General features: G+C 34.9%; 1 protein-coding gene across 13 annotated transcripts; it reads right to left on the reverse strand.

Annotated features, from left to right (window-relative positions):
* Positions 1–16,511: 16,511 nt before the first annotated feature.
* Positions 16,512–107,590, reverse strand: AGFG1 (ArfGAP with FG repeats 1). Of its 13 annotated transcripts, XM_031957908.1 has the most exons (17): positions 107,410–107,590; positions 107,048–107,301; positions 83,388–83,481; positions 55,806–55,921; positions 49,740–49,902; positions 46,677–46,833; positions 42,028–42,042; positions 40,051–40,170; positions 39,318–39,389; positions 35,493–35,702; positions 33,055–33,235; positions 30,084–30,163; positions 29,742–29,834; positions 27,001–27,048; positions 25,525–25,683; positions 24,254–24,345; positions 16,512–23,946 (listed from the first exon to the last, which is right to left on the reverse strand). In XM_031957908.1, the coding sequence occupies exons 2-17, from the start codon at positions 107,107–107,109 to the stop codon at positions 23,887–23,889; spliced, it is 1,722 nt and encodes a 573-aa protein (XP_031813768.1). In that variant the 5' UTR covers positions 107,110–107,301; positions 107,410–107,590; the 3' UTR covers positions 16,512–23,886. The 13 variants fall into 13 exon arrangements, with proteins under 13 accessions (XP_031813768.1, XP_031813761.1, XP_031813760.1 ...); XM_031957901.1 differs by lacking the exons at positions 107,048–107,301; positions 107,410–107,590 and adding an exon at positions 105,116–105,347 and having other exon boundaries at positions 24,254–24,339; XM_031957900.1 differs by lacking the exons at positions 107,048–107,301; positions 107,410–107,590 and adding an exon at positions 105,116–105,347.
* Between the last annotated feature and the right edge of the window lie 36,589 nt (positions 107,591–144,179).

Raw genomic sequence — 144,179 nt, forward strand, 5'->3', positions numbered from 1 at the left:
ACCAAGTTGTTTGCATGTTGTCTCCTTTATTAGAATGTGAGCTCCTTAAAGCAGGGACTAGTTTTTGTCTTTCTCTGTATCACTTGGTACATAGTAATTACTTGATAAATGTTTATTGACCATTCCAAATTCATCTATTGGCCCATAAGACAACCTAAACATCATGTACAGTTGTGTATGTATATGTGTGTGTATAAATATGATACAGTCATCATCTGCTGTCTCATATTTCATTAAATATAAAGTCCCATATATGCTCATGCTATCTAGAGTTGAACATCCTAAGAATGTTTTTAGAGACAAAACATGACTGGAAAATTTCAATGAGACTAGGCCACTAGGATGGATTTCTAGAGGAAATAGGTCATGCATTGTTTTCTTTACCCTTCACATGCTATATCCTATAATTTAACACAATGCCTTATATATAGTAAGATAAAAAGGCAGATGACATATCAAGTTTCCTAAATCTAGAAATACAAGATACAATGTAGAGATACAAGAGACATAAATATGTAACATTAAAATGTTCTTCAAAAACATTAAGTAAACTCCCACTAAGGTTTTTCAAAAGTATTTTACCTAAAAGTACCAATAGAACAAGAACACAAGTGGTCACAAATAGCCTGATGATAGCGTCTTTCTCTCAGCCTAACTGACTTCTCAGAGGCTCATCCTAGGCTGAGGACAATGGCGAATTTTTCAACAACAGCAAATCTCAAAGATCAGGAATTCAGTATTAGAGGGGTTGCAAACTATATTGGTAAAGAAATTCCCACACTAATGAAATGATAAAATAATGAAAAAAGAATCCAATATCTGTTAGCAATTGAAAGAATTCAACAGTTCCTTACTGATATTTCTTGTACTTTGTAACAGTATCAAATATTACCTGACATTGTATATATAATTAAAAACTAGCTTCCTAATAGGTTTAGAAAGATTTCTTTCTTATATGGAAAGGTTTGCTTCTTATAAAACTTTGAGAGTTAAAAGTTTATAATCATAATTATGTATTTATTATGTATGTACACATATAATAAATAATATATAATTATAAAGCTTTGAAAGAGGAAAAACATATATTATATCTGAAATCCTCAGCCAACAGGAAATATACTGAATAGTTATCTAGGGAAATATATTTAATAAATAAGGAAATGAAAGGAAATGTTATCTTTTTCTTCTTCCCCTTCTCTTCTACTCCTCCAACTTAAATATATTGGATAGTTGTCTAGAAATATATTTAATAAATATGAAAATGAAAGAAAAAAATAAGGAAATGAAAGGACATATTATCTCCTTCTCCTTCCTCCTCTACTCCCCTAATCCAGTAGGAAAACTGGTAACCAAAAAGGGGTAAAGAATGAATGCTTTCTTTCTTCTGTCTTTACCAAGAAAAGACCATTCTGCAAAGAATTCACAAGACAGTCCCAGTGGTAATAAGATGAAAAGTCAAATATGAAAATTCTATCTAGACATTGATTTTTTCTGTTCCTTGACCTCATGGAAGGTAAAGGTAAATGTGATTGAACTTGAAGAAAAGCCTTAGAAGTGATTTTATTTTCTGTCTTTGGACTCATATAGACAGCAATGAACTTTGATTGGATAAAACAGGAGCCTATTGGATCAATTGAGAATGAGCCTCAATTTCCTCATCTGTATAATTAATATGAGAAAATTCGACTAGAATATCTTTAGGATCTTTCCAGTTATCTAAATTCTATGACTAACCATCAGCAGACCATCAACTTGGAGCTGCATTTCTAATAGTTGTGACGGATGTGTCTTAATCATTCTCTTTTATGGTAATAACAGCTCAGATTTATGCAATACTGTAAGATATGTAGCATATTTTTCGTTGTAAATCTGTGAGGCAAATAGGAAAGTATTATTAATCCCATTTTACACAAGTATTATTAACCCTAGTTTATACAGAAAGTAGGGTTAATAATCCTTCTACCCCATCACACTGCAGTTTGTGGCTAGGGAAGAGACTAAAAATCATGTGTACAGCTACTACTACCTACCACCTCTGGTTTACCTTGGTCTTTTTATTATCAAATCATTTTTCAGTCATGTCCAACTCTTCATGACCTCATTTGGGGTTTTTCTTGGCAAAAATACTGAAGTGATTTTTCATTTCTTTCTTCAGCTCATTTTTATAGATAAAAAAACTGAGGCAGACAGGGTTAAATAACTTGCCCAGGGTCATACAGTTAAGTATCTGAAGACATATTTGAACTCATGAGCAATCTTCCTGACTTCAGGCCCAATGCTCTAGCTTTTTTTTCTTTTATCACATACAAACTGAGCAAATTCAGAAGACTAAAGAGCATTCATTAGAGCTCCTTAAAAATGGCCCAGAAATACCCTATCCATCACTTCCTACAAGGAGGGATGTCTGAGTAATGAGTTGGCAAAGCCCTGAGATTTTTCACAGACAGATAGATCTAGGTGTCCCTGCCAAAAAACAAGACAGCAAAAGGTCCGAATCAGGTTTAAGACCTTTTGACTCAACAGAAAGCTACATTATTCCAAGTGGGGTCAGAAAAAGAACTGAAAAAAAAAAAGTCAGCTCCATGGAGTAAACATTGTCTTATAAAAGTTCAGTTTTCAATTTTGAATAGATTCCTCTGCTATTACACCTCCATTGCTGTGAAGAAAGGGACAAAAGGAAGGAATTACAAGTGCCATCCCCATCTATTCAGGCTGCTTGGACCTAAGCACAGGTGATAATTGGATACTAAAAAACTCACAAAGACTGTATAGAAACAAGAAACAAGAGAATAAAGGCAAACCAGACTACCAGGAGAAGAGCTACAAGCAAGGCAAGGAGTTATTTATTTCTCCTGAATATATCATAATCCACCAAGATAAAAATCAGCTTTGAAAAGAAGAGTCTGGCATTAGAAAAAAGCTCACTGACAAAAAGATTTTTAAGTTTACTTGGCTGACATTATAGAGAATAAAACATCCTTTTGGTTGAGCAAAAGATGCACAGAAACAGTTTTTTATGGTTATTTGGTACATTTTATTGAAATGAATAGAAAGACACGATTAAAGGGAATGTCAATGTACTGCACACAATGAAATAATGGAGTTATAGAAGAGCAAGAGAAAAGTAAGAAACAAAAAGACTGAGGAACTGTGATCCTATTTTTCTTTCCTGATGGTAGTTACTTGGTCAGCAGAAGCGATAACCCATTAAGACCACCTTAACAGATGGCCAAGTTGAGGGTAACTGATAAGCAAACCCATCAGTGACTTCAGGGAATGCCCACCTCAAGCATATGAAGATTTCTCCCCACAGAATGGGAGCAATTTGTTTCAACGGCCATGCTGGCAGCTGAAGCAGGCACTGTGGAGTGCCTAGAACTTGGCCAGATATTAGAGACCAAGGTCATCCACTGCATCTCAGGCCATTGCAACTCACACTGACTTTTGTCTTGCTACTGGACTTTGGATGACTCTGGAACAGAAAATTAGGCTGATGACATTCTGCAAATCTGCTTCGCTTAAACCCAATTCACAAAGAAGTGAAGACATCAGTAAGTGCTGTCACTGGTTCTCTGAAATGAAGGAAGAACAAGTGACTCACTGGACTCTAAGCCTGGAGTCAGAAAGACTCATCTGGCCTTTGAAACTGTATGACCCTGAGCAAGTCAATTAATCCAGCTTGCCTCAGTTTTCTCATCTGTAAAATGAGAAGGAAATGGCAAGCCACTCTAATGTAGTGGTCTAATGTAGGGGGTTGGGGGGCTTAGTGGTTTAAAAAAAACTGTTATAAATTATAAATTATTATTCACTTACGTTTATGCTTACACGCCTGCATGCTTGTACACTTGTATGCTTGTATGCTTGCACGCTTTTTAAGCGGTAAATTTTTTTTAATGGTACATGGACCGTACGCACCGTATGTAATGGAACACAAAGGTTCACATTAGCACTCAGACAAAAGTTATAAATCAGAGAGAGAAAAGCAGAAAGGGAGAGATGTAGGAAAATCTTACCTCCTTGAACAGCTCCTGGCCCCAGCAGGTCCATCTTGAAAGCTGGACCATAGTCCTGTCAAGGGGAAGCTCTGCTCCTTTTTGTTCTTTTTTCTTAAGCTATTTTTATTGATAACCTTTTAAAAAGTCTTTTTTGAAGTGTTCTTTTTTTTCATTATTATTACAAACATATACAGATTTCCCCCACTCTGGAAGAACTCTCTTTGGAAAGTAAAACAAACAGAACACACCCTAATGTGATTGCATCTAAAAGTGCCTACATCATTCATCATCTATAGCATCTTTTTCACCTTTAGTAATCTATTTCCTCTATTAAAATTTTTTTTCTAGAGAGAAATTCTCTCTCCCACCTGTTGTGAGGGGAGGAGGGGAGGGATAGTGGGAAAAAAATTATTGTAGCAAAGATAAATAACCAAGCAAAACAATCCTCATTGTCTGTACATAATAATAAAGATATCTCACTCTGCTCATAAAGTCTATTACCTCTTTTGGAGGAGGTGAATTGTATGTTTGATTATTGGTCCTTTGGAATCACAAATGGTCATCACATTGAACAGGGAGAAGGTGGTGTTCCAAAAACCCAGAAAGGAGAAAGCATACAGCTGAACAGAATGATTACCAGTGTCAAATACATTAAAGTAGTTGAGAAGAATTTGAACTGAGAAAAGACCACCAGATTTTGCAATTAAGAGATCATTGATAATTTTGGAGAGAGGTAATGAGGTTGGAAGCCAGTTCACAAAGGCTTGAAGGATAAGTGGGAGAAGAGAAAACACAAATAATGAATACAAATAGTTCTTTCTAGGATTAAATCCCATCAAAATGTGCTTGAGTAAGGACATGAAAATTTTTTTGAGAGAATATGTAAGATCTATACTCATTGTGACTAAGGCCAAACTGATCAAGGTATCGAAAAGCAATCCAGAGAGATAATATTAGTTTCTATTTGAGAAAATTCAGTTGGATGTTGACTTTTTAAATTTGTACCTAAAACTCAAAAGCCTCCTAAGTCTATGGCACTATTTGATATTATACTGGTAGAGCTATTAGATTTTGTGGGATGAAGGATATTATAATAATAGCAATGGAAAATTAAATAATATATACTTGTATATTCATGCACACCTACACACACAGTGAGAAGGAGTCATGTCATAGTAAACTTAGAAGAATTCCTTGTTCAAGTCTAGTCATTAGACCTGATCATTTGCAAGTAGGGTATCTCCTGAGGCTAAAATCAGCTACTCAAAAATAATCTTGCTCTGTCTTCTCTGTCTCAATTTTATTAAAGTTTTTCCATCTTTTCCCCCAAAAGAAAATTATTCTATATTCTCCAAGAAAAAATGTACTCTGAAGGCAGAATTTGTCTTTTAAGAATATGATACTTTTAAAAGTAAAACCTAAACTCTAATATTCACCTAGAATTTGCTAACGGGAATTCCAAGATATTTCATGCTTTACCAGAAGTTGACTATTTAATAAATGTGTTAATAGTTTCCAAATAAAGTTTGATTTACTGTGGTTGAATTCTAAAAAAAATGACAGTAGTTCAATCATTTCATAAACTTTTTTCCATATTCCTTAGCTATCTTATATTAAAAAAAAAAAGACAGGAAGAAATGCCAACATCTATTGAAAAATAAACATAAAGCAAAATTTTCTATAATCTATGTAATATATACTTTAATGGGTCAGAGAAATTAAAATAAAGTTTTATTCTTTAAATGCTAAATCTCCCCAGTAGAATGTAAGTTCCCAGGGGCAGGACTGTTTCAAGTATGTTCCAGTCCACAAGACATTCCATAGAGATAGTTGGTCCTTTAAAAAAAATTGTTCAAATGAGATAAAAACAAAAAAAATTCACTTGTCAATATGTAAAGCTGAAGGAGGAAAGTTCTCTTTGTAATGTATTGTCACATTTTTCTCCTTCTTAGCTGCAAAAAGTCAAACTAACCCCCCCATTACTTTTACAAACCCTGAGGGTAAGAATTACTTAGCTAAAAATTTTGGCCTTGGAAAGATTCCAAGAAACCAGAGGATTCTGGGAAATGGGTGAAGCACTGGAAAATAATCTGTCACTTTCTGGGTGACACTTATTGAAAATTTATTAGTTAACTGTATTTGAGAGAAACAGAATTTCATTTAAGCCAACAGTGGTTGGCTTAATTAAAACTAACCAGATGATTATTTTCTGGTGGTTTGCACATTACCCAAAATTTCCTGACTTCCTGTTATTAGTTAACCCAGTCCAATGCCACTGGAGCACTCACACAAACTTATAGCTCTTGAGCCTCTATTGGCATATTTACTTTTATCAGCCAAAAAACTCCCTATTTCAAAACAAAAAACACTTAACCAAACCCCATGGCAAAGAGATTTCCCCATGCTTATGTGGGATTCACTCATCCATAGGTACCATATTACCAAGTGTATAATCTCAATATGCAACCTTTGCCAGACATTAAATCTTTCCTCTCCCTTGCAATATCTCTGCAGGCTGTTTCTGGGTGATCTTATGATCAATCAATCAAACTTTAGTTTTGATTTCCTGAGTAGTATCTTTTATACATCTTCTTGCATGCAAGTCATCAAAATATTCGGCCAAAATTCCACGCTCTTGGGAATCCATAGGGTATTGCTTCAATTTTTTTGGTTGTGGAATATGCATTTAGAGCTCTGTGTAATCTTTTGGACGTTTTAATATCAATCCTCTGTGCTAAGTGAAGTGAGTAGAACCAGGAGAACATCATACATAGGAGGATCAACCACAATAGACACAGCTTTTCGTCACAATGTGATGATTCAAGACAATTCCAATAGACTTGGGATGGACAATGCCATCTGTATCCAGGGAGAGAACTATGGAGACTGAATGCGGATCAAAGCATACTATATTTTGCACCTTTTTTGTTTGCTTTTTTTTTACATGGCAAATATGGAAATGTTTAAAATTACTGTACATGTGATGTGGGTTCAGCACCAAAATTATGTGGATGATGTTGACACCAAGTGATGGTAGGCACCAAAAATTGAGTTCTGTCATATGAAGAATTCAGTGGCCATTCTCTTTGGCAAATGGTGGATTTATTTAGGGAGGAGTGTACAGACAAAATGAAGAGACAGAGTAGACACTGGGAATGGCAAATCTGAAATAGAGTGGGAGACCATAGAAAGACAAGTTCATCAGTGGAACTCACAATTTACCCAGTAGAAAGGGAGCATCCCAAGAGATTGGGGCATATCCTTAGTTGATCCTGAAAGAGATTTAGCACCCGGAATAGTTTATGAGACTGCTAGAAATTCCTATAGAGATAGGTCTCAGGGTTTGATATAACTTGGTTTTTGACTGGTGGATTTCTATCAGTGCCTTCTCCCTGGTTGCCTCGGGGATCAATTCTTTAGCTTCTCTTTGTCCAACACACCATTTATGACGTCTTCAAATGTATAATCTGTGTCAGATTATTTGCTCTCTTGAGAAGAGAAAAAAAAAATTTGGAACTCAAAATTTTACACACCTAATTAGAAAAATGAAATACAATTGAGAAGAAAAAAACTTTAATGGGCCATAAAATATGTAAAAGACTATATTATTAATACTATTTGTAAAGCACATTGCCAAAGTGCTAGAAATAAAAGTAATTTTTTAAATACTAAAAAGAATCTATCCTCTGTTCTAATTTTAGTATTATATCCATTTATCTGTCTGAGCTCAAAATTTTTAATGATAGTTTCTCTCTCTTGAAATCTACGGCTTAGCTTTATCTCCTTATATTCTTGTCAGTCCTCTCACTTTGATAAAGCATATTCCTATAAGACAAGACCCCAACCCTATTCTATTTCCATGTTAAAGAATGTATTTTTCACCAAGCCCAATAAAATAGCTGCTAGAGACACAGATCTGGTACAAGCATGTGGTCCCCTGCTCCAGTTTCCTCAATTCTCCAAACTGAATGACCATTTCTTTTTTTTTTTTTTTTTTTTTTCAGGGTTAAGACTGAATGGGGTAAACACTTTTAAGCAGTTTCTGCCTCTTTGAAGTTTTGTAAGCTAGGGGTTGCTGCAGACCAAGGGAAGTGAAGATCTTTCCCAATACATCTCCCTTTTCATCATTGGATGGGTAAAATTTGTGTCTGCACTTAGCTATGCTTTGCACAGTGCTAAGCATATAATAGACACTTAATGTTTCTTCATCGATTGCTGCAACAGCATGATGGGGAAAGAGCAGTTGGGTGAACTGGAAGAATCTCTGCAGCAGCAGAAAAATCTTTCTCCCTCCAAAGTACCCTACAGAAATCTGGAAGCTGGCCTAGAAGGTATACTGAATGAAAATCATAAGCATTTGCATGCTTTACTGTTAATTCATATGGCTATTACTTTGTTGATCTTTTTTGTCTTCTATATTTAGCTGAAAATTGTCTTTTATTTTTGAGTGGATTCCACAGGGAGGGGAAAAGGAATGCCTAATCTTCCACTTGGTCTTATGACTTGAAATCCTCGATGGCATTTATATAAATCTATATATAGATATAAATCTAAGAGGGACAGCTAACAAACTGGAAGGAAACAGCAACATACAAGTCTAATCCACTATGCATCAATTAAGTATCTACTGTACACAAAGCATTGGGCTGATCATTCTGAATCTCTGGGCAACTGGGCTAACATGTCTCCTTCCAACCTCCCTCCTCTGATCTGAGAATGTGGAACACTAACTGCTTCCCAAAGCTTTCCTTTAAAGGAGGCAGCATTTGGCCGGACTTTGTAGCTCATTTCATTTCCCATTCATAACTACTCTGCTTGGTTTCAACTCCAAAAAACAAGATACTCCTTTCTTCCCAGCCCTGCTTTCTAACTCCCCTTTGTGTCTAGTCTTCCCAAAGACAATCTTCCCCTTTCAGACTGCAAACTCCTTGAGGGCAGGGACTCCCTTTTTCTTATTTGTAAACCCAGTCTTATATACTTATTGGCATATGAGCCTGGACAAGTCACAGTTTCCCTCAGTTCCTCACCTAAAAATTAAGCTGTAGAAGAAAAAGATAAACCTCTCCACTATCTTTGTCAACCCCAAATGGGGTCACGAAATGACTCAATATCATCCCTAGGCAGAACATGTCTGGCATATGGTAGACGCTTAATAAATGCTTGTTGAATTGAATTAGACCAAACTATATGTTCTCAAGGAACTTAGATTCAAATCCGAAATTTAGTTAATAGGTAGATTCATGATAATTTGAAAAATAGAAAATCCCAATAACCAAAGAGATCACAACAGGACAAAACTTGAAGAGATTTTAAGATACAACATGGAAGGGAGAGTACATTGCAGTAAGACAGCCAATGCATAAGGACAAAGAATGCTGACTTCTAGGAACAGCAATTTAGCCAACATGAATGAAATGCAGTATATGTGAAAAGAAGTAACATACAAAAAGCCAGAAAAAGTAACCTTAAGTGATATTGTAGAAGGCTTAATATGTCAAGCAGGGGGTGTTGTACTTGATCCTTGAGAGGGAGTCATTGAAGGTTATTGAGCAGAGGAGTTATTTCATCAGCTATATGGCAGGTAGGTAAAAGATAAGTTGAAGAAATGAGACACGTCATTGATTATTTAACAATGGAGATTTCCTTTGCCCTAACTAAGCAAGGATATCTGACAAGGATCCAGCCATACGTGGCTGCTCTGGATGGTGGATGGGGGCTCCCCTAGTTTCCAGAAACACATCTGGCCAGTCAATTATCGGGGAATAGTAACTCTTGTGGCCTTTGGCATCCACTAAGTCGGGAGGCCTTGGATCACATGGAAGGCCCACGATCAGGAAGCAGATGCCAATCGGTTTTAAGGGTGAGGAGGGGAAAGCTTGGAGCTCCAACAGAAAAGCTGGGACTAATAGAACGAGGAAGGGGAGGAGGGGGAAGAAAGCTATGTCAGGAGAAGGGAAGCTGAGTCAGAGAACTACTGTCCTACGCCTAATCGCCAAGGCTAATGTGATTTTTGGCTGCTTTGTGCGGACTAAGACATGGTTCCATTTAACTTTGCTCTACTCAGATGACGCCTGCTGTCTTGTATCCAATCCTTGGTGCCATAGTTTTGGAAGGATGCTATAACCTGAGTTTATGCATCTGAGGATCAGTTTAAGAAAATGAGAATATTTAGACTGGAAAACATACTTAAAGATATTTGATAACCACTGTCAACTATTTAAAAAGGGCTACCACATGGAAAAGGGAATGATCTTGTTTTGCTTGGCACAAGAGAGTAAAACTAGGAGTTCATTGTGGATATTGCAAAATGATAAAATTTGGTGTGATATCAAAACTTCTATAGTAGAATGGGTTGTCTTGGAGAGGTACTATGTGGTTCCTGACTGTCACCTTCGAGCAAAAATTATTTACTGGCTATTTTGTAGAAATGAATCCTTTTGAGGTTGTGGCAAAATTAGATGGTCTCTTAAGTGTCTTATTGGATTCTGTGACCAAGAGTCATCAAGAAAATAATTCTAGTAACATTTATATAGTGATTACTATGTTCCAGGCAATACATTAAATACTTTACAAGCTCAACTCACAGAGTTTATAGTTTAAAGATAATTTACCACATAGAGAATAAAGATAAATATACTGTTTACAGAATAAAAAATACAAATCTGTTCAAAGTTGTTAGACAAAAAAACTTGGGAGAGGGCACTGGCAGGAAAAAAAAAGTGGTGTTAAAATGACAATGCTTGAACTGTACCTCCAAGAGACAAAAAAATTTTGAAATTTCCATGAAATTTTTTAAGTTTGGGCATTTAAAACAATAAACCATTAACAAAACAGAGGTTTTGCTATAAATCAGGAAAAGCATCTCTTACTTCTAGTTCTTGTTAGATCTTTATTGTTTTATGCTTTTACTTATGCTTACTTTGTTTTACTTGATGCTATTTTTCCTTCTAATCTTATTGAAGGTAGAGGGCAGAGCTTTAATAGCTATGCAAAATGGTATAATGGTAGGTAGAGTGAAATTTGATATTACATACTTTGAGTTGGAATCTCATTAGTATTCCAATATAATAAAGCAACAAATCTTTCCTCTAGAAAGCATTCAAAACAATTTTAGTTTGAAGTCCCTGATGTCTCTCCACTTCACACAGCTGGCAGAAACATCAAAGATCATCTAGTTCAACTCCCTCATTTTACAGATGGGGAAACTGTGGTAAAACACCTTAAGGTTACACAGATAAAAAACAGGACTTTACATGTCCTCTGGCTCCAGAGCAACATCTACTTTATCTTATTGTGATGGGATCTAATAACTAATCAAAACTGTAAAGTTCTTTCATCTTAGGAATACCATGTCACTTGAATGAGAACTAAGTATTCTTAAAAAGTAAACTTCAGTGATCCCAGTCCAATGCTCTTTCCATGACAGCCAGAGTCCATGGTCAGAAGGAAAATGGTTACTCTGTTAAAGTAGTATAAAAGAGGCTCAATTCTTTTCTTATTATCTAAGTGACCATCATGGGGATATAAGAAAAATAAAATCAATTGATCCTGGGGTATTCACTCAGCTGCATTAGAGTATAATCACGAAGGCTTGAAAATAAATGGTATTTTTTTAAAAAGGAAAATATTAACTTGTATATAAAACAAAAACGGGGAGAAAAAATGGTCAATTTAGTTGTAAATGTATAGCTACATAAACTTTACAAAGGACTACTAAAACATCAGTGAAAACCAGCTAACTAAGCCTATCTGGCATCTTAATTCGTTATCACCCAGCAAAGCCAAAGGTATTGCTTATCCAATGTAAACAGATGGAAACTTCAATTTCAAAACTGTATAGAACTCTGGAAAGTTTCTTTATTTTTTAAAGACTATCCTGTACAAAACTATTTTGTAAGTAAGAAAGAACTTGCTGCCATTTTTTATCTACCACACATGGGACAAGGATGTTGCCCATTACACAAAGCATGGAGCTGAGCGGTTCCAAAGAGTCATACTTGATTAAACACTGTTGTTTCTCATTCAACACCTGGTACAGAGCTCTGTACTCAGTGAGGGGCTCTGTAATGGTTGACTTACTGACAAAGAAAATCTCTCAGGGATAGCACAGCTGCTTATTAGAAGAGTAGCACTTGGGATGGGTGTTTTTAAAAAACTAAATTTCTATTTAATTATTTCATTCTTTCTTCTTGGCTCTGAGTGATGTTTTTGAGGTCTTTCCATCAACTAGCTGGGCAAGTATTGCTTATGAGTTCAAACTGGAACCTTTCCAGGAAGTAAATCATTTCGTTGACTGATGATGCTAAACACATGTAAGAAAATCTTGGCCCTCCCACCCAAACCATTTGAACCAATGCTTCCAGAGTAATTACCTCAAATTTTCCTATTCTAACATCTCCTTGAAAAGCTTAAATTGGCTAAGTTAGATTAAGAGAATAAAGCACATGTAAGGCCTTTGAAGCATGAGCAAATTGTGAAGTCTTTAGGTTAAACTGTTTTCTATAAGTGTAACGATGGTAGAAGATCAATTTTAGTTATCAGGAATGTATGGCAGAGGAAGGAGTCAAATATGAACTATACTCCCTCTGCAATAGAGATCAGTGAGAAACTTTATTTAAATAAGCCTAATATCAGAACCAAGTATAACATTTCAGTGGTAAAGATAAGTGTTGATTTTTTCACCTCCCCACCCCCCACAACCAAAGTATTTCTATATGCTGATATAATAAAAGCATAGGCAAAAAAAATTGTTTTTCTTTAGGAAAATTACTTTAAATTATTCCAATTTCTCAGACTTTTCAAGATAGATAATTTACTTACCTGTATTTGTCCTATCATGTCAATTGGATTTTGAAGGGCTCAATGGCTACTGCTCTAAATCTTTTGCAAGTGTCTTGATTTTTCAGACAGTGGATTCCTTTGTGATTGTGTCTCTGTGTGTGTGTGTGTGTGTATGTATGTATGTGTACTGAAGAATAAAGACATTTACAAATAGAATTAACTTGAAGTAAATATAAATTCACATAAAGACACATGACAGAAATGAAGTTATCAGTAGACATAGTTATGAATATCAATAACTGAGTAAAGTCAGAACAGCATAATAACTTGTTTAAATGAACATGTTTTGTTCCTGGGTATCAAAAGCTAACTTTCATCTACATCCCAAGTGATTTATATTCTTTTTCAAGTCAAGTTGGTTAATGGGTTTTTCAAACTCAATTTAATTTTTAATTAAACTTGTTTGCTACTCACCCCAACAATAACCTTAAAATTATGATTTTCCCAATAATTATGTAACATCCTGACAGGTCATAGTGTTCATGAATAACTAGATTCTAAAATTAGGCCTTCTCAGACTTTTGTTTTCACATGACATATCAATGTCAGAATACTAAAACAGTTTAAACATCTTTTCTTCCATAATATTTGTTTGTCATTTTAAGAGCAGGAGTGTCCATTAAACATGTAAGGGAGGGATATTGTGAAAATCTAATGATGATTTAAGTGATAAATAAAAATTATGTATTTAAAATTTCTAAATAGGGTCAAAAAGAAAATCAGCTCAGATACAAATAATATATAGTATTTTAATCTCTTAAAATAATATTGTATTCTCATATCACTTTTCTGCTTTAAAGCTCAAAAGCAAAGCAAACATTCCGGTGTTAACAAATCCTCACAACAACCCTGTGAGGTAGGCACATATGTACTTTCAAAAATGATATTAAAAATAGATAATAGCATTTTTATCTGCATAAGTTGGATTTTAACTCAGTTGCATAAATTAGACAAAATGAAAACTTTACATAGAACGTAGTAAATTTCAAAGGAAATACATCCCAGGCAAGGGTATTCCTTAAAAAAATATCTTAAATCTGAATCTGCTATGACCACAATTTAGCTATCTAGAGTTGGCACAATTTTATAAAAACTAAATGGGAAGATTAATTTCTTCAAATAATCATTTGAATTTTGAAAACCAGGCTTAAATAAGCAGTGTCTTTACATTATCTTGAGATTACTTATACTGTCTAATGCAAAATAAAGCAATTTGTTAAATGTATCTTATCATCACGCTCATAGATGATCTTCATATAGAGCTTACTATGTGCCAGGTACTGTACTAAAACACAGTATAATTATTATTATCTCATATGATCCTCAGAACAACACTGGGAGTTAGGTGCTATTATTATATCCATTTTTCAGATGAGGAACCTGAGACAAATAGGTTAAGTGACTTGCCCAGAGCCACAAAGCTAGCATGTATCTAAGGGTGGATTTGAATTCAGGTCTTCCCGAGTTCCACCCATGTTCTATTCACCATGACACTTGGCTGCATCAGGTAGTAGACTACTTTTTTCATAAAACTATTACAAAATCAATATGGATCAGCATACATAGCTGCAAGAAGTCTCTCTGTCTGTTTCTCTCTTTAGTTGAAATTGGAAGTTCATCCTTTCGTGACAATCCTTAGCAGATACATAACCTATTACGAGATGTTTCTTGGCTGTAACTATCATTCATGTGAAGGAGCAACTTCAAATCCCCACAACCTTATCCCCCGATCCCAAGGCCAAAATGATTTTTAGCGTCAACCAATCAACTCATAAGGGAAAAAAAAAAAAAAATGAGTCATCTCTTCCTATCATATATATATTTAATTCCTTCTACTAAATCAGAACCACTCAAAGCAAAATCTTCCCAAAACACTTTTAAAAGAATTAAAGATTAGTTTCCACAAATTTCAATTACCATTTAACATTCTCCATTTACAAACCTCTTTTAGTGGTAATTGTGCCTCATGGAATTGGCTGGTTTTGCAGCTCTTGTTGATCATAATACAGCAAAAGCTCCTATTGCAGTCTAAACTGTTTTTTAAAAAGGGTGCCAAGATCATTTTGTAGTCTGTCCCCTAACATTTTCAAATAACTGAACTGTGCCTAGAAAAGGAGCATTTGTTCCTAATCCATGTCAAATCTTCCAGAGAGTACAAAACAATTATATATTTTTGTTTCCCACATCTCTCTGGCAAAGAAACTTAAATAAATTAGATATATGGTCAAAGAATATGAACAATTTTCAGATGAAGAAATTAAAATCATTCCCAGTCATATGAAAAAATGCTCTAAATCACTATTGATGAGAGAAATGCAAGTTAAGACAACTCTGAAATATTACTACATACCTCTTAGATTGGCTAAGATGACAGGAAAGACAATGATGAATATTGGACACTAATGCATTGTAGGTGGAGTTGTATACTTAATTCAACCATTCTAGAGAGCAATTTAGAACAATGCTCAAAGGTTTATCAAACTGTGCATACCCTTTGATCCAGCAGTGTCTCTACTGGGTTTATATCCCAAGGAGATCATAAGGGTGGGAAAGGGACTCACATGTGCAAAAATGTTTATAGCAGCCCTTTTTATACTGGCAAGGAACTGGAAACTGAGTAGATGCCCATCAATTGGATAATGGCTGAATAAGTTACAATCAGCAGAATAATTTCAGAGAGGCCTGGAGAGAATTACATGAACTAATGCTAAGTGAAGTGAGTAGAACCAGAAAATCATTATACATAGTTAATAATATATGATGATCAATTCTGATGCAATTTATAGGGCTCTTATCAACAATTAAGTGAGTCAGGCCAATTCTAATATACTTGTGATGGAGAGAACCATCTGCATCCAGAAACAGGACTATGGGGACACAATGTGGATCACAATATAGTATTTTCACCTTTTTTGTTGGTTTTGCTTGCTTTTTATTTTCTTTTGCTCTCTTTTTTCCTTTTTGATCTCTTTTCTTGTGCAGCATAATTGTAGAAATATGTATAGAAAAATTACATGTTTAATTATTTGCTGTCTAGGGGAGGGAGTAAGAAAAAATTTCGAACACAAGGTTTTGCAAAGGTGAATGTTGAAAATTCTTTACATAAAATTTGAAAATAAAGCTAGTAGTTATAAAAAAACGAGGTGACAGGGATCACAAAGAGCCTGCATGTCTTCATGAGGAACATGCTAGATTAACATCACTGATTATTCTTACAGGGTTACTAAATTGGTACTAAAATGGTTTACCTAGATTTTTAGCAAAACCTTTGATAAAAATCTCTTATTTTTTGTGGGATTAAGATGGAAGGACTTTAAAATAATAATATAAGGATTCAGAACTAATTGAATAGCCAAATTAAGAGAAATAGTCATCCCTAGGATAACTTTTCTGTTGATCAAATGGTTTGATGGTAGGTCTTCATTGGAGTGTTCAAGGGATTGTACTTGGGTTGATGCTATTGAATGTTTTAAATAATGATGTGAATAAAGGTATAGATGGCTTGCCTTTCAAGTTTATAGATGACACAAAATAAGACTCACACTGGATGACTCGGGATCAAATGATCTTGACAGCCTATACCATATTGGGCTAAATCTAACAAAATTTAAGAAGGATAAATAAGGTCTTTCAATTGTGTTTTTTAAATTAATTTCATATATGCAAGATTACAGATAGGGCTAGATAATAATTGACCTAAGAAAAAGTTGTGTAATGTTTTGTACATTGTAAGTTCAGTCAACAATATATTAGGAATTTAAAAAACAAAAAACAACCAACCCAAAAAAAAAAAAAAAAAAGTTAAAGCAATTTAAAGCTTCACTGACTTAGCTCCCAAGAATGGGGAAACATCAGTCCTGCTCAGAACATATCTGGAGTTATGTGTCCAGATCCAGGAACCAGTTTGGGAAAGACTGACAAATTGAACAGTGTCCAAAGAAGACTTACCAGTTTGTGATAGATTTTTGAGTCTATACCACTACTTGAAGGAATGTAGGGTTTTTTCTTCACGAGAAATCTTGGGTAGACCATAACAATACTTAAATATTTGGAAGACTGATTTGGCCTATTCCAATGGAAGCATTGTAAAAGCGATAAGCAAAAGTTTAAAATGTTAAAAATTAATTATCCAAAAGTGGAATGGACTGACTCATAAGATAGTAATGCTCTACCAAGTGAGTCTTCAAGCAGACTTAATAAATTTGTTGTAATGAGAATTCTTTTTCAGGTTATGATTAGATGTCTGCTGAGATCCTTACCAATTCCAAAATTTTATGATGTGATTTACTACGAATTTTGATAAATAATATCTATGAATCTTGGTTTCCTAAAGAGTTCATTTAAAATAAGGGTAACACATACAGAGAGGATCATCAGATGGCACACATAGATGCAAAACTGAGGGTTGTTGAGTAAGTGTCCCTTAAACTGATAGCTTTAAATGGAGTTAATTCTGGAATATTTCAAGCTCTAAGACTTGCAGCAATAGACAGCCACAATGCCTCTATTCCTGCTCCAAAACCCCACGAGAATCCTGTGTATCCTTGAAATCATTCCCAAATTTAGGGTAGACATTTTTGTCTTGTGGCTTAAAAAGGATTGCTGCATAATTAACCTATACTTAGCTGATTTGTATCAGGTAGGAGGAAATTTCATGTAGCAACCAAGTAACCCATTTAGATCCCTCCCTCATTGATATCATGTACCAAAGAGATGTCAAACATCCTATCTGTTGACGTGAAACAGATTAAAATGGAATTGGGAAATATGTAACAAAACAAATAAAAATACAACATAAATAAACATGACATTTTATTGTAAACTAGGTCAGTGCAGCCCACAGGGATCCTCTCTGTACAGATTAGTGACCCTCTTCTGAATCTGACATCACTGTTGAGCTTTGTGCAGGCCCCCTGCAAAGCACTGGAAGAATTAAACTATCAAACAAGACAGACTCTATGGTTCTTGCCCCAGGTTTTTATTCCCCACTAGGTTCTTCACTTCCAATCTCTGCCTCTTTCACTTCCTGAAGGGCCCAGAGGAAACTCCAACCAAGCCTTCTCACTGTACAGATAAGGAAACTGAGGAGAAGCAAGGAGGAGAAGTGATTTCTTCTAAAAGCACAGTTCTAGGACATAATAGCAGAACTGGGGTGGAAAGACAAGCCTTGTGCCTGCAGGCCGGTATGATTACTCCTACTATTTATGCTGCTTTTGACTGGATCATGCTTCTAATGCAAAACCAAGCAGGCAGTGGCTATTTGCCCTCTCATCCTTCTGTATCTCTGCAGTCTTTGCCCACAGCATTTTTCTAACCTCTCAAATGCAAACAGGATCAAAGATCAATACAAGAAAAACACTCGTTTCTTCTTAGCATCCAAAATACACATTTTCCTTGCTTAACCTTTTAAAATTCCACCTCAAATGTCACTGCAAAGGCAGTACTTGTTTGCCTTGTCGTTGGATGCCAAGCTTCCATTTTGAACTCAAGCTCTTCCTTATGTATACGGTCTTTTTTTTTCCCCAGATACACTTCCTTTTGATTAGAACCAGATTCTCTCTCTCCTTTCTCTCTCTCTCTCACTGCCTTTGTTTATGTTACAATGTTCAAATAAGCATTTTATGAAGGGCCAACTATGTGCCTAATTCAAGGCATTGGGAACATAAGGACAAAGCAAGGGCTAGAAAAACCAAGAGGAAGCACAGCTCCAGGGCTCAGAGAATACCCTTTTTGGAGGGTTGGAGTCCTGATAAGATTTCAATTATCAAACAGGAAATGGAAAAGTATTCAAGGTGAGCCAAGTAGGGGGCCCAGGGTTCAAATTCAACCTCAGGCTCACACCAGTTATCGATTATGTGATCTGTATGACCCTGGGCAGTACCTTTAAGCTATCTCATTTTCCTAAATCACAAAATAGGGGAAATAATAGCACCTAGCTCTCAGGATAGTTGTGAGATAAAATTAGATAATAGTTGTAAACATTAGTTAATCTAGACATTAAAGAATTATTTAAATACAATTATCAAAAGTGGAGGCAATTGAGTAAAAAGGTCGCTCTGAAGAACAGTAGGACAGCCAGCTTACCCAGAGGGACAGTGCCTATAGGGAGATTAGGCAGGAAAATGAATGATAAGATTACAAGGGCCTGGATTTTTACCTTTTAGGCAACAGGAAGATTTTTAAGATTTCTTCATAAAAGGGTGAAGTGATTTTTAAGTCATTTTTTAAAAAAATTGCCGTCTTAGAAAAACTAATGCAACAATGCCATGCAAGAGGGACTGAGAGGAGAATAGGAATAGAAAGGGTAGATCCAGGTAGTAGAGTTGAGGCAGAGAGTTCATGGAGACAAAAAGAAAAAAACAAAAAACACTAGACCATATGAAAGGTGAATTGACAGAACTTTAAGTAATTCATTACATGAGAAAACTGCAATTCCTATCCTGCCCCATAATTAATAAGAGGTGGTCAAAGGAAAAGAGCATGGTATTATAATGGGGAAAGGACTAAGGCTCTGAGATTTAGACAAGTCACTGTATGCTGGGCCTCAGAGCCTTGCATGAAATGATGGACCTCTCTGATCTCATTCAGCTCTAAATTTATAATAACTCAAAGCTGAAGGGAAACTTTGAGACAGGAAACAAATTCTGTAAAACCAGCCATTCCCACCACCTAAAGGAGTGAAGTCATAAATTTCAAAAATATAAGTCCTCAGATGAAGCAAAAAATTCCCAGGGGGAGGGGAAGAACCCTGTCAAATTATAATTAAGATAACTGATCATGACAGTGTGAAAATAAAAAAAGGCAGAGGTAAGCCACTCTACCATATTATGCAGAGACATTATTAATAAATTAATTTATTTGAAATTGTTTCCCATTTACATTAGATGACACATAACTTAAAACAGCAGTGTCTTGTTAGAGGAAAACATTGCAAAATAGTTAACTGACAATACACTTTTAGCAAAATTCGACACATTTACAAACCCATTTTTTTAAAAAAGTAAACCTTGAAGTTGAATCTGAAACCTGACAACAGAATAGGGAAATTGAGGAAGGCTTTTTGCTAATAACTGGTTTGTGATATGTGAGTGCATGTACACACATTTCTAGAGTCCTATACTTCTCAGAATTTAGCATGTTTTGGAGATCATAAAAGTCAAAAGGGAATCAGCAGAAAACTACAACTAACTTAGTAAATGTTTTTTTTGGCACAAAGTGTCCCAGAAACACTTCACATCCCTTGACACATACCCTACCCACCTTTCTCTCCTCTCCTCCATGTCTTATACTCAATTTAAAAGCATATTTTAGAAGTATGTGCTTCACAAAGTATGTGCACACAGATCAGTGGCTAATGTGCCGTAATTTGAACCAGGGCTTGCCCAGGATAGGCAACAGGTTTAAAAGTCTTTTTACTTTCCAAAAGCAAAAAATGTAGCTCTTCAGATACCATTAGTCCTGAACTAATGTGCTTGAAATGGCATGGCTTCAAAAATGATGAACGTGTAGGATCAAAAAGACAACCAACAACATGAGTAACATAATATGCCATGGAAAAATACATATCACAACAATCTTTTTTCCATATAGTAAACACTATTAATTCTATTAGCCAGGTTTTTCAACAACTGAGTATTATCAATATTTCCTCTTTCCCTTTCAATAAATGTATATAACCCTAAAATGTTTCTCTTACCTATCAAAATTAGTGCTAAGAAATTATACATGAACAACATAAGTTTTAACAAATCATTCAATTCCATTTTTGGAATGAATTTCAAATGTCCCCAGAGAAATTCTTCCCCAAAGCTTTAGAGGTAACAATGTTTACCCACGGTTCAGCTGAGCTCATGTTCTGGCAAGTCCAGCAGAGTTAAAAGGCTTCAACTAAGAACTAATGAGAAACTGTACCTGTAACCCAGGTTCACTGCAGAGAGCCTAATGGTTACTAATCCCTTCCTTTATGATGATGAATTTTTCAACCATGGTAAATCATAAAGTCATGGATTAAGGCAATAAAAATAACAACACATCGAAAAAGGGAGGACCTACAATGATGAAAGAACAGAACCTTGAAATAGAAGCAATTACTAGATGATAACAAATTACTTACGACTAAGGTATTAAGATATTGCAACATATTTCAAACATACAAACAACTGTTAAAACAGAAAGGAAAAATTGGTCTCTCTTATTTTTTACTGAAGGCAGAACCAAAAACTTTTTGCATTGGTGCTATAGAGGTTTACACAATGATATAGGAATGTAGCTGAGAGAAGAAATAGAATCTTGACTCTTAAGTTAGTTTCTATTTCTTTTAAAGCTTTACTTTCTCCAAACACCAGTCATGATCCTGAGCTTTCTCACTACAAGCTGTTGTTTATTGACTTCTCACAGAAATTAATGTAATTTTGGGTAATGGTAAAATATAATTTTATATAAGAACAAAGCTTCCAAAATAGCATTCCATTAAAAAATAATCATTAATCTAAAATTTGTAGCCAATATTTCAAAATAGTCCACAAGAGATTGCATAAAATAAAAAAAAAATAAAAAAAAAACACTTGATGAGTAAAAATTTTAGTCTTTAAAATCTTTTTAGTAACAGTTTTGGTTCTTCAGGATATAAGCTAGGCTATTTGAAAACCAATATACAAATTTTTGAAACCAAAGGTATTTGCTAGGACCTTTTCCCTAAATGGGAAAAGAGATTAAGTTGTTCTTTCAACATGCAATCATCTGATATATAAACTGATATAGATGGACCAGATGAGCACATAACACAGTACTACACTCAATTTTGTGAAAAGATAAAATACATTGCTTTAAAAGGAAAGTTAGGAAATATCCCTGCGTACAAGCCAGCTTGCATAGTAAAACAGTCATAATAAACCAGACATCAATCAAGATAGGCAGATACTGGTTGAACATATGTATTTTAAAATCCTAACAAGAAGATACATTTATGTAGTACCTTTAGGGAAGAACTTGTTTCACCTAAATAATTTTTCTAAGGTATTTATTGACCCATTTTAAATGACAAATTTAAATTTCAAAACTATTTTTAGGAGAAATAATTTTAAAATGTATTAAATGTATTATCTTGCCCTGATGTTCAACACTTTATTGAATTCTCTGAAAACACAGAGCCATCCTTATCAGCAATGGCAGCGATATTTCTGAGGGGAAGGACTGGGGAAAAGAGGGTCTGGAATGCCATGCTTTCTTAGTTCTTGAATATGATTTTTGGACTTTTTTACTCACACTTCACCATGAAAATCACTGTAACTGCTGTCAATGTGACTATGCAAATAGTGACCCTTTACCTATACCAAAGATTCCTAACATAGAGTCTATGATTCTGGATGTTTTATTTTAATCTTTCAATTTAATTAGTTTCTTTTATATTCCTATATATTTTATATTACATATTTTAAAATGTTATTTTAAAGAAGACTTAAGCTTTTTCAGATGGGCAAAGAGATTTATGATACAAAAAAAAAAGTTAAGAAACCCTGCTCTCTAAATACTCAACTTTGCAACTTCTAATCTGTTGTGACTAGGAAGTAAGAGAACCACATATAGAACTGCTGCATATAAAATAAGGAGTAAATGTTCTTTCTGTTGACCTGAGTTCTCCTTCTATGAGTTAAATAAGTGCATGAAATTTAGTACATGGACATTATGATAACAATAGTGGTGCTAAGAGGTATAATTGTTTATTCCAAGGTTCTCAGCTAATGTACAAGATAACTAAAATGTTATAAGTGACTTCCAGATGAGTGAGGCATTACTATATATTATCTAATAAGTATTCATTTGAATGTTAATATTAAGTAATCAATAAACATTATCATCACTGGCTTTCCTTTAACAAGGTATTCTGCATACTGGTCAGCTGTTGAACATTCTGTATTTCTTGCTCCAGATACTGAACATAAAAAAATTTTCCTTCTGACAATACTTATCTAATTTGCTTAAATGAAAGTGTAATTATTTCAAACAGATGATGTATATTTCAAATACATTCAAAAAAAATTCTTTAAAAAAAAAAATATTGAAATAGGCCCTATTCTTCCTTCTTATATTTCATGATTAAATACTAATAAGGTTTGGATAACTACATATACATGCAATTTTTAAAACAAATTGCTAACATATAATCAAGAAACCAGAATTAAGGTGATTTTGACCAGCTGCATATAAATGCTTTACCACTGACATTCCTCAATATAACTGTTATAATAGTTTTGTTTTTTAAATAAATTTTCCACATGGCTTTCCTATAATCGGTATAAATTTTTATCATAAAGGTTAGCCACGAGAAATCTTTTAAAAACTTAATTCAAGATGTTCCCATTTACCTATTCATATTTAAGGCCACTTTGGTAAAGGCATTGCAGCAAGAACACAGAAACAATAGCATATTTTCTAATATTTATTTTTTTTCACCTGCAAACTGTAGCAAAACATGATCAGCTTTATTATGCAGACAGGTATCCCTCTACATTTTAAAGAACTTAGGCATGTATAAATAGAAGAGCTCTTTCGGAAAGGAAAAAAAAACCTGAAGAATGAACAAAACCTTCCAATCTTGACTTCAAAACTTCCAGTAGCAATGGATAAAATGATTTAGTTCATTCATTCCAAGAGATATGACAGCACCTTAAAGTGGCTGATCTATTTCTCCAGTAACATTTCTCACATAACAATGTGTTAAAGTTACAAATACTGATATGCACAAATAGCTAATTTCTAAGAAAAAAATATGTACAGTACTGCAGCATAATGAACGTGGTATCTGCAATAACTTATTAGCCAATTTTACTATACATGATACCGCTACCTTTTCTGCCAATTCACATATTAAAAGATGTTGCCAGAGCCCTCTGTTTTGCACATTTTACCTGGTGTTTAATACACAATGCAGGTTTTTAAAAGACTTCTCTTGTGTTTAAAGCTACATCAGTGAAACGAGACAACAGTGCAAGAGGCGGAGAGATGTTAGGTGACCACAATAAAAGTCCGTTCCAGTAAAGTGTCTCTAAGGCTATAAGAAAGGGTTGGTTGATGAACTTCCTGTAGGAAACTGTCCTGTTGGTGCACCAGCCTAAAAATGAACAGAAGGCAAAAATCAACACAAATAAAATATTATACATTAAAGTGCTATAATGACAGCTTCAGTAGAATAGGAGAGGGAAGCCTTTTTTTCTCTAAAGTGTAGCCTGTCCTGTTTCAGAAGAGAATGGAGCAAGATGACTTCAGTATGAGCAGCTTGGTCATGGCTATAAGTTCTATTTGCTGGCTTACCAACTGAAAATTACAATCCTTCAGAAACATGCAAGTGAAGTTAAATCCATAAGTACTAATGTGTTCAGTTATGTAAAACTACAAGTTAAGCAGTTAAACTCACTTACCATAAAAGGATTACTAGATACTCCAGCAGCTGCCACTTGACCAAAAGGGGTCACCACTGGTTTGCTTTGTCCAAATGCTGCAAAGCCTGCACCTTGTTAAACACAGACCCATCAAATTATAATCCATACATATATGAAAAGATGCTTCTATGCTTACGTCATCTTTAATCAACTATATAGAAATTCCAATGTTAGCAGTAGAGTTAAAGATTTTAGTAAACTAAACCCTGAGATTCTTCTTCAAATTTCAGGTGTAAAACTTCCTCTCATGTCTTAAAAACAACTCTCAAACTCGAGATCTCCCCAGCTTGTCTCAACCACCAAAATACCTTTGATAACCAACCTTCAGAAAATTCTTTCAAACAAAGAGCATGCACATGCAGCAGAGATCCAAGTACAAAAAGTGAGACATTCTCTGCTCTCTAGTTTATATTCTACCAGATCACCTTACAATTTACTTCTATTGTCAGAGAAAAATTCTAATTTATTATGCTGTCAAATTATGTTTTCAATGCAAGCAAAATAGTATAATTAAATTTTAATTTACAGGTGATAACACATAGATGCTGATACACTCTGGTTTTTAACTACAGTGGTTTCACCTTATTATTTTCCCTTATGCTATGATCCAGCCAAACCAGATTTCTCTCTGTCCTTCACACTCCGTGTAATACCTGTCCCCTGGTCTCTGTGGCGACTGTCCCCCAGGTCTGGAGTACATTCTCACCACACTTGTGCTTCAGAGACACCTTCTGTTCTTTTACAAGCAGTTCAAGCACCACTTCTACATGAAGTTCTTTCTAATTACTAGTTCCCTTCCCTGCCTACTACCTTATCAAATGAAAAAATATTTGTAAGCACTAGTACAGTGCCTGATTCATAGGGGTGCCACAATCTCTTCCCTTTTTTTCATTTTGTATCTCTACTGCATCTACATATATACTTGAATATATAAGCATATATATATACGTATATATGTATATATGTAGTGTGTGTTTTTTCCTAAGAGGATGAAAGTTATTTGAGAATAGGGATTATTTAATTTATTGCTTTGCATCCTAAACTTCTAATAAATTGCTTACCATATGGCAAATACTCTTCATAAATAACCCAGTAAAGAAAAGCACCCATAAAATGAAATCACAAATTCTTTTAAGTATAAAATCTCTCAATCTCTCCCTCTTCCTCTCCATCTCTTTTACTTTCTCTCTCAAAGTGATTTCTTTAAAAAAAAAAAAAAAAAATCTAGTTATCCATCCGAGTCATTTTACCATTGGGTTGCTGAGAGAAAGCTGTTTGTTGAGGAAAAGCTGCTTGGGCTGGGAAAGCAGGTTGCTGGAAACTGCCACTAAAGCTAGTCGGAAGACTGTAGGAGGCAGGCGTTCCAAATCCTGTAGGCATACTCATGGACGCTGTCCCAAATGTTGCCGCTTGTAGAGGGAAAATAATTGCCATTAGACATCCAAAGAAATACTATGTTGGAAAAAAAGGAGTCTTATTCTTTCTACCAATAGTCAGCATATCTCAGCAAAAATGCACTTAACCAGAAATGTATTGACATGAACTTAAATAAAACATGCAGTATTTTTTTTTTAAATGAATTTGGAGCTTAGTGTTTTGAACAGTTCTTAACAATCTATATCCTTTCATTCCCAAAACATATTTTCCTGGAGAAAATTAACAGAGTAATCACTAGAAACAACCTTAACAAAAAGACATTCTTGAAACTTAATATATGTATACATTTATATTCTGACAAATAAGTTCATAAAGCTCAAGTCAAAACACATCTCAAAACAACATGCAATTCATGTTTAATAGTGTGAAAAAAAACATCATGTTGCTAATAAGCTAATTAATGAAGTAGCAGGAAAAAAAAATTTATATGCTTTATTGTTGTTGAACAATCCAGGGAGAACCTTCTCATTCCATGTGTACTGGAAAAAAAATATCTGAATAGAATTAAAAACTAGTGACAACACTTTAAATTCAGAAAAACAGTATTCACACAATGAATTCTACTGAAACTGTATTAATAAAAAGCCAATTTCTTTTTACTCAGACTCTTTATCAACTGGACCATTCAATTTAAAGCATAGTAATGATAATAATATACAATATACGCTGTATTTCTCAGAGCACCTGAAAGCATTTTGTAGATTTTGCCAAAATCAAGATTTTACATAATTTGCCCTAATTTATTTTAGAACGTAACATTTTTCCCCATCACATCTCTTTACAAATTATTTAAAAAGGGGGAACAGGATGAAATCATTTTAGAAGCATCTGAATTTAAAAGGAAAAGGAATGGGATAAAAAGGGCTTTTTAAGAAATGATTCATTGACATAACTCTGACAAATACTTTTTGAGAAAGCACTGCAAACCAAAAGTCAAGACAGACAAATGAAATTCACTGGGATAATAGAGTGCAATGGTTTGCTACATCCAAAAGGTGTCACTCAAGCTACTACAACAGAAACTTCAAGAAGACACTAAAGAAGCCATAGGTACAGACTAATGTGACCATGGAAGTAAGCAATAATGCTTCAAATAATGTTTTTTTTTTTAAATCACACTTTATTATGTCATAATTTGAACCTATGCTAAACATCCATGCCCACTCCATTTAAAACATGGAACCTACTCAAATTTCCACATGCAGAGAACCAAAAACCAGCAAAAAGCTTTAACAAGCAAGGAAACACTGAGCCACATGTAGCCTATGTCATCAGCGGGGGCCACCTACCAAAATGAGCATGAGGAAAGACGTGAGAATGCACTGTTCCTGACAGGCCTTAGGGAGAGCCATAAAGAGACCAGACAGTGTCAAAAATTTTAAATTTATGTATGGATAGTCATTTATCAAATCACATTACTTCTATTTTATAAAAAGGCTAATTGTGAATAGATACCTTTTTAAAAAGATGAAAATACTTCATTGCTACAAAGAAAAAAAAGGCTTTCTGCTAACTTGATGATAAATATAAGCAGGGTAGGAAAAAAAAATCCAGAAAGCCAGTGTTATTTTTCAGTTATAAGCCCAAACCGCAGAAATATAATTAGTAGTTTCAATAAGGAGTTAATTAGATGTGATAAATACCATTCTAATAAGAAAACAACTACTAGTTACAGCTTAATGTTTACACAGGACAATTTATTCCTATCATTGAAATTATGTACCCTGAGGAGTTGGAGGGGAAGGAGGAAGAGAACAGTTATGTTATACATGTTAAATAAGCCACACACAAAAATGTCTGTCACATTCCCAAAACACTCCGCCTGAAACTCTGTGACTGCTTAAAAAAAAAAAAAATCACATTCTTCATACAAGTAATGCAGTTAAATATGGATTCCATGAAAACAAAGAAGTAAAATGATCTGCAGTCCAAGTATTAATTTGTATTTGTAATTTTACAATTGTATGTACTTATCACCTCTTTTAGAAAATACTCTACAAGGAGGGTATAGCTAGGTGGCACAGTGGATAGAGCACCAGCCCTAAAGTCAGTTTGAGCTGAGTTCAAATCTGGTCTCAGACATTTACTTAACACTACCCAGCTGTGCAAATAACTTAAACCACCCCTCCCCCCAAAAAAAGAAATACTCTACAGCACTAAAGACTACTACTACTATGTGAATAACTGAAATTATTACTTTAACCATGAGGATTTCAACTTTTTTTTTTAAGTAGGCAGCAAAATCTGTAAAATGTTTTATAATTTGACCTTTCTTTTCCTTCATCTCCAATAGCCAAATTTTTCTTTCCATATAATTTTTTATGCTTGGGTATTGGTATATATGCATCTGTACTGTATAGTTATATTTAAATAAGAAACCTAATTTTCTCCTCTGCCCAACTTTTGGATTCTTCCACTATATCTCTACCTGGCACCTTCTCCTCTCTCATCCCTTTCCCTCTGATTTTCAATTTCTTTTTCTTCTAGTAAACTCATCATAAACTCAAGCCTTGATCCACTTTCTCTTTTTGTTTCGTATACGCAGCTTAGAACAGTTCCTGGCACATAGCAAGCACTTAAACATTTATTGACAATATATGTCTCTATATATAATATATATGTTTATATATTATATACATATATGATTATTGACAAACACATACCACTATCTTAATATGTTAAATTTGACTAAATTAATTGAAAATAAAAGATGAACCTTAATTAAGAAATATAACTGCACATGTTGATATGAAAAATAAAACGGATACAGTTGAAAAAGTAATGGAATGTAGTGGTAAGTTTCAGAGGACCAGATTTATGCTTTATGACACTTAATGAGATACTATTAAATTGGTATCAATAATGGTCAGCTGGCCAGACTATAACTGAAGTAAATATCACAGTATTTTTTTCTGATGACATTTTATATGAGTAAAATAACAAAACTACTCACACCAAAGAAATTTTGAAGGAAAAAAAAAACAGTATAAAGTCAAAACTTCAGCTTATGATATATTAACTACTCAACATTCCTAATAAATTAAATCTTCTCAAACACAAACACAAAGGTTTGCTAGTAAAGAGAGGGTTAATCAAGTGAATATTTTAAATCTATTAAAATTTAACATTAGAATCTTGTTTGGTTGATATTTCAACATTAGCATTAAGAATTTAATGACATATTTAACATGTATTGGTCTACCTGCCATCTAGGGGAGAGAGGATGGGGGGAAGAGGGGAAAAATTGGAACAAAAGGTTTTGCAATTGTCAATGCTGAAAAATTACCCATGCATATGTCTTGTAAATAAAAAGCTATAATAAAAAAAAATTAAAAAAGAATTTAATGACAGAGAAACACAAAAATGAAACACAGGAGAAACAGCAGACACTCTTCATCCCATATGACCTGTGCAGGCAGCGCTCGAGATGCTGCAATGGCTTTGGTGAACAGCTAAGATGACACAAATGAGAAAGTACCATATGTAGTACAAACTAAAAAGGCTCAAAGGGAAAAAGAGTGGGAGGTTTTTTTAAGACAAAAAGTGCATCATACATTAACATTTTTCAGTTAAGCATTCTCAAATTAACATCTTAAAAGTGGTCTAAATTATGCATTATTATGAATTATTAACATTATCATGTTAAATGATTTCCTTATAAAATCCATAATAAAGAGTTTAAATATATTTCAAAAGGTAATTTGAAAAACAAATCAATTTGTGCTCCATTAGTTTTCTAAGAAGAGTAAATTTCCTTGGTACCTCTTTTTAAAAGCACCTCGGGTCCAAAGTAAGGAAGACCCGAGTTAAAAACTCAACTCAAACGCTTACTTTATAACCTGAACTAGTCACTTAACATGTCTGTCTCTGCTTCCTCATCTGTAAAATGGGGGTTAAAAACAACAACTATCTCTTACCTAAAAATAATATTCCCAAGTGCTTTGCAAACCTTACAATGCTGTATAAGTACAAGCTACTAACATCTCCCCAAAGAGCATCAACAAATACATAAGGATAGCATTTCTCTTACCTGTTGCTCCTCTGGTATTGGTCTGGAAAGGGTTTGTAGATGATGCCACAGAAGGACCAGGAGCAGCAACAAATGGATTTGTGGAAGGTGTAGCTAAAAAGAGAAAAATGATATCCAAAAAAATAATCATTCCTTTTCCACTAAAATATTTTATATACTTACTATATAATCTACAGTTTTGTACAGAGAAAATTATACCTTGGCTCATTAAATAAATATGTTTGATTACATACAAGAGTCTCTAAGAAACATTTTTAAATACATTCTTCTACACATTTATTTGTGTAGTATGTCAGAAATGGGAAAATGTGTAAGAAACATCAACCTAATACTATATGTTACCTCCAAATGGAGCAGGCACACTTGAAGAAGGAGGCTGTGTCTGTGTAGCAGCACCCACTGGTACTGTTCCAAAAACATTGCTGAAAATAAATATTTAAAAAAGTCAAAATTGCCCAGTTTAAAAAAAAAAAAAAAGTTTCAAAAATCTGTAAGATCTTAATTATGAAGGGTGATAGTCAAGGAAATCAATTCTATTATACTTAACACAGCTCATGTTAATAGAAGAAATGAACCTATAAATAATGCTAGAACTTAAGTCACTGATATGAACTCTCCCTCCCATCTTAGCCTTTTTTTAAAAACTCAAGAGAATCCAAGTAAACTGATTTTACTTTCACCTCTTTCTCAATGCAAGAAATGAGAATAAAAAAAAAAAAAAAAAAAAAAAGACAAAGACAAAGACAACTTGGGATAATAAGAAAAAAAAAAATACCTCCTCTTCTCCATAATGGCTTACCTACAGAAAAATCTCAAGTTGAATACTGCAATTTATTCTTCAGATTATTACTGATAACTCCTTAAGTTACCTTGTATTTACTTATCTGTATCCCATGAATTCTCTAAGGATATTTTCATTTTTTCTTGCATTCCAGTATTTAGCAGTACCATGTACATACTAGATACATGATATTGGACAAAGTAAAAGGGAAAATTGTCATTTTGGTGTTGCTTCAATTCTCTAATCAATGAAATGAGTAAACTGGATGGGATGATCCTTCTCTCTCAAATTATAAGATTTTTATTGCTAAAATATCAGAATTTGTGCTAGGTGTAACTTACTACCTACTATCAGGACAATATTAGCAATATCAATGATTAAACTGATACACAAGTCCTTGAAGTCAAGAACCCAAACCCCTTCCTCCCTCTACTATACTGGATACCTCCCAGACTGAGAACTGGAAAATTCGTTCTCCAACAACTTCAGGTCCTTATACCTTTGTTATTCTAGATTTAAGTGTGTGGTTAAATGAAAAAGTAAGAAAGGTAAAATATCTTCAATTCCATGGCTCATTGTTATTCTCCCAGTTACTGTCCTCTACTTTTCTTTTTTGCCTTTTCATATGTAGTCTCACTTGCATGAACTACCTCTTAATTGATTCACTAATAAATACTTTAAAATCTTTTGCTCCTTCTGACTGACCTCTGCCCCTTCTAGTGCTCAAATCCCCATTGCTTCAATATGGCTTCTTTCCTACATTAGGGATATTAAACATTGGCTAGATAAAGTCTCAAAGTTGAGCCAATTTCAAACACTACAAATTCATGATATATTAAGTTCAATGGGTCTTTACTATTGTCTGACAAGTGTTAATTTTACCCATTTATTAATGCTTTACTTTGTTCCCAACAATGACTATATTGAACTTTCCCCTACTCCTTTTAATCTTCATATCCTACACACATTTATCAAATAACCCAGGCCAACAAAGACTAATTTCAAGGAACTCAATAAGGACAAATTGTTTATATTTTATGTGTAGAAATGTAAACCATATTCTAAGACTGTCATTAGTTACTGGACAGCCCAAAAGAAAGATTGGATTCTGAGTATGATGTGATCCTAAAAAGAAAAAGTATATAAGAAAAGGTAAAAATATCAATTGTGCTATACAAATAAGGTGTGAGAGCAAGAATTGTCACAGAGGAATTAGGGGAGGAAGTTCTGAAATCCTACTCACATCAGGGATGGGTTAAATAGGTAACAATACACACATATATACGTAGAAGGGTATAGCATCCTCCAAAATCTATAAAGAAATAAAAGGGAAAGTAAATAGGCTAAGGCAGGGTAAAGAACAGTGTGTAGATTAATAGGAATGGGATAAAGTATATAGATTAATGGGAATGGGATTAGGGGAAGAGGGAATTTTAAGTAATAGCAAGACAGGCTAGCAGGTAGAAGTAAAGTAGAAGAGTCAGCAGAGTTAGAAAACAAGAAATACACAAACACAATAACAATAAGCAAGAGCAGAATTTTTTTTTTAAGTAGATATAGTAATCACTGATCTCAAAGTAGTAGTTTTAAAAGATTCAATCAAAACAGAGAAATCTATATGACAATCATATTAATAGTGTGTGTGTGTGTGTGTGTGTGTGTGTGTGTGTGTGTGAACCTGTGCTTAACTTTAGCCTGCTTAAAGGTAGTAACAGGAAAAAAGCATAAAGCACAGAACAAAGGAAAACCTATGAGGAAAGCAAATTAAAAAAAAAAAAAAAAAACACTTTCTTGAAATGGAAATTTAAGGCTACTAATTTTCAAATACTTTCATATTCTCCTGTGGATATGACGGCTTTTTTTTCTGTCTTTGTTTTTCCTATTTGTTATTTAAGTTTTAAACAGACAAAAACATTAGAAAGATATAAAGAGGCCAATAAGCTCACCTCCTCCATTCCGCAAACCTCAGCAGCAGCAGCATTCTCTTTCTACTCACTCCAACCAATATTATCCATTTATCTTGCCTCCTCTCCAGCATGTTACTTCATCACTCATCTCTTTTCTCCTGCATCTTAAATTTCTTACTAATCATTAGGTCCTTTCAATCAGGTAATACATTTCTCTTCAGTCTCCAAAATATCCTTACCTTTGACTCTTTATTCCTATATTTTTTGAAAACGTTGCCCATACCTAAAAGCTTCCATTTCTTCGCTGTCCACACATACCCTTCTCTTCAACATCTTGCATATGGATTTCTGACAGCAAGACTCCTTATTCAAATTGTTCTCTTAAAAGCCACTAATGAATGACTGTCATTGCTGAATGTAAAAATCTGTTTTCATCCGAATAACCCCTCAATCTCTCTAACCACCCTGGCCCTAGTTCCCTACCCTTTTCCCAGCTCTGCCATGTTATTCCTCTTCTGTCCCTGTGCTCCCTCGTTTGGCAAATTTATTTGCCCTCACAGTTTCAATGAGGCAAAAGGTTCTAATGTATAGAGTTAAAAATACAACTTTAAAACAGAAAAAGTACCTGCTAACATTACTGGTAGAAGTATATGCATTGCTAGAGGTTGCTGTTGAGCTGAAAACACTGTCTAATTCTGCTAGAGCTGCGTACTTGTCTGATGATATACTTGACTGACTTGGCGTTGAAACAGCAGCACCTGTTGAAGCTTTAACTACTGTGCCGAAGCCACTTCCTTGGTCACCACCTAAAATTTTAAAAATTTCTTTTAAAAATTTTGATTAAAAAGCTAGCTGCAATTATTATATCAAAGAAACTTTTTTTCATGCATCAATAAATAATATTTAAAAACTGTTTTTGCATATATTTTTTGAAGAAAAAAATTACTGAATGAACAAAATAATGGGAATCAGTTAAACATAAATGCTACAGAAAAATGAAACTACTATTATACTGTATGACCTTAACGATAAAGCAGGCATGGTATGTCAGTATACACTTCAGCTTGGAAAATTTGGAATTATGCAATTAAAACTAAGAAATGTAAAAGCAATTCTATAAAACAGCATGTCATTGACATATTTATATATTAACTTCAGAAATTCTCTTCTAAGGCTGATTCTTGTAAGAAACCATACAATTTGTTGTCTTTATTCCCGTGTGTACACACACACACACACACACACACACACGTATATACTATATGCATACCTATGATGTATATACACAAAAACACCTCATTGGGTGGGTGAATTCCTAAAACATTAAGTATAAAGCAAAGTTTTGTTAATTATGTATTTTGTTATTGACTTCCATTTTGTAATGGAAAAAGAAATGCATTTGGAACTAGAAGCTTTGTCCAACTCTGTCATTTAGTACCTATAATCACTTAATGGTCTTTAGACTTCGTTTTCCTCAACTGGGGAATGAAGGAAATATTGGAATAGATGCTCCATTTCATCTCCTAATCTACAATGCTTGAGATACATTCCCATTAGAAAATTTCTGTCCATGAGACTAACTGAAGTTGAGTAATAATGCAGAATTCTTTTAAAATTATTTAAAACAAAAGCAACAACAACAACAACAAAAAACATTATGAATGTTAAGGTTTGATCAGTTCACTAAATGCAATTATCACATCAGAAACTGCTTTCTTCTTGAGATGAAACTGTAAAAGAAACAACACTACAGGTTTTCTATTTAAATCTTTAGAAACAAAACAGATTGGAAGCATTTTTGGTCAGAATTTCATGGAATTGCTTAATCCCCGATGGCATTGTCTTTTAAAGTCCCAGGTTTATAAGCAAATGGCTTATAATTAACTTTTTCTTCAGCCAAGAGATTTTGACTAAGGTTAATAACATTTAAAGAAGGCTTAATTGTTGATATCTGTTTGAAAAGGCCTGACCAAAGGGCTCTCAAGTAGTTACACAGCAGCTGTTGCTTATTTCTTCAGGATCAATACTAAATAAGGATAACTTTGCAAATTACTTGAAGAGAATAGAATTCCAGTACATGGAGAAATGACTGTATAAGATTTTTAAGTAGCTTCCAGAATACCATCCGAGTAAAGAATAGGTACTATAAAATGTCATCTCTTCATAATTCTGTTTAATTATAAGTTTTCCTTTAAATTAAGATTTTAAAATATATATAATGGATATTTTAGCCAATTTTCAGTTTTCATAATATAAAACATTATATTACAAATGTTTTTAAATGTGCTAAAAAAAAAAAAAAACCCGAAGATTAGAAAGTTTAACATTGCTAGTAAATCATAAATAAGTTTAGATATGAATTAGACAGATTTAGAGACATAATTAAAATATTCTTCAGACTAATGTATTGGTGGTAAAATCTGTCTGAGAACATCATCTCTTGAGTTTTTGAAAAGTAAAAACTAGATGCTAATGTCTTCCATCAATTATGCCACTGCCATCCACTACTTAAATATGATCAGATCTACTTTCTGACATGGGAATTTGGAAGCATGATTTATTTGCACTTTAGTACAAGAGACTGTATACAGCTTGTACTTTAATGACATTCATTTGATTGCTTCAATTCTATTCATGGTTACTATAGTGCCTCTGACAAAGCCATGAAAACAATTAAAAGAACATCAATATGAACACTGTTTAGCTAAAGTCTCAAGCCCTGGGCTTCCCCAATTATGACTCTCTGAGTGTTTGTTCCCCCCTCCCCCCATTCAGTTAAATGTGTGTAAAAATAACATCTTAGACACTGTAGTTGTGAAAAATGACTAATGGTACTAAATGAATTGTGTTTAATTCCCATAGAAGTCTTAATTAGGTATTAAAATTTAAAATGTCTTCCTTCTTGTTTGAAATGAGATAGTACTTTTCAAAATTATCTCAATATTCTTAGCAAGGTAAACTTTGCTTTTTCAAAACAAAGAAAGGTATTATTCTCAAATTTAATGAATGTATTTGCATTTACAACACACAAGAACTTGGGGAAATTTTCTTTAGCCTTAGTACCTTGCCCAGTACTGAAGATATTGTCTAAATTAGCAAGTGCCGCATATTTGTCAGTTGTCTGAAGATTAGCTTTTTTCGTTACAGCTTTATTGATGGCTGTTGCAGTTTGATGACTCTGGGAAGAATTGAAGGCTCCAAAATCAGCACTGGAGGATTTAGGGAAGTTATCAAAATGGGCAAAATTAGCATTTACTGATCCCACACTTCCACCTGTAATGAAATAAAAATACTTATATTTTATATAGTCTAACCTCAATAGTCTTAGATATGACAATACAATTGCTTTATTTGAATGTAAACCTATATCCTTAAAGTTAAGTTTCCTAAGTAGAAATGATTTTCAGCCTTAAGATGACTTTTATATTTTATTTTTCAGGGTGTTTATAAAATGAAAGGTACATACTTCTACTCTAGCTTTTCATTTTCCTAGTTACCAAAATTAATGTGTTACCTAAGCAGTTACCTTATTCATGAAAGACCTTTCTATATACTAATTGTGCTAAACATACATTATTTTTTAGTTGTCAAATAAAATATTTGGAAAAGAGATAAAATATGCTATTTAAAAGTTAGTTTTCTGTGAATTTCATGGAGGCACGGCTCAAACAAATACTTAGTCTATTAAACAAAAAATGAAAAATTATTTGGTTTAGTAGTTCAGAGTCCCTAGATTTGTACTACTGTTGAATTTCATGTAATTATTCTAATGTATACAACATACTGAGGAAAAAAATATGCTCACAGGGGAGAGCTCCTTCTATACACACACACACACACACACACACACACACAAACACTCTTTATATCTATGTATTTGTATGTAATTTGTATATAACTATCATTTATGCATATATAGCACACACAAGTATGTGTGTATATTCATATATGTACATACATTATAGATGTACAAATACAGGCATACAAGCACACACATGTGAACACACATACACACACGGCAGCATGTCACAATGCAAAGAAAGCTGGCCTCAATAAGTTCAAGCTCTACCTCTATAACATACTAGTTGTGGACCTTAAATAAATCAGGGGTCCAAAAAAAATAAATAAATAAAAATTATTTTTAAAATAATATCAAACACTTTCATTTCTAATATGAAAATATCATTAACTATAGCTCACATAAATGCTCTCTGAGAGAACCTCAATGATTTTTAATATTATAAAGGGGTCCTGAAACCAAAAAGTTTGAGAACGTCTGCCCTTGACAATATCGCTTCCCATTAAAAAAAAATGACACACACACACACACACACACACACACACATATATCATATATGCACTGAGAAGAGTTTTCATAATAGATCCATAGAAATTCAAAGCAAACCCTTAATAAATGTCTAATTTAATGGACTGTCAAAGGTCTGGGTATTTGACAGTACATTTCTAAGTCTTATATACTCCATTCATCCTTAGATTGTAAATCATTCTGACACAGTTTAGTTGATTCAGTAACAATATCCAGTTAACTTAAAAACAAGAAAGCAAAATATTTGGGTTACCAAGCCAATGTTTCTAAAAAGGGAGGAAAGAAATTTTCTTTCAGGAAAAAAATTATTAAAACATTATCAACAAATTAGAAATTCTGAAACAAATTACTGACAGTTGTGGCTTGATGATGGTTTGGGGATATTTTAAAAATATTATTTGCTGTAGTCATTTTTCTTTCTGAAAAAGAAGATAGACTCTATGAGAAGATTATATGAGAATTAATCACAGCACACAGGGAGGCAAATAGGGAAAGCAGCTACATCAGAAATAGAAAATTCCGTTTTATAATAAGACCAGTGAATGGACCAATGAATCCCAGAAACAGGAGTTAGTGGGAACTTTAGCAATTTAAATTGTTGTCTATCAATTTAGATGAAGCAGTCTGCTAGGTGGAGAACAGCAAAGCTATGACAATAAGCAGCATGGAGTCTTAGAGACACAGAGGCTTAGACTATGTGGTTCCAGAACTATATGATCTTTAGAGAGAGTCCAAATACCAGTCAACAACAATGGAGTTGAATAGTTAACTTTGCCCAAAAAGGAGCAGAAGCAATCACCATGTGCTTAATAAATTATGCTTCAATGAGTCAACCAAAGCAGAAATTCCAGAATCCAATGGAAAGAAAAGGGAGGAGGCAAAGGAAAAGAAGAAAATGGGAGACAAGGGAAATGGTGAAAAGCACTAACAGAAAGATAAGCAGGAAAGGGGGGGAAAGGAAGAGACAAAGTAAAAAAAGAGAATGGGAGGAGAGAAACAGAAAAGGAAAGAGTAGAGAGGAAGGAAAAAAAAAAAGGAGTGGAAAGGAAAGGGAGGAAAAAAAAACAGAGGAAAAACAAAGAAAACAAAGGGGCAAAGAAAAATTATTGGTTTCTTTCCAAAGCCATGGAGATTTCTAATAAAAGCAACAATTGCAAAGGTAATAACAGAAATAGTAAAACTCAAGGAAGACAAATCTTAAAAGGAAAGTTCAGGAAAGGTTTCTTCTTATCTAGGGAGCCTAAAGTATATACAGAATTCCCATAGGTTTAAGACCAGATAATCTAGATTGAATAAAGTCCACAAGGGGAAAATGGGAGGAAGGAGAAATGACTGGGGGGAGAGGGAGAAAGTGAATCAGTAGGAACGAATTGGAGGCAGCAAGAAGCTAAAGAAGCCTGTAGAAACAATGGGGTTTCCATAACCATAGATAGGGAGATAACAGGCCAACTTTAGATGAAGACATCTAAAGACAGAAAACTAGAGAAACCTGGGACAACTGCCTTCAAGGACAATATCTGGAATAAAGGAAATCATAAGAGAGAAAGAGAAATAAGAGTAAGATCTGATTTCTTGGCTCTTGGCCCACAGAATCAAGACACATAACTTGATAACCTTTGTCTTTCAAATTATTTTAGTCAGTCTTTTGTTTTTTTCTGAGGCAAATAGATAGAAAACTGGCCTGAAGGTTTCATGTGCCAACACTTATGTTAATGGCTGTATGACCACTGAAAATGTCAATCTCCAGATAATTCTCTTAAGCTGCAGAAAGGTGTTTATTTGCTTTAGCAGGGCATTCTCCTTCAGAGCTCCCTACACCAATGCAATCATAGATCTTATGTTTCTCTAGACTGTTTAGTATAAAAAATTTTTAAATCCAGGCTGCTAGAGAAAAAGAGGTACAAGGAAAGTTCTCTCTTCTGGCAAATCTGGAGCAGAAAAGATAGCAGGACATTATAAGTAAACTGCAGCAAGAGCATGTTTAGGCAAGAAATTAAAGGGAGCATCAGTTGAAATAAGACGGCACCCATCAAGTCTTCATTTAGTCCTTACATTTTAAGACCTGATGTCTAGCTCCTGCCAGCTATGAAATTTTTAAGTCTCAGACAATCCAATCTCTGGTACCTACTCTTTTATAAGGCACTTAAAACTTCTATGGGCCTCAATTTTCTCATCTATAAGATCAACAGGGGTTGGACTTGGCCTTTGATTAACTTGTCAGCTCTAAATCCATAACCCCAAATAAATTTACTTCCTGAACGTTTCCTCCAGCAATGAAATAATAAAGATAATGTTTATACTACATAACTATTTATCTCAAAGGGCTGATTTATAAAACACTATACTACTCCTACCAAAATAAATTTTATCTGGTTCTCAAAAAACATCTTATTGTTTCCCCAACTGAATTTAGCAATATAGGAATGAGCTGAATAAAATTTAGAATGTGAAATTTTTAAAAGATGAACTGGGCAACGAATTGAAAAGTAAAAATAAATGAAATATTCAAGAAATATAGCACAAAACACAAGCTAGACTTCCTACATGATGTTAGGACTTACTGTGGAAAGCCTGGAGAGGAAAAGCTGAAGTAAATTCCCCATAACTGCAGCTGGATGAAAGCATTCTAAATGCTGGATGGCCAGAAATAATTTGGAGTGAATTTATAAAGGAAGGGAAGGAGAATGGAAAAAATAAAATTAAAAGAAAATGTTTTAACATAATGCACAAAGTTGAAAGGAAAGCAACAAGCCAAAGATTTAGGCAAATAGCAATTGTTAAATGAATTTTTAAAAATAAGAATTTGAGAACTGAATTAAGACTTTAAACACCATAGTTCCTACACACAAAGTCTTTTACAAACTAAGAAGTCAATGAAAATCTTTTGTTTTCTAAGATTTTGGAGCTTAATAATTAAATTTGTCATGGTGTCAAAAAGAAATCATTTAATTTTCTTACAGACATGAGATTAACCAAATCAATAAACAATAAAACACAATTCCAAAAACCCTTTTATATGAAAGCTTTAATAGGTCAGAATAAACTTTTCAAAGCCTTAATGTGTAGGAAAGAAAAGGGGAGACAATGTGATGGATTATGATTTATAAAAGCCCAGAAAAAAAAAACAAAAACACTATTCATTTTAGGTTTCCCCAGAGCTACATAAGGAGGATTGTGTTAGGTAATTACGTAAAATGAACTTAAGAATAATTTTTAAAAATATTTACATCTAGAAAGATTTTTTTATTTGAAACAAAAACACAAATAGTTAAGCATAATGCTATATAGCTCTACCTGTAGGTTGGGGCTGAAAAGGAGAGTGACTTGCTGTGGGGAAACCTCCAAAATTACTCGAACCACTAGACTGTCCAAATGCATCAAAGTTTGCAAAATCTGCATTTGCAGAATTCTGAGCTGTAAATGGCAAGGAACAAGACATGTTAATGAATATGGAAAAAAGAAAACAAAAGGAAACAGATGACAAATGAATATTTGGGAAAACCTTTGTGTGAACCACAATTTAAATTACATTATAAAATTAATTACTAAGCTACAGCATCAACTAATTCTAAACTGTTCAACTCAGTTTTTACTAAAACCAATTTATGCAACTTTGCCCCAAGAAATTCTAACAACAAATTTCTTGTGATGTTAAACCTCCTATTCACTTAGTGAATAAGAGACATATATGCTTTGTACAAATTGATATGGCAAATTATATGAAACTCTGAGGTTATATATGATCAAAAGTAATGGCAAAGCAAACATGAAGATACAATACTTGCTGTGTTAGCATAATGATACAGTATTAATTAACTTAGTGGATTCATTGCATAAAGTATTTTTGTCTTATTTTTATTTAAAAAAACAACAACAAAAAGTATGAAGAAATTAAAGTAACAAAACAGCAAGATAGCCACACTTCAGTGATAGTCATCCCAATTATATAAATTGTGATTGCTTTCAACTTCAGACAATTATTAGACTAAAGGATATTAATATTTAAAAATTAAAGAGAAATTTTAAAGCATCTATTAAAATTTTTTTAAAAATTAAGCAATCTTCCTCCAATGAAAGCATGTAAGAGAGAACAAGAAGTAATCATAGCGTAGAGCAGATGCAGGTGTCCTATATTGATGCAGAAGAGGATACTAAGAGAAATCCCATTCTTAAATGTGCTCTTTATTTAATTAAAAAAAAAAAAAAAAAAAGCAGTTTCTTGGAGGAAGAATGCTTGGTGTTGAGGAGGGGAGGAAGAACTTTTTTAACCTACATCTGGCTTTTTTTTCTTCTTAGGCCTTATCTCTCCTTTCTACCTCTGGAATTACAATGGGAAAGAGTCACAATACTTTGCTTATATTTTTAAAGTCTTTCACTTTATTCCTTACCATAAATCATTTGATACTAGATATACTGGCCTACTTGCAATTTATGCAATATGACATGCTATATTCTGTCTAGCCTCTGCACTGACTAGCTCCAAATTATGGAATGTTTTGACATCACTGAGTTTCCTAGCTTTCTTCTAAACTCGGTTGAAATCTCATCTTATAAAGGTTGCTAGGTCTCCCGAGTTGCTGATGCCTTCCTATCAGATTACCTTTCAATTACTCTGCATTTATCTTACAAGTCATCTATAGATAGCCTCTCAATAAAATATACAACCTTTGTCTCTTTTTATCTTCCACACTTAATACAATACCTTGCACTTTCAAAACCAGACTCTATTCAATTTCCCCCTTCCATCCCTTTGCACAACACAATCCATTCTTAATGGCATTTCTGAGAATTGGTACCTTCCTTTCAGTGCATCTTCCTACGCAAAAATGTTTTTTCCAATTCCTCCCAATTGTCAGTGTCCTCTCACCTCAACTTCTTTTATTTTTGCATCTCTACACAGATGTGTTCTTTTGGTCCTGAAGTCTAACTTTTTAAAACTCCCTGAGAGGAGGGACAAACTTACTTTTCTATTTGTATCTACAGTCACAATATAGCACAGTACTGGCATATATGTAAGTGTTTAATAAATGCTTCCAACCTCCTTCCATCCTTCAATGCTTCCTTGCTTTTATTCATATTTTATCTGCCAATAGAACATACGTTCCTTGAGGGGAGAAAATGCTCCAACTGTAGAATTTAGACAAGAACATTCATGGTAAAAAGAATAGGAGGCAGTTCTTTCAGAACATAGAAATAAAAAATAATAATGATAAATAAAACTAGCACTTATCTTTCATTTATTAGTGTAACTTGATAAGGATCATTACAAACCTCCAATATAGTTTCCTATGAAAATGAATAAGGAGAATGTAATTTAGTTCTCAATTTAAAGCTGGAACTATATTCTCAATAAAGATTAAACTGCTCAAAATAAAATACAAAGTTTGGAGTGATAAAAGATTCTTTACCTCTTTTTTTGTTTATCACTGACACCTGTGGCAGTCTTAAGAAACTTCCTTTTTACAACCATATCTTTAAATTTATACAATAAAATACAGAGGATTACAAAGGAAACAATTTAACAGTGATCACAATACTTTTAAAAAATAAGATAATGGACCCAAATTAAGAATCCCTGGATTCAGTGTTCTTTCAAGCCATATCCAATTATGAAATTCTTTGCATATAAACTATAGACTATATAAACTATAGACCATGGTCAACTTCCTTTCTGACTACAATTGGAAAGAGCAGAGAAAGACCAATGGTTGAATGCTGCCTCTTGACCATTTCCCAGCTATTATGACTTTGGCAAAAATCACTCAATATGAGTCTCAGTTTTCTTATCTATAGATGGAGGATAAAGGGTTAGTTATACTACTGAATTCACAAGACTGTTAGGAGGAAAGAGTCCAAAGAACTAAACAATATGTTGTTGGTGGAGTCATGAACTGTTTTCTTCTTAATAATCAACAGTCAAATCGTACTATTAAAAAATAGTCTGCTATAAGCTTAGCTGCAGAAAGAAGTCAAGAAAAGTCACATCTCCCCATTAGCTGCAGAACCGAAGGCCTACAGATATTAAATATTGAATCTACTTGTAGATATTATGTAGAATATATTAACGCTGATGAACTCTTTTTTTCTTTTCCTTTTTTTTTTTTTTTTTTGGTTTTTTGTTGCAAGTAGTTGCTTTAGGAGGGACAAATTCAAAGATAGGAATTCTGTTAGATATTAACAAAAAAACCTAAAATGTTGAATCACTCAGATTAAGATTAATGAAAGTTTTTTTAAATGTTAGCAGTACAACAAAGGATATTGAGACAAACTAATAAAGAAACTTATCTCAAAAAGAAATCCATGTTTTCTGCAGGAAAGTACATTTATATAAACAATGTTGTGGACAATTCTAATTTTAATCCATTTACTAGGTCATCAATCTATTTATGACATGATCAAATAAGCAAACAAATAAAAAACCGGGAAAAATTGGTGATGAAAGTTTTGTCATTCAACAGTAACTTCATCTGTTCTATCCAAAATATAAAACATAAAATTAGTTCATATTACTTGCAAGGACTTCTAAAAAAGAAGATTGACTCATAATGACTCAGATTTAGAATTTAATCTAAAGCAAATTATTTCTGAGCAAACCTACAGCATGCTAATGGCACAAGGCCCAAGGGACTACAGGACCAGTTTCTTTAGTCATTTCTTATTACTTGTAAAATATATTATTTAATATGCTATTAACACATATTGTGTATATGTGTATATCCATAAATACATATTTATCATTTAACATTCAAATTAACTTTTAAATGAATCAGGCAAAGGGGAAAGAAAAGACAAATGACAATTCACTCTTAAGATATAGAATTTAAGCATTCCATGGAAACTCTCTGCTTTACAACTAATGGTGGCAATACTGTACCCTTACAAATACATGCAGAAATTACATTTTCTTTCAAAAGTTGTTTTTGCTTCTATAGAAAAAGGCCCTAAAAACCTAAAACTTGTACCCACAAGAAATTTGGTATTTGACTCTTCCTTAAAGGATGTTTTACATTTAAAGAGATCAGTAATGTTAAATGCTGACTGAAATTCTAATCACTTGTTCAAAGTGATTCATGTTCAAAATACTTGCTCAAAAATATAAAGAAATTTGAAATGTATGAAATAATTGTTATCCTGATGTCTATGAACATTTATTTCAATTTATCATTAAAAAAAAAAAGACAAAAATGTTTGGCTCATAGGTGTTATTAAATAATATGCTACTTATAAATGCTACTTGGTTGAATGATTTTAGAAATCTGCTATTGAACTGTTAAGGTGATAAGCAGAGAGACACTGAAAAAATGACTATAGATTAAATCCAAATAAAGTTGAAACCTGAATTTAATTCAGCATAAATTATTATATATTATGAAATAGACAACAAACTTCCTGTTCAGGTTTTAAGTTATAAACATACTTGCAATTGTCAACCACTGCATCCAGAAGGTAACAAAGCACTAGTCTCACTTAACAGGTAGGAACAAGAGTTGTACATTCTGGTTAAAAAGAAAACTAGTATACTCTTGGGGAATCTGGAAGTAACAAAAAATTCTTCTCATTTTTTTGATGTTCAGAAATTGTATCAGCAAAAACAAAATTATTTCAGAACTTTTAAGAACAGATCCCAATTCAGATGAGAATGTCCTTATCCCAAGAATTCAAGTAGCTCAACTCACAGAATTAGTGTGAAAATAAAAACAAAACAAAATTTGGAAATCACTAATTTACAAGACTCATATAAATCATGTTGTATATGACACAAACTCCTTTTTCTTTTAGCCTCAAAATTATGAAATTAAAACACAAAGGAGCAAGAATGAGCTTTGGCCAATGCCCCTATTCATGAACAGGCAATAAAGAAAAAAAGTAGAGATTCTGAGTTGGCCCCCAAAAAACAGTATGAAAACAAAAAGCTTTTTTTTTCTACTGATGCTTCTCCATTGGTTTAATATCTCTTAATGTCCACTGACCACATAAATTTGGAAGGACATACTTTCTGAAGCGGTGGTGGAGTGATCGTTTCCCTACATCTGATTAATTTGTTTCCCTCCTCATTATTTAAAACAATATTGAAATAGTACTAATGGAAACTGCCTGACTTAGCCTAAAAAAATGTCGTGTTATTTAAATAGCCTATGTTAACCTTGACATTTGAAAGAAAAAGGAAAATCTAGATTATGTAAATTCATAATACCTACACTAAAAGAAGGAAAATTTAGCTCAAACAATACGCTAATTCCTGAAAGTTTCCAATACATGAATAGACCTAGAGTAATTTAAGAATAGTTTAAATGACAATATACATAGGAAAGATGATGTGGAGACTAAACTAAAAACAATTCACTAAATAAAAAGACCTTAGGGCTAGCCAAGGTCTCCTTTAGTCCAATATATGGTATTGGAGCCCAGAATCTAAAAAAATTACCATATGCCAAAAAAATAAATCTATTATCTAGATTTTGAAAATAAAAAATTTTTGTTGGTGGAATTGTGAATACATCCAGCCATTCTGGAGAGCAATTTGGAACTATGCTCAAAAAGTTATCAAACTGTGCATACCCTTTGACCCAGCAGTGTTACTACTGAGCTTATATCTCAAAGAGATCTTAAAGAAGGGAAAAGGATCTGCATGTGCAAGAATGTTTGTGGCAGTCCTCTTTGTAGTGGCCAGAAACTGGAAACTTGAGTAGATGCCCATAAATTGGAGAATGGCTGAATAAATTATGGTATATGAATATTATGGAATATTATTGTTTGGTAAGAAACGACCAATAGGATGATTTCAGAAAGGCCTGGAGAGACTTACATAAACTGATGCAGAGTGAAATGAGGAGGACCAGGAGATCATTATATACTTCAACAACAATACTGTATGAGGAAATATTCTGATGGACCTGGCCATCTTTGGCAATGGGATGAACCAAATCAGTTCTAATGGAGCAGTAATGAACTGAACCAGCTATACCCAGCAAAAGAACTCTGGGAGATGATTAAGAACCATTAATCGAATTTCCAATCCCCACATTTTTGCCCACCTGCATTTTTGATTTCCTTCATAGGCTAACTGTACAATATTTCGGAGTCTGATTCTTTTTGTACATGGTTTGGACATGTATATCTATTTTGTATTTAATTTATACTCTAATATATTTAACATGTATTGGTCATCCTGCCATCTAGGGGAGAGGGTGGGGGGAAGGAGGGGAAAAAAATGGGACAAAAGGTTTGGCAATTGTCAATGTTGTAAAATTACCCATGCATATAACTTGTAAATAAAAAGCTATTAAAATTAAAAAAAATTTTAAAGATTCACTTTTGTCTTTGGTTTTAACATCTATTACTAAAGGAAAATTTTTGCCTAATTTTCAATCTCGAGTTAAATCCATTTAATTCTTTTGTAACTTTCTATTCATCAAAATAGTCCAATTATAGTACAAAATAGTACAACTAAAACAGTCAACAATAGTTAAAATATACAAAAAGAACTTCTTTAAAATTTCCTTAAAAATGGATAATGCAAATTTTAGTAATGATTTTGTTTGATGAAACTGATAAAACTAAAACCTGAACTGGAATGACTAACGTAATACAACAAACTTAAGCATATTAAAATCAGTGAATTATTTGTATTAAAAAATATATGTCCACATATACATATATTGTATTTAACTTATACTTTAACATATTTAACATGTATTGGTCAACCTGCCATCTGGGGGAAGGGGTGGGGGCAAGGAGGGAAAAAATTGGAACAAAAGGATTTGCAACTGTCAATACTGAAAAATTACCTATGCATATATCTTGTAAATAAAAAGCTGTAATAATTAAAAATTAAATTAAAAAAAGGAAAAATACATTTCCAGAAAAAACACTTCTTAACACATTATATATTTGAGGCAGCTATCAAACAAAAATCTTACCTGTATGACTATTGAAATGTGCAAAATTAGCAAAATTTGCTGTAGCAGTTGACTGTGGAGCTGGAGCAGCAAAGATGTCTGAGCCAAGGTCACTCAAGAGGTCAAACTGCTTCTTTTCTTGCTGCTGCTGTCCTTGAGCACGAACTACAACAGGGGACTACAGAAATATACCAGCTATAAAGAAAAATATCATCTCCAATTGCTCTACCAAAATTTTTAGATACTATCATTATCTCTAATCCACAAAATTTAAGGTTTAAGACCAAGTAATTGCAAGTAGATTTCTTGTTTTATTAATCACTTTCATACAAATAATAATCAAAAAGAATCTGTCAAAGAGCAAAATTTGAATGAATTGTAAAACTTGCCATAGTATGGACTTACTTATAGCACATTGACTGAATACATGACAGATGATTAAAACAAGCTACAGATACTGAGTTACCCAAATTGTCACAACTAAAGCCTCCTGACTTCATTATTATAGCACGACATTTTAAGTCCATACTACAAGACTAAGTTTTAGTCAGGACCATACTATGAAAAAGATAATCTATGATCATTCTATCATAAGGAAAAAGGAGGGATACTGAAGACTTTTTTCCCCCTCTCCATAGCTGTGGAGATGGGGGGGTCAAGGGAGGAACACAGACTCAAAATATTCTTTTGTCAGAGTTTGAGTTTATTATCTTTCTTATAACTACAATTAATTACACAAGTGCTTTGGAAAAAATTTTTTTTTTTTAAAGTTCGTTATTTTCTAACAATACAAGTTGTAAACTGTCCTATTCTACTGTAAGGCTATAAAAGCAATGTGCTGATAGGTTAACTCTGGCTTCTATCATAAACTGAAGCCACACCAAATTTCTACATCATAAGGGAGTACAATCTATGCAGAATCGCAGAATTTGAAGAAACTTCAGAATCACCTATAAGTTATAAATAAAAATTCTATCTTGGGAAATAGAGTTGGTGTTTTAAATTTTTTTAAGGTTCTTTCAGTTTATAGAACACTAAATCAGTAAAAAAACAACAACAACAAAAAACTCATCAACAAGGCCACAAGGAAGAAAAGTCCCTTTACTTTACTCCACAAAAGTCCTGGAATTTTTAATGATCAAAATAAACAGCACATCAAGCCCATTCCTGATTATACTGAAGAATTGAGACAGTACTTTAATAAAAAGAATTCCTCTCAGTAAATCCTGCACTTTCCCAGATTATTCTATAATCTCCTTTACTAGATCTTAGTTCAGGTTACATTCACACAAGTGTTCCAAGATTCTGTTCTGGATCCTCTTCCCACCATTTGATTTTACTTAGCAAACTTTTCAGCTCCCAAAGATGCAATTATGAGTTCTAGGATGACAATTCTCAGATCTACTTAGCCAGCTCTAACATTTCTCCTGATTAGCAGTCTTGAATCTCCAGCTATTTACTACACATTGCAACCTGCTTGTCTGAAACTCAACATGCCCCAAAGTGAATTTATCATCCTCAACTCCTTATCCTCTCTAATATCTTTTGTAGAGATTCTCTTTTTACCTAAGACACTGCCACACCAGCGCAGACTCATCTCTTCAGGTATGGACTACAGCCATAGCCTGCCTTAAGTCTCTCCCCACTACAGAATATTTTCTATTCAGTTGTCAAATTAATCTTCCTAAAGCTAAGTTAGATATGACCACATAATTCCCTATTCCATAAAATCATCTGGCTTTCCAAGTCCTTCATGAATTGCTTCTCCCACCTCAGACAACACTGGATATTCCTCACAAAAGTTTCTCCCTACCTCCCAAATTCATGTTCTTTCACTGGCTGTCCCACTGGCTTCTGATTCTCCCCCTCTCTACATCTCCAAGAGTCAACTAAAATCACCCTTCAAGAAATCTTTCCAATACTTTTTCCCCACTGAACACCTCCCATGTGTTCTGTGTGCATCCTCTTTTGTCTCCCACGTTGGACTGTGAATTTATCAAACATAGATAATGTCTTTCACCGTTTTTGTCACCTTTAGCCCACAGCCTAAGTGGGTAGCATGTCAGACTTAGGGTTTGCTCAAATACTGAAAAAGCTCTTTCCCCTCCCTGGACCTCATTTTCCTCATCAATAAAAATTTCAAGGTAGATATTCCAGATTCCCTATTCCAAATTCTATGATCTTATGAAAGGATTACAATATAATATTAGATAGACTTTTGTGATTACTAGAAATAACAAAACCAAACCCACTCAAGATTCCAAGAAGCACTTGGGGGGGGGGGGGGGGGGGGGGGTGGTGGAGGGGGGGGGGGGAGGGGGAGGAGAGAGAGATAGAAATATCCCCATGATTTAGAAACATAAAAATCTGACCCTGAAATAGACCCGGAGAAATTACTTGGGTAAATGAACCAAATAACCTAAGTCTCAGTGTACTAATGTGTAAATTGAGAATAATATGTCTCATCCATGCCATTTACTACATATCTCCCTTGAAACCCTTTTCTCCTAGCCTATTAAAACTCTTGAAAACTGGTAGACAGATTTGGGAAAAAAATATAGATTTAGAGATAAGCATCTTAGACTATATACCAAATCTCAAATACATTGCCTAAATATAAAAGGTCACTTTTTTTTTTTAAATTTCAGAAAATCAAGAGGCATCTTGCAAAAGTATGATTTAACCAATTTTAACCAACTAAAGAATAGTCATTAATGGCCACAAAACATTTAATATTTTAAAGTTTCTTTTGCAATAAAATTAGTATAGCTACATGAAAGTTGTACTATATTTTTTACAGATTTCAGAAGCGACTGAATAAAAATATTTATCTCCTATACTTAAGGACAAAAGGTTAAAAATATCTACATTTGATGACCCTCAATTCTAACTATGTATACATATTGTGTAATTGAACCTTACAAATATTATACTGTGAGGATTAGTAACCATTTAATTAACAACAATAAGAAAAACAATGGTGTTTGTGTCAAACATTTCCCACTGTGGCATTTATTCTAACTTAAAGCATAAATCATAAAAAAAAAAAAAAAAAAAATTTTTTTTTTTTCTAAGACTACTCACTTGGCTGGGTGTGCCCTTATTCAAGTGTAGGGCTGGTGCTGTCTCTCCTAAAAGCGATTTAAGTGGTTTGACCTCAGGTGTGCTGCTTGTACTACTAGCAGAAGACCCAGATATAGATGCATGGACAGATGCTACAACTTTTGCTTGTTCAGGAGGAACATACCTAAATAAAACATCAAGTATTAGAATTGAGACAATCTTTTAAGTTCAAAAGTCAAAGAAATGTTGTTACTACATAATTGGATTAAATAATGCTAAGGATTATGCAAATACTAAAATACAAGAAGTAAACTTATCAAAGAAGTTTTACTTTTTTCTAAAGTAACCTTTTTTGATCAAACCAGCATTCCTTCAAAAGTATATGGATGTAGCTAAATAACATGTACTTTAAAAAAAAAATTAAAAGAAAACTAGAAAGCCAAATGCATTGAAAAATCTTGTTAAAAATATTTCCAATATGTATTAATGTATAATTAATGGTATGATAAATCTTCAATGTAAAATTTCTTCTAATTCTTTAAGATTACTGAAATCTGCTTTCAATGATGACATATGATTGTGAAATGTCAAATTATTTTGTAACTAATCATAAATTCTATCAACCAAGCCAAGTCAATATACATATTTAGATTCAGAGATTTTAATATAGAGGTGGCAGAGGAAAGCAAAAAGCATGTTAGAAAATAAAGCTAAGGAATAAGAAATAAAAAGAAAACATTCAAACTATTTAGGAGACTTGTTTTGTTCTTGAAGTTTGTTTTTTTAAATAAAAAGATACCTGTATAATATAGAGGTGGCAGAGAAAAGCAAAAAGCATGTTAGAAAATAAAGCTAAGGAATAAGAAATAAAAAGAAAACATTCAAACTATTTAGGAGACTTGTTTTGTTCTTGAAGTTTGTTTTTTTAAATAAAAAGATACCTGTAAAACAGGTCACCCCAAAACAAGCCTAAAAATTGTTTCAAAATTAAATCTAAGACAATGTCTTCCATATATATGTTACAACACAAGTACATACATGCACACAGGCAAAATGGCTTGGGAGCAGCACAAGAATTATGAGGGGAACTGGGGCTGATGGCTTAACATGAAAATGTGCCTGTTTTGTTGAGTGGGAAAGGTTGGAAGGCTCCATTTCTCATTATACTAAGAGTTCTAGGTCTTGAGAAGAAACAAGACATGAGTCAATACTGGAGAAAAAAGACAGGATGATGATTCAAGCTGAGCAAGAGCCAAGCTGAGCAGACTGCCTGTATATCAGAAATATTTCTTATAAGAAGCCAAGAAGAAGCACTTTATGAGGAAGGGGGAGGGGAAAAAGACAAGGAGAGAAGAGAAAGAGGATGGAGGGGTGAAGAAGGGAGAAAAGGAGGAAAAGGGAGGAAGGAATAGGAATACTTGTCAGATTAAAAAATGACTAATTAGGACAACTGTAGAAAATACTGCAAAATAAGTTCATATATATATATACACACACACACACACACACACACACATACATATATGTATGCATATGTACTCCAAACATAATTATGTTCAATGGGTACTCTTATTAAAATCAAGCAAAAAAAAAAAAAAAAGAGAGATTATACACTTGCAAAAAAGTTTTCACCAATACAGATTTCCTACAATGAAATCCTTTCATGTACATAGAGCACTGAAGATTGTACTGAGTCACAATATAATATACAGCTTCTGCAATAAGATTCATAGTTACTGGCCAGACATAGTCACATGTGTATGTGTGCATATGCACAGGCACAACCATGCATGTGTCTGTGTGCATCTTTTGGAGAGAAATTATTGGATGAGCAACTAAATTGCAATTGGGAAACTACAGCATCTCTTGACACAAAATCCCCTGTTTTTAAAAGCAACATTCCCTGTTGATGTTATTTTGAGAAATCATTTCTACAATCTTCAGGTACTCACAACTGGAGATGGAGCAGCAGGCAATGAAAAAACATACAGTAGGTACCAACAACAGAATCATAGACTGACTCCTGAAAAGGAATTCTAAATGTCAGATTCCAACCTCCACCTTTTACAGAAGAGGAAATTCAGGCAAAAATAGGTTAAATGACTAAGAGTTACATCTGAAGCAGAATCTGGACCTTAGTGTTTTGATTCTAAGGCATTTTTCCACTATGTATAAGAATGCTGCCAACAATGATCAGAAAAGGAGCTAACCTAGTCACATGGCAAATGAGTACTAAGACATGGAAGGGAGTCCTACTAGATTTCTTCACACACTAAGCTCCATTTTCAAACTGTAATTGCAAGGTCAATCTTTTGTCTGGAATTCACTCCTCTCCACCTCTCTAACTTTTGGATTCCTAATTTCCTTCAAGTCTTAATTATCACTTCCTAATATTCCTAGTAGCTGTCAAATCCTCCAAGATTTCTGCAGGGTGTTCCAAAAGTCTCCATGGAATTTTAACTCAAAACTGGAGAGAAGCTTATATATTTTTATTTCTCTACAAATCCACAAGTAATGAGGCAGTGGATAGACAGCCTATTCTTCCTGCATTCAAATCTGGCCTCAGACATTAGCTCTATGCCCCTGGGCAAGTCATTTAGCTCGTTTTTGCCTCAGTTTGCCCATCTGTAAAATGAGGTGGAGAAGAAAATACCATTCTAGTGTCTTTGCCAAGAAAACCCCAAAGGGGTTAAGAAGAGCTGAATACAAGTGAAACAACGGAATAACAAGTAGGACATGTAGTAGCACCCAATGGAATCTAAGTTCCTTGATTATTTTATTTTTGATTCTGTATGCCAGTATCAGCATATTAATAAAGAGTAGATATTTAACATATTCATCATTTTAGGAGCCATTCTACTAGATTCTTCTCCTGATATTTTCTTTTTAGTAAAATCATGCGACTGCAGAGTAATCACTTAATTGGAAGTTAGATAAAGGAGCTTCTTAACTGCATAGTTAGATTTTGAAATATAAAAATTGTTAGTACTTGTGATGTTAGAAAAAACAGAATTGTAATTTGAGCTCTGAAAATGTATCTACCGCAACTTTGTATTGGGAATACAGATCTCATTCCTTATTTTAACTTTTGACAGCACATAAACTATATATAAAAGCAACTTGATGTTATTTGTGAATTTGTGAATACTCATAGAATTGACTTTAGAAACTCAAATGAGCATGACTTTCAATAAAAATATATTTTCATGTGTCATGAATTTTTTTTTTATTATTCCCCAAATCACACAAAAATGAAAAAACCATTCTTAGTGTGCCTTACAAAAACAGGCACTTTGTCAGTGGTTTTGATCCCTGACTCAGAGGGAGATATCTAACATAAATAAAACACTTTGCTAATAGAACATAAACACCCACAATCAGTATTGGTGATGAGGAAGTTGTTGCTCTCAAAAGTAAAAAGGAAAGTTAAGAGATAATGAATAATGAATTCATCCCCCCAAACACCTATCTTATTTTTGAAGGCAAAGCCATCCTCCCACCATCGTCAGGCTCACAACCTAGAGGGCATCCTGGTTCCTTCCTTATCTCTCCCGCCCATTACTATGAAGTAGTCAAGGCCATAGATTTCAAGTTTGCTACATCATTTGAATACTTCCCCCGACCTCTTTCTCTCTCCTAAGGCTCCGCCCATCCTGGTGAATAAGCTAAGTTTTAAGACTTCAACTGAACATCTAGTTTGAGATGACTGAGGGCAGTTAGAGATGTAAGATTGGAAGTCAGAGAATTGGAGGCAGAAGCAGTCCTATGACTCATCAGAACAGAGATAGTAATTAAATTAATAGGAACTGATGAGATTACTAAATGAAGTGGTTTGGGGAGAGAAGAGAGGGCCCAAAACTAAAGATGAATGTGGAGGATACCTAAATTCTTTTCCTAGCTTTGGCTGCCATAATTCAAAACATCACATAACAACCTTTAGAGTTACATTCATTTGACCTTCACTCATTATCCACTGTCTAAGAGGCAAGGAATTGGAATATTCCTATTTCCCCATTGACACTTCCAAGTTCCCCTTCTATGTCTATCACTCAGTTTGAAGTTCAGGCAATCCACCCAATCAAAATCATGGTAGCTTTTTGTTTATATACCTCTGGGTCACTAGACCTCCTTCCTTCTTCAAGAAGTTCCATTAAGTAGCACGCAAAGATTGTGTCTTTAGTCAAGTTAATGACTCTACTGAACTCTAATAAAAGTGGAGCCAGAGTCTTCTTAGGAGTTCAATTTTACTGCCCAGGAGTAATGTCTGCCTGACATATATGTGCTGAAAGACTAATTCTGTGTATTATCCATCTCATTGTATGTATCACAATACATATTCTTCATCCACTTGATTTTTCCTTTGTGGATAATTGAATTGTGTTCTGTTGATTAATTTGGGAGCTCACCTTGGATTGAACATTTGTATATGTTCCAGTGCTTAAAGAAATTAGCACATTATCATTGGCAAAAAGGAACATTAGAGGAATGCTACTTCCATTTGGCATGTATATCTTGCCACTGGATTAAGATAACTCCAGAGGAGAGAGTGAACTTGGTGAGGCTGCACAGTGCTCCCTCATGAAATCCAATTTACTTACCAGCTATGGCATTAACTTCTTAATGCCATCGTCCTCTTCAGGAATAAAGGACACGCAAAAGGAATTACCTCACTGGGGACCCAATCGTCCACTTCTAGTTGGACAACGCAGCTTATTTCATTTTTTTTCCTTTCCTTTTCTTCTCTTATTTTTTCTTTCCTTTCCTCCTCCTTTCTTCTTTCTCTTTTTTTCTTCTCTCCCTTTATATCATTCTACTGCTTCACAATGTTTAAAGAGGCAGAACTGCTCATAATCTTTCAGTATTTTCTTCCATAAGATTTAATAAATGAGTTTACGTCTTAAACTTGTGGTGTCCTTGGTAAGGAAAACAAATGTTTATTGACTCAAGCAGTTTCTAAGATTTTTAGTTTTCTTAATGTAGCAATTGAGCTTTATATACTAAACATCTTTTTAAAAATGACAGTAATCTGTTAATTCTGTTTTTTATCCATTTTCCTTTTTTCTTTCTTAATGGTGGTCCTTTTTGCAAATACTTATGAGCAGTGCAATGTAAGTTTTCCTTTGAAATGTTTGTTGCCTTTGTTATTTACCCAGTTATGATTTTTAGATAATGTTTTCCTTATCAAACTTAAATCTGTTTGTAACTGCCACCCTTGATCCTGGGGAAGAACTGAATTATACCCATCTTTACTTTATTTTTATAAGAGTCATGAAGCATAGGAGTTTCAGCAAAATGAAAAGATGGCTCACAGATTCCCTTTTAAGAGACAAATAATGGGCGTTTTCAGAATTGTTTTTTATCTTGTTTCAAACAGTTTCTGGGATAATGAGCTCCCCATCTTTGGAAGTCTTCAAAAGGCTTCAATGACCACTTATTGGCGATACTAAAGCAATGATTCCTTCTTCAACAATGAATTGGACTAGATGATCTTTGAAACATACCAACCTCCTAAGATGAATGGGGAACATTGGAGTAGGGAAGAATATATGCAGCAAAAGATAACTGATAGATCCAGAAAGGAGGCAATTAATCTAAAGCTATGAGGAAGAAACAATTCCTTTGGCTAGGCCCAAAAGAGTAAGTTCTAGACTTGAAGAGCAAAGAATCTACAGAAATAGTAGTCACCTACTCCAACAATTGACAAGGATCATACTACCATCTTTGGAGAAAAGTAAAACAATTGCATTTCTTTTAAAATACCACCTAACAATTTTTTATACTTCAAAATAACTTTAATTTGTAAAACTATAAAGTTCTATTTTGATGCCTTTACCATGGCATCAAGATAACCTTGTAGGTAATATAAATAAGGCTCAAAATCTTGACTATCCTACCTAAACTGAAAAGTTTCAAGTTTGAATCCAGTAATGGACTTGAAGGCTTATTTATTCTCAGGCCTAGGTCAGAAGAATTCATCAAAGACTAACCCAGAGCATTTTATGAAACCATCTATTTGGATACAATAACAAGAACCCACTCTGAAGAAATCATGTACCATTTGAATTTAGTAAAGTAATAGTCACTTACCATCTTTTCTTTTCATATTTTTCTTGTAGAAACTCTTTCACTTTTTGTGGATCCCTAAAGTCTGGAATTGCTGAAGATCTATCATCAAACAATCCTAGCCAAATTTGTTTACACACCTATAAAAAGAAAGACAAGAAAAGCAGAGTGTTTTTATTGTTAAATTTTTATATAGGGAATAACAAATGTTTTATATAACAAATGTAAACACGCATACAACACATACATAGTAAAAGTCATTCCTCAGTAGAAAAGTGGCCAAAGGATAGTTCTCAATGCATGCAATGCAATGACATGAAAGAAGATTCCCAACATTTTAATAGAGAAATGCATACTGAAATAACCGTGAGGTTTCACCTTGCACTCTACAAATTGACAAAGATACCAAAAGATATGAATACTCCATATTAGAGATATTATGGGAAGACAAGAATACTAATGCAATAATTGATGGAGCTACACACCAATGTTGTAAGCATTTTAGAAAATAATTTGAATTTATGAAAATAAAGTGACTAAAATGTCCAGGTCCTTTGACCAAGATAATTCACTACTGTAATCAGTGACAAGAAAGTCTCTATATGCAGTTATATTGAATATAAAGAAGCATTTTAGAAGCATCATTTTGATAGTTAAGAACTGGAAACCAGTAAAGACAACCATGAATATACATTGTAAACAAAATAAAAAGAACCACCACCAAAAAAAATAAAAAGTGGATGCTCCAAATCACACACACACACACAAAAAAAATAGGCTTAAAGAAGCAATATAAATAACTCATTCCTTTGAGGAAATGAAACACCAAAAAGCATGATTTATTGAACATGTTTTAAGACTTTTTCCAATGTGCTGATCAGGTTTTTTTCCCAATTATTGTTTGTCCTCAAAACTATTATTTGTTGTATATGGGACGGCCCTCTAGGAGAAGGAGAAATATCAGAGGGCATTTTGGTGAGATTATATATCCACCAATAAAAATTTTATTTAAAACTCTAGGTCTCATAATCTTCCTCTATAAAACAGGGACAATAATACGTTACTATGCACAAAGACATTAGGTCAAATGTTTTCAAGATCCCTTCCAGCTTTAAGTTCTATGATTCTAACTTCAAACTCTCAATTAACAAATATTTATGAAACACCAAGCTAACAAATTACTAGAATCACATGAGATGTTAGAAGCTCAAATAATAGAAACTTCTTTGTAAATACATATAAACTGAAGGAATGAGAGGTTAAGTTAAATATGGCCATGATGAAACTACCAGTTAATAACAGAGATGGGATAAGATCCTAAGCCTTCTGACCTGGCTGAGTAGACAATTAGCTTCTGTTCTAAACGGCTAGATAAGACCAGAAAAACATTAATTTTGATGGGGAGAGGTAAGGAGAGGGTTGTGGAGAATGTGGATAGGAAAGATTAGAATTTAGCATATGAAATGTAATGTCATATTTAACTAAATACTTTTCAATATTAGCTTGAAGAAAATATGGGAAGCAGAAGAAGGGGAAAATTTGCACCAAAAGGTTATGCAAGGGTCAATGTTGGGAAAATTATCCATGCATATGCTTTGTAAATAAAAAGCTTTAATAAAAATGTTTTAAAAAGATGCATTTGACTTATTTCCTAGATCATTTTATTATGTCCATTTCCATCATCTTCATAACCCCTGTGCCTCCAGGTCCTTGCTTAAGTCAATTTTTGCTTTTTCTCAAAAGGACTCCACTCTACTGCATAAGCACTTCCACACCAATCACTAGGGAACATATCCCAAAAGTAATTTTATTACTTTTTAACACAGTGCTGTGCACACAGTAAATACCTAGCAAATAACCTATGAAGCAAAATACCACTATAAAACTCTCTTTCCTAACAAGGAGTTTCTTATGCAATGATGTATTTCATGCACTTTATAGTCAATTTTATGACTATGAAGATACGGTCAGCGATTGTAAAAACCAGTCACTAAATTCAAAATGAATATAGTTAATTTTCATAAAAGTTTTATAAAAAAAAGTTTTTATAAAAATGAGAAAGAAAATTAATATACAAATTGGTAATTGCTTTTCTGGGGCAGAAAGCAATTTATCACCTTTTTCCCTTTTTCAGTAATTTCTCAAATCTTTTTAGCATGGCTTTCCTCCAAGGGTTGTGACTTTGTCTGGACTTCTGGCCAATCTTCCCAATAGTTAGCACTACTAGGCCTGAAGTGTTATGATACATGTATAGCGATTCTTCTGTCATTGATGATAAAAATTTATAGAGAAGTGATGATTTTTTTTTTCATTTTATGCATTGTCCCTTTTTGTTAGTTTCTTTTTTGTAGGTCAGAAACTACCTATGCTTTTTGTTTCTGTATTCCCAAAGCCCATAGTAACTATTAATATTTTATTCATTCCTATCATCTCTCATAACTAACATTCACTTTATTAATAACACTAAAATCCTCCCCCAAGTACACAGACAACACTTGATTCATCTCTTTTACTTAATTCTAAAATTAATGACACGCCCCCCAGACACACACTCAGATGCCTCTTTGATGTTCTCTTCCCATTTTTACTTTCCACATCCACAATCAGTGATCAAATCTTGTAAAAAGTCCCCTTCTCAATGTCTTCGTACTTGTTCTTTTCTTTGATTTCTTAGTCATCACTAATTTTAGGTTCTTATTTCTTTGCTCTCCCCAGGATAGTCAAAGAGAAGGAGTGGACTTTTTGTTTCTAGCTTTCATTTTCCTTGAAGTCTGCAGTATAACAAGCAACCCCTCCTTGAGATTCTCTAACCTTGCCTTTTATGACATCCATCAAATGAGGTTTCGGGAAGACCTTGGAATATTGCCGGGCACCTATCAGGAGCTTAAAAAATGATAATCCTTCTCCCCTCTTTCTTTCAAGATTCTATTTCCTGTTTTATCAAAAGCTATTTTTCCTAACCTGAAAGAAATGTGGGTGTTACAAGGTTCTCAATCTTTTTTGTTATGTATCTCATTCAAATCTACTTTTCCAATTTTATTTTACCCTGTTTCTCTTCTTATTCCCAATCAAACTAGACTACCTTTCATATTGTCCCCCTTTTCATCCCACTTTCTCCCATATGGTATAGCCTTTTGCTCACCTGTCTCCAATAAAATCTCCCCAACTTCAACCCAAATTCCTTCTATTGAAATGCCACCTTTCAAGATCCAACTATAATGCCACCACTCCTTGATTACCCAAAACCATTCTCCATTCTCCTCCCTCCCCTCCTTCTAAACTGGAATTAATTTCCCCTTTTGTAAGAGTCATGAGAGCACGGACCTCATAATTGCACTTATTTTCTAATCATAGTAATGTCTCATTTTATCTTTGTATCTTTAGAATCCAAAATCATACCCCCCAACACACTTTAATCCCAATACAACTCTGAAGACTACTCTGAAAGGAACATTGATGGAATTTTAATGTTAACTGTTACTATAAAATTCGTAAAATCTTAAATATAACTAAAATTTCATAAAAATAAATGCACAATCAATGCAATAAATTATTCAGAAAACATTAGTACCAGGATTCTTACCCAGGTCCCTTTCTTACCTCTTCATTACAAGGAGAACATAAACAAAAATTACTGTCCTTAAGACTTTAAAAAGCAATGGGTAAGAAATAACAGGACTTTAGCTATTCTTTCCCTCAAATATAGGAAAGCAAAGTAGAAAGCTTCTGGGAGGCATTAAAATAGATTTAATTAAAGCATTCTAGTAAATTCTCAATTTTCAAAGGAAAATTAAGTACACAGAGCAAAAATATAGAGTGGTTCCTAAGCACTTCAGTTATAATCTCAAACATATCAGAAATAAAATGAAATATAGTCAAAAAGAAAACACAGAAAGTATAGGAAAAAAATAAGTCTGAGTTTGTCCCATTTTTTTCCAATTAAAGATTGAAACAACAACAACAAAACTAACAAACACCTCAACCTAGATATGGCTTAAAAAACAACCACCTAGACATGTAGTATAAAATCATCCTAACATCTGCAAGAAAAAAATTTATGATATTTTAGCTAAAGAATCATTTATACTATTTTAAAATTTTATTTCTAACAATGCTTATGTTTTATCTCTAAACCTGCTTTTAGGTAACATTATAAATTAGCTTTATTTAATTATTAAAAATACATGTTCTAAATGCAAATAATCCTAAAACAATTAGACCCTTTTTATAAGAGACACCTTACGGATATCCAATCTAACCTTTATTTCATCATCATTAATGACAATCCACCACTACAAATCCAATATTTTACTAAGACTTCTCTGCTTACACCAATTAAATGTCTATTTACAGAATGCATACCAAAAAAACTAGTATTATTTTTAAAATCCCACTAGGAGCATGAATGACTCATTATAAATTAATAAGATGTCCCCTACACTCTTGAAGTTTCCAAGATTAAAGAACTATCATCCATTGCATTATTCCCTGGTCAAAATGCATGCCTAGAGTATTAAATTCAGTTTCTGGGCACATTTTAAGAAAGAAAATAAAATGATCCTACGACTGAATTAGAGAATAATCAGCAGAAACCAACCAAGATGATGAAGGAATATACATCATATGAAGGAAGCAGTGATGTTTACTCAAGAGAAGAAAAGACTTTTGGAAGGAGGAGAATACTCGGTAGCTGTTTTTCTTTTAATATTTTACACCAGTTACATTGAAAACAATTTAACATTTGATTTTAAAATTTTTGAGTTCCAAGTTCTTTCCCTTATCCCCACCCCCAATTAAGAAATCACATGTGAAATAACGCAAAACATTTCCATAAAAAGTCATGTTGTGAAAGAACCTTAATGAAAAAAAACAACAACAAAAAAAACAACATACACCTCCCAAGAAAAATAAAATTGACAAGAAAGAGAGAAAATGAATATGCTTCAATCTCTATATTCAGACACAAACAGTTCCTTTTCTGGATATGGACAAGATTTTCCATTGTAAGTCCTTCAGAGTAGTCATGGATCATTGTACTACTGAGAATAGCAAAGTCATTTACAGCTGGCTATCCCAGAACTTTGCTATTACATTGTATACAGCATTTCCCTTTGCTTGAGCTCATTTAGGACTTTCCAGGTGTCTTTTTTCCCTTAAAAGCATCCTCTTCATTCCTCATAGAAAAATAATGTTCCATCACAAAAACATGCCACTTTGTTGAGTCATTCCAAATGATGTGTATCCCCACAATTTCCAATTTTCTTTTTGCCCTGAGACCTGCTATAAATATCTTTTGATACATATAGGTCATTTTTAAAAAACCTCTTGGTATTATTGTCTAGTAGTTATTATTGTCTAGTAGTAGGTCAAAGGATATGCATGAATTGGCACAGATCCTATCTTTTGATCCTTTATCAATTGGGACATGGCTTTTTTTTTTTTTTTTAATTTGAATGCCTTATCAAAGAAACTTAATTTAAAGTTCTTTTTACAATTACTATGGCTATTTCCCTATATTTATTCTTTCTCCTTTCATCCTATCTCTCCTCAAAAGTATTTCGCTACTGATCCCTCCATCCTTCAATATGCCCTCTCTTTTATCACCCTTTCCCCCACTTCCTGTATCCCATTCCCTCCTATTTCCTGCATGGTTAGATATACATTTCTATACCTAGAGTGTGTGTGCCATTTCCTCTGAGCCAATTCTGATGAGGGTAGGATTCATTCATTTGCTTTCTATCCTCTCTTTCTTCCCCTCCACTACAAAAACTTTTTTTTTAATGACAGATAACTTACACAATTCTCTTTATCCCAATACATTCCTCCCACCCCTTAATTTCATCATTTAAAAAATATTATCCCTTCAAATTCAACTTACATCTGTGTCTTGTTTCTATCATAATAATGAAAGTTGTAATAAGTTACAAGTATCACCATCCCATGTAGGAATGTAAACAGATTAAACCTTGTCCCTTATAATATTTCCCTAATTATTTTCTTATACTTCTCCAGAGTACTGCTTTTGAAAATCAAATTTTTCATTCAATTCTGCTATTTTCATTCAAATGCTTAAAAATGCTCTATTTCACTGAATGACCAACTTTTCCTCTGCAGGATTATACTCAATTTTATTGCATAGGTGATTCTTGGTTGCAATCCTAGCTCCACAGGAATATCATATTCCAAGCCCTCTGGGTCCTTTAATGTAGAAGCTGCTAAATATTGTATTACCCTGACCGTGGCTCTACTATACTTTAATTGTTTCTTTCTGGACATTTGCAGTATTTTTTCCTTGACTCAGGAGTTCCAGAATTTAGCTATAAAATCCCTGTGAGTTTTCATTTTGGGATCAGGTGGTGGAGTCTTTCAATTTCTGTTTTATCCTTTGATTCTGGAATATCAGGACAGTTTTCCTCGATAATTACTTGAAAGATGATGTACAGGGTCTTTTTTTGATCATGACTTTCATGTAAATCAATAATTTTTAAATTATCTCTCCTGAATCTGTTTTCCAGGTCAATTGTTTTTCCAATGATATTTTTCAATTTTTTCATTTTGCTTTATTGTATCTTGATTTCTTATGAAATCATTAATTTCCATTTGCTCAATTCAAATTCTTAAGGAATTTTCCTTAGTGAGCTTTGTGTACCTCCTTTCCATTTGGCCAATTTGTTTTTTAAGGCATTCTCCTCATTAGCGTTTTTGTATTTCCCTTTTGTATCACTCTCAAGTCTTTTCCTAATTTTTCCTCTAACTTGATTTTCTTTTCTTTCCTTTTTTTTTTTTTTTTGAAGCTGTATGGTTCTTTTTTTTTTTTTTCCTTTTCTTTCTTAATTAAAGCTTTTTATTTTCAAAACCTATACATGGATAATTTTTCAACACTGACCCTTACAAAACTTTGTGTTCCAAATTTTCTCCTCCTTCCTCCCATCCCCCTCCCCTAGATGGCATCTCTAACTTGATTTTCAAAATCCCTTTTAAACTTTTTCATATTTTGAGACAAATTCTTATTTCTCTTTTTTTGGAAAGCTTTGGATGTAGAACCTTTGACTTCAGAGATCCTTCTAGGGACCTGACCACAAGCTCTCTTTTCTGCCCCTGGAGCTTTTGAAGTGTCACCACCTCCCTGTCGTTGTAAGATCTTTTCCTAAAGCAAAAGAGTCCTTCTTAGGTGGCTCTGGGACTGGGACTGTGCTGGCATGGCCTGCACTGGGAATGTGCTCTGACCTACCACCCTACTGCTACAGACCTGTTGACTCCCAAGTCCTCTCTGGTATCTCTGGGCTGAGAGGTCTGGGACTACACCAGTAGTGCCAGCTGATTTAGAAGTCCTACTTTGCTGAAGCGGGATCAGGGCTGGGGTTAGGACAGAGGCTGCATTGGGAAGGCTCACTAGGCTCCCACTCTAATTCCACACACCTTTCTTATTGACTTTCCAAGTCATCTTTGGTATCTCTGGACTGAGAGGACTAGAAACCACCAGTACTGATAGTTGATTCAGAGGTCCCTAGACTGATGTCCACTTTACTAGCATAGGGTTGGGGGTAGGCCGGGGTTGGGGCTGGGGCCAGGGTTGGGGATGGCATTTCCTGAATTAGAATTGTTCTCTGAAATGCAAATTAAGACAACTCTAAGATACCACTACACACCTGTCAGATTGGCTAAGATGACAGGAAAAAATAATGATGATTGTTGGAGGGGATGCGGGAAAACTGGGACATTGAATGCATTGTTGGTGGAGTTGTGAACGAATCCAACCATTTTGGAGAGTAGTTTGGAACTATGCTCAAAAAGTTATCAAACTGTGCATACCCTTTGATCCAGCAGTGTTACTACTGGGATTATATCCCAAAGAGATTATAAAGAAGGGAAAGGGACCTGTATGTGCACGAATGTTTGTGGCAGCCCTTTTTGTAGTGGCTAAAAACTGGAAACTGAATGGATGTCCATCAGTTGGAGAATGGCTGAATAAATTGTGGTATATGAATATTATGGAATATTACTGTTCTGTAAGAAATGACCAACAGGATGATTTCAGAAAGGCCTGGAGAGACTTACACGAACTGATGCTGAGTGAAATGAGCAGGACCAGGAGATCATTATATACTTCAACAACAATACTATATGATGACCAGTTCTGATGGACCAGGCCATCCTCAGCAATGAGATCAACCAAATCATTTCCAATGGAGCAGTAATGAACTGAACCAGCTACGCCCAGAGAAAGAACTCTGGGAGATGACTAAAAACCATTACATTGAATTCCCAATCCCTATATTTATGCACACCTGCATTTTTGATTTCCTTCACAAGCTAATTGTACAATATTTCAGAGTCTGATTCTTTTTGTACAGCAAAATAACGTTTTGGTCATGTATACTTATTGTGTATCTAATTTATATTTTAATATATTTCATCTACTGGTCATCCTGCCATCTAGGGGAGGGGGTGGGGGTGGGGGGTAAGAGGTGAAAAATTGGAACAAGAGGTTTGGCAATTGTTAATGCTGTAAAGTTACCCATGTATAAATCCTGTAAATAAAAGGCTATTAAATAAAAAATTAAAAAAAAAAAAAAAAAGAATTGTTCTCTGGGTTCCCACAGACCTTTTTTCCTCTAAAATTTCTTCCAAAGTGTCTTCAGCTGGAAAATATTCTGACACTCTAAAGTTTGTCTAGTTATTATTTAAAAGAATTTGGAGCAGTTTGGGGGAAAAGATTAGGTGAGTTCCTGCCTTTACTCTATCTTGGCTGTGCCTTCTCCAATAATTGATCTTCAAGTAACTGAAGGTCTGCCATAGGGAAGGGAGAAACCCAAACACCAAGATGTCTGTTTTTTTCTTTTTATTTCTAGTACTAACTATAGTGATTTAGCATATACAGAAAGAGTTTAATAAATGCTTGTTCACTATCTAACTTTTTTTGGGGGGGGATGTGGGGGGGCACAACAGTAATGCAAAGAGTTTTAATATTAGGAAACAACCTCTTAGAAGAATTGCATATATTTAATCTATAGCAGATTGCTGGCTGTTTTGGGGAGGAGGGAGAGGGAAAAACATTTGGAACACAAGATTTTTGCAAAGGTAAATGTTAAAAACTATTTTTCTATGTATTGGGGGAAAAAGAAAGAAGGAAAGGAAGGAAAGGAAAGGAAGGGAGGAAAGGAAGGAAAGGAAGAAAATCTCCAAACATTTAGAACTCACAAAAAATAGACTGACATATCTTTGGAGGCTATTGGATTAAATCTTTTTTCTTGACATAATTTCAACCAGAATTATACTCAACTATCATAAAGCTTTTCAAAAGAAAAACGTGTTGCCTATTCCCAGTATCCAATTCCTAAGGATAACGTACAATAGAAAGTGAACTTAGAGAAGGATCAACTAAACAAGGTTAATGTTTTGTAATCTTTTGCTTAGAAATGGTAATCAATTTCTAACATAAAGCTAAAAGTAAAAAAAGTAAGCAACTAGAGGACAAAAAGTGATCAAACTGTTCATTTCTCTCCAGATAAAGTCTGATAGTTTTATTAAAGAAATTAACATGTAAATTTTAGACTATCTAAAACCACTTACCAGTTTTTTCATCTACTGATTAGGATTAATTAAGAATTAACAATTAGCAACAGCAATCTGACTCACCTTTTGCTTAGTCTTAATATGTGGTAGTTGATTTGTAATTAAAATTTTCATTCTACAAATGTTAAATAGCATTTATCTAAAATTTTCAGCAAGCATTAACCGTAATGGGGATGAATTTGAAGCCTTCCCAAAAAAGATCAGGAGTAAAGCAAGGAAAAAACATCAAGAGTAAACCAAGGATATCCATTAACACAACTATAATATTATTCAATACTGTAATAGAAAAAAACAGTTACAGGGCAACTAGGTGATACAATGGACAGAGCACCAACCCTTAAGTCAGGAGACTCTGATTTCAAATCTGGTCTCGGACACTTAAAACTTCCTAGCTGTGTGACCCTGGGCAAGTCACTTAACCCCAATTGCCTCAAAAAAAAAAAGAAAAGAAAAGAAAAGAAAAAAAAGAAAAGAAAAAGACAGTTATAGCAATAAGAGAAGATGAAATTGAAGAAAACAGAATAGGCAAATAAGAAAACTATCACTCTACAGATATGATGGTATACTTGAAGAATTCTCAAAAATTAACTTTAAAAAGTCAGTTGAAATAACTAATAACTTTATCAAAGCTGCAGGATATATCCATATAAATCATCTTTATTTCTACATAGTTCCAATGAAGTCCATCAACAAGTAGGAAGAAAAATTCCATGTAAAATAATTGCAGATAAATTAAGACAACTCTGAGATACCACTACACACCTGTCAGATTAGCTAAGATGACAGGAAAAAATAATGATGAATGTTGGAGGTAATGCGGGAAAACTGGGACATTGATGCAAAGTTGGTGGAGTTGTGAACGAATCCAACCATTCTGGAGAGCAACCTGGAATTATGCCCAAAAGTTATCAAACTGTGCGTATTCTTTGATCCAGCAGTGCTACTACTGGGCTTATATCCCAAAGAAATACTAAAAAAAAAAAAAAAAAAAAGGAAAGGGACCTGTATGTGCCAAAATGTTTGTGGCAGCCCTTTTCATGGTGGCTAGAAACTGGAAAATGAATGGATGCCCATCAACTGGAGAATGGTTGGGTAAATTGTGGTATAAGAATGTTATGGAACATTATTGTTCTGTAAGAAATGACCAGCAGGATTAATACAGAGAGGCTTGGAAAGACTTACATGAACTGATGCTAAGTGAAATGAGCAAAACCAGGAGATCATTATACACTTCAACAACAATACTGTATAAGGATGTATTCTGATGGAAGTGGATTTCTTCGACAAAGAGAAGATCTAACTCAGTTCCAATTGATCAATGATTGATCAATGGATGGAAGAAGCAGCTAGACCCAGAAAAGGAACACTGGGAAATGAGTGTAAATTGTTTGCATTTTTGTTTTTCTCCCCAGGTTATTTTTACTTTCTGACTCCAACTCTCCCTGTGCAACAACAGAACTCTTTGGTTCTGCACACATATATAGTATCTAGGATATACTATAACATATTTAACATGTATAAGACTGCTTGCCATCTAGGGGAGGGAGTGGAGGGAGAGAGGGGAAAAATCGGAACAGAAGTGAGTGCAAGGGATAATGTAAAAAATTACCCTGGCATGGGTTCTGTCAATAAAAAACTATTATAATAAAAAAAAAAATTACCCAGGCATATGTTCTGTCAACAAAAACTTATAATTAAAAAAATAAAAATAAAAGATAAAACAAAATAATTGCAGATAATATAAAATAGTTGGGATTTTGCCTGCCAAGACAAACTCAGGAACTATATAAACACATTTAAAAAATTACTTTCTAGAACTAGAAAAAAAATTTTAAAATTCACCTAGAAGAACAAAAACATCAATATCAAGGGAATTAAAATTTTTAAATGAAGAAATATGAGTTTGCTGTATCAAATTTTAAACTGTATTACAAAGTAGTAATCATTGAATCAATCTTGTACTGGCAGGTAACTGTAGAGTACAGACTATGGAGGGCCTCGGGGTCTGCCAGAGTCAGGATAAATTCAAGTCCTTGATCTTTAGAGGAAGAAGTGAAGGAGGCAGGCAAACTGCCCCGAGGCTTGCCAAACATCTCTCCTGGATTCTGGAGTCCTGAGTCACCAGCCTCTCTCCTCCTCCTCCAGCTCCCAAATGACTCTCTGGCCCCTCTCCCTCTGTCCCCCAATCCTTGCCTATGATTATCTTAACACCAAACATTTAGCAAGCACCAAAGGTGAGAAAAGCCATTTATCCAAACATATGCTAATAGAGTCATTGCCTCACATCAAATAGGTAATTAGCCGTAAGTGCTGGGTTGTCTGATTCAAGCACACCTTTTTGGAGTTTCAGCCCTTAAGTAGTTACCCCCCTCTAATCCATCTTCACTCACCTGTCAAAACAATTTTACTAAAAAGGGAATATGACCATATCATCTTCCTAATCAATCAATTCCAATGGATCTCCTATTAACTCTCGATCAATTATAAAATCCTCTGAAAGCATTTCACAACTTGGTCTGTTCCTACCTTTCTAGTCTTCTTAAACTTTTCTCATCTCCACACAGTTTGTAACCAAGTGATACTGGCTTCTTTTCTGTTTCTCTTCTTCTGACTGGATATTATCACTGTCTCTGCACCTATAATGCTCTTCTTTCTCATCCTTATTTCCTGTGCTTCCTTCCAGTTCCAGTTTAAATTTTGCAATAAGTTTTCCCCTATCACCTACCTAGCCCAGTGCCTTTCTTTTGAGATCATTTCCAATTTACCTTATTGTAGAGTTTATAAATATACTATTGTTTGCACTTTGTCTCCCCAATGAGAAAATGAGCTCCTTGAGAGCAACAATAATTGTGAGTTTTCTTTCTATCTCTAGCACTTCACACAGTGCCTGATATATAGTAGGAATCAAATAAATGTTTGTTGATTTGATCTGTCTCCACATCTTACTCTGCAACATAGCTAACAACATTTTTCTTTTAAGCACAGATCTTGACTACTGTGGTTCTCATGGCTAGGACACGAGAAGAGAGGGACACATATGACATCTTCTATTTGAGACAAATTTTATCACAAGCAATTGACCCTTCTAGAACACAGTGCTACAATTAAAAGAAAAATTGATCATATCATTTTCAGAAAAGGATGTATTAGCCCTTAAAGAACTGGAGAAAAAAATGAAAAATAAGATTAGTATTATGGGCATTGGACAAATCAGTATGGCCAGTGTCATCAGCATACTTAAAGAGTTTTATTGATGACTTTGTCCTTGTTAATTATTTGGTAATTTCTACAGAGGTTCACCAGAAAAAAGGAATGTGAATGTCTTCAAAAATTTTATATTACTCATATTGTATAGAACAGACTCTAACCACAATTACCATTTTCAACCCAGTGGATATCACCTGGATATCAAGCAGCCTGCTAAAAAACTGTGATTGGAAGTGAATGAAATTCTATTGGATTTCATTATCTTTTCTCTGAAAAACCCAGCCTTTACTCAACCAGCTCCCATGGTTAGGACCTAGAAGAGTATGGAAACTTAAAGAGAAATTGTATGAGGTAGAGTGAATGTGGCAGATTATTTTCCTCAAGGAGATGAATCCATAAAAGGGAAATGACAATGACTGAGAAGTGGAAGGAAATTCATAACTAGGTAATTGGTTGTAAGTGCCTGTGAAGTGGTCAAACTTCAAAGATACACAACCTAAGCTATGAATTAAGCGTTACTGATCTTGATTGTGACCATGTTTGTCAATTATGGTCAAGGTAATATATGGTATTGAGAATGAAGTCTTCCAAAGCCTTCACTATAGTGACCAGGGACTATAAGGATATTGTCAAACAGAATCCAATTAACTATCTGATTTACTATATGTTTATGCAATTTTCAGTTATCATGAAGATTGCAATTGTTTTTTTCTTGAATTCAATTTGGCCACATTATTAAAACGAATCTATGAAAAAACTACTATAGAGTATTCTCTTCAACATGATAAATTTTTAAAAATACTTTTTAGTTATGCAAACAGCTTTTTTTCCTTTTAATGTAACAAAATATTTAAAAGGTACACCCAAAATTACTAGGATAAACATAATAAAAAATAAACTACAGTGGCTTCCTATTGCCTATGCTAACAATTTTCTCTGCTTGGCTTTTATAACCTGGCTTCAATCTACCTTTGCTGGATTATTATACCTCACTCCCCCTTCCTGCATTCCCTGGTCTGGCCAAATGAGCCTTTTTTTTAAATAGCTTTTTATTGACAAAACATATGCATGGGTAATTTTTCAACATTGACCCTTGCAAAAATTTCTGTTCCAACTTTTCCCCTCCTTCCTCCACCTCCTCCCCTAGATGGCAGGCAGTCCCATACATATTAAACATGTTAAAGTATATGTTAAATACAATATATGTATACATATTTATACACACAAGAAAAATTGGATATAGAAAGAAGGTAAAATAAGCTGGGAAGAAAAACAAAAATGCAATAACAGAAAGAATGGAAAGAAATGCTATGTTGCGGTCCACACTAATTTCCTAGTATTCTTTCGCTGGGTATAGCTGGTTCTGTTCATCAATTGATCAACTGGAACTGATTTGGATCCTCTCATTCTTTTTTTTTTTTTTTTGTTTTTTTTTTTTTTTTTTTTTTTTTTTATTAGCCTTTTATTTACTTGGTTAATTTTACACCATTAACAATTGCCAAACCTCTTGTTCCTATTTTTCCCCCCTTCCCCCCCCCCCCACCCCTCCCCCTAAATGGCAGGATGACCAGTAGATGTTAAATATATTAAAATATAACTTAGATACACAATAAGTATACATGACCAAAACATTATTTTGCTGTACAAAAAGAATCAGACTCTGAATTATTGTACAATTAGCTTGTGAAGGAAATCAAAAATGCAGGTGTGCATAAATATAGGGATTGGGAATTCAATGTAATGGTTTTTAGTCATCTCCCAGAGTTCTTTCTCTGGGCATAGCTAGTTCAGTTCATTACTGCTCCATTAGAAATGATTTGGTTGATCTCGTTGCTGAGGATGGCCTGTGGATCCTCTCATTCTTGAAGATAGCCACTTCCATCAGAATTGATCCTCATATAGAATTGTTGTTGAAGTGTATAATGATCTCCTGGTTCTGTTCATTTCACTTAGCATCAGTTCATGCAAGTCTCTCCAAGCCTCTCTAAAATCATCTGGTTGATCATTTCTTATAGAACAATAATATTCCATAGTATTCATATATCACAATTTATTCAGCCATTTTCCAATTGGTGGGCATCCATTCAACTTCCAGTTTCTAGCTACTACAAAAAGGGCTGCCACAAACATTCTTGCACATACAGGTCCCTTTCCCTTCTTTAAGATCTCTCCTTGGGATATAAGCCCAGTAGTAACACTGTTGACCAAAGGGTATGAACAGTTTGATAACTTTTTGAGCGTAGTTCTAAACTGGTCTCCAGAATGGTTGGATCTGCTCACAACTCCATCAACAATACATCAGTGTCCCAGTTTTCCCATATCCCCTCCAATATTTGTCATTACCTTTTCCTGTCATCTTAGCCAATATGACATATGGGTGGTATCACCTCATTTATAGAATTCACTCCATCATCATCTCAGATTCTTTCTCTTGCTTCTAAATACAGACCTCCATGTGTGAGGGATTCTTAAATCTTTTTCTCATAGACTTTCTCTCCAGAAATCTACTGAAGCCTATGAGCTACTCAGCATAATGTTTTCAAATGCATGAAAACACAAAATAACAAAGGAAGCCAATTATATTGAAATATAATTTTCAAAAACAAGTTTTAAAACAAGTTCACATAAACCCCAGGTTTACAGACCCATGTTCTATACTTTTCCTAATAATCCCCAACTACTAGTGTCTCATCAACTTTATGTTTAACTACCTCATTTTTTAAATTATATACTTATTCTGCATATTTGTATATATACTATTTGTCTCCCTGAGACAGAATATGTCCTGGAAAGTACAAGTTATTATCACTCTTTATATTTATATCTCCAGAGCCTAACACAGTATTGGCACAAAGTAGGAACATCACAAATAATGGTTGATTGATCATGCTAGGCTGAAGAAATGTTATGAATTTTGAAGACAGTCCCATGATTGAATGAATAACAAAATGTTGTGAATAATAAAGAACCCAGTATTCGAAATACACATGAAAGATTGATTATTATGTTAAACTATTTCAAAACTAGCCTTAGCATAACAAGATTTAATGAGATTCTACCTAATGTTTACCTTCTAAATAATCTTATTGTCTGGATCCAAGATTTCATTAGGGAAAGAAACCTGCTGATCTTCCAAATGCTTAACTCTTGGAAAATTAATTGGGTTACCATGAAGTTAGTTGACTTGTCCCATAGTCAGTCACAGAGATAATAAGTGTCAGAAATTGATTCTAACAGGTCTTCTTGATTCCAATACTTGGCTTCTGTTAGATTATCCTACCTCTCTCTTTAAAATATAAACAATAATTACCATACATAAGCAATGTAAAATTTTGGATACTGCTACAACAAAAACTAACTGCCAGTATCCAGAAAGAGTACACAGGTCATCCTCTAAGAAGAAACAATAAGCTACTGATTTGTGCTCTGAATGCTGCTAGGACTACTATGTGTGCTCAAGGCATAAAATGGTACATGTTGCAGATTGTGATAAAATTGTACTCTTTATTTTTCTTTCCTTTCCTACTTTTTAATTCTGTTTATAAACTAAAAGAAAATTATACTGTTTGTAGAAACTGATGATAACCTTAGCTTATTAAGCTTGTCACACATACAATCCCTTATAATTAAACCAGACTATCTTAACCATAGTTAGGGAAAAAGAATAGAGCACAATAGCTTGCATTTATATAGACAAGTTTTGTGAAGTTATTTTAGATATAATATCTCATTTTAGCCTTACAATATTCCTATGAGGTAGGTTCAATTATGCCCCCTAGGAAACTGAGGCTCAGAGAGGTTAGAGAACTTCCCCAGGGTAACATAGTTATACCAAGAAAGCACTGCCAAGGGATGCTAAACAAACATACAGAGTTGTTATTATAGAATGTGTGTCTTCATTAATAGTGTATCTGTTTATTGCTCTCATTTATACTTTATTCTTTTTGGAGAGGTTAGGGCTGGTTCGATCATCTCTCATTCATTAAACAAGCATTTCTCAAATGCCTGATTAAACACCAGGCCAGTACTGCACTAAGCACTGGGAAGAGAAAAACTCAGGAAGACGCAAAATAGTCTAGTAAAAAGTGGAACCTGAGCTACATTTTGAAGTTAAGTTCGGCATTATGTGAGAATGCAGAGAGGGCCACAAAGTTCCAGGTACAACAGCAAGGTAAGACTTGGCAATGCTGTTTGTAGGGCTATTAAGGAAATTTACAAAAATTTTACAGCAGTTCTTTTCATGGTTGCAAAGAACTGGAAATCTCTGGGATACCCATCAATTGGAGAATAGGATAGCTAAACAATTTGTAGCATATAATTATGGAAAACTATTGTGTTATAGACAATAACAAGCAGGATAATTTTAGAAAAGCCTGGGAAGACTTGTATGAAATAATGCCAAGTAATGTGAGCAGAACCAGGAAAACAATGTAAACTGTAAATGCAAAATCTTAATGGTGAAGACTCAAGAGATTAATCCAGAACAACTCCAATGAATGGATAGTGAAAAATGCCATCTGCCTCCAGAGGGAGAAGTGATGAACTCTGAATACAAACTGAAGCTTTTACTTTGCGTGGTTTTACATTGTATTTTCTTTTGCAACAAGGCTAAAATGGAAATATATTTTGCATGATTTCACATTTATAATTGTTTGCCTTCTCAAAAAGTAGGGAAAAGGCTTATAAGGAAGGGAATGAATTTGAAACTCTAATTTTTTTGTAGTTTTTATTTATTGTTTTGCAAGATAATTGGGGTTAAGTGACCTGGCCAGGGTCACACAACTAGTAAGTGCTACTAAGTTTAAGTGTCTGACACTGGATTGATTTCAGGGCAGGTACTTCACTACCTAGTTGCTCCTAAACTTAAAATTTTTCGAAATTAATGTTAAATATTTTTACACATAATTGGGAAATTTTTTTAAAAATAAAGACAAATACTTAAGATCTAGTGTGTATTGATGGACTTCTAGATGTCCCTATCCCATCCTTTATAAACTACCTTAATGGCAAGGTAATTAGTTATTATCTGCTCCCTGAGTACTAATTATTAGTTTCTAATTGTCTGTTGGACATGTTCATCTGAGATGGTCTGCCATTGCCTCAAATTCATCTCAAACCTGTCTGTCTCACAATTTCTTTCATTCTACAGATCATTAAACCAATTCTTTTAGTCCCTCCGACCTCTTTGACTCTTTCCTCTTATCTCATGCAATTAACCAGCTGTCAAGTCAATATCTCGTTTGATCTAGTACCAAAATTGTCCAAATTTAAACCCTTGTTTATTCTTCCACACAATACTTAATTATTATCCCGACAGGCCTTTTTTCTGTCTTCCCATCTTCATCCTTTAGGCTGACGCCAGAAGTTTTCAAAAGAAATCACAGACTATCTCTATCTCCTCCAACTATTACCTGCTAAATTTATTTTCTAAAAACTAACACTAATTTGAACTGCTATAGCATTTATTTGGAGACTTCTAATAGTCATCTACTACCTCCCAAAAGTTAACTTCATTCTCTCCCCTTTTCTTTCATCTAGCCTAAATATAGCTCTCTAAAATTTCCCACTATTCCCATGGGAGACACTTGAATTGAGGGGAACTAGGGAAGAATGAAGAATTAACTGAGAGAAACAAATTTAGTTCATTTTCCACTGTCACAGATTTACAAATGGAGAAGACCTTAGAAATCATCTAGCTTAAACCTTCATTTTTCACATGAAGAAACTGAGCCTAGAGAGTTTGTGGGAACTGTTCAAAGGTCTTAGAGACACTATCTGAGCCAAGAGTCTCAAGATTCCAGAACCAATATCCTTAACATTAAAGTATATTTATATAATAACTTAAGTTTGCAACACACAAAAGCCTTGAGAAATAAATTAGTGCAATTAAGTTCTTGAAAGTTAAATGACTTGCTCATGGTCACATAACCAGTAAGAATCTAAGCAATGATTGTCTAGATAGTGAGCTCCTCTTAAGGTTTTCTTTGTATTCCCAGCATTTTACACTAGCACCATGCCAAGCATTTCATAAATTATTAATTGAATACATGTCTGTTTCCACCTTCAGAACTCTACATATGCCCAAATCTTCTTCAGGATAATATATATTATATATTATATATATATATATATATATATATATATATATATATATATATATATCTCTTTATAATATCTGTATATTATGCATAGTATACATATATAGGTAATGACATATATATATGATAAAAAATACACACACACACATATGGTATACAGTAAAAGTCTACTCACCATCTTGATCCCTTTCGTTATCACCGTTTTTCATAAAAATTGCACTCAGAACTGAATATGATAGTATAACTATGATTTGATCCAACCAAATTATCACTTCCTTTGTTCTGATATTATTCACTCTATTAATGCAGCCTATATTTGAGGGCAGGCAGGTAGCATAGTAGAGCAAAGTGAAGGCACAAAGGTCCAAGTTCAATTCTAGTTTCAGATACTTATTGACTATATGATCCTAGGTACATCAATTAACCCTGTTTGCCTCAGTTTCCTCAACTGTAAAATGAGCTGGAGAAGGAAATGGCAAACCATTCTAGCATCTTTAACAAGAAAACCCTAAATGGGGTCACGAAAAGTTAAATGCAACAGAAACAAATGCATAACAAAATAACATTCACTTTTTTAAACAAATCATCTGATAATCACATAACATAACAATGGACAACCCACTGCAAACTTTATAAAGTGCTATAAAAATGCTACTTAGTTATTGACTGAGACATCCCAATACTAAATTACAGAGCTTGCAATTCTATAAATCCTAGTATCTGTTTCTTCCTCTTGTCTAGTCATTGTACTCATCTTGCACTTGCCAAGTTACTTTTTTGAATGTGAAACTTAAGACTTAATACTATTTAATTGCATTATATTAGATTAACTACGCAGTGCCAGTCTCAAGATCATAATAAGGCAGCGAATCTGAATAATGTGAAAGAATGGTGGTGCTAAAATAGGAATATTTAGGAAGATAGATGGACAATATCAATAAAACCACAGTTAAGTACTTATTGTGTGCCATGGAACAGCTCTGCTCCCCCCCTCCATTATCTCCATTTCCTAACTTAAGGCAAAGCTAAAACCCTACCTTCTATAAGAAGCCTTTCTGAATCCTCCACATGCCAGGTTCCTTCCTATGTTGGTTATCTCCAATTTATACTTTTTTTGTACATAATTGTTTATAGGCTCCAATAGACTGTGGGTTCTTTGAGGGCAGGGATTGGTTTTTTCCTATCAAAACACTATTCCCTCTACTGCCAGTTTATCCAGAACTTCCCTCAGTGTGACAGGGCTTGTCTTCCACTATCATGGACTACTTACATAGGATTATCCTTCCAAGTTCTTCCTAGAATCTCAATTTTATAGAGGGGCCCCCAGACTCCCAATTTTCAATCCCCTCTCTGCCTATGCCAGCTGGGCATCCCCCTTCCCATCCTCATTTCTCAACTCCCTTTCATGTGTCCTACCCCCATTCCAATTTAAGTTTCTTGAGAGCAAGGAATCTCTTATCAATTATATTTGTAACCTTCACAGCACCTGCCTTCCCATTCCCTCAATGCTCATCACTTAAAAATGCTTGTTAAGGCTGCCTGCCTTGCACTCTATGAAAACAAACAATATTTATTCATACATATACAAATTACCAACAAAACAAAATAATGGAAAGGGTAGTTCTAGCAAGTCATAGAGTCAAGAAAGGTTTGTTCCACCTAGAAAAGAGGGGTCAAGCAAAAAGGTGAACAAGATTAAAATGTAATTGGAAAACCTTTAACAAAATAAATAAATGCAATAGGTTAAAATATGGTTTTCAAGATGCAGTCACAGAGATCTTTATATATGGTTTAGCAGTATCTCTTCAATTTGAGTATGAGACCATTAATCTAAAAGGTACCATTTGAGTTTTGAAAGAAACATTGTATTCTGAGATGAAGAAATAAAAGAGGACATTCTAGGCATGAGGGCCTAATAGTGCAAAGGCAGAGAGATGGGAGGAGAAGTGATATGTGAAGTTTTTCAATCTTGGAACAATAGGGAGACAATGTTACAAGCAGTTGAGGCAAGAGCTAATGGTGAAGGCCTGAACTAAGGCGAAAAAGGGGTAGGAAAGATATTGTGGTAGACGAATAACAAGATTTAGAAAATTATAGGTTATATGGAATGAGGGTGAGGAGTAGATGAAAAAAGCTACAAATCTGATGCTATCTCAACAATAACAAGGAAAAGTCCAGGAGGAATGAGTTTTGTAGGTAAAGATTAAATAATGAGTTTTGTTTTGGATATGATGAAGTTAAATGCCTCATACAAAACTGGAGATGTGAGAACACAGTTTAAGGGAAGGTCTTGGTATATAAAGCTGAGCTGATAAAGCTAACAACTTAACCCATGGAAGCTGATATAAAGTCATCAAGTGAGCTTGTATAGAGAAGAGGGACACAGGACAAAGACAGTATACAGATAATATCCAAGAGAAGAAAATGTCTTCAAAATCTTATACAGTGGAGAAGGAAAAAAAAAAAAAAAAAAGATCTGGGTTCAAATTCTGATTCTGATGCTTATTTATTGCCTATGTGGTGAAGAAACCAAATCCCAATTCATTTTTAAGATGAGAAGGTTGATTAGGTCTCTGGGGTCCCTTACATTTTTTTTTTTACCAAGGACTTTATGATCTCATGATAATTAAAATTGAAAAAAAAAAAATGCTGACATAGCACATTAGAAACTTTTTTTAAAAAGCCAAATCATATGATTTAGCTGAATGTCTAGCACATAATAAATCTTTATTAGCCATATTTATTATTAACATATATTTGACAAATGAACCAACTTTTGCTTTAGAATCGCTAGTGAGAGGCAATACTACTTACTGAGGCAGCTCCTACCTCTGTCACTCACTATGCCATTGTGACCCTGAACAGATCTCTGTACTTCTTTGGATCTTACTTATTTAGTTGATCCACCTGTAAAATTAGGGTTCCTTCTCACTCTAAATCTATGTTCTTGTGATTATACACCCAATCTGTATGCATGGCTTTTATAGGAACGTGGGAATTATCATATTGGCTTGAGCCATTGATCCATTTCACTCCAGCATTCAGTAACCAACTTTATAAAAGCAGAGGTGGTTAATCTTTTTTATGTCATGGGCCACTTTTTGGCAGTCAGGCAAAGCCTATGGACCTTTTCTCAGAATGTTTGTAAATGACTAAAATAAAGTACATAGAAAATAAAAATAAAAGCAATTATGTTGAAATTTAGTTATCAAAATATTTTTCAAATATTTCCAGAACACAGATTACGAACCTCTATTTTAAAGATTAGCTTCTCTCCACAGATTTTAAACTTTGAATACAGTTGGAGTTTCTACCTGGAAGAAGTTAAGATATTAGACAAATTCATTACTTACCATATAAGGGTAGTACCTTTTTTGGTTGTTATTTTAAACTTAATGCCCTAAATTTTCAAAGGTAAATCCTCACCCTAAATTTGGGGGTTTGATCACCAAAGTCCAAGACTAGTTTAATCAAATCTTCTTTCATTTCAGCTTTAATCTTTATAGGCAAAAGACTCTCCTTAGTTTATTCTCATAAATGTTGATTTCTCTGATAATTTTAATTGCCGTTTCCCATACTTTTTCCTGCCATTATCCCAGATTCTCTGATCTTGTATCCTGAAAAATACCACTTTGAAGCACAAAGTATAGAGGAATTATAAAGAATACTTTAGGATTAAAGGTGTCTAAGTAGGAAAACATCACATGGGAGAAAATAAATATAATATAACTTGCCAAGTGAGTATTTGTTTTTTTGGTCCAGACTTGTGATTTCACTGGTTAATGTAATATCCAGTAAGGAAGCTTCCACTGTTGGTATATTTCTCCCCTCTTAACATACAGATCTACCTAATGATCTTAGAGAGAACAAAGTATACCCCATTTTCATGCTACAATAGTTCTCTGCAACAGCTGCCTAATGGAAAAATCAAGCTATAGCAAAAAGAAGTCTTTTAGGGATCATTATACGCTTCAACAACAATACTATATGAGGATTAATTCTGATGGAAGTGGCTATCTTTGGCAATGAGATGATCCAATTCAGTTCTAATTGAGCAATGATAAACAGAACCAGCTACAACCAGCAAAAGAACACTGGGAAAATGAGTGTGGACCACAACATAGCGTTTCCGCGCTTTCTATTGTTGTTTGCTTACATTTTTTGTTTTCTTCCCAGGTTATTTTTAACCTTTATTTTTACCTTTCTAATTCCGATTTTTCTTGTGCAACAAGAGAACTGTATAAATATGTACACATATATTGTATTTAATATATACGTTAACATGTTTAATATGTATGGGACTGTCCGCCATCTAGGGGAGGGGGTGGAAGGGAGGAGGGGAAAAGTTGTTTGCAAGGGTCAATGTTGAAAAATTATTCATGTATATGTTTTGTCAATTAAAAACTATAATAATAATTTAAAAAAGAAAAAGAAATGACCAACAGGATGATTTCAGAGAGGCCTGGAAAGACTTACATGTACTGATGCTAAGTAAAATGAGCAAAACCAGAATATCATTATACATGGCAACAAGAAAATTATATGATGATCAATTTTGATGACACAGCTCTCTTCAACAATGGAATGATTCAAGCTAGTTCCAATGATCTTCTGATGAAGAGAGCCATCTACACCCAGAGAGAGGACTGTGGGAACTGAGTGTGGCTCACAGCATAGCATTTTCACTCTTTTTGTTGTTGTTTGCTTGCATTTTATTTAACTTCTCTTTTTTTCTTGTGTGGCATGGATAAGTGTATAAACATGTAAACATATTTTGCATTTAACATATATTTCTTTTATGTCTAACAAAAAAAAAAATAAAAAGAAATTAAGGTAACGCCCAAAACTCAATACTCATGATTTCTCCCCTTTTACCTTATTTTTTCTTTTCCCATTCTCAATCAGTTCCATCATTCTTCCTTTGTAATACCTCAGCATCATCCATTCTTTCCCATTTCCCAAATCACTAACCTAATCAAAGTATTTTTTAATTCATGCCTAATTATAATAACCTTTCTTGGTCCCCAAGCACTCTCAAATCTCTAGGTCTTTTCAATTTATCCCGAAAAAAATACTATTAAGAGATTTATCTTGGGGCAGCTAGGTGGCATAGTGGATAGAGCACAAGCCCTTAAGTCAGAAAAAACTGAATTCAAATCTGGCCTTACTTACTTAACACTTCCTATATATGTTAATAGCTAGGGCAAGTCACAACTCCAATTGCCTCAGCAGGGAAAAAAAAAGAGAGACATCTTCCTAAAATATAACTATCATTTAACTGCCCAGCTAAATCAGATTCCATCATTTTATTCCAATATGCTATCAATCCCACTGAACCCTACACGAACCAGTTTCTCCAGGCAAAATGATAGCTTTTAACCATCACTGAAAGATGTCAAATACACTTCCCTTAGAATGTCTTCTTTTCTATTCAAGTCTTAACCAAAACCAGTGTAAGCACCAACTATGAGCAAGTTATTATGATGGAGGTTTGAAATACAAAGTTGGAAAAAAAAAAACCTATCCTCAAGTAACTTACATTCTAATGAAGAAAAGGGAACTACAACATTATATAATTACATAAATTGAATGTAACTTGAAATAGGAGATGTTATAATTAGTGAGATGGGGAAGACTTCACTAGAAGTGACACAAACTCAATCTTGAAAGTAGATAAGGATTCTAAGAAACAGAAGAGGAAGAAGTGTATTTCAAGCATGGAAAAATAGTCATCATAAAATCATGGAGAAAAAACAGAATTTAGATCAAATATTTTCAACTTAACACACACTATCTCATACTATTATTGAACTTTCTATGTTAAGTTTTAAATCTCACTTCTCCAATGAAATGGTAAGCCCTTTGTTGGATAGGACCCTATGTATTCCATATGATAATATAGTGTCATATACACAATAAGTTGTTAGTATTTGCTTAAAGAGGCATGCGTATTTATATTCATGAATATACATATGGGAGGCCAGGAGACCACATAAAAAAAAGGCTGCAATCAAGTTAAGTCCTAATTCTGCCATTAAAACGTCTTTTTTTCTCATATACAGGTTTATGAACTAGAGAATTTCTAACAAATTTATATAAAGTATATATATATACATATATATATACACACGTATATATGTATATGTATATATACTTTATATTTAGAACAAAAATTTCTAACAAAACAGATTTTGAAAATTACCATCATACAGTACAAAAAAAATTTCTTATCACAATTAAAGAGTATATTTAAATCAGTGCAAGTTTATGAACATTGCTCTAAAAATAACTCCAAGTAAATGCCCTTCCTACTGATACTAAATCAGTAATGTCATTTTCATACACAAGGGTAGGACAACAAATTCTCAAAGTGAGTTGCAATACAACAGCCTACATATTTTTCTATTTTAAAAAAAAAGCATAAGTCTTAATGTGGTAGAGAAATACATATGAAAAATAATAAAGCTAATATATACACATAAGTATATATAAATATGAATGCAGATATGAGGATGTATAGAAGCACCTCCAAATCCTCCTATCATCCCCCACATATCCATATACAAATTCTTAAACTACAAGGCAGAAATTTGGGAGGCAAAAGCTCCAGCAATTGAATAATCAAAAGAATCAAGAAGAGCTTCATGCAGAAGCTACATCTTAAAGCAACAGGGAGTGTTTATAAAGAAGAGGTAAAGATAAAAGTTCACTCTAGGCATAATAACAGAAGACACTGTCATGAGTGAGGAACCAAAAAAAGGCTAGCAAGAGAAAAGTGGCATCAGACCAAGGGGGAAAGGGATTCAAGAATGAATATAGGACAGTATGGAAATGAAATCTCAACTTTAGAGTTTATGTTGAAATTAAGTTATTTTCCCTATTTTACAGATGAGGAAACTCAGACTAAAAGAAGTTATGTGATTTATAGAAGGCCACATAGCTGTCCATATCTGAAGCAATATCTGATTTTCCTAGTTCCAAGTCCAGTACTATATCCAATAGCTATTGATTTGACATTCAACTATGAAAATGCAACACTAAATAAAAAGCCAGCATCCCCAAAATTATGAAACAATCTATCATCATTAAGGCAATGATTAATGTAATATAGCTACTCTGAATTCAACATTTGTGGAGAATGATAACAAGCAGTGACAATATAATAAATGGAAACACAGCAACCAATATCAGAAGCACTTAAAAATACACTGAAGCTAATTGACGTGGCATAACTTAGTAAAAGGTAAAGAACAAAATAGATTGGATCTATTAGAGACAAAGTTGACAAAGAGGAAAAATGGCAAATCATGCTAGGCTCTACTAATACTAGCTGAAAATCACAGGCAGTCTTGAATTATATAAAGTATAAAAAACAAATTATTTTGATTTTTTTTTTTTTTTGGCTGAAGCAATTGGAGTTAAGTAACTTACCCAGGGTCACACGGCTAGGAAGTGTTAAGTGTCTGAGTTCAGATTTGAACTCAGGTCCTCCTGACTTCAGAGCTGGTGTTCTATCCACTGTGCCATCTACCTGGTCCCTAATTTGATTCTTGAAGCCATTATTATGTACACTGATTATGATCATCTCCCTTAGTGAATAACTATTCATTTTGTAAAGGCTTACACCAGTGAAAAATTGAAATTCTTTGATTTTGTACACATCTATGATTGATTATTCAGGATAGAGAACTCCTATAAGATGGAGTAACCAAGGGTATTCAGGGTTTAAATTACATATACCCATGATCATAAAGCTAGCATCAAATAAGAATTACATATACCCATGATCATAAAGCTAGCATCAAATAAGAATGTATATACAATATTTTGCAAATCTTGGAAGCACTGGAGAAAGACTACTATCAAAGTTTAAAGGTCTGCTATTATCCTCTAACACAAGTGGGATTTAACAGAGGTCATCCCAAATCCAAAGCTGACCCATTAATCCATATTGCTACTTTCCCTGCTTTAAGAATTACACTAAATTAAAAATTTCACGTATTGAACCAGGTAAATAAAACTTATTGAGAGGCAGGAGTTGATTCTAGTTTGGATATTCAGAAATAATTACCGACAAAAGCAAAGTTGGGCTTCCCTTCTGATGGTTTCACCATCAACATGGCTACTGACTATCCAAGAACTCTCACAATGCCACAAGCAAAGGAATATAGGAGCTTTAGGAAAGCTATCTAAAGGTGAGTGAAAAAGAATACAATGATCCACCAACACTTTTTCCCCCACATTCTAACCTCTTAGTTCATAATCATAAATCTCACTCTCACTTCACCACAGTTGTTTCTAGTAAGGCCTATTAACAATAAAACCAAATTCCACATAGGTTTAAAGACAATATCCAACGTGCGGTTAAGAAAAAACTTTTCAATGTTTAATTACACCCATAGCTTTAAAAAGTTTATAAGACTAAATAAAGTTTCTTCTCTTCCTATTTTTAGCTTTTAAAACTAAGAATAAAAGTACTCCAAAAGAAAAATCTCTTTAAAAGTCTTTTTAGGAATTAAAATTTAAAATATCACATATAACACCTGCAATGTTTTAGGTATAATGTTCATAAATAAGATCTCAGATGTTTTTAATTATACTTATTCATGTACTTTCTAATAAATTTTAAAATCATTTTTAAATAAAAAAGAACTTTCTATATAGAGTGACTTTTATTTTATTTTATTTAAACCAAATAACAATAACCAATTTTAAAAGTACTTACCTCATTTCCATGTTTTTGGAGAAATTCAATTTCCTGTTGTGTGAATGTTGTCATAGAGATGGACTTCACCCTATGTGGTGGATTTAAACCTCGCCTAAAAGATAAAATATGTTTAAATGTTTTATTTTTAAAATACACACATTGCCTACTATATGCAACATAATCACAATTATAAATTTGGCATACTATGGCAAAATACCATGTACTTCTAATATTCATAAATTTAAACACTATATAGGTTTTAAATATCTTAGTATTTTTGCTTAAACTAACATAATTATTTTATCAGCATTCCTTTAAATTAATTCTCACAATCTCTATGCAAGGCAAGTTGAGGAATGAGTATCATCAATCTTTTAACGACTTTCAGAAATCTGTAATTTAGAAACTTTAAAATACTAGTACTAATTGTTTTAATGATAAATGATGATGATGATAAACAGCTAACATTTATATACACCTTATTCCGGGACCAATGCTTTACAATTATTACCTCATTTGCTCCTTACAACCCTGGGAGATAAGTATTAGTAATATCCTCATTTTACAAATGAGGGAATTGAAGTAAACAGAAAAGTGATTTGCCCAGGATAACACAGCAAATAAGTATCTGAGTCTATATTCGAAGTCAGATGTTCCAATCTCCAAGCTCGGCTCATTATACTACTTTACTACTAATGCTACATTTTCACTGCTTTTTAAAACGACAAAGCTTATCTTTTAAAATAAAAAATAATATAAATCTTATGGTTTAAAGAAGAAACATATAGCATTAATTATTTTATTGTTATGAATATTTTAACAAATGACTATTTTTATGTAAATTTTTAAAGATTCAGAAATTTGGAACTTTAAATTAAGATCATTTGTGCTAACATCAACATTCAAGAATTACAAAACAATTACCAAGAAAAGCAAGATCCTCTACTAAAATATCCAAATACCCAAGATATCTTAAATATTTATTTTACAAGATGGTTTTCAAAAGTCCTTCAAATCAGGATTAAGCATATTACACATAAAAAATTAAAGCTATTAAATATCAAAATTTATGAAAATCTCATCCAAAACAAAGCTGTTAAAAAGAATACTGAAATAATCTATACAAAATTCTCCTCTAAAATAACTCCAAAATTACATCTATCAATTTCAGGTTCTGGAATTGATTTTTCACAATCAGGTGGGCATATATTAATAATCAGCTCAATTCATCCATGCTAATGAAGGTGGTGGTGATACACTAATTTTTCCAAAATAGTGAAAGTGACACAAAGCAGGTCTGCACAAAAGAAAATGGCCAAATCTCTCCTGAGAGCATATAATCCCCAGAGATTCACAACTGGGAAGCCAATTAACTAAATTATTTAGAAAGGTACTCAAACTCCCAACCCAATCCAAAGCATCACTTATTCCCTGACCAATCTCTAAACCTATCCTTTTCACTTTTTTTTTTAACGGGAAAAGAAAGGCTTTTATGGAGAAGAAAGGCCATACAGACTACCTAGTACAAAAAAATTAAGATGAAGTGACTTTGCCATGCAATACATGACAGACCCACAATTCTGCCTGTCCCTCTGATTCAAAGTCTGCTGGTACCATGTTCCCAGCTCCTTGACCAAGTACTCTCTTAATGTGGCTGGCTAGCAACCTGTGGGGTAAAAGATATATGGGAAAAGAAGATGAGGTCCTCGGAAAGAGTCCAGAAGGATTCCCAAGAAGGGATCAGAGAAAACAGTAATCATTCGAAAAGAATAGGCCAGACTGAGAGAGAGGATAGTCTGGAGCCCTGCTTACAAAAGATTCCTTCCCCCCAAATGCCTGAAGGGAGACAGATTCTTTTAATTAATAAATAAATTGTTTACCTCTGTCCCTTCTCATTTAATCTAATTTAACCTCTCTACTCTAAAGAGAGGGTCAGGTTTAGAGACAACCCCATTACAATTCGGTTTCCAAAGCACATTTAGTCTGTCATTAGTGCCCTCTTCCCTTTCTCCTCCCCCAATAGCTGTATGCATTGGTAAAGGATAAAAACAAGGTCCAATTAAGTTAAAGTCACTTTATGTAGTCACAGAGTTAATTTACATAATCCAAAATTTTCGGAACAATCTTAAATTAGAAAGCTACCAATTTGAGTTTGGTAATGCAACTATCTCATCTCCCAACTCAAAAAACTGACCCATTTAGTAATAAGGTTTCAGAGGCATTTCCAACTCTAAAAGACTGTTATATGTAAAATATGAGTCATGAATTAAAATAATCTCTAAGGATATTTTCTAGCTCAAAAAAAATTTTTTATAAAGTAGAACATGCCCATTATCAAACACCTAAATCTATTAAACAGGACTATACTACAGACAAGTTTAATTATACTAACTAAAAGAATTTTTAAAAAAGAAAAATATGTTCTAAATAATATTTTAGTAGTGACTCAGGCACTTCTTGTGAATGTTAGAATGATTTAAAAGCTTAATGATTAAGATTTTAGAAAGATCAGGACAGCTAGGTGGCACAGTGGATAGAATACCAGCCCTGAAGTCAGGAGGACCCAAGTTCAATCTGGCCTCAGGCACTTAACATTTCCTAGCTGTGTGACCCTGGGCAAGTCACTTAGCTCCAATTGCCTCAGGGGGAAAAAAAGATTTAAAATTCAGCTAAGGTAACAACCTTCGATTATTTTAAAATCACAGTTGGAAGTAGATCAATTTGATGAAATTTAGTTTGCATAAATATGAAGACCAAAGCAAGCCTTCCTTCTCCCAAAGAGCCTAGCAGCTTTAGCCTCTTAACATTAGCTTAAGAAATAAAAAATTAGACCACCCCAAAGGAAAAAAAGCACCTACCACCATGAAAGTGGTCAGAACTTTAATCCTCCCATATTTCTACCCTCTTTTCCTTACATACTAGTATTAGTACAAAATAGGAGGAAAGATCAATAGACAGCAATTATTAGGATGTGACACTAATAACAGAATTAAACTTTTGCTCCACACCCATTTCTTATATAATTCAGAAAGAGAAGATTTATCGTTGGTTGTTCACATTTTTCAGGTGCCCCAAAATCCATAAGTTTTCAAAAAATCTTACAAAAGTAAAAATTATAAAAATATCATACAAGCAAGGGTGTCCTAAGAACATGCTTGAAATGAGCTGTTAAATTTTTCAAGTGATTATATTTACACATGAGAAATCAATTAATGCTATAAATCAAAGCTTGATTCATTGTTGTTTATTGTTTAGATTTAAATTGTTGGGGAAAATGCTCAACATGCAATTTAAACTTAAAATTGTTTCCTACATATTTTTGCAGAGCTGATTGTTAAAAATCTAGCAAACCACTGCATATAGAGCTTATTCTGGTAATGAGAATATTATGGGAATACAATATTTTCCAAAGAAAAAGTATTCATACAGGACAACCATAATAAATCTACAGTAATAATAATGATATTAACTTGAATCTTGAGAATAGGAGAACAGAAAGTAAAAGAATAACAAGAGAAATATCTTTTACTTTCCCAAGTTCAGAATGGGCATATTTATCTATCTTCTATCTAACTCCCCTCCTTCTGAGCTTTCTATTGAAAAACTGTTCTCAACATTATTACTCAACCTAGGCCTCCCCAATAACCCAAAGTATTCTATATTTCAAAATAATCTGCCACTTCTCCCCCATTCAAAATTCTTATCCCTTGCAGTAAGTAAACATAAGAGGGAAATAATCCAATTGAACTAATTTACACCAATTTCTCAACAAGCCTTTCCTAAAAAGATTTCCCATTGTTCCAAATAAACAACTTCTTGATAAAACTTCTCACAGGGAAATAAGAATGGAAAAAATTCAGAAATACAAGGGAGGAAAAAAAAAAAAAAAAAAGACCAAGGGTGCCACTGAATAAACAAAAACTGGCCTTACCTGATTTCCCCCAAGATCAGGACCTACAAATTCATGCTGCTTCTTTATTTCTTCAGATTAGAATTCATTCTCTTAAAATGATTTTTTTCCCCCACAATGGTTCCCATAGCAAATAGTCATTCTTTCTCCTCTTTCTAGAACAGGGTTGGGAATAAGGGTAGCCAATTCTTATAAACCACGTGTGAGTAGGTTTTTTAAGTCAGAAATTGCCCTCACAAACTATTCTTAAAATGTAGGAGGGAAAGGTTCATAAATAATTCTTTACTTCAATATTTCGAGTATCTATAATTTCATCAACATAAAGTACTCCTCCTTCCACCAATGCACATCAAATCTCCACACTTTAATAAAGCATTTCCTTCCACTCTTAATTGAAAAAAATAAAATCATCTTATGACCAGCCTTTGGAACATAGGTAGATGAGTCTGCAGTATTGCTGGCTAAAATTTGGGCCTAAATAAAACCTGCAAAAGGATTTTTTTCTTTGCAAACAGAAGGAAATCTCTTTATACTAGGACCAAAATTTTTTGAATTCAATTATAAACATAGGAGACAATTTTTTGTATTTAATTTTCCAACTAAAACTAATACCAGGTTCTCATTTCAATCAAGAATCTTGGGGTTTTTCAGATTATTTTATTTAAACTACCTCAAGAAACTATTCAATCAATCCCCTTATTTCATAGATGAGGTAATAGCTCTCAATCACAAAGGGAGTAAGGAACACAGCATGCAAAACATTATTTTCTCACAACTCCCTCCAACTTTCCTGAGAAAAGAGTTCCCCTTCCATCCATACATCAAAATTATTCAAAATTCCCTGAAAGACAATAACAAAAATAAACTATTCAATAACTCTTGAATTAGTGCATCAGACAAGTCATAAAACAAGGAGATGGATTCTAACCAAAGGTGTTTGTTCTTCACTGTGATGAAGATCAACTAGTCTACACGAAGAATAATTTTGTATAATTGGTTTGATCACCCAAATGTTCCTGCCTATGAATGGAACTGTGCTGGTTTTATCAAGAGTACTTCAGTATCTCAAAAATGATAGTCAAAAGAGTTTGACTTATCTTCATAAAAAATAGCAACTGGATGAAAAACATCTACTACTTATCCATCAATGAATACACACACACACACACACAGAAACACATGGATAGATAATATAGAGATAAAAGTTGGAATTAAACAGGAAAAAGGAAAGTGGTTGGATCATCAGTGGGAAAACTTCAATGAAGTACAATTTTTAATGCCAACATTCTCAAGATGTTGCTGTAGAACAAGTGACCCATAGGATATAATGGTCTCCAAAGAATTAAAAGTGAATTATCACAGAAAGAGTGATGGAAAGGCTTATGGTAGGTATAAGCAGGTTTTAACACATAAGCAATAAGGATTTTCAAAGGAGAGGTGTCATCATGAAAATGTATGACAGGAAGAGATGGACGTTTCAGGGGAAAGGATGATACACAAACATGATTTTCCACTGGTACCCTCTCAAGATGTCAGCAAAAATTAAGAAAATTCCCTGATACTTTAAATGGACCCCTGAATCACTGGAGAGAGCTTATAAAACCATGAGATCATATATCCTTTGAGTATTGGAGAATATTCCCTTAAATCACAATTCTGATTCTGATTTTCAGCACCTGTCCTACCTATCCTCATAGTCTTTTTTTTTTAAGTAATGAAATCCATTTATACAAATCATACACAGAAATCAAAAAAGGTATACACAGGAAACTACATAATAGACAACAGAGTAAAAGAACCCTTCATTAGGAACAAGATAATCAGAGTCTTTATGAACAAAAAATGACATATAGTCCATTTACCTTTACCTCTGACAAAGTTTAAAAGCATTGTATTAACACAAGATATCTACTTCTCACTTCTCAGAATGGCATACAGGAAAAGTATGATAAATGTTGGAGGGGATGTGAGAAAACTGAAATGCATTGTAGGCAGAGTTGTGAACTGATCCAACCATTTGGAAGAGCAATTTGGAACTATGCCCAAAGGGCTATCAAACTGTGCACACCCTTTGATCCAGTAATATCTCTATCAGGTCTGTATCCCGAAAAGAACAAAAAAGAGTTAAAAGGATTTAAATGGGGGGGCGGGAGGGGGGATGTTTCTGATAGCCCTTTTTGTTGTGGTAAGCAAATGGAAATTGAGTGGATATATCCATTAGCTGGGGAAGAGCTGAATAAGTTTTGGTGTATGAATGCAATGGATTAATAAAAAATGATGAGCAGGTTGATTTCAGAAAAGCCTGGAGTTATAGTTTTATATGAATTGACACTTAATGAAGTGAGCAGAACTAAGAGAACACTGTACAAGATTACATGATGATCAACTATGACGGACTTGGCTCTTTTCAACAATGAGGCAGGTGAGCAATTCCAATAGACTTAGGATAGAAATAGCCATTTACTTCCAGAGAGAGAATTATGAAGGCTGAATATGATCAAAACATGGTATTTTCCCCTTTTTTGGTTTCTCATGTTTTTTTTCTCTTTTGATCTGTTTTTTTCTTGTACAGCATATTGAATATAGAAATATGTTTAGAAGAATTGCACATGTTTAACCTATATCTGATTGCTTATTGTCTTGGGAAGGAATGGGGGGAAAAGAGAAAATAATTTGGAAGACAAGGTTTTGCAAAGGGAAATGCTGAAAATTATCTTTGCATGTTTTTTGAAAAAATAAAATACTATTAATTTTTTTAAAAAAATAATAAACACAAAGTATTAATATTATTCACCAAAGTATCTTGGGAGACATTATTTTATTCAGGGAATATGCCTAGTAAAGGGGAACTTGCTATCTTCCCAACAGCTCATTTCATTGTTAAGTTTTTTCTTAAATCAATCTTAAATCTGTTACCTAAAATTTTTATTTTGCAACTTCTACCCATCATTTCTAATCCTGTCCTCTTGGACCAAGAGGACATCTAATTCTTCTTCTAAATACAATCCTTTAAATGTGTGAAGGCAGTCATCACAGGGTGTGGGGGGTGGAGGAAGGGGGTATATGTATATGTATGTCTCATGAACACCCTTATTGTCTTCTCCAAAGTAAATATTTCCAATTCCTTCAAACAATCTTTCCATTTGTGTTAGCATCTATGTCCACATTATTACTATAACAACCCAAAGAAATCACTTAGCTACTATCTTCTTAACTAATATTTATTAGTAGATCAGAAACTCCTCCTTGGTAATTACAATAAACAATCAAGAATATGTATTCCTGGAAGTACATAGCATTTCCCCCTCCCCCCCTTTTTTTTTGCTAGGTCCAGTTTTGCCATCATGTGAAGTTAAGGGCTTATATATAAAGCATTTTTACTGGGATGACATTAATCACAACAATCAGGTGAAAACTGATGGGCAAGAAAACTACTTTTTTTTTTTTAGTTACAAATATTTAAGCAAGACCCTAAATTTTAGATCCCAATGTAATGTACAAATACTGAACAAAAAAGTAGGCAATTACTTTTACTCAGTTATATCAGTACTTATGTTTTTGCAAACATTTTTAAAACTATCTGCCGATTAATTTATTTTTTAAAAATTTCAGTTTTCTACTAATAGAATGAAAAAAATTAATATTGAGCCACAAGACACATGAAAATCCCTAAGAGTTTTAGTTCAAGTAACTACTATTCAGGTACAACTACAGAACAAATGTGATTCATTCTATATGGTAGTAGTCTGCTTTTTATTTATAGTTTTTTTTTTTTTTTTATTTTATGCTAAGGCAATTGGAGGTTAAGTGGCTTAGCCCAGGGTCACAGCTAGGACTGAGTCCAAATTTGAACTCAGGTCTTCCTGAGTACAGGGCTGGGGCTCTATCCACTATGTCATCTAGCTGCCCTTCACTTTAAAGTATTTCTAAAGCAACCTTGTAAGTAGCCTTTTCCACCCAACAAAATAACAATCTGTGCTAAGTAGAACAAAAGGCCTATTCCAGTTTTGTTTTATTTATTATTTATGTCCTATGAAGGAATAGACTGGTCAAAACCAAAACAAAAAACAACTTTACTAAACAGCAGTTAAAGTATGTGGTTATTTTCTTAAGACTGATATAATGTCTACCTGGACAAACAATGAAGTCAAAATATTACAGCTTAAACATTATCTAGATACTACATATAGATTTATAGATAGAGATGTCTATATATACTTTGTCAGTGTGAGGAATCCCTGCTCAACACAGATTGCTATACTCCCCCCCCCCGCCCCTTATGACTTAGTATATGAACTTCAGAATTAAATATACATCACCCACTAGTCAAACTGACAGTCTTTCAAAAAATGATGCTCAGAGGGGCAGCTAGGTAGTGCAATGGATAGAGCACTAGCCCTGAAGTCAGGAGGACTTGAGTTCAAATCTGGCCTCAAACACTTAAACACAGCCTAGCTGTGTGACCGTGGGCAAGTCACTTAACCCCAATTGCCTCAGCAAAAAAAAAAAAAAAAAAAAAAAAAAAAATGCTCAGTGGATCTTATGATAAAAGACATGTTCTATAATTTCAGATTGGACTCAGAGGCTTTAATCCGTACTCAGAAGTATAACCTGCCAGAGTACTTGCACTATTCTGGAATAACCTTCAAGAAACCTGTTTTATCTCCATACTAAAATGAACATCAGAAGAGGACTTTAATGGAGAATTCAACACCAATATTAAGTATAATAAATATTGCACATATAAAAATTACACACCTGAAATCTAGAATAGATGTGCTATTCCTTTAAATGAAATTTCAAAATAATAGTCTTTTAAAGTGTAAGGAAAAATACTAAGATACTCATGTATTTAGGAAATTAAAATTGAGACTTAAAAGTGGCAGATAAAAAAAAATCTGAACTAAAAAGCATAGTCACTTTTCAAAATAGACATAATTCCAATTCTTACAAATAGCAAAAGATATTAAACCTAGAAAGGTTAATATAATTTACTGTGTTTACATAAACATTCTAAGAAAACTATAAGCATTCTCATAATTTTCTTTTAACAGTATGTATCCTGAAGGCAGGTCTTGAACCTGACACTGGCTCCAAGGAGAGCTCTCTTAACTACCATCCCCTGAGCTGCCTTTTCTGCAATTATGTAATAAACAATCTCATTTTCAAATTAAAAGCATATTGATATATATATATATATATGGAGCTTTAAGGTTTTCTGGTGTTTACCCATAAATTCACTTTATCTAATATAAAACTTCTAATATAAAAGCTTTATTTTGTTTCAAAAAAACCTCAAATAATGGTTTACTCTTCCCAACAATGGATGCTGAAAGGAACCTGAAATTCCTTCTAAGACAGGGACCTTCACTTGGCATTCTTTACCTATCATCTGTGTATGAATTTAGATGGAAAAAAATTACATTTTATTTTCAATTTCTAACTGAAATTTAGCATTCCTTTCATTTAAAAAACATTGTTCTGAGAAGGAACACATTTACAAGGTGTAACCAACTGCCAAAAGACTAAGAATCTTTATTCTAAAATATCTTATTCAATGGCCTGAAATAATGCATTAATAACAGTAATTATATAGTAGGCTTAATATTCAGTCACCAAGCATTCAGTATGTGCCAAACACTGTGCAAAGAAACTGGGAATACAAAAATATAAGGAGAAAAACAGCTCCTGACCTAAAAGAATTTATAATTGAATGTAGAAAAGCAATATATACAAGAAAACTGGGGGGGGGGGGGGGGGGGGGGGAAGGGGTGGTAACGAAGAGAACAAGGTTATCCAGGAGTAGCACCCTAGAGGAAGTCCTGAGCAATGGTAGATAAACGAGACACACATATCCTGGACACCTTAAAGGAGGTTCTAGAAGAGCCATTCAATCACATGGAGAGGGCAGGCTTTTTTTTTTTTTTTTTTGGTGGGGAGAAATGAGCAGCATTAAGATATTATCAATTCAAGATATTTGTAATCTCACCAAGGAGGATAACTCCCAACCAAAGATCAAGATAAACAATATGTGTTGAATTTAAATTGAACTGAACACATCTAAATATTTTCATTCTGTTCAACTATTGCCCACGTCTTCTCAAAAATCCTTCACAAGCAGTCTCCCAGAAACATGTTGGAGATATTCCTTAATTAAATACTCTGGGAGAATTCTAATTATTAAGTTTTCCTTATGGAAAGCCTAAATCTGCTCTTATGCAAATTCTACCTAAAGCTCCAAGTTCTGGGGACAACCAAAACAAGGCAAATCTGTCTTTCATAGGCCAACCCCTCGAAAACAAAAGACTGCTTCTCATGTCTCCATAATGTTTCTTTTCTCCAAGAGAAAAATGCTTGGTTCCTTCAATCACTCCTAGAAGGTATGATATTTAGGAATTTCATTACCTTGTTTGACCTCACTGGATGCCCTTCAGCTTATCACTGTCCCTCCTAAAATAGGATATCCAAAAAATAGCATCCTGGAAAGGTAAAGTATATACAACAGTCCAAAGCATCACAGGCTATCTTGGTATCATAAAACACTATTGAGTTTGCACTGTACTAAAACCCACAGCTTTTTTTTTTATCCAAAGACTTTACACTTATCCCAATTTAAATGTCTTGTTTCTTATTATTAGATATCCCAATGTCAAACCATTTCTGATGCCTGTCTCTATTTTTCCCAGCTTTGGGTTCATTAAAATTCTGATAGACATACTAATTATGTTTTTATCTAAGTTACTGTTTAAAAAGTTAAACTGTGCGAAGCTATTCTTATTTTTAAACTTTGGGGGGCACTAGACACCTCTTTTAGAAGTGACACTGAACATTAAAGATGGGTAAAGTAACTAGGTATGGCAATTCTACCTGTTCACAATCTAATAGCAAATTATTGTTCACATTTTGTCTTTTGCATTCACCTTGAAATAACAATCTACTTTTGGTTTGGACCTATGATTTGGAGAAGGGAGGAGAAGAATAACTTCTACTAAACCACAATCTGTATATATAGTTTAGAAAGTTTCCTGGGAGGTTGAAAGTTGCAGTGACTTGCCCATTATCACTAAATCGGTATACAACAGATAGGAGCCAAGGTTTTCCTGATTACAAGATAGCTTCAATCTAGTAAGTGATTGTTTTCAAAAAGAAGCATATTTACCTCTTCAATCACTGCTCACTTCTTTACATGCTCACTAACTATGAGGCAAGCTGGATCTCAAGCCTCCTTCTAAGACTTAAGTCTCTTCAACCCTTTGATTTCCTCACCCATGAATTTTGCACAACACTCCTATATACTGCTGACCTCAGACTCATGGTGAGAAAAGCTCTTCACTATTTCAGGAAATTTTTAGTCATTTTTATGTCCTCTATAAGTCTCTAATCGTGCGCTTCACATACAACTTTTCAAAAATTTGTTTTTATGTATACTTGTTATGAGTTGTTTTTCTTTGAAGGGAGGTGAGAGAAAAAAAAATTGTTCAAAACTTGAAAACAATGTTTTAAAAATATTTAACTAATTGTTAAATGATTTTTTCTTTAAAACCTAGTAAATCTCTCCAAAATTACAAAGCAAATTTCCATCCTCCTACCTTTTAATCTCTGCCTTTGATGCTGACCACTTTCTTTTCCTAGATATTCTCTCTCTCTTCTGGATTTTCCTGGCACTGCTCCCTCCTAGTTCTCTTTCTATGGACATGACTGCTCCTTAGTATCACCTGCTGGTTTACTGTCTTGCCAACTAACAGTGGTAGTGTTCTAAGCCAAAAGTGTTCTGTCCAAAGACTTCTACCCTTTTCTCTCTCTTCCCTTTCTTGGTAATCTCATCTCATTGGATCCCATAAGTTCAAATTACCATCCTTGTGAATGACCAAAATCTATTTATCAGCCCTAATCTATCCTAGCAATTTCTTCATCAAATGCCTCCTGGATAGTTCACACTGTACATTCCATGGACATTTCAAATTCTTTTCCCTGAAACACACTCCTCTTCCAAATTTCCCTATTACTACTCAAGGCTCCCAGTCACCCAAGCTTCTCTAACATTAGTGTAATCATCAGTTCTTCAGTCTCATTCATCTCAACTTCTATCTCTCTCTACACCTTTTGGAATAGGTCTCCTCTTCCATTCATATCCAGCAGTGTAACTCAGGCACTAATCAGAATCGCCCTGTTTCTATGACTATCGTCAACAGCCATTTTAAATGGTCTGGATGCCTCAAGTCTCCCCATTCCAATTCATACTCCATAAAGCCGTCAAAGCCCCTCTCATGATCTTACCTCCAAGAATTAAAAAATAGAAATTGTTCCTATTTTTCTATGCATATAGCCATACTGGTTTACTTGCTGCTCCTCACAGACAAGATCATGTTTCCATCATATGGCTGTTCTCCATTCCTCTCAGCTCACTTCTACCTCTAAATTCCTAGTTCCTGCATCATTTTCCCCCTAAAATTTTTCAGGATCACACCTAATAACATGACCTCCTTGTGGGTAAAGACGGCTTGACTTTGCATCCCTAATACCCATTCTCCCAGTTCCCACAGTAGCAACTGAGTTATGTCTTCACTTTCTGTCCCCTTCAACATTTGATTTGTTGTCAAGCCCTATCAGTTTCCCTTCCTAACATCTTCTGAACACCTTTTTCCCTCTGACATTGCCACCAGTGTAGTACAAGCCCTTATCACATCATGCCTTTATTATTATAATATATTGTATTACAATATATTACAATAGCCTGCTGGGGGGTCTGCCTGCTTTTTAAGGTTCTCTGCACTACATTCTATCATCCACTGAGCTGCCAAAGTGATCTTCCTTAAGGAAAAGTTCAATCCTGTTATCATTTTATTCAAAGTGCTATTAAATTCTGCACACCCTTCCCAAGAAAATCATAAAGGAGGGAAAAGGGCCCACATGTGCAAAAATGTTTGTAGCAGCTCTTTTTGTGGTAGCAAAGAATTGGATACCCAAAGTAGGTGCACATCAACTGGGGAATGGCTGAACAAGATGTGGTTTATGCAGGTAATGGAATATTAGTGTTCTGTAAAAAGAACAAGTTGATTTTAGAAAGGCCTGTAAAGATTTACACGAACTGATGCTGAACAAAACAAGCAGAACCAGGAATACTTTGTACACAGTAATAGCAAGAATGTGTGATGAAAGGCTTCATTCTTCTTGGTGGTTCAGTAATCCAAGGCAATCCCAATATACTTTGGATGGAAAATGCTATCTGCATCCAGAAAAAGAACTAAGATTGAATGTATATCAATACAGGCTATGTTCACTTCCTTTTTTTTTCCCCCTCTCCCATGGTTTCTCCTTTTTGTTCTGATTTTTCTCCCCCAACGTGATTCATAAAGCAATGTATTAAAATTTTTTTTTTTTAGAAAAAGAAACCTTTCCTCTTCTTCCTAATGACCAGGCATTCCTTCAATTGATTATTTCCTATTCATTCTGTATTATCCTATATTATTTTGTATGTAGATAACCTGCTTTCAAATATGTCTTCCCACCCAGGCCTTGGTCTCCCTGAAAAATAAATTTTTTTTTTGTCTTAAAATTTGTATCCCCAGTGCTTGACACAACAAATAATTTTTTTTTCTTGATTCATTTTTTATTCAATTTGTAACCATTTACATGGCGGGGGAGGGGGGCACGAGTAAATGGGTATATGTTACTTTTTAATCTCATCTAACTGGAGCATTAGGAGGTCAAGAGAATTGCCCATGTGTTCACAGATAATTCCCCCACTATCAGTCCTAAACCCAAATCATTTTCTACCAAAATGTACCAAAGGGTCCAACCAATGTGCAAAGAGTCTTTCCTCACTTTCTAGTTGTCTTAGGCTCTGGCCAAGTGAGAACACCATCTTTTTCCAGCAAACACTCCTGGAGGCCATTCTATTCTTTTTTTCTTCTTTAAGCTCTTTATTTTTGTTAAAATATGCTGTAGCCTGTTTTCTCACCTCTCCATTCCTTTGCAAAGGATATTTTTAATAAACTCTGATGTGATAAGTATTTTTAATTACCTTACAGCCAGACACACACACACACACAATGGTAGAATATTGGCATAGAAAAGATGGGCAAACTGGGGAATGGGCTAAAGAACTGTAATACATAAATGTAATGGAATATTATTGTCCATAAGAAATTATCAATATGATGTTACAGATATTTTCCAAGTTGATATAATCAGCAATATCAGCATATAAAACTTCTGGAGGACCTCACTATCCATAGGAAATCCCTCACCTTAAAGTCTGCATCACTGTAGCAAAACACCTTTGGCAAATAAACGGCTTCCCCCTTTATCATCAAAGGATTGTAGAATAAGGTTATTTCTACTTTTATAACTTTCAAGGAATCTGGAATGATCTTAACATTTATAAGGAAGCAGATGGGAAAAAGCAGACTTTGGGGTGACATTTTGCTATATCAAATAAGTTTTTTTCTTATTTAAATAAGCAATACACCCAGTGAGAGCTTATAGTCTCTCTCATTCAGTCAATTTGAATGATGAAACCAACACTTTCTATCAATGCACGCACAGCACCCTGTATGCAACTTACAGAGATTGCCTAAAACAAAGCTTTTTAAAACATAAGTCACAATCTTATGGGGGTCACATAACTGAATGTGGGGGTTACCAAAAAATGCTTTTTTAGCCTTCTGAGTCCAATGACCAAAAATTAATTCAAAATCAAATGGGTAATGAATTCAAGGCCTTTTCGGCAGCGCTTGCCCATGTTGCATTGTGTAACTTCGCTGCAGCCTGGGTTCCCAACACAAGTTGCACTGCATATGCACAAACTGCCAGCAATACCTGGCCTTAGACTCCAGACGATTTCTCAAGCAAAAAGGGGTCATGAGTGGGAACAATCTGAGGTTCTGACCTAGAGCACTGAGAAGGGAAAGGAATAAGCAATAATGCAACATGCCTGAGAGGTAGGGGTGTTATCTCTGTTTTGCAAAAGAGAAAATTGAGGCAGAAATAAAGTGACTTGTCTAGGTTCATAAAGTTACTAAGTATTTTAGGTCGAATTTGAACTCGGGTCTTCCTGATTCCAGGCCCAACACTCTATTCTTAAAAGCTGACTGACTTACCTAACAAGGTCACACTGTTACTATCAATGAATCATATCTATCTGTCAATAAAAAGTTATAAAAATTAAAAAATGAATCATATATCTAAAAATAAAATTTTAATCCCTTCCTCTTAAAACAAACTTCAATGATAAGTATCTCCCCCTCCCCCCTGGCCTTGGTCTCCCTAAAAACATAATTCTTTTGTCTTAAAATTTGTATCCCCAGTGCTTGACACAAATTTTTTCTTGATTCATTTTTTATTCAATTTGTAACCATTTACATGGGGGGGGGGGGGGGAGGAGCGGGCGAGTAAGTGGGTACATGTTACTTTTTATCTCATCTAACCGGAGCATTAAGAGGTTGAGTGAATTGCCCATGTGTTCACAGGTAATTCCCCAACTACCAGTCCTAAACCCAAATCATTTTCTACTAAAATGTACCAAGGGATCTTTCTATTTCTTCCTATTACTACAAACCATAAACTGATATTTTTTTCCTAAGAGTCCCCCCAAACAATTTAGCTTTTCTCAGTAAATTCTTCAAATGATAACCATTTATCAAGCACTTAATAACTACATGTTAGATACTATGTAAATTGCTGGCGACAGAAACAAGTCTCTGCCCTAAGAAGCTTAATTCTAATGAGGAAACTATATATATATAATGAGGAAACTATATGAATACCTGCAAAATCTTTAATAGATGGAATGAACCCCAGAAAAGGCAAGAGGAGGTGGAGGGGAAGGCAGGGATCAGGAGAGGTTTCCTGTACAAGGCAGTGTGAGCTAAATCCTGAAAAGAACCAGGGATTCCAAGAGTGAGACCTAACAAGAATGTATTCCAAGCATGGGAGATAGCAAGTCAAAGGTTTGGAGAATGCAGAGGACATTTCATGTGCAAGGAATAGGAAATAGGCCAGTCTAATTGGACTGTGATAAAATGTGAAGAACAGGCAATGGGAAAACTGGAAAGGTAGGAAGGGGCTAGGTTATAACAAACTTTGTATGACAAAGGATGCTATTCAATCCTAGGGACCACCACTAATCTTTTATTGAGTAAGGGGGTAACATTGGTGATTTTAAAAAACTACTTTTGTAACTGTAAAAGATAAACTGAGTGGGAAGAGGCTTGAAACTCAAAGACGAATCAAGAGGTTTTTATAGCAAAAGAGGAATGTGGTAGATGTATGAACAGAAGAGGAGAAAAGATGTAGGAGATATTATAAAGAGAGAAATGATTGTGAGATGGAATGAGGAGTAAGAGTTAAAGCAAAGGTTGTGAATCTGGGTAACTGAAAGGATGGTGACACCATTAATAATGGCAAAAGAATCCTCTTTTTTGACATGTTGAGTTTGAGGTACATAAGGGACATCCAAATTAAAACATGACCGCAACTGATAATGCGATTCAATTGAAGATGAGGAGAGACTAAAGCAGAATATATACATCTAGGAATCATTAACATAAACAGGCACTGATGAGATAGTATACAGGGAAAAAGGAAGAGGACTCAAGTCAGAGAAAGGGAGTATATGTCAGATACAAGGAAGAGGCTCAAAAGGAGCAGTCAGGGATGCAATTGGACAATCAAGACAGAACTAAAAGGAAGTGATCAAGAGTATTAAATGCTACAGAAGTTAAGAACAGGAATTGAGAAAAGACAATTAGATTTGGCAATCAATAATGTTGAAGAAAATAGCTTCAGAAAATGATTATGTCTGAAGCCAGCTTGAAGAAAGTTTAGAAGAGAATAAGATGAAAAAGGGAGGCATTCAGCATACATAGCTTTATCAAGGAACTTAGCCTGAAGAAGAGAAGATACATAAAATAATAATCAGAAAGGATGAGAAGATCTAGTGAGTTTTTTAATAAATGAGGTTAGGGCAGTTAGGAGGCTCAGCAGATAGTCAGGAGGACCTGAATTCAAATCCAATCTCAGATACTTAGCACTTACTAGCTGTGTGACCCTGGAAAAGTCACTTAACTGAGTGCCTTGCAAAAAAAAAAGAAGAATGGAGGAAGCATGGGCATGTTCATAAGCAACAAAAGAAACCAGTAAAAAAGATTCAAAATTATTCAATATTGAAAAAAATTCTACATCACTATAGATTTGATTAATGCAAATTAAAACTCTAAGATAACACCTCACACTTCTCAAATTGGCTAAATTGACAGGAAAAGAATGATAAATGTTGGAGGGGATGTGAGAAAACTGAGACACTAATGCATTGTGTGAAGTGATTCAAACATTTTGAAGAACAATCTAGAACTACGTCCAAAGGGCTATCAAACTGTGCATACCCCTTGACCCAGCAGTGCCATTATTGGGTCTGTATTCCAAGGAAATCATAATGCTGAGAAAAGGACCCACATGTACAAAAATGTTTATAGTGGATCTTTCTGTGGTAACAAAGAACTGGAAAATGAATAAATGCCCATCAGCTGGGAAAAGGCTGAACAAGTTGTGGTATATGAAGGTAACAGAATGTTATTGTTCTAAGAAAAAGAAAAAAAAAAAAATGAACAAGCTGATTTTTGAAAGGCCTGGAAAGATTTACATGAACTGATGTTGAGGGAAACAAGTAGAACCAGGAATACATTAACAGCAAGAATGTGTGATGATCAACTATAAAAGACTTGGTTCTTCTCAGTGGTTCAGTGATCCAAAGCAATCCCAATACAGTCGACAGAAAATGTCAACTGCATCCAAAAAAAGAACTAAGGAGACTGAAGATTTACTGAATATAAATCAGCACATGCCATGTTCACTCCTCTTTTGTTTTTTTTTTTCTCTCCCATAGTTTTTCCCTTTTGCTTTGCTTTTTCGCTCCCAACATGATTTATAAAGTAATGTGTTAAAATAGAGAAAAAGTATTCACTATTGTTAATCTATAAATAGAGACATTGGGAATGACAAGAAAGATAGTTTTCTAAAGAAGGTGGTAGCAAATGGAGATAAATGTTGAGACTTAGCAAGAAGTGTTTGTTCACTGAGAATGTGCTTTTTATTTTCATATGTGTAAAGTATAGTATAAGGCTAGGTTATCAGTGGGAAGAGTGAGGTGAGGAGGTATGGGAGATCTGGAAGAGAAAAGTTTTACAAGCTACCTTGGTCAATGGGATACAGAAATGATCTGAGAATAAAGGACTTGCTCAATATCAGTGAGAAGCCAGTTGAGCTTAGTTAACAAAAATCTGTAGTAGACCCAGTCAGAAAAGTTTCATTACTTTCTCTAGCTCTGCTCAGTAAAGGAGTAGTACAAAGGAAGAAGATGGGAGTAATACCAGTATTTAAAACAGTTTCAATTGAAAATTCCCACACTAAACACTACTACATTTTAAGTAGCAGAAAAAATAATGGGTTTTGGAAGTTGACCTACAGGGGGAAAAAAAAAACCTATATTTGAAAAGTTACATTAGCTTATTTCCTCTGGAAATTTCTAGTTCACACTAGTTCGTGTGTTCTTACATTAGCAGAAACTGTGCCATATTACTGATTTTTTTTAACTTGCAAGAGATATTAAAGTTAAAATTTTTGAACTACAATTTGTAGCACATATCTCTAAGTAGAAAAAGTAATTTCTGCTGCATGTTTTAAGGTTTTATAAACATGGTGAGATAAACATTAAAACTAGATGCTTGGGGCAGCTAGGTGGCGCAGTGGATAGAGCACCAGTCCTGAAGTCAGAAGCATCTGAGTTCAAATCTTATCTCAGACACTTAACCAGTCCTAGCTGTGTGACCCTGGGCAAGTCATTTAACCCCAATTCCTCAGCAAAAATAAAAAATCTCTTCCAAGAAAACTCCAAACAAAGACTTGAAGAGTTGGTCACCACTGAAATGCCTCAACAAGAGAATGCCTCTCTAGCTCCAGTTGTACAGTCAAAGCTAGATGCTTAAAATTCTTACATTTATTCAACAAATCAGCTCCATCTGAACTTCAGGCAAAAAAAGACATATCTAAATATAAACCTCCCTCTCTAGTTGGCTAGCATGTCCCTTAAACCTATTTTAGATATCTAATAATAAGAAGCATTTGTAATGCTTAATGACTTATGGTTTGCAAAGTGCTTTATAATTATCACATTTTTATCCTCAGACCAACCTGGAAGATGGGTGCATTATTACCTTCATTTTACAGATGTGAAGAAACTGAGGCAAACAGATAAATCTTTTGGCAAGGGTAGGTAGGAGGAAAATGGATTTGAAATCAAGAACTGTGTGCAATGCCTTCCTGAAGCACTTATTAAGTGTGTCAAGTCACTTAACAGCTCTCAGGTTCTATTTCTTTACCTGTAAAATGAGTTAAGTGGACAAAGACAGACTCTAAGGTCCTTTCCAGTTCAAAATCTATGCTACTTATGAATTCAGTTTTCCATATAGAAGCAAAGCCATAAGATATCTTTGCAAAAACTTACCTCTGATCATTTTACAAAAAGGAGCCTGTTCTAAGCATATCAATAACGAACTAATTTGCTCAGTTTACTTTAAATGTTAATGTTATACTGTACAAAAAAAAAAAAAAAGCTTCTTCAATTCTGCAAGAATTAATTATAGTTATCCTAAGGATCAGAAATTGACTCCAGAAAGCCGTTATTCTCAATGGCATAATTTATTACAGCATTCATTAAAACTATATTAAATATTTCAAATTATGTTGAAATTCCCATTTTCTTTTCAATAATAAAACTACCCTCGAGGACTACCTTTTTGCAATTATTTCATACAAGTACCTAAGGATGACACCGTTAAATTGAAGTTCCTGAGTCCATTTAAGAGTCAAACATGAGGAGGTAATAACTAAATTCTTTCATTGTACTGCAATCTCCTTATTTGTGTATTTTCTTGAAATAACTGGAATCTGGTAAGTTTGAGAATATTTAAGATTTCTATTATTTCTATTCTACATTATAACTGGAATTTGGGAAGTTTGAGAATATTTAAGATAAATATTCTCTTCTATATTCTAACTGGAATCTGGGAAGTTTGAGAATATTTAAGATTTCTATTATTTCTATTCTACATTCTATTATAACTGGAATCTGGGAAGCTTGAGAATATTTAAGATTTCTATTATTTCTATTCTACATTCTATTATAACTGGAATCTGGGAAGTTTGAGAATATTTAAGATTTCTATTATTTCTATTCTATATTCTATTATAACTGGAATCTGGGAAGTTTGAGAATATTTAAGATTTCTATTATTTCTATTCTACATTCTATTATAACTGGAATCTGGGAAGTTTGAGAATATTTAAGATTTCTATTATTTCTATTCTACATTCTATTATAATTGGAATCTGGGAAGTTTGAGAATATTTAAGATTTCTATTATTTCTATTCTATATTATAACTGGAATTTGGGAAGTTTGAGAATATTTAAGATAAATATTCTCTTCTATATTCTAACTGGAATCTGGGAAGTTTGAGAATATTTAAGATTTCTATTATTTCTATTCTATATTCTATTATAACTGGAATCTGGGAAGTTTGAGAAAAAATATTTAAGATTTCTATTATTTCTATTCTATATTCTATTATAACTGGAATCTGGGAAGTTTGAGAATATTTAAGATTTCTATTATTTCTATTCTATATTCTATTATAACTGGAATCTGGGAAGTTTGAGAAAAAATATTTAAGATTTCTATTATTTCTATTCTATATTCTGTTATAACTGGAATCTGGGAAGTTTGAGAATATTTAAGATTTCTATTATTTCTATTCATTGTAACAAGATCCAAATGTATTTTTTTCTGCTATATTTGTTTTTAAAAGGTTTATTATATAAACAACAAAAAAAGGCAAATTCAGTCAGTCGCTTTAAATACATTCTAAGAGTTTGATATTTACTTGGAAGATTTTGTATGTGGCCAAATAAATTTAAAAGCTGGGACTCGACGACTTTAAAATGACTGCTCTATCACCTCGGGGCAAGTCCTAACCTCTCTCGGACTTCCAGTTTAGGTCACAGAAGAGGGGTTAGAAGCAGATGATGAGGTCCATTTCAATGATCATTGATCATTCAAGATCCTGTTCTAATTGTCATATTTGTCATATAGGACCAAAAGTATCATGAACCCCCCTCAAACCTCCCCAAAGGCAAGACTAGAGACTTTTTTTTATTTCATCTAAGTTGTTTGGCTGATTCGAGACCAAGGATGGGGTGGCGGGGGTGCGGGAGACCCCGCGTTTCTAACCAAGCCTTCCCTAAATCGGTCATTCCGTGCATGAATTGCATCTTTTGCCTCCATGTTTATCTCGCCAAACCCAGGGTTTTTAAGAGATCATGTCCCTGGCGACCATTCGCCCGAGGAGTCTCGTTTCCGATACGGACCCCGGCTTCGGGAGCCCTGCCTAAACATTTCTGCCAGTTCCCCAACGGAAAGCGGGTCTCCCGCCCTGGCCGCCGCCCGGTCTCCCACGAGTTTCCCCCACGCCCCCCCCCCCCCCCCCCCCCCCCCCCCCCCCCCCCCCCCCCCCCCCCCCCCCCCCCCCCCCCCCCCCCCCCCCCCCCCCCCCGCCCCCCCCCCCCCCCCCCCCCCCCCCCCCCCCCGCCCCGGGAGCCCAACGCCCGGCCGGCCGCCCCGCGAGCTCACAAAGCTGGCCGCGCAAACTTTCGCCCGGGGGCGTCTGCGGCGGCAGAGCAGGGGCAAGCGCTCCCCCGCCGCGCCGCGCCGCCCCCCGCGGCGGCAGGTGCCTCTCCCCTCCCCCGCCCCGGCCCGCGCCCCCCGGCCCGCCGGCACTCACAGGCTGCCGGAGCAGGACGTGCACACGAAGGAGCCCACGGTCATGTTCACGTAGGTGGGGCCCCGCTGGTCGCAGTCGAAGCACTTGCGGTTGTGCGCGAGGCCGGTCATTTCCCGCAGCATCTTCAGGTGCTTCTCCTCCTGCTTCCGCTTCGCGCTGGCCGCCATGGCCGCGGAGGGAGGGAGGGAGGGCAGGGAGCCGGGCGGCGCAGCGCCCGGACCCCGCACCGCGCACCGCCCGCCCGCCCGCTCGCTCGCTCGGCCGCCCGTCAGCCGCCGCCGCCGCCGCGTTCAGGCACCCGGCTCGGCCCGGCCGCAGCCCTAGGGCCGCCCCGCTGCAGCCTCCGAGCGCGGCCTCGCTAGGCGACCCAGACCGGCCGGCCCGCAACGAGCGCCGCCGCCGCCGCCGCCGCCTTCGCCTCTGCTCTGCCTCTGCTCTGCCTCGGTCCCCGCAGCCGCCGCCACAGGCACCACAGCCGCCGCCGCCACCACCTTCCCGACTTCTCCTGAGGGGAAAAGACAAGGAAGGGGAACGGCCAAGAGGAGGCCCGCCCCGGGGCGGCCGCAGGCCAAGCGTGAGCCTGCGCCCTCGCCTGGACGGGAGGAGTCACTGCAGGCAACGTGCGCGCACCGAGCAGGGGGCGTGCCCAAGCTTGGGCTCCCTTCCTCTGAGAATGCTTCCCACAACGTCCAGCCTGGGGCGGCTTGGAGCGCACGGGGCGGGGAGACGCCGCAGGAGCCGGTCCGGGGGGCGGGGCGTGCCCAGCGTCTGCCCTGCCGCGGTTCGGGAATGTCCATCTCCCCCAGACCCACGGGGGGGAGGGGGGGGGCGGGGCGGGGGGGGTTTCCCTTGGCAGAGATCCTGCCACTTCCTCCTCCGGCTCATTTGACAGATGGGGAAACTGAGGCAAGCAAGGTGAAGTGACTTGCCCAGGTCACACAGCTAGTGAGTGTCTAAGGTCGCATTTGCAGTCGGGTCTCCCTGACTCCAGGCCCTAGGCTTTATCCAGCGAGCAGCTACCTCCCGGCCCATAGGAAAATCTCAATAACTTATTTCAAGCTTAGGTAATTAATCAATTGATTGATTTTGAGCTTAATAGCTCGGTTAATTAATTGATTTTGAGCTTGATGGCTCATAATTGCCTCCTAACCCTCCCTCCCTTCTTTCCTTCTTTACTCCCTCTCCCTTTTTTCTCCCTCCTTTCCTTCCCTCCCTTCCTTCCTTTTTCCCTCTCTTTCCCTCCCTTTTCTCCTCCTTCACTTCCTCCCTTTTTTCTTCTTTCCTCCTTTCCCTCCTTTCTCCTCTTTTCCTCCTCTACTTCTCTCTCCTTTCCTTTTTTCCTTCCCTCCTTCCCTTTCTTACTCCCTTTTTTTCTCCCTTCCTCTTTCTGTATCTCCCTTCCTTCCTTCCCATCTTTCCTTCCTCACTCCCCCTCTACCTCCCTCCTTACTTCCATCATCTTTCTTTCTTCCTGCTCAAAATCTTTTGGTTATAAACATGGTGGCGTATACCGGTCATCTATGTTACCTTTGATTTCCACAAACTCACCCTAACCAATGAGAACTCCTATCATTTTTACCTCTGTAATCTCTCTCCCGCTTGTCCCCTCCATTTCATTCCCACAGGCCACCCTCAGTACCACGCACCTAAAACTCTGCCACTGCCTCTTACCTGATCTTCCTGACTTCTTGTCTAAGTTCTTAGCACAGTGCCTGGCAATCCATTTAAATGCTGCTTCTCTTCCCCTTTTCATATGTTCCTCATCTACTACTCTGGTTTTTAATTACTGTCAAATTAATCTCCCTTTTGCTAACATAGATCTGATGTCTCATTGGCCTACTATTGGCTCCTGGGTTAAACCATATGGTTTAAACTCAACCTGGCAATCGAGGCCCCTGACAAATTGGAACCACTTTATCTTTCCAGTTTTACCTTAGCCTATGATTTCCTTCTTTCATGCCTTTTGTCATGCTGTGCCTTATGATTTTGCACATTCTCCACCTGTTGTAACCCTACAGGTCCTTTAAGGCCAGACTCAAATGCAATATCTTCCTGGAAGTCTTTCTTGGTCCTCCATCAATCAGATAGACCTCACAAAGCATCCGGTTTGCACCTCTTTATGCACTTGCCATCTGTCATAGCATTTCAGATTTCAAAGGAACCTGAGGTCAGCTGTCTCATCCAACCTGAATAAAGAATAGGAATTTCTAAATAGGAAACCCCTCTCCAATTTACTTGACAAAATTCACACCCAACCTTTCCTCATATACATCCAGGAATCAGAAACTCATTACCTCCCAAAGCAGTCTTTTCCATTTTTCTGCAACTGTAAATGTTAAGATATTATTTCCTTTATTAAACTAAAGTTTGACTTTCAGCAATTACCTCCCTTCTCAATCTCTCCCCCTCCCCCCATCAAATTGCTCCAATCTCTGTCCCCTGGGGCCAACCAAAGCAAAAGGGCTTTTCTTCCACTAGCAAGTCCTCCAAATGCTAAAAGATAGCTCTCATCTTGTACTCCAGTTGTAGACTGGGAGCTCCATGACAACTGGGGCTGGGCCTTATTTAATCATAGTGGGCTTTTCCATCAACTCAGCACAAGACAATGCTCTGCATACAAAAAAGTGCCTAATAAATGTTCTCTAAAGTTAAAGCCTCAGGCTCCCAGTGGAAATGATTGAATAAATGTCTTACTACATCTTGTGATCAACATGCTACTTTTAGTTAAGTTAGATAGAGACAGAGACAGAGAGATGGAGACAGGGAGAAAGAGAGGTAAGGAGGGAGAGAGGGAGGGAGAGAGGAAAGAAGGGGGAGATAAGAAGGGAGGGAAGGAGAGGGGAGAGAGGGAGAGAGACAGACAGACAGGAGGGGGAAGGTAAGGAGAGAGGGAGAGAGGAAAGGACGGGGAAAGAGAGAAGGGAGGGAAGGAAGGAGAGAAAGAGAGAGAGAGAAAGAAGGAGGAGGATGGAGAGAGAAGGAAGGGGGAAGGGAAAGAGGAAGGCATGGAGAGACAGAGACAGAGTCAGAAAGAAATTTGTAATAGGTTGAGATGAAGAATTTTTGTTTACTTGGGGTTTAACTCCTCATGGAGCTTACTCAGTTATTCAGGTAACTGCCACACAGATATCTCCAATCCTAGATCAGCCAAATATATATATATATATATATATATATATATATATATCCCAATACAACAAACTTTTCTAAATGTCTTCTATGTGCAAAACACCAGAGAGGCAAAGTGACTGCCTTCAAAGAGCTTACCCTGAAGGAGGAGAGAGGATGTCTTCACAATGATCATGATACTACATAGAATGTGGTAAATCTTTAAGACAAGCTCTAGGCTTGCATCAGCTGGAAACAGCTATTTATGCAAACAGCATGTGTTTGGGGGATTTTGTTTGTTTTTCTGGCAAAGAGGGGGAAAGGGAAGTGTTTTGGTACCATCCAGGTGCCTGCATGATCCCTAGGACACTCCTGACTTCATATCTTTGCACTGTAGTGGCTCCCATGGCTGAAATGCTCTTCCCTCCTCACCCTCATCTCAGCCTCCCTGAGAGGCTTCCTTCACAATTTACTTCAAATCCCATTTTCTCCATGAGACCCTTCCCAGTGTATCTGAATTTCTCCTTCCCCTACTCTAAGATTAGCTTCCATTTACCCTGTTTATATCTTGCATGTTTATTTATGTGTTGTCACTCCCATTATAATGTGAGAACTAAAACTTTATTTTTCTCTTTCTTTGCATCCCCTGTACTTATCCCAGAGCCTGGCACATAGTAAGTGCTTAATCAATGCTTGTGACTCACTGATTTCAAGACAAATGTCTACTTCATTAACCCCAAAGAGAATACTCTATCAGCTTCACATATGGAGTGGATGCATGCCAGCCTAGCCTTGTCTGCTTTTTTCTTTTCTTTTGACAGGATAACTCAATTGGTAGGTGAGGGGAATGCAGGAGAGAGCAGCAAGCTACATTTTGGCAGATTATTTAACAAATTTTCTCATGTCCCTACTGTGAGAAAGAAGAGATGTAGAGTAGACAATAGTGCAGTCAGGTTTGTTCACAACTGACTAATCAGTGGTTCCATAATACCTTGGAAGGAGATTTCCTGTAGGGCTTCCCAGGGTTGGTTTTTGTCAGTGACTTGGCAGACTTATCAGGTTTTCCAATGACACGGAGTTTGCGAGACATAGCTAGCACATCAGTTGATAGATTTAGGATTCACAAAGATCTTTAATGGGAGGCAGCTAGGTAGGTGGTGCAGTAGATAAAAAACTGCTCTTGATTCAAAAAGAACTAAATTTTAATCTTCCCTCATACACATTACCTATATGTCTCTGAGCAAATCACTTCACCTCTGCCTTGGTTTCCTCATCTGTAAAATGAATATAATAATAGTACCTCGCTCAGAGTGGTGTGAGGATCAAATAAGTTAATATTTGTAAAGCACTTTGTAAATCTAAAACTGTGATATAAATGCTAGCTATTATTGGATGGAAAGATCATTGTGCTGAATCTAATAGGAGAAATTTAATAAAGATAAGTATAAAGTCACTTATAGATTCTAAAGCTCAGTTTCACAACTATAGGAAAAGAGAAGCCTGGCTCAACAGCAGAACATCTGGGATTCTAGATGGCTGAAGGAAATTTTACCATAAGTGAACAGCCTAATGCAGAAACCCAGAAAACTAATGCAAACTTAGGTTGAATTAAGAACAACATAGCATCCAGCAATTCAAATGCAAGAGTCCTACTATATTCTACCTTGTTCAGAATATACCTGGATTATTGTGTTTGGTTCTGGATACCACATTTTAGAAAGACACAGATAAACCACTAGCAATCGAAAAATAACCAGTATGGTAAAGGGGCTTCAGTCCATGTCACTTGAAGATAATTTGAAGAACTGAAAAAATTTAGAAAAAAGGAACATAGGAAAGACTAATGGCTGTCTTTAAAGACACTCAGCTTCTGTTGGACCCAAGGATCTCATCTATAAAATGAAGAGATCAGATCAAAAGACCTCTGAGGTCCCTTATAGCACTAGATTTGTGATTTGTGTATTTGAAAGGCTGTTTCATGAGGGGAGGAGTGGGTAATTTTTTTTTTTTTTTTTTTTTGACCCCAGAGGAAAGACCTGGGAACATTGGGTAGAAACTGCAAAGGGGCAGATTTAGGATTGATGAAAGAAAAGACTTCCTACCGATTAGAGCAATCCAAAAAAAATGGAACTGACTGTTTCAAGTTCCATCTCACATGAGAAAGTCAAGCAAAACCTGGATGAGTTCTTGCCAGGACTGCTATAGAGAAGATCCTTTTTTCATTTAAATGTTCAAATTAAAAATTTAAAGACTCTTCCAACTTTGTGTTCTGTAACTGATTTCCATGAGAAGAGAACATGTTAGAAGTACAAAGAACCTAAGAAATTGTAGTTGGAGTTGATTAGGAGGGATAGTACTTTTCCTCAATGACACAGGGTTGGATGTTAATTAACCTGGGTGCTTAACTTTAAAATCTGTTTGTTTCCCAGCTGATCAGTTCCTTTGTTAAACACATACAAGCATGGCTGAAAATAACAGCTTGTGAGGAAACCGGCAGACTTTGAAATCAGACCTCTAATGGCAAAGGTCTAAGATCTCTACAAATTTAAATAAGTCTCCTAAGTTTTCACTTCCTTGATAAGGGTCCGCCTTATTGCAGAATGATACAGACTGATCTTTGCTGAGGCCCTAGGAAACTGGTTGCCAGCTCATCCCAGGCTAACCCCACCCACATTGACTGAAAGGAACAATTCTCCTGTCATGCTTTCAGTGCAAGTTATTTCACTTCAGGGAAAGGAAATATAACAAAGAGAGTAAGAATAGCATCTGAGGTTATGCTGTTAGGTAGTCACCAGTCCTTTCTTCCAACATGGAATGGAAGGAGTAATGAGGACTTTTTCTAAAGTCTTCCTTGGATGCTAAATCACGTCATGAAGGGAACCCTGAATTCTTTAAGTATAAGCCAGTGGAGCAAAAAAACTAGCAGGTTCCACCCATCAAGCTCTCTGTAAGCATTTACTAAATTGGAAAGAAGGAAACAAGTATTTATTAAGTAACTGCTGTGTGCCAGGCATTGTCCCAAATACTTTACAAATAATTTCAATGTTTGCTAAGGATCCAGCCTCAGACTCTTAACTAAACTGATCCTAATTCATAGAAGCTCATTATCAAAGAAAAGACCAAACATTCATTTATTTGGGCCATAATTCAAGAAAAGTACTCCTTAAGGTGAAGGGAAAAGGGGAAATGGGGGTGTCATATGTGCTGGTGAGCTGAATCACTCCCACTGATGAGCTTGCATGTTTGAAATTGAGGGGAGATGAATGGTCCTTCTTCTGACCTAAGATTGAAACTTCCTTCTTTTCTCAATTCATAACAAACCTCTCTTTCTCTACATCTTTTTCTTATCTCTTTCCTTGCATCAAATATAATTTTCCTCAATACCTGGACTCCATCGCAGTCAGAAGTTGGGGCTTTGGAGGACAGAAGTATTCCACTTTCAGTAACCTTCTAATCAAATCTTCACTTCAGACTTCATAATGTCTAAAGTTAGCTTCAGTTAGATTGATAATAATAATAATAATGATACATCTGTTGGCAATAAACACCAGCAACCTATGAAATGAGAGTAATAAGGCTGTGGGCTGCATTTTCCCTTTTTATTAATATTCTTTCCCAACCACAGCATGACTTCTTTAGACTCTTGACCAACAAACCAATGTTAATTTTTATGAACAGCTCAGGTAATGCAAAAAAAAAAAAAAAAAAAAAAGCAATATTAGCATCATTAATTTGTCCAAGCTGCTCATTTCTAAACTCTATAGCAAATTTCACATAGTGAATAATATCTCAAGGCTTAACATATAAAGTTTTTGCAAAAAAAAAAAAAAATACATTGATGACTTATTTTTTTTTTTTTTTTACTCTTTTAATAGTTTCATTCTCATCTGATTATTTTTAACTTTGTTTCCAGGATGTTTTTGTTTTTTGTTTTTTTTAATTTACAAGAAGCAGTGAGACAAAAAAAAAAAAAAAAAAAAAAAAGACAAGTTGGGGAGAAAAGGACAATGAAGAAAGTCATTGCATACTTCCTGGAAACAAAAGTGTGGTTACTGCAGACTTTAAGAAGCTGTTCACTCAGAAGATGTATGTGGCACACAATAGTGACTGTATACTTCAAGAAACATATATTTGAGAGTAGGGATTTTTAATCTTTTTTTTTTTTAATCTCAGAATACCTTCTGGTCATTCTGATAAAACCTATGGACCCATGTTCACAGTGAAATTTTTAAATACATAAAATTAAGAAGAAATTGAAGACATTGAGTTTACAGACCCCAAGTTAAGATCTCTTATTCTAGATGATGATACCATAAGTAGTATATTAGCCACTTTCCTCTAATTGATGCTAGATATGAAAAATAAGAATCCTCTTCCACTGCTGTGGATCAACTGAAAACTTGCTTCCTATCTAACTGAATGGTTGAACTAATGTTTTTCATATTGTTTCATGTATGTCAGTTTTCATGTATGTTAATTCAACATCCCCTGCAAAAATTTAAAATGAGGATCCATGTAAATGTCTCTATCCTCCTCAGCTCCTAACACAGAGCTAGGCACAGAATAGGTGCTCAACAAAAATTTTAGCTGGTCCTTTAAAATCCAGTGGATTGAATTGAGACTTGAGTTATCAGTGGACTGGAGAGACACTTCCGGAGTTCAGAGGGAAACCACAACAAAGAGACTTCAATTAATTCTTTTCAACTTGTTTCACACAGGTCAATATTGTCTCCCTAACTAAATTAAAAAACAAGATTGTGTATAAACTTCTGTATCCTCTATAATACCTGCCACATATTAAGCACAAAGAAGATGCTCAATAAATATAAGCTAAAAGGAGAAAAATTCTAAAGCTCCATCAGTAGTTATCAGCAAAGGATTCTAACAAGGAAGCCCCACACCCGGCCTCCTAGCTTCATTCAGTAGGGTATTTCCATTTCGGTGCCATCTGCCAGAAAGCAGACACTGTGGAATCAAAATACCTCCTGTGACAGCCTTGGTATCATAGAGAGAGCACACAGCAGAGTAAATAAGAAACTGCATCAAAGAGAAAAATGTCCTATTCAAGTTTCTTGAAATGGAACTCAAATTATTTCCAATTACTGAAAAGAGAATGAAATCTTCGTCTTTTTAAAAAGGATATAGGCTAGTTGAGAAGAAAATCTTGTCTAGTTCTCAGAAAAGAAAAATCAAAGGGAGCTTGCAAGAGTTTAAAAAAGCAAGATAGACCCCTGCTGTACTTATTCTATTCAAAGGAGAATTAGGATTTTTTTTTTTTTTTTTTTTAGGCTAGCGCTTTTAGGAAACACATTCTCTTTCCTTCATTTTATATTCCTCCCTGCCTGTCACAGTCAACCAGGTAGTGACTTGTTATATAACTAGGAGTGAACTGAATACAGTACCAAGTAATTCCCCAGGGCCCAATTGTCCAATGTAGCAATCAGGCAGTGATTCCTGGTGAAAGTGAAATTATCATCCAATACACACAATGCTATCTTAGGCAATAATTACCCGCCAGACATTTTTCTGTTGCAGCCCTGCTTCATGGAGACTGTAGCTCTGCCCTAAATGACAGCAGGAAAGGCAAAGCAGACAGATGGTACCATTTGAGTTCTTCCCTGGCAGCCCACCCTGGAGGGTACCAAACCCTGAGATAGTCCCAATCTAGACCTAGTTAGCCTGGTGGGACTTCAAATGTAAAGTCATAAAGTGGAGAGGTCGGGGAGAGGAGGGAGATTGGCAGAGGGGAGGGAGGTAGTCTCCTCAGCACAAACACCATTAAAGTTTGGACTTATGGGCAGAGATTTGGAGCTAGAAGGAATCTTCAAAGTCATTTACTCTAAATCTTCTGCCTTACACATGAGGGAACTGAGGATTGAAGAGGCTACATGATTCATTCAGAGATTGTGACAGTGTCAGGAGTCAAACCCACACATTCTCCAACTCCAAATCGATCACTTTTTCCATTATATTCTCTCTCTGTCTCTGTCTCTGTGTGTCAGTCTGTCTCTCTGTCTTTCTCTGTGTCTCTCAGTCTCTATTTCTGCCTCTATTTCCTTGTCTCTTTCTTCTCTGTCTCTGTTTCTCTCTCTGTTTCTGTCTCTTTCTCTGTCTTCCGTCTCTCTCTCTCTCTCTACATATATGTATATATAAATTGTGTCTCTGTCTCTATTTCTGTCTCTCAGTCTCTCTGTTTCTTTCTGTCTCCCTTGCTCTCTTTCTCTGTCTCTATTTTTTTCTCTGTGTCTGTCTGTCTCTCTATCTCTGTTATCTCTCTCTCTCTGTTATCTCTCTGTCTCTCTCTCTCTCTCTCTCTCTCTCTCTCTCTCTCTCTCTCTTCCTTATTAGGAACATAGAGAATTGTTTGCATCCAAACTTGTTTCTGCTACAGTTAATTATGTCAAGGAGATCTGCTATTCCCAGTCATTTATAATTTAGTAGAGTAGTCTGAAAAGGTTCCTTGAGCCTCAGCAATGTTAAATGGATGACATAATTGGTAAATATCAATGAATTTTAACATAGAGGTTCCTGACTCCAAGTCCAGCATTATTCCCATTATTTTCAGAATGTTTAATATCTTTGAAAAGTAGTATTTGCAGTCAAAATTAACTTTTCTTGTTTTAATCTTTATGCATAGTCATTATTAAAGATTTCTACATAGTGAAAATAAGAGGAAGGATTTGCTGTGCTTGAAACATTCATTTGAACATAGATTTCAAAGAGGGAAAAAATCCAAGAAAGATGACTTTCTGTATAAAATCTCTAATTGGTACTTTACTGGATCTCAATAATTAAATTGAGAAATAATGATAAAAAAGAATATTTGATCCAAAGTCTGAGAACTTGGATTCAAATCCTGACTATAACAAAATCTATGATCTTGGAGAAGTAACAACCTCAAAATTACCTTAACTTTTCATCTCACACCTGGAAAATTTTCAAAAATGAAAAAAAAAGATGGCAATAGTCATTATTGGAGGGATTATGGAATGACAAGCATACATTGTAGAACTGTTCTGGAAAGCAATTTAGAATTATGCAAATAATTTTATTAAAATGCTTATATTCTTTGATCCAGAATTCCCACTGGAAGCCATAAAGTCCAAGGCAGAAATTCTCAAAAAGAAAGGGTCCAAACACTAAAACATTTATAGCAGCACTTTTTGTGATGACAAAGAACTGAAAACAAAGTAAATGTCAAATGATTGAGGAATGGCTAAACAAATTGTAGACCGTGAAATTTAATGTAACATTAAATTCAGTGAAAAATGATGAATGTAAAGACCAAAGAGAAGCATGGAAAGACTTACACAAATTGATGCAAAGTTAAGTAAGCAGACCCAGAAAAAGCAACTGAAGATAAATATTGTAAAATTATAAAAATTAAGTCATTCCCAAAGAAGAAATATGAGAAGACAATTCTTTTTTCTTTGCAGAGACTGAGGGGAGGTGGGGTCAGTATCTGTGAGCTTGGAACATTGCAAATAACATCAGATTTTTAATGCATTTATTTATTAGTTTTGATAAATCTTTTGAAATTGTCATTTTAAGAAATCATCCTTTGGGACAGGGTATATCCCTGATATAAAAACAGATATAAAAACATGATATAAAAACAAAATAAAATCCATTTTAATTTTCTTTAAAAAAATCAATAAATTCTATTCCATATACAAAGAGAAAAATCTTAAAGAATGCTCAATCTCATTGTTTATAGCTATCAGTGCCCTTAAGGCCATTTTTCTAATTCAGGACTTCACTTTCCTGTACAATTCCCCTCTGAGGCTCCTTTTGTCATCCTCCCACAGAAGCACAGCCCTTCTCCCACAAGTTGACATTTGAGGTGGAACATTGGGGTCATACCTTCCAGTTAGGGTTGGTTATGCAAAGAGACAGCCTCTGCATATGCTTGTCATCAGGGAAAGTAGCAGTACAAATCTCTGAGATGCTATTTAGCAAAGCAGGGAAAGGTTACAGATAGATAATGGATTAAATATGGAACATTAGTGCAAGGGGACATTAGGGATATAGCTTTATCCCTTATGTTGTAAATGAAGAAATCCAGGCCCAGAGAACTGACCAGAAAAGACGCTTTCATTTTAAAGACTTGAACAAGAATGTTTGCATTGAGATGATTCAGGTCAGATCTAATGGTCTGATGATGGAGAGCCATCTGTACCCAGAGAGAGGACTCTGGGAACTGAGTGTGGATCACAACATAGTATTTTCTTTCTTTTTTTTTTTTTTTTTGGTTGCTTTTTATTTGTTTTTTTGTTTTCTTTCTCATCCTTCCTCTTTTTTGTTCTGATTTTTCTTGATAAAATCTGAGATTTCTTGATAAATGTGGAACTGTGTGTAGAAGAATTACATATGTTTAACATATATTGGATTACATGCCAACTAAGGGAGGGGATGGAGGAAGGGAAGGAGAAGAAAAATTGGACCACAAGGTTTTGCAAGAGTGAATGTTGCAAACAATCTATGCATATGTTTTGAAAATAATAAGCTTTTGGGAAAATGTTTGCATCGTCAGTCTATGCAGCTGTATTTGTCTCATTGGGGACTGTGGAAGTTAATAGTAAATCTTAAAAGATTGTACTTAGTTCTGGAGACCATATTTGAAGAAGAACGTTGATAAGCTGGAGAGTATCCAGAAACAGACAAATAAGATGGTAAAAGGTCTTGAATCTATGACATATGAAGATCACATGAAGGTCTTGGGGTTATTTAGCCTAGAGAAGAGGAGATCCAGGAGGGAACATGAGAACTGTGTTCAAAAGTTGCAGCTTAGTACAGTGGAAAAAGCAATAGAGTGCCTGATGCTCTCTGAGGACCCAGTTCAATTCCTACTTCTTTCACTATTGGTGTGACACTGAGCAAGTTGCTTCTCTTGCTCTCAGTAAAATCAGTGAGACTAAATGATCTTTAAGGTCCTCTTGAACTCCAAGTCTAAAGAGAGCGAAGAAACAAATTTAAGTGAGATTTCCTTGTTCAAACATGGAATAGGCCTGGGTAGGTAACAGATTCCTAGATAACAAACAACAAGCTCTCCCCATGAGGACTTACACCATCCTCACCTTGATTCTTTAGATTTCTTAGTTTCCTTTGAGCCTCATAACTATTGGTGGTCTCTCCTTCTTCCACTTATCTTTCATTTGTTTATATATAAACATCTTGTCATTCTCTCCCTTCCAGGTGGAAAGTAAGAGTGTGGAAGTCAGGAACTATGTAAATTGTTTTTGTATCTTCAATACCTATTACTCATGTTGAGTTGGGTGATTAAGAAAGGAAAGAATATAAATATAATGAAATTAAACCTTATGGACAACAATAATCAAATCTGAATGTGAAATTTTCCTGAGAACAGATTGCATAGAATGTGTAAACACACGAAAACCAAAAATACTCAATCATTTTCTATGCTAGAGAAGGAAATCATTAGTGACTATAGACTTGAGTTATTAGAGAAAGAAAATGTTGCTGCTCTAGGGGGAAAAAGTTCTTTAGCCATCTGAGTTGAGTTAAGTGTCCTGAGAGCTGATTTAAAATTACAGAGATATATAGAATCAGATAACAGGAAGAAACCTTGGAAAGTTATCTAATCAATTCTCCTTTCTTCATATATATTTACATCAAAATTTCTAGAGAAACATGAGAGTTAGTTGTATTTTTAAAACTCTTATCTCAGAGTCTAAAAATAAGCATTCAGTTAATGATTGGATCTTACATACCTTCATTTTTCTTTTATTTATTTATTTATTTATTTAATAGCCTTTTATTTACAGGTTATATGCATGGGTAACTTTACAGCATTAACAATTGCCAAACCTCTTGTTCCAATTTTTCACCTCTTACCTCCTCACCCCCTCTCCCAGATGGCAGGATGACCAGTAGATGTTAAATATATTAAAATATAAATTAGATACACAATAAGTATACATGACCAAACCGTTATTTTGCTGTACAAAAAGAATCAGACTCTGAAATACTGTACAATTAGCTTGTGAAGGAAATCAAAAATGCAGATGGGCACAAATATAGGGATTGGGAATTCAATGTAATGGTTTTTAGTCATCTCCCAGAGTTCTTTCTCTGGGCGTAGCTGGTTCAGTTCATTACTGCTCCATTGGAAATGATTTGGTTGATCTCATTGCTGAGGATGGCCAGGTCCATCAGAACTGGTCATCATATAGTATTGTTGTTGAAGTATATAGTGATCTCCTGGTCCTGCTCATTTCACTCGGCATCAGTTCGTGTAAGTCTCTCCAGGCCTTTCTGAAATCATCCTGTTGGTCATTTCTTACAGAACAATAATATTCCATAATATTCATATACCCCAATTTATTCAGCCATTCTCCAACTGATGGGCATCCACTCAGTTTCCAGTTTCTAGCCACTACAAAGAGGGCTGCCACAAACATTCGTGCACATACAGCATACCTTCATTTTTCAACATTGTTTTTGCTTTTGGTGAAGGTAGACAATTAGCTCTTAGCCACATCACAGAATCACCAAATTTCTGAGTTGGAAAAGACTCTAGATGATATCTAACTATATGTATGGGATGGAGCATGGTATCTTATATTTAGAAATTGTAAATTGTAAATATCTTACAATTTTTGGAAGACAAAATCAAAATGCTCCCTGCCCTAAAGGAACTTCTATTCTTTTGAGAGGACATAACACATACAGAGTTAACTAGAATACAAAGTAATTTGAAGAAGAAAAAAACTAAGTCTGGATGACCTACCATCTGTGAAATTTGTTGAAGAGGTAGTTCTATACGGTGTGAAAGGTTAGACAAAGAGACCTCTAAGGTCTTCTCTGAACTCTGAACTCTGCATATTTAGAATTGTGCAGTTCTTAAGTCCAATTAAAGAAAAAAAGAAAGAGAGAGAGAGAGAGAGAGAGAAAAGAAGGAAGGCAGAGAGAAATAAAGGGAAAAAGAGAAATAAAAGGAGGAAAGAAGAAAAAAGAGAAAAGGAGGAAGGAAGGAAGAAAAGAAATGAGGAAAGAAGAGAGAAATAAAAAAATGAAGAAAGAAAAAAGAAAGTAAGAGAGAAAGAGGGAGGTATCCTAGCATATTAAATGCATCACTTTAAAGCATCACTTTAACACTATCATCTTTTAGGATTTTAAATAGCTAAGTTGGAATTCTATTACATCACTGGTCTTATTGTTATTTAATCTAATAGAATTATATAATCTAATAATAATGTAATTGTTATCTAAGGCTCACTTGACTTCATTCTTCAGGATTTTTAGCTCTAGATCAGAAACCACACCAGTTGTCAATGATATTAAGATTTTTCTTGTATAGTTCTTTTGTATTTCCTTGCCACCTCTTCTTAGTCCCCTCTATTTCTGTTAAGTCCCTACCATTTTTTCCCTTTAATCATGCCCATTTTTTTTCTGAAACATTCCACTGATATTTCTAATTTTCTTAAAGAGATCTCTTATCTTTCTCATTCTATTTTTTTTTTCCCTTGTACTTTTTGGCATTATTATGAAAACCTTTTTTATCTCTCCTTACTTTTGTCTGGAATTCCACATTCAGTTGAGCATATCTTTCTTTCTCCTTTCCCTTTTGCTTTCATTTTCTCCGCTATTTGTAAAACCTCAGCTGACGACCATTTTGCTTTCTTGCTCATCTTTTTTCTTTGGAATGTTTTTTGTTGCCTCTTGTACCATATTGTGAACCTCTATTCATAGTACTTTAGGCACTCTATCTCCTACATCTAAATCTACTCATCACTTCTACTGTATTCATGATAGATGTTATTTGGACTATACCTATATGGTCTAATGATTTTCTCAAATTTCTTCAACTTAATTTTAATTTTGCAATAAGAAGCTCATAAACTGAGGTACATTCAATTCTGGGTCTTGTTTAACTGATAGTATAGACCTTCCCCACCTTTGGCTGTAAAGTATATAATCAGCCTGGTTACAATATTGTCTACCTAGTGATGTCCATGTGTAGAGTTGGAGTCACCTGTTAGATTGTCGGAAAAAAGTTTTTGCTGCAACCAATAAGTTATTTTGACAAAAGTCTACTAATTTCTACCCTGTTTCACATTGTATTCCAAGGTCAAACTTACCTGTTATTCCAATTATCTTTTGATTTCTTCTTTTGACATTCCAGTCCCCTATGATGAATGTGTCATCTTTTTGGTGCTATTTCTAGAAGATGTAAGTTTTTATAGAACTGATTAACTCTGGCCTTTTTGGCATCAATTGTTGGAGCATAAACTTGTATTACTGTGATGGTATTCACATAGATATCATACTGTCATTTTTTGAGATTAAAGCCAGTCAGTATTGCTTTTCTCACTCTTTTAATGGTGAGTGCTACTCCTTTTCTTCTAAGGGATTCTTGCCTCCAGTCTCTATCCATTTAAATTCACTGATACCCAAGTTATGGGTGTTTAATCTTTCTGTCTCTTGTTTGACTGTATCCAGCTTACCTTGGTTCATAGCACTCACACTTCAGATTCTCATGCAATCCTTTTGATTTTGGCTCAGCCACTTCATTAGAATGGAAATTGCCCTCCACTCTTCCTCAGTAGAATGTTGGATACCTTCCAAACTTGGGGCTCAATTTCTGGTGTCATTTTTTTTTATCATTTTAATACTGCCCATGGGATTTTCTTAGCAAAGATACTGGACTGGTTTGCCATTTTGTTCTCCAGTAGATCACCTTTTATCAGAACTTTCCACTATTACCATAATGCCATGGCAAGAACTGCCAAGAAACTGAATTGCTTCCATTTGAATTGTCTTAGGAAGATTCTGAAGATCACCTGGCAGGTAAGGTACCAGACACTGAGATCCTTTCTCAAACTAAACTGCCAAGATTTCCAATTCTACCGCAGAGAGCACAACTGCACTGGGCTGGCCACATTATTTGAATGCCAATCGTCACTTGCCAAAAAGACTATTTTATAGAGAACTCACAGGGGGCAAGCACTCACATGGTGGTCAGAAGAAGGGATACAGATTCTCTTGGAGTCTTTCCAAAGAACTTTGGAATTGATTGTGTGACATGGGAGACTCTGGCATAGGATCACCCAGCAGAGAAGAGGCTGTGCTCGCTCTATGAGTAAAGCAGAATTGAAGTAGTTCAAAGATGTGCAAATTTAGAGAATCTCCACCAAATGTTCATATGGACTATTTGCACCCAATCTGTGGTAGAGTATTCTGAATTTACATTGGTCTGATCAGCCACAATAGGACACACTATAACTTGACTCTTAACATAGTGATGTCATTTTAGTTCTCTTCAAAAAAAAAAAAGGACAACAACCAGACAGTGTAATTTATCCAATCTGAGTAACTCTGAACAGCAGAACTCATAACTGCTTTAAGATATGCAAACCCCTCCATCACAACAAAGGGAGAGAAGGGAGAGAGCAACAAAAGAAAATCCAATCTATTTAACAGAAACAGAAGCAACTTTACAAATACATTAACAGAGGCTTTCTCGACCCTGAGAACTTTCCCTACCCTCCCTCCTTCTAATACCCCCATATCCCCTTCCAGCACTGGTCCCCACTTACTAGATCTTTGATTTTTCATATAAAGATGCTAACTCTTTTGCTTGATGAATTCTGAATCAACACAGAAGGTCTAATTTTTCCTCATTAATAGGATTAGTTTACCCCAAATGACATTTGTCAAGTTGGCCTATGGGATAATCAATATTTCATTAGTAAAGGAGTGAGAATAAAAATGACCAGTCATGCTGGGATGCTGGGCCTAATGACCTAGCATCATAGGAATTTTTGATACATGCTTTGTGGAATTCATCAGACCTCCCCATTTCCTGTGTTTGTGATAGAGTGCAAGAGAATGACTGGGAGAGGTTGTCAGGATTTTATTTTTCCCCTAGCTGAAAGTCTTGTTTTTAAATAAGTAAAGCTATAAAAAGCTATTAGCACTAAATAACTTCTGACAAAGTTTTAAAAATACTAACCCCATCCCCATTCCCCCCCCCCAAAAAAAAAACTTATAAGTGAAAATTGCTTCATGTATGTTTTCAGAGTAGAATAAGACTCTTTCCAGTAAAGTCTCAGCTCATGAAGGGCAATGGCTGATTTTGTTTTTGTCTTTGTATCTCTAACACCAAGCAAAATGCTTAACATATCATGGGGGCTTAATATATGCTTCTTGAATTGGTAGGGGAAAATGTAGTTTTTTTGTTGTTTGATTTTTGAGAATAGCCCATAACTCTATATATTGATAGTCTATGACAACTGTAACTTTAAATGCCATGTTTAGCATGATTAAGAGTTTAAAAAAAAAACTTTATTGACATATGCTCTGTAGAATATTAATGAAATGGCAGGTCCAGGGGAATACACTAAGACAGCAAACATATTAACCTTGAATAACTATCATCCTGTGCGATTAACTTTTCACACAGGATGCACACTTGAATTTAAATGCTAACCACATGGGTTGGTACAAAAAGACTGTGGATTACATAGCAGGGAACGACTGACTCACCAAGACATATTCCCTCTGCACACTGTTGGCTAGAAAACTGGGACTGCTAGACTTACAAGAAGGGATCTGACCCAATAATAATATTATGGCAGCAGATTGGGTTTGTCTTAGAGCACATCTGCACAAGCATTTCAGAAAGTGTTTTTGTTTCTAAAGAAATTAAATGTACTTAGAAATACTTCCTGCAGTGTTCTTTCTTACACAGACACCCTTTGCTGTATTATAGCTGCTGATGACTAAGTGGAAAAAAGAAAGAAAGAAAAAGACATTTTTACCATTGGCTTTGAAAACACACTTTAAAGGTAGTTTTGGGGGTTTTTTTAATGAATTTCCAAAGTCTGTATATAATTGCTTAGGCACACTGAGATGTCCCACTCAAAGACACTAAAATAAAATTTTTCCATGGCTCCAAATAAGAGATACAGAAGGAACTCTTACCCAAGCTCTTGGGCTAGGGGTGAGGTCGATGGGTGTGGTACATTGTAGAGATTTTCAGATTTTTTTCAATGCATTAATCAGTTCTGCTGATATTTTTTTCTTTTAAACTATTTTCTATTATATAAGATGATTTTTTGGGAGAGGAACTGGGGAAAATATACCTGGGGAAATTTTAGTGACATGAAAAAAGCTATCTAAAAAGAAAGAAAGAAAGTTTTTCAGTTCTTGCCCCTGCCTCGCCTTCATTAAGATAAGAGTGATTTATCCCACTAGCCAACTAAGCAAATGGCCTTTGGAATAGTCTGGCCCTACCAGAGAGTAGAATAAGTCAGGTCAAAGGACATCCCTCATCTGTTCAAAACTGAGACAAGAGTCCTTCTCTCAAGTCACATGTTCAATCCAATGTAAGATCTGTCTGCCTACTTACTTTCATGCCGCCCATATGGTCAATAAGCTTTGGCTATTGCTTAACATTAAGGATTGCAAAGTTTACAGAACATCGAGTCCTGTGATGTATTTTCACTAACAATATCAAGGATACAAAGCAATGTCTAGAAATTTCCCTGGTCTTGTAAGGGAGACACTAATCCAGAACTGGCAAGCACTCAGAAAAGGCTTTGCAAGGGAAAGATTGCCCAAAATTGAATTCTTTGAAAGTGGAAGGAGAGGGCCAGCCCTGGACAATTAAATAGAACTAATTCCTATTCAGAGAAAGGAAATATAAGACTCTCAAATAGAGTTTATTAATTTCTAGATCATGGATTTTTTTTTTTGGGGGGGGGGAGGTGGAGATGGGAGGGAGTAAATACAAGCCAATGTATTTTAGTTCCTTTAAATGTAAAATATCATTGATCTTCAGAATGCACTTTCTGGGTGTTGGTTCTTGTGCTTTTTAGAAAGGTCAATTGCAGCATAATTTGAACATCTCTATGGAATCTGTATCCTGACTTGGCTGGAAGGTGGGGTGGAAGAAGTCTTTTCCAATTCTAAATGTGAAATATCAAGTTTACAGATTATTTGACAAAAGAAGGAGAAAAGAACAGAGCAGGAAGAAAATATCTCCAGTTTTCTGTGGCTTGCTGGTTTCAAGGCATGACAAATATTTATAAGGTATGACTACTGATAAGCAGGGATAAGGAAAAGGAGGAAACGCCTACATGCTTGTACAAACAGAAGCCAGTGACTACAAAATTACTCCAAGGGAGCTGATTATGTGATAGACTCCTGCCTTTCTTTACTTTTCTTCACACTCTTTAAGTGTACAACAGAAATATTATTTCATTTTATTTTCACAACAACCCTAAGAAATGAGTGTTATCATTATCATTCCTCTTTTACAGATAAAGAAACTAAGGCAGATAGAGATCGACTAGTCCAGGGTCATATAGCCAGTGTGTTGATCAGAAACTTGATACCAGGTCCTCCTGCTTTCTAGGCTGGTTCTCTATCCAAAGGGCCATCCTGCCTCTTATAAGCTATCATTATGATTTCAATAAAAATGAAGTTTTGACTAACCTAATGACTTAGCAGGCTTATATTCTAAAAATGCCTCTGGTGCTTAGTATAGTGCTTGGCAAATAGTAAGTGCTTAATAAAGGCTTGCCAAATGCCTGTTAAAAGAAAATAAGGTTTTCCATCTCAAATTGAGTATGTGGGATACTCTTTTATTTTTAATTCTTTTTCAATATTGAAATACATCTCTAGAAGCTATGCAGCTTAGAAAATAGATAGACCTACATTCAAATCCCAGCTTTGCCAATAAATAGATGATCACCAATGGATAATTTTTTATATTTCCCCAAGGCCACAATTTCCTCATCTTTATGATGAAGGAGTGGCTCACCATAATTACTAAAACCCTGTCTAACCACAAGATGTTATGATTCAATAGTGACCTTATATGACTAATTCATTCATGCATTTTAGTCACATTACTGTAAAGTAGGCTTCATTTTAGTCTTGAATCTATTTTATCTCTATTTTTAAGGATACTACAAATATATATTTGGAACAAACTAACAGTTTTCTTCAAAAGGATTGAGACCTCTTCCCATAATTTTCTCAGCATGTTTCTGAGCATTAAAATATTGATTATGCTGTCATGGGCAGAGAGAAGTGAGACAGGGAAGAGATCCATTAGGTCATCAAATCCACTACTGAAAGAAGAAGAAGGCTCCTGGGAGAGGATTTAATACTTCAACTTGGGCAAATAACTGAAGGATTTAGACTTGTATAATGTTGGATGCCCAGGGCAGGCAGCTGGGTACTGCAGTAAGCACAGCTCTAGACCTGGAGTCAGAAAGAGCTGAACTAAAATCCAACCTCAGACATTTACTAGCTCTGTGATGTGGGTAAGCCACTTAATTAATGTCTGCCTCAGTTTCCTCATCTGTAAAAATGAGCATAATAATAGCACTTACATCCCAGACTGGTTGTGAGGATCAAAGGAGGTGATACTTACAAAACTCAGTGTCTGGCACCTATTAGGTGCCTGTTAGGTCTATAAAGAGTCCTGGTTAGAGATGACTTGTTATCATTAATTCTAGGATACCATTATCAGGATAATACAAATAAGCTAGAGCCCCTTAAAACATATTAATGTATTAATAAATACATTATTTATTATTATTATTTTAGTCTCTGAAGCAGTCAGCCCTTCCTAGGAAGCTGAGAATTTGAATGATAAATCTTCACTTTTGAATCCAAATGAAATTTGCCATGGTGTTAAACTAATACATTTGTCAGTTCACTTGAGCTAAGTTGAATAAATGCCATGGGAAGAGTATCATAAGATCCTAGATCTAAAGCTGGAATCTCAGGCCATCTAGTCAGTTCTGTCAGTAAGGTTCAATCACAATTGATTTTTGTTCCCTAATAAGCCTTGTCTGATCTCCTAGAATCTTTGAAGGTGTCTAAGTGACTTAAGCAGAAGGGACTCAGGAAAAGATGGCAGTAAAGGTTCCTAGGAGATTGTTCAGCCTTTACATATGGCATATAATTTAGGACCTTTGTCTTCAGCTGTTAAGAAACAGTTAGGTGACTAGCCTAGAGTCAGGAAATTGTTTAGTTATTCAGGTTTGCTTTTTCTTAGCAAAGATACTATAATAGTTTACCATTTCCTTTTCCAGTGGATTAAGACAAATAAAGTTAAATGACTTGCCCAGAGTCATAACAGTTAGTGAGTGTCTGAAGCAGATTTGCAGAGTTTTGCCATTTCCGGCCCCCCTCCCCACCCTTTTTATTTTTTATTTTTTTGCATTTCCCCCCTTTTAAAGGACAGATCAGAGAGCCACAGAGCTGAGAGTATGTGGGTTGTTGTTATTCTTTGTTATTGAAAAGGACCTGACATCAGGGAGGGATGCCATGACATGCAAGTGAATTGGATTGAAGTGAGGGAGGCTGGCCAAGGTCATTCGCTTCACTTTCCCCTTCAGAGTCATCTGGGTCCAGTAGTCAGATAAAGATAAGGATAATTGGAGATAGTCCTAGACAATGGAAGACTTTGACCTTTTTTAAGCTAAAGTCTTTAACAAGTCTCAGCTTGATTCAGGCTAGGTAAGAAATAAATAAGACAAAAAATGACCTGTTTTACCTAGTCCAAAAAAAAAAAAAAAATGGGAACTATGAATTGGATGGAGAGGCCGGGAATCTACTAATTGCTATTTTGGGGTTGACATAGAGTAATCATATTGCACTTGTCTATAGGGCATGAGAGGAGAAGAGAGTTCTTCTATCCTGAATTTCTGGACTTTATATGCCTAGACTCAACCCAAGCAGAGTAGCATCTGGAAGTAGCAGATGTTCTCAGCTCTGTGGCTCTAGGAGAAGATAACCATGGTCTAAGTGGAGGTAGTTTATGAACCCCACCTTTTAGAGAAAGGGAAGGATTTCATGAGCAATGCCAGTCTTTAGTTCACTTGCCAGCAAATCTAAGTTTGAGAATTCTGGGACCTGACCCTCTAAGGAGAGAAGGGAGAACTTGACTCTTGGGGAGAAGAGGAGCATACTTCTGACTCCTAAAACACGGGAGTAAAGTCAACAACATATAAGAACCAAAAACCCAGTCTTTGCCCTTTTATACTCTCATGACTTATTGGATAGTGCAGACACAAAGAAAAGTTCTTTCTAACAACCTTATTTTTCTTCCAGGTAGGAATCGAAACTCGCAAGGTAATACTATGAGGTTGCAAATCTGTATATGTCTTCAGGATAAAAGCAAGACTCACAGGTATGTTTGAAGGGAAGAGGATGAGGTTTGCCTTTTATTTAATTTTTTTTTTTCTAACAAAATCAAATGCATTTTCCTTCCAAGGTAATGACAAGCCCTCAGGATAGTACCACAAGAATGGGCACATGAGTCCCTGGAATGAAAGTCAGAACTCACTGAAATGTTGAAATGTACAATTCTAGATTAATTTCCTTTCCAAGCAATGTCCAAGTCACAGGATGATGCTACAAATCATTTTCTATGAGGTAAAATGAAGGATATTTTCCACTCAATAGCCAATGTTACTTTGAAGGATCAGGAGACTTTTTAAATCTGGATTTGTCAAGACATAAATATAAAGCAGATTTGAGCTATATTCTGAGATTTCCCAAAGCCAACTCTGGAGCCAAAGGGAAAATGAATTGAGATGCTGCCCTTAAAGATATAATCCAATCTATATAAATTTCAGGTATGAGATATTATTAGTCTATACCTTTCCATTCTTCTCTTGCTGCTAGGAATAACTAATAGATTCCCTTCATTTACAAGAAACACTGTATTCCTGAATGAAACAAAAAATTACCAATATCTAAGGGGTTGGAACATCCTGTGCTAAACTTTCTTAAATTGTAGATGTGATAAGTTGCCTCCTGAACCTATACAGTTCATCTTTCATGTCAGAAATATATTTTCTCTTCAATTTTTGAATTCCAAATGCCTTTTTGATCCCTATAATTATCAGAACTCTTTCCCTCTTGAAATTTTGCGTTGAATCTATATTTTCTGTTGTTCAGTCATTTCAATCCTGTCCAACTTTCAGGGACCCCATTTAGCAAAGATATTAGAGGAGTTTGCCATTTCATTTTTCAGCTCATTTTGTAGATGAAGAAACTGAGGCAAATAAGGGGTGACTGGCAAGTCTGAGGCTGGATTTGAACTAAAATTTTCCTGACTATAGGCTTGATGTTTTAACAATTTCACCACCTAGTGGTCCCTAGATTTAGATTTATTTTTTTTCATCTGTTTATTTACCTACTGAGTTCTTCCAGTTAAACATAAGCTCCTTGAGGACTGGGACTGTTTTACTTGGTTTCATTTTTCTAATTTCATGCTCCTGCCTAGTCTGGGGTCTTGTGCCTAGCAAGTGCTTATTGAATGTTTGTTGAATTGGATTCAATAGGCTCCTTCAAAAGATTGTAATGCTGCATAAGCATACAACACTTTCCCCTCCCCCCAAATACAATTCATTTCAATCTTTATTTCACTTTTGGTAAATTTCTCAAGATCACTTTGAATTTTGAAGTTAAGATTCTCCAATCTAGGAAGGCAGAACCAAGATGGCAGAATGAAAGCAGGGGCTAGCCTGAGCTATTCCAAATTCCCCTCCAAAAAATTTAAAAATAATACTTCAAAATGAATTCTGAAGTGGCAGAACCAACAAAAGGATGGAATGAGGCAATTTTCCAGCCCAGGACAACTTAGAAGGTTGGCAGAAAAGATCTGTCTCACTGGGATGAGAATGGAGTACAGTCCAGTGCAAGCTCTGTCCTAGGAAGCCTGCAATAAGCCTTGGGAATGACTGCATTGGTAACATAGTTTCTGGAATTAGCCCACAGATGGTAAAGGGGTCAGACAACTGGTTCCAAAGAGATTAAAAGGAATTTTTTGCTGGCACTGACATCACAATTTTATTGCATTGCCCATGCATGATTCTGGGTTGTAGCCCAGGGCAATGAGGAATACCCACAAGAATAAGGCTTCAGGATACAATTCCAGGGTAGAAGAGAGTAATTGTAGTCCACAGGTCAACAAAGTAGTGACCACACTCTCCTTAGATTATTTCATCTTGAAAGAAATGAAAATTTACAGATACTCCCTTCCCCATAACTAGCTTTGAAAGTAACTACATTCAGAGCTTCAAAGAAAAATGTGACTGGTGTCATATCCAAAAAGAATTCCTCTTCTTAGCTGTGTGACCCTGGGCAAATCACTTAACCCCAATTGCCTCAGCAAAAAAAAAAAAAAAATTCCTAGAAGCACTCAAAATTAAAAAAAAAAAAAGATCAGGCAAGAGATGTAGAAGAAAAATTGGGAAAAGACATGAGTGATGCAAGAAATCAAGAAAAAAAGAGTTAAAATTTGGTAAAGGTGACCCCCCCCCAAAAAAAAAAAACCTGAAGAAAATAACACCTTAAAAACAGAATAGGTAAAAAAAAAAAAAAAAAATTCAAAGAAGAGAACTCTTTAAAAATCAGAACTGAGGGGATGCAGGAAAACTGGGACATTGATGCATTGTTGGTGGAGTTGTGAACGAATCCAACCATTTTGGAGAGTAGTTTGGAATTATGCTCAAAAAGTTATCAAACTGTGCATACCCTTTGATCCAGCAGTGTTACTACTGGGATTATATCCCAAAGAGATTATAAAGAAGGGAAAGGGACCTGTATGTGCATGAATGTTTGTGGCAGCCCTTTTTGTAGTGGCTAAAAACTGGAAACTGAATGGATGTCCATCAGTTGGAGAATGGCTGAATAAATTGTGGTATATGAAAATTATGGAATATTACTGTTCTGTAAGAAATGACCAACAGGATGATTTCAGAAAGGCCTGGAGAGACTTACACGAACTGATGCTGAGTGAAATGAGCAGGACCAGGAGATCATTATATACTTCAACAACAATACTAGATGATGACCAGTTCTGATGGATCAGGCCATCCTCAGCAACGAGATCAACCAAATCATTTCTAATGGAGCAGTAATGAACTGAACTAGCTATACCCAGAAAAAGAACTCTGGGAGATGACTACAAACCATTACATTGAATTCCCAATCCCTATATTTATGCACACCTGCATTTTTGATTTCCTTCACAAGCTAATTGTACAATATTTCAGAGTCTGATTCTTTTTGTACAGCAAAATAACGTTTTGGTCATGTATACTTATTGTGTATCTAATTTATATTTTAATATATTTAACATCTACTGGTCATCCTGCCATCTAGGGGAGGGGGTGGGGGGGTAAGAGGTGATTGGAACAAGAGGTTTGGCAATTGTTAATGCTGTAAAGTTACCCATGTATATATCCTGTAAATAAAAGGCTATTAAATAAAAATTAAAAAAAATAAAAATCAGAACTGGTCAAATGAGGGGGAAAAAAGATGTATATATTTACTGAAGAAAATAATTCTAAAAAATTAGAATTGGACAAGTAGAAGCTAATGATTCCATGAGACATCAAGAAACAATAAAACAAAACCAAAAGAATGAAAAAAAAATAGAAGAAAAGTTGAAATATCTCATTGGAAAAACAATTCACCTGAAAACATATTGGACTACCTGAAAACTGTGATTAAAAAAAAAAAAAGAAAAAAAAAAAGGAGCCAAGAATTTGAAAGATTCCACTAATCTCCTAAAAGAGTTCTCCAAATGGGAGCTCCCAAAAATATTATAGCCAAATTGCTAAAGTTAAGAAAATATTGCAAACAGCCAGAAAGAAATAATTCAAATTTTGTGAAGTCATGGTCAGCATAATACCAGATTTAGCAACTTCTATATTAAGAATCAGAGGACTTAGAATAAGATATTATGGAAAGCAAAGGAGCTAGAGTTACAGCCAAGAATCACCTACTCAGCAAAATTGACTTCAGGGCAGATGCTCTATCCACTATGCTATCTTGCTGCCCCCACTTCCAAGAATTTTTGATGAATGACTACGACTGAATAGAAAATTTGATGCACAAATACAAATATAAAAATATAAAAAGGTAACAGGAAAAAGAAATCATAAAGGTTTCAATAAGATCATGCCATTTACATTCCATCATGGAAAGAGGATATTTGTTACTCCTTAGAGCTTTCTTCTTATTAGGGAAATTAGGAATATACATAGACAGAGGGCATAGGTTGACTGAGGTGGGATAATATGGAAATCAGCCCCATTCACTATCATAAGCAACTTAGGGAAGCATTGAACAATTTCTCTGTCAGATCTATAGATAAGAAAAGAATTTATGACCATTCAAGAGAATATCATGAGATGTAAAATGGATAATTCTGGTTGCATTAATTTTTTTTTTTTAGATCTGCACAAACAAAACTAATGCAGCCAAGATTAGAAGGAAAGCAAAAAACTTGGGGAAAAAAATTTTACATTAAATTTCTCTGATAATGACTTTATTTTTCAAATATATAAAAAACTGAGTCAAATTTGTAAAAATACAAATCATTCCCCAAATGACAAATAATCAAAGGATATGAATGCTGCTTTCAGAGGAAAAAATCAAAATTGTCTTTAGTCATATGGGGAAAAGTACATGAAATCTTTTTTTATTAGAGAAATAAAAATTAATTCAACTCTATAGAACCACTTCATACCTCTCAGATTGAGTAATATGATAGAAAAGGAAAATGGCATATGCTGGAGGGGATGTGGGAAAATAGGGATAGTAATGATTTATTGATGTGATTGTGTGAACTGATCCAACATTCCTGGAGAGCAATTTGGAATTATGTTCGAAAAGCTATAAAATCATGCTTATCCTTTTTGCATCTGTATCACAAAGAGAGAAAAACAAAAAGGAAAAGGACCTATAAGTACAAAAATATTTGTAGCAATTCTATGTGTGTGTGTGTGTGTGTGTGTGTGTGTGTGTGTGTGTGTGTGTGATGTCACAAAGAATTGGAAATTGAGATGTCCATTGACTGGGGGAAATCTGAACAAATTGTACTATATGATTGTGCTATAAAAACTGACAAACAGGATGCTTTCAAAAAAGCCTATAAAAACTTAGGTGAATGGTGCAAAGTGAAAGTGAATAGAGCCTGAAGAATATTGTATATTGTAACAAGGAATAATGTATGATCAATTGGAGATGATTAGCAATTCTCAGCAATACAATGATCTATGACAATTCCAAAGCATCAATCATGAAAATTATTATCCACCTCCAAAAAGAGAGAGAAAGAGAACGAAATGGAACTTTGGTTTCCTTATATATTTTCTAACAATCTAGAGATATTTAACCTTGGATTTCTGGATGTTTTCTTGGCCCTGCTGTTTATTCTTAGTACACTTCTCTGGCCTTCAGGTCTACTTGGATTTTCTGTTTATTCTCACATATCTCTAAATAGCAATGCTTTTGATTGCTCTTAGCCAATTTATGTAATCTACCCATTCTCAGGTATTACCCTAATCAGTAAAGGTAAGAGAAGAGAAGCACAATGTTGACAATATCCCTGACAAAGGTTCTCTCCTCCCTGAACCTTCTTCTATTCAGTTATTCAAATCAATCAGTTAATATTTGTTAAGTCCCTATCATGTTCTAGGTGAAGGCAACTAAGTGGCTCAGTGGGATAGAAGATAGGATCTGAAATCAGAAAGATCTGAATTCGAATTTTCCCTCAGACACTTACTAATTCTGTGATCCAAGACAAGCCATTTAAGGTCTGTTTGACTTAATCCATTGGAGCAAACTGCTCCAGTATCTTTGCCAGAAAAAGACCAAACAAGAGCAAAGATGTCGTGTATTGTGCTAAGTACTGGGGTTACACAAAAGACAGTCCCTGTTTCAAAGAAATCATATCTAATGGGGGAGATAACATGCAAATAAATTACATATAAACAAGATTATGTAAAGGATAAGTTGGAACTGATGAACAGAGAAAAGATACTAGGAGGATCAGAGAAAGCTCTTGAAAAGTAAAATTTTAGGGTTTTGAAAGGAAAGGCAGGACTTAGAGATGAGAAAGGCATGTCCCTAAACATAGGGTTTAGCCAATGAAAAAGAATAAGATTGGGAGGGGGAGTAATTTTAAAAATTCAGTTGTCATTAGATCGCACAGTACAGAGTGTCAAAGCATATAAGGAAGGAGAAAAGAAACAGTGGTTTATACCAAAAAGAATGAAAGCATGTGCTCCTAACTGGCTCTCTTGCTTTTATTTCCTTGAGGATTACTACTACAAATTATAATCTGTCTCTTCAGCAATTGCCTCCTACCAAACACCTCTCCACCAAGTGATTCTGTTTCTGAAGGTTTGCTCCTACCTTTTAATTCTTAGAAGAAACATAGAAGGGCATAGGTTCAACTCTATTTCCCTTTATTCAATCACTTTATGACTATTCTCAAACATGATCATTTGGAGGAGAGCAGAATACCAAACTTCTCTAACAGCCTGAAATATCCCTAAATTCCTTATTGAAGATCTTTCAAGACAGTTGTGAAAATCGAATAAGACTTCATCTATTTCAAAGTTTGAGAAGGCCTGAAGGACTTTAAGCATTAAATCAAGAGCATACTTAAGCCCCCTCCCTGCTATCCTCCCCTTCTTGTTATCCTCCCTATTTCAGTCAAATATGGGCAACTATGTACTTATTGGTCAAGTTCAATTTCTTGGGTAGTTCCCCCATTTAGAATGTAAGATCCTCAGCCAATAAGGATGAGGGTCAGTGGTGGGAGGGGGTATTTGTGTTAGGGATAAAAAGTGTTGACCCTGCCCCTTAGGGTGCCTCCTCCCTTTGATTGTCTGCTAGATGGGTGGGACGCCCGATTCTCATGAGAATGTATAATAAACTTTGCTTTGCTTCTAGATATCTCTCCAGCTTTTTTTATTAAATGCTGTCTGAACCACACATTATCAATTCCAAAATCTCATTTTAAACAGTAGAGCTGGTAAGACCAAGGAATGGATATGGCTGTGATGATTGTGGTTATGAGTGAATTTCTAATACTGCTGGGATATAGGGCTCAAGGGATGAGGGATAGAATAGATGAGTCATAAGGCAACATTGCTTTTATTGGGAAAAGTTTCCCTCTTCATATCTGAGAATACCAAGAGCAAAGGAGACACTTGTCTAGCCAAGGAGATCAGTTGAAGAGCTGTGTTCACAACAAACTAAAAACTAAACTCAAAGACTGACAACAGAAAGACGGCTAAATGTATTCATTTTCACTATCAAAAAAGATAAGTTTGTAGAATAGGAATGAATGATATGGTCAGAATTTAGGATTATCAGTTCTTCTGTTGAATGAAAGATGAATTAGAGTGGGGAGAGACTTAAATAAGGGAGATCAAAATCAACAGCCTATTGTCATAGTTCAGGCATGATATAGTGAGAGCCTGCACCAGGATTGGTGTCCTTGACACCAACAAGGAAGTCTGAAAGAGGGAAGAGTTGAAAAAGAAAGATGATGAAATCTAGATATGCTGAATATTGGGCCTTCTCTTCTTACTCTGTATTTTTACTTGGTGGTTTCATCAGCTCCAATTGTCATTTTTATTAGTTATAATTTTTTATTTATAAGTTATATGCATGGGTAATTTTTCAGCATTGACAATTGCAAAATCTTTTGTTCCAATTTTTCCCCTCCTTCCCCCCACCCCCTACCCCAGATGGCAGGTTGACCAATACATGTTAAATATGTTAAAGTATAAGTTAAATACAATATAAGTATACATGTCATACAGTTATTTTGCTGTACAAAAACAATCAGACTTTGAAATAGTGTACAATTACCCTGTGAAGGAAATAAAAAATGCAGGCGGACAAAAATAGAGGGATTGGGAATTCTATGTAGTGGTTCATAGTCATCTCCCAGAGTTCTTTCACTGGGTGTAGCTTGTTCAATTCATTACTGCTCCATTGGAACTGATTTGGTTCATCTCATTGTTGAAGAGAGCCACGTCCATCAGAATTGATCATCATATAGTATTGTTGTTGAAGTATATAATGATCTCCTGGTCCTGCTCATTTCACTCAGCATCAGTTCATGTAGGTCTCTCCAGGCCTTTGTGAAATCATCCTGCTGGTCATTTCTTACAAAACAATAATATAACATTCATATACCACAATTTATTCAGCCATTCTCCAATTGATGGGCATCCACTCAGTTTCCAGTTTCTGGACACTACAAAAGGGCTGCCACAAACATTCTTACACATACGGGTCCCTTTCCCTTCTTTAAGATCTCTTTGAGATATAAGCCCAGTAGTAACACTGAGGGATCAAAGGGTGTGCACAGTTTGGTAACTTTTTGAGCATAGTTCCAAATTGCTCTCCAGAATGGCTGGATGTATTCACAATTTCACCAACAATGTATCAGTGTCCCAGTTTTCCCATATCCCCCTCCAACATTCCGCATTATCTTTCCCTGTCATGCTAGCCAATCTGACAGATGTGTAGTGGTATCTCAGGGTTGTCTTTATTTGCATTTCTCTGATTAATAATGACTTGGAGCCCCTTTTCATATGGCTAGAAATAGTTTCAATTACTTCGTTTGAGAATTGCCTGTTCATATCCTTTGACCGTTTATCCTTTGGAGAATGGTTTGATTTCTTATAAATTAGAGTCAATTCTCTATATATTTTGGAAATGAAGCCTTTATCAAAACCTTTGACTATAAAAATGTTTTCCCAGTTTTCCCTTCTAATTTTGTCTGCATTAGTTTTGTTTGTACAAAAACTTTTCAATTTGATATAATTTAAATTTTCTATTTTGTGATCAATAATGATCTCTAGTTCTTCTTTGGTCATAAATTCCTTCCTCTTCCACAGGTCTGAGAGGCAAACTATCCTATGTTCTTCTAATTTATTTATAATCTCATTCTTTATGCCTAGGTCATGAACCCATTTTGAATTTATCTTGGTGTACAGTGTTAAGTATGGATCAATGCCTAGTTTCTGCCATACTAATTTCCAATTTTCCCAGCAGTTTTTGTCAAACAGTGATTTCTTATCCCAAAAGCTGGGGTCTTTGGGTTTGTCAAACACTAGATTATTAAAGTTATTGACTGTTTTGTCCTTTGAACCTAACCTATTTCACTGATCAACTAGTCTATTTCTTAGCCAATACCAAGTGGTTTTGGTAACCGCTGTTTTATAATATAGTTTTAGATCTGGTACAGCTAGGCCACCTTCATTTGATTTTTTTTTTCATTAGTTCCCTCGAAATTCTTGACCTTTTGTTTTTCCATATGAACTTTGTTGTTATTTTTCCTAGGTCATTAAAGTTATCATTTTTATGATGATGATTTTCACATTACTAATTCAGTCCTAATCTCTTGCCTAACTTCCAGACTCATATTCCAACTGCCGGGACAGATGGTCATTTTGAACTAGATATTTCATAGACATCTTAAATATAACATGTTAAATATAACATGCTCAATTCTTCCCTCTCTCTTATTCCCCTTTCCCTGTAAGCAATCTGTTGCCAATTCTTTTCTTTCTTAAAAATTTTATTTATTTTATACTGAACTTAAGAAATAAAACAAGCATTTCTGTAGCATAGCACAATAGGAAAAAAATGTACATGAAACTTCAAATCTACTTTGTAAAACTTGCTATTCCTTTTATATGTATAATAAAGTTCCCCTCCCTACCTCCACCCTCACTCCAGAAATGACTACCAATTAGATACAAATATGTATATATTTGTAAAAAGCATTCTGTACATAGTTCTATTTATTAGTTCTTTTTCTGGAGGCGGATAATATATTGCTTTATGTGTTTTTTATAATTAATTTGGGCATTTTTAAAGACTTATGTCACTCAAAGTTCATCTTAAAACAATATTGTTACTATATAGAATGTTCTCTTGGTTCTACTAATTTCAAGATAATGGTTGAATCTATGGGAACTGATGAAATCACCAAGTGAAATAAAAGAGAGAAAGAAGAGAAAAAAGGCCCCAGTGTGGTAGTTATGGCAGGGTGGGATGAGGTGGTTGAAGACAGAGAGAAAGAACATTTTACAAATATTTACTATCTAATCAGCTAATCATAGATTAAAAACTAAAAACAAACCCCATAATCCCTGTCCTCAAGGAGCTTACAGTCTAATGAGGGAAGATAACACATGAAGGAAAACTTCAGAACTGTTTTAATTTTTACTTTTGTCATTTCTAACTAGTAGCAAACAATTTTGTAATTACTGCTTTGAAATGTAGTTGAAATGTGGAAGTGTGATTCCTTCTTCATTCATACTTTCTGGTGTTATTTCCCTTGAAATTCCAGAAACATTCTTCCAAATGAATTTTGTAACTATTTTGTGTAGCTCTATAAAGTTCTACATTTTTGACTTATAGATTTTCTTTTAGCATTTCTTTTTACTTCAAAAATACTTGGAATATAAGAATCTATTGATACGCTTTGTCCAGACTCCGATTTTAGCTGTCCTTTATTATTGCTACTATTTTTTATTATTGCCTCCTTCTTGTTGTCTTATAAAGTACTTATGGATTAAAATTTTATTATGGGTATCTTTTAAAATTATTATTTGTGTTTCTTTAAATTTCCTTTTAATTTCCATATGTTTGTTGGATTTTATGGTTAATCTTTTTTGTTTGTTTCTTCTGTTTATAAAAAGGATGAACCTTTCTGTTATCAGAAAATGATTTGTCCTAGAAACAAAGGGATTCTTTTCAACACATTTCATTACTTTTAGGCAATCTTTTGTATCTTTGATTTTTCAGGCACTTTCTTTAAACTGACCATGTCAGAATTTTATCAAGTTTAAATTAAATTAGTTTTTTAGCAGTTCTTTTAGGGTTACCTAGGAGCCCTGCTCAATATGAAATGGACCACCACCAGAGCCACCAAGATCCTCAAAACAATTCTGATTGCAACACAGCTCTGCTGAGTTGAACATATGTGGGAAATGGATAACAGCAGGATACTTGAAAAGCTTTTAAAGCACAGCTTTAAAAGATTTTTAAAAAGCACAATGTGTGCTACCCGGCAACAGTGGCAGTTGAGTAGGCTTGGTATAAAGAGAGCAGGAATGGCTTTCTTTGAGCCAAGGCAATACCTCCCAGAGCAACAGGATCTGTAAATAGTAGCTGTAGACACAAATGTAAGCACCGTCTTTGGTTTATCCATCACAGGCACAACTGTTGGTTACTAGATCCCTTTGAAAGAGAGTATGTCTGAGTATACAAAGATACAGATGATATTCATTTCCTAACAGTTAAAGAGCATACATCTGAATAGTACGGAACAATGGAATATAGCACATTAACAATTCTGATCATCTGTGTTTCACCTATTAACATATTAAATATGAAAAATAGAATTCTCTTATTTCATCATTAATGAAATACAAACTCAATTTAGCTCAGAATTGGAGGGTGAGAATAGGTCCTTAGCTTAGCTTCTGATTCTAATTGGAACCTAGATCAGAAATGGTCAAACATACTGCCTGCAACACTCCTGAGTGCTGCTCAAGACAGATTAAAATGTAATTGGGAAATATTTAATAAAATAAATAGAAATATAATAAAATATAGATAAGACAGTTTTCAGCATTTACTTTTACAAAATCTTGTGCTTCAATTTTTCTCCCTCTCCTCCCCTCCCAGAGACAGCTAGCAATCCACTAGAAGCTAATTAAATATGTGCAATTCTACTAAACATTAAATATAAAAATCTTAAAGGTAAAACATAAAAGCTTGCAAAAAGATAAAAACATGTAGTTTCTAGGCATATGACAATCTGGTATCAATAAGTCCCTACAAATGAAATGACTGAACAACAATAAAATGTTAATATATAATTGTCCAGTCAAAAATGACAACCAAAAAGCTTCTTATTTTTGAGTGTGATACCGTGACATTACCTAAACCAAAACTCCTTTGTTCCCCTGGCTATCTAACCTTGATAAGAGTTTTCCTTCTAATAGAGTGTAAGTTCTTTGAGGGCAAAGGACATGTCACTTTTATATAGAAATCCCTAGTGTCTGGCCTTTGATAGATCCTCAATAAATATTTGTTGAATGATTGATTGATTGATTTGAATTCAGGTACTGTGCATAGTGTGATAGAGTGAATAGGATAGAAGTAAGGAAAACCAGAGTTCACAACCCATTCTCTGACACTGACTAGCTATGTGACTCTAGGCAAACTCTTTGAGAGGAAACTGGTGAATATTTAAATGTGATATATTCAAAACACATATCTCATAAGCTTGTAATGAGATTCAAAGTAGAGAATGAACACAAAGCACTCTGCAAACTTTAAAGCATTTTATATATATAGTATTGTGTATATGTATATATTCATATGCGTATGTGTGCACACACATGTCAACTTCATTGCTGTTACTACAAAGACAAAAAATATATACTTTGCTCTGAAGTACAAACCCTAGACCATCTTATTAACAAAAGAAAAGTTGCTTTCTGAAATTGACTGTTCCATTACTTGAATAAGTATGAACTTTTTTTATTAAATATTTAGGGAATCTTTTGTCTTTACTTCATTTCTTCTCCTAGAAAACAGGAGTTATCATTTTCTAACCTATTCCCTATCTTTCTTTGTCTATATTATTCTTCAATTGTAAAATGTAAAATGACAACAATAATAGCACCTACCTTCCAAGATTATTGTGAGGATCTAATGAGATTCTATTTGTAAAGTGCTTAACATAGTGCCTAGTACATATATGTGCTATATAAATACTAATGGATATTATGTATATGGGGTATATACAAATGCTTACAATGTAACATACATATTTACATAAATGCTTTTGATTAATTTATTTTTTTCATTAATGTTTAATTACATAATACTTTAAAATCTGCTTTTGAAATGAATTAATCCATTTTCTTTCCATAATAAGCTCAATAGAAGGATCATGATCGAGTTGGTTGTATTATTTGATGACTGAATACTTGACATGATCCTAGATTATTGTGCCTCATTAGTTGTGAATGTAGTTCAAGAGTCCATAAACTATGGCCAATGAACTGAAGGATTTTACACCAGGTTGGACTTGGTTTGGGGGCAATAGTTAAACCTCTGATACAGATAGTAAATGTTTGTTGTCATTGTTTGTCCTTCATACTTAAAGAGGACCATGACAGTAGGGAAGGGATTGCCATGACATGAAAGCCAATTGGATTTAAAAGAGGGAGGACTATGCAAAGTCACCTGCCTCACTTTCCCTTACAAAAATATATGGGTCTAGTGGCAAGACATAGATCAGGAAAACTGAAGATGGTTCTGGATTCAGAGGGAGACTGAATTTTTTAAGCTAGATTTTGAACAGGTCTCAGTTTGACTGAGCCCACACCTATTCAGTGAATAAGGATCTAAATGATAAACCTGAGGGCTGCAATGGACTTTAGAATTCATATAAATTATACACACTGCTCATCCCTTCCCCCCAACCTCCTTTATTTTTCAGATGACACAAAGGAAGGTCACCAAATAAATGATTAGCAGAGCTAAAACTAGAAGTCAAGTATTGAGAATTCCTATTTTGACTACATCCATGATTCCAATTTATTTCCTTCCGATTTCTTCTTTTCCAGAAAAATAGAATGCTGCTTACTTTCCAAAAACATATTCCTTTTCCTTGAGGAGCTTCCATTAACCAAGCTTTTCAAAGTATTTTACTAGGATTTGAGAACATTTGATTTTGACATGTTCTTATATACTAGGTAAGAATATTAATGGCTATGTTCAAATAATGCGAAGAATTTTTAAAAATTAAAACCCATGTTTTGATGACCTAGTCAAAACCCTTCAAAATGGGGAGGGATGTCAAAATAATTGAATTTTTAAAGTATTTACTGAAATACCAGGTTATTGTTTTGTGAATGAGCTAGTTAGGTAACAAGCTAAAGCACCCAGGAGATTTTCTCTTGCCTCAGCCAGATGCATGAAATTCAATATGTTGTCACTGAACTATTACAAGTTCACTCTCTCCATTGCATGTCATTCAATCTCATCTATTTTTCAACAGTTTAATTGTCTACAACCAGCTTCTTGTGGTTCCATTCAATTCATGCTGCTTCAAAAAAGCCCCGAACATTTTCTTTCCTCTAAATTACATGTGTTTCACAGCCCTTCCCCCAATAAAGTATATTCATTGGATATTTTTAAATGCCAACATTTCCTAAATATTACATGATCATGAGAAAGAGGTGACCTGATTACAGATGCATCAAATGAAAAAAATAAAAGGTTGTTTTATTTCTAGTAACCAAATGGCAAGATTTCAGATCAACTTCCCTTGGGGATGACCTTTATCTTGTATATACGGAAATAGGACGGTAGACAGCACTGTGGATAAAATACCAGTTCTGGGGTCAGGAAGTCTGAGTTAAAATTTGGCCTCAGGCATTTATTAGTTGTATGATCCTGGACAAGTTATTTAATACAGTTTGCCTCAGTTTCCTCCTCTGTAAAATGAGCTGGTGAGAATTAGATGTGACTGAAAATGATTAAATAACAACAGTACCTAAATATTTATATATTACCTCCTCCATTATAATGTGAGCTTCCGGCCTTTAGAGGTCACTAAGAAACCTATCACGGTAGTTAAATCACTTATCTAAATTCACATAGGAAATGAATGGAAAGAATGTTTCCTAAATTTAAATCCAGTCCCTTTCTTCTCTATCATGCTTTCTCTCTAACTTTATTTCAAATTCAGCCTCAGACACTTACTAGTTATATGATCCTGGGTACATTATTTAACCTGTCTCATTTTCCTCAAGTGTAAATGAAGATGATAATAATAGCACCTCCCAAAGTTTCATTGAGGATTAGATGAGATAATATTTATAAATTTTTTAGCACAGTGCCTGACACTTAGTTGTTGTTCAGTCATTCTTCAGTCATATCCAACTCTTTGGAACTCCATTCGGGTTTTTCTTATTGAAGCTCATGGAATATGGCTTGCCATTTCCTTCACCAGTACGTTAAGGTAAACTGTAAGTTTAACTTGCTCTTACTTGCCAGTGTCTGAAGACAGAATTTGAACTTGTCTTCACTTTATGCGCTATGGCACCACATGGCTGTCTCGGACATACAGTAAGCACTATATAAATGCTAGCTATTATTATTTGTTCTATTTCTGCCAGTGTCCTTTTCATTTGCCCTTAGATTTGACAATGTTGTTATATGCATATCTTGTAATTCATATGGGACCTCTCAGCTTAAAAAGAAGCATTTTAAATAATCTACATTGTGGTTATTGCTCACTAAAAAAGAGGAGCTATCATTTTCTCTCTTTTGTCAATATTACTAGGAATATCCATAGTACATATTCACACTTTTGCACAGATGCAACTGATAGATAAGCATATCTCAGAGCTGAATACCCTGTGGCTTCCAGAAGTTCCTAGTATTTGACTGACAACTAATTCAAATAACATCTGTGTACGTGAGAACTGCAAAACCTCTTATCGCTATTTTTGAAATGGACATGCTTTGAATCACAAATTATGTGGTATAACAGTTCAGCAATTTTTTTTGCCAAAAATATCATCAATAAGTTTTCTTCACATGCAATAGAAAAAAAAAAAAACCACATAGAATCAGTTTTCTAGCCAATATATCAAATATAGTTAGATCATAGCTCTGAGTATCATATACCTTAAAGAAAAAAGCGATGGAAGGATTGGCGAACAAAAGTTGCCTCACATGTGGATCACTGCCTCCCACTGGGATTACCCTTATATTAATTCTACTGGAGCAGGTTTTGAGGTGTTTTTTCCCCCCTTTCTTTTTTTCCAGTTCCAGATGGTGGTTATTAGACACAGTCACACAGTTCCTAGGTAGGTCAGGTTTCTGCTTGAGAGGACAGTTCATTACAATTGCCAATATCCTCAGAGCCACACCCCCATATTGGTAGAGGTTGGAAAAGGAAACTTAGAGAAAAGAATCTGCTTCTGAAGCTCTTAGATCAGGGAGGGAATAGGAGGAGCTGAAGCAAAGTGAGACAAAGCCCAAATAAGAAGAGATACAGAATGATCTCCATTCAGATGTATGGCCGGGAATCTCTAGGTTTTCAAATTCCGAATTTTGGTTCTAAATTGAAGATTAAATCTAGGGATCTGAGTTACTGGGTGCATATAAAATGACAATATCATCACAGAGAAAGTTAATCTAATTTTTTTTTTTGGGGGGGAAGGAATCATATAGCCTAAAGCCAGATTTACAGTCCCTCTAGCTCAAGTACTAGTGCTCTGTCCACTGTACCATCTAGCTGGCCCAATTAATCTATTTTTTGACTCATAGAATGGCAGAGCTGAAAATGAACACACCAGTCATCTCATCCAACTCCTTAGTATAGATGTGGAAAATGGGATCCAAAATATAGAGATATTTAAATGTCTTTGCAATTCTCTGCCTTGGACTCCTTTATCTTAGTTGGGGGATTCCAATTTGAAACATGTTCACTCCCCAGTAAGAAGCTTATCAAAGGGAAGCGGGTAATATTTGGTAAAGAACGTACAATTTAAGCAAAAAAGATGGACAATTTCTGTTCTCAAAGAGTTCATATTCTAATAGTGGAAGACAACACACAAGGAGCTGAAAGGATGAGGGAACAGAAAAGAGGACACAAAAGTGTCAAGAGCAAAATCTGAGCACTTTTTCAAAATGGGTACTGGAAGCAACTCAGCAGTCATTACAATAGGTGAGCTTAGCTATTTCATATGAGAGGAAGTTTCTAAAGGGTTCTCAAGTATAGATTCAAGTAGGGAATGGTACAAAATTTGAATGGAGTGGGTTATTGTTGTTCTTTTTTTTTTTTTTCAGGCTTTTTTTTCCTCAATAGTATTTTATTTTTTCAAATACATGTAAAGATAGTTTTCAACATTAATTTTTGTAAGATTTTGCGTTCCATATTTTTTTCTCTTTTACCTCCCTCCTTCCTAAGACAGCAAGCAATACAAAATAAGTTATACATGTACAATATTTTAAAACATATTTCCATATTTGTTATGTTGTATAAGAAAAATCAGCAAAAAGAGTAAAAAAAAAAAACATGAGAAAGAAAAAACAAAAAACA

The sequence above is a fragment of the Sarcophilus harrisii genome, chromosome 3, assembly GCF_902635505.1.
Source record: "Sarcophilus harrisii chromosome 3, mSarHar1.11, whole genome shotgun sequence".
NCBI classification, from domain to species: domain Eukaryota; kingdom Metazoa; phylum Chordata; class Mammalia; order Dasyuromorphia; family Dasyuridae; genus Sarcophilus; species Sarcophilus harrisii.

What these genes read in the sequence shown, in the direction of transcription:
- AGFG1 (XM_031957900.1), bottom strand. Translation starts at nt 105,282, where the DNA reads ATGGCGGCCAGCGCGAAGCGGAAGCAGGAGGAGAAGCACCTGAAGATG. An exon ending in ATAAGGGCACACCCAGCCAA is followed by an intron (nt 46,834 to 49,739) that starts GTGAGTAGTCTT and finishes ATATTTCTGTAG; the next exon opens with TCCCCTGTTGTAGTTCGTGC. An exon ending in TATCTAGTAATCCTTTTATG is followed by an intron (nt 23,947 to 24,253) that starts GTAAGTGAGTTT and finishes GTTCATTTTTAG; the next exon opens with GCTGGTGCACCAACAGGACA.